This window comes from Papio anubis, chromosome 8, assembly GCF_008728515.1.
Source record: "Papio anubis isolate 15944 chromosome 8, Panubis1.0, whole genome shotgun sequence".
Lineage (NCBI taxonomy): Eukaryota > Metazoa > Chordata > Mammalia > Primates > Cercopithecidae > Papio > Papio anubis.
The window spans coordinates 7,207,361-7,350,885 of NC_044983.1; the positions used below are offsets into that span (position 1 = coordinate 7,207,361).

At 47.0% G+C, this 143,525-nt stretch overlaps 3 protein-coding genes and 1 pseudogene across 5 annotated transcripts; all 4 read right to left on the minus strand.

The window, feature by feature from the left end:
• Window positions 1–2,779: 2,779 nt before the first annotated feature.
• LOC108587145 lies at window positions 2,780–4,598 on the minus strand (annotated as a pseudogene).
• A 1,591-nt stretch (window positions 4,599–6,189) lies between these two features.
• NEIL2 (nei like DNA glycosylase 2) lies at window positions 6,190–24,850 on the minus strand. 2 transcript variants are annotated; one of them, XM_003902409.3, is made up of 5 exons: window positions 24,699–24,850; window positions 22,569–22,708; window positions 13,195–13,547; window positions 10,120–10,316; window positions 6,190–7,575 (listed from the first exon to the last, which is right to left on the minus strand). In XM_003902409.3, the coding sequence occupies exons 2-5, from the start codon at window positions 22,704–22,706 to the stop codon at window positions 7,265–7,267; spliced, it is 999 nt and encodes a 332-aa protein (XP_003902458.1). In that variant the 5' UTR covers window positions 22,707–22,708; window positions 24,699–24,850; the 3' UTR covers window positions 6,190–7,264. The 2 variants fall into 2 exon arrangements, with proteins under 2 accessions (XP_003902458.1, XP_009210758.1); XM_009212494.4 differs by lacking the exon at window positions 24,699–24,850 and adding an exon at window positions 23,703–24,068.
• C8H8orf49 (chromosome 8 C8orf49 homolog) lies at window positions 24,489–33,261 on the minus strand. The gene is given in 3 exon segments (XM_031669910.1): window positions 24,489–24,764; window positions 32,360–32,997; window positions 33,000–33,261. Coding segments are annotated over 3 exon segments (1,176 nt in total).
• Window positions 33,262–34,665: 1,404 nt separating this feature from the next.
• Window positions 34,666–95,588, minus strand: GATA4 (GATA binding protein 4). Of its 2 annotated transcripts, none has more exons than XM_003902411.5 (7): window positions 91,150–95,588; window positions 86,467–87,563; window positions 45,517–45,686; window positions 44,377–44,502; window positions 39,508–39,595; window positions 37,560–37,708; window positions 34,666–36,367 (listed from the first exon to the last, which is right to left on the minus strand). In XM_003902411.5, the coding sequence occupies exons 2-7, from the start codon at window positions 87,080–87,082 to the stop codon at window positions 36,185–36,187; spliced, it is 1,332 nt and encodes a 443-aa protein (XP_003902460.1). In that variant the 5' UTR covers window positions 87,083–87,563; window positions 91,150–95,588; the 3' UTR covers window positions 34,666–36,184. The 2 variants fall into 2 exon arrangements, with proteins under 2 accessions (XP_003902460.1, XP_009210759.1); XM_009212495.4 differs by having other exon boundaries at window positions 45,517–45,683; window positions 91,150–95,586.
• Between the last annotated feature and the right edge of the window lie 47,937 nt (window positions 95,589–143,525).

Below are 143,525 nucleotides of genomic sequence, written 5' to 3' on the forward strand. Positions count from 1 at the left end.
AAAGCTTCTTTTTTAGTGGTTGTTCTTTAAGTAAAATGCTAAGAGCAATGGAAATTGGTCAAATGCTGCTCACATTTTAAAAACAAAGAGGAAAAACCCATTAGAAAGCCCTGATATGCATAGAGTCTGTTAAAGGGAAAAACCTGAGTACTGGAATTAAATTCATTTTGGCATTGTAAGGTAAGGTATCTATGCCTAAATATGCTAAGCTTTCTGCCTTGGAAAAAAAATCTTACCAAGGAGATAAAATTTAAACAGAACACAAAATTAAACTATACTTTCTTTTCAGAACAAGTTAATTTGCTTCTTTTAACCCAGTTCTCTTTTCCTATACACGAAAAAAGGATTAATAATTTCAGTATACTGCATATCCAGTAACACATTTAAATGAAGTTAGCAGTCAACTTACCAACTGTGCCAGAGAAACGCTCTTTATATGGAGATTTCATTAACATAATGCTAAACAGCTAGAAAACATGTAGGTAATAGATTTCAGCACCATCTGTTAATAGTGTTTCAAAATGCATACACCCCCTAAATTCATATAAACCTAGGAAATTTACCCATCATTCTCTCTGCATCTACACCAAAAATCAAAGTTCTGAATTCTAACAACCCTGTGTGCCAAAAATAAGAAATACTTAAAAATCTATCCAATTAAGTTAATAGGACACAAACATGTTCCCCAAAAAAGGAGGGAAGTTACCAATCAAGCATGACGTGTCTAAAATACAAATTTTGGGAGTTTCTCTGAACCTACTCTGGTTCAAGGGGCTGCAAAAAAAAATACATATTTTTAATACATTGGTACCTATTATTTGATGAAGGCTAAATTACAAGAAGAGATTTATTTTACGAATTTGCACCCTTTAAGGTTACTGCTAAATATACTTTAAAAGGCCGGACGCGGTGGCTCAAGCCTGTAATCCCAGCACTTTGGGAGGCCGAGACGGGCGGATCACAAGGTCAGGAGATCGAGACCATCCTGGCTAACACGGCGAAACCCCGTCTCTACTAAAAACACAAAAAATTAGCCGCGCGAGGTGGCGGCGCCTGTGGTCCCAGCTACTCGGGAGGCTGAGGCAGGAGAATAGCGGGAACCCGGGAGGCGGAGCTTGCAGTGAGCTGAGATCTGGCCACTGCACTCCAGCCTGGGCGACAGAGCGAGACTCCATCTCAAAAAATATATATATATATATATACTTTAAAAAGTCATCTGAAAAATGTTTTAAAAATACAACAGAATAGCTGCTAGAAAAAAAAATTGACAACTATGTGGTCTGGCAAATAATTTTCAGATTAAGTCCTTGACAATCAACTAAAAAATGTTTTAGATGTACGAATCAAACTTGGTAGCAAAACAGTGCAAAACTCTGATATGGCAGCCCTTAATAGCAGGTACTCATTTGAGATTTGCTACCAAAAATAAATTGTCAACAAGAATCTTTTATATGTCTTTAAACCTTTCCTTTTTCTACTCTACCTAGAATTGTATTCCACTGCTGTTATAAAAATCTCAAAATATGTGTATATCATTTATATAGAAGATAATTATTTCCTCTTCACTGCTGCCTCCTTTAATTTCAGTTATAATTCCCTTTATAAACATTCTTTTCCTAAGGCACACCGTGCCCTATTTATTGCCACAAAGCCACTAAAATCTGTGCCTCCATCTGTCTGCTTCATGGGTATGGTTAAATACAAACCACTTGCTAGTGTCTGCTGAAACTTAGTAACACCAAGCCTAGAATGCCATTGTCTGTTCTACTGGGGCAAAGGCCAAAATACACAAACATGTACTCATATGCTCTTTTCCCTACAAACTAACCATATTACCTACCATAACAGTAAAGCTTAATGACGTCTCTGGCTACATATAGTTCATACTCAATATTATGAAATAAAGTGTTAGGCCAGTAAGCGTTCATAATTTTTATTAAATCCTACTCTAGTTTAACAATATCTGATGTTACAGACATCATCCCATGGTGAACATGTTTAATAAGTGAAAGCAAGTCAGACATCTCATCTAGGTCTTTATTTTCTGCAGACTAAGCAATAACTACACAGAACACTATGAGTAATGACAAATACCTTCTCAGTTTCCACATAAGCCATGTTATCAAACTAGATCTGCTAATATTGAATACAGTCGATTTGGTGATTGTAGTTCTCATATAATTATAAGTATCATATTAAGATAACATTTTGACAGTTTCACTGACTTTCCAAATAAGCATAACATACTCAAAGAAAAGAATAAAGAGTGAAGTAAAACTGAATGTGAAGAGATTAACTTATTAAAGAAAAATGAAGTAAACAAAATAAAAAGAGTGAAAAATCACCATCCTGGCGAACACAGTGAAACCCCATCTCTACTAAAAAATACAAAAAACTAGCCGGGCGCGGTGGCGGGCGCTTGTAGTCCCAGCTACTCGGGAAGGCTGAGGCAGGAGAATGGCGTGAACCCGGGAGGCGGAGCTTGCAGTGAGCTGAGATCCGGCCACTGCACTCCAGCCTGGGCTACAGAGTGAGACTCCGTCTCAAAAAAAAAAAAAAAAAAAAAGAAAAATCACTGGAGTGGAAGTCAAACAAGCCTAGACATTTGATTGGAAGAGGACAGATCAAATACGGATTTCACAAACCAAAAGTTTATAAACTCAATGCAATACAAATCCTTTTTATTGTAAAAGCTGAGTTGAAACTAAAAGATGTATAAAAACTATTACTTTTGGCCTTAAACAGTACCAACTCTTACGGTCAAAAAAGCCCACAACAGTTAAGATTGTATTGCTTGATTTTATTTTGCACTAGGTGGTGGACATAAAGCAATCCTTCTTAATAAAGTTGACAATTAGCTTCACTCAACGTTTTTAATAATGCACATTAAAAAAAAGTATTCATCTTACAAATTCTTCTGCAATCCAAACATACAATAGCTTGGAGAACAACATTTAGAAAACAAAAGCCAATGTAAAAAGACAGATTAAAACAACTAGAACGGTACAGGTTTTATTTATATGGCTCGGATTTTACAGTTTTTTTACTGCATCATCAATGACAGAAATCTGTTCCTTCAGCTGGCTCCATTGTTCTGGATTTAAAGAAATATCTTTTCTTCCGGGTTTCATTTCACCATCAGGATCCATCCAATATTCTCTAATATCCATTAGCACTTTCCCTTTAAAACCTTGAACGCTAAGGTACCTCATTTTCCCAATCTGAAACTTGTTATCATCTCTGCTGCTTCCGCTGTTTAGAAGATGACAGAGCTCTTGAAGTTTCACCTGTCTTTTGCTTCTTTATAGATTTTTCTGGAGCAACTTGCTTTTTCCTCTTTAACTTTTTGCCAACCTCACTGTCAGAATCACTGCTGGAAGAGCTTGAAGAAACAAGTTCCTTTGATTGAGGCATCGCTTCACTCAGCTCTAGCAGTCAAACACCCTCCTTGTTCGCTCACGATTCCTCCCTGCCCTTCATTTTCTTTTTTTTTCCTTTTTAAAATTTATTTATTACTATTATTATTATACTTTAAGTTCTAGGGTACATGTGCACAACATCCCTGCCCTTCATTTTCATCCCCTCCAAGGCCAAACTTCCTGCACGGGAGACCACCCTCACATTCCACGTCCTCCCTCCCACCCGGTCCCTTCCCACTGCTGGCACTCTGCACACAGTGCTCTCCTGAAGGTCACCATGACCTCGAATCTGATCACCTGCCAAGCCCAAGGGGCCACTGCTCCATCGTTCCGCCTTCATCTCTGCATGATTGACGATGCCGACTGCCCGCTTCTCCCTGGACGTTCCTTTCTCCATTTACCTTTGACCCATCTCAATGATTGGTTTCTCCTTCCTCTCTTGCTCCTTAAACTTGCAAGACTTTCTCTAGGATTCCCTGCACCTTTCCTCATACTCCGTGACACACTGTGAGCCCCTCTAGCTCATCACGACTCCTACTAGGAAAGCTGCTCCATCGGTGCCTCTAAGACCAGCCTATGCTTGTGGGGGGCCAGACCTGCTCCCCAATTAGGTTGTCTCCATCTCCACAGCACAGGTGGTCGCAGGCTCGAGCTCAACACGCCTCAGGGGCTGATACACAGTGCCCGCTCACCCGCTCTGCCTTTCCCCATCTGCCAGGCGGTGGCCTCTGCCAGCGCTCAGCTCAGTGCTGGCTGAGCCCCTCCAGTGTTCCCTTCTCGCCCTGGTGCCCACACTGTTGGCCAGGTGACACCAACAGAGCCACTGCCGCCATGGCCCGCGCCTCTCACCCTCTCCACTCCTACAGCTACAGCCGCCCCATGGCTTGTCAACAACTTCCTTCTCGGCACCACAACAGCCTTTTCCTTTCTACCAATCCCAGTTGGAGCAGACCACACGCAGGCTGTGGTGTCCAGTCCCCGCCATGTCTGGGGAGCCCCTGGACCCACTGTCCTGTAGACACCAACTCACAGGAAATGGTCTCAGCCTCATTTGCCGCAGCTCATGCCTGGAGTCCTAGTCTTGTCCTCTCCATATGGGTTAGAAAGGTGCATTTCAGCGCACACACACACACACACACACACACACTCTTTTTTTTTTTTTTTTTTTGAGATAAGAGTCCCACTCTGTGGCCCAGGCTGGAGTGCAGTGGCGTGATCTCGGCTCACTGCAACCTCTGCCTCCCCGGTTAAAATGATTCTCTTGCCTCAGCCTCCCAAGTAGCTGGGATTACAGGTGCCCACCACCATACCAGGCTGATTTTTGCATTTTTAGTAGACACAGGGTTTCACCATGTTGGCCAGGCTGGTCTTGAACTCCTGATCTCAGGTGATCCACCTGCCTTGCCTCCCAAAGTGCTGGGATTACAGGCATGAGATACCATGCCCGGCCCACATTCTTTAATGTTACATGTTTTATATATGTGCATATATATACACGAATGCATAAGTATGCTCTTCACTCTTCTAAATACAAATAAATCCATTATTCAATATTTTCCCGTCGTCTATTCTGGAATTGAGGTTTCATTCATTTTTTCTTAAATCCAGGGCTTCATGAAGGGAAAGTGAAGTTTTTATAAGCTATTGTATGTACCTTTTTTTAAAGAGTGGGAGGAGATGGCCTTTGAGAAGTTGAGGATTTTCTCCCAAATTCCTTTGTAGCCTGCAACAGACTGAATTCTGTTCCCTTAAAATTCACATATAAAGCTCTAATTCCCAGTGTGACCTCGTTGAGGACCGAGTCAGCCAGCCCTTGATCTTGGGCTTCCCAGGCTCCAGAACTATGAGAAATAACAGTCTGCTGTTTCAGTCACCCACCTATGGCACACTACGGCAGTCGGAGCTGACTCAGGTGTGGCTCTGGCCCTTGGTAATTGTGAGCTTAGGCGAGGCCCTCAGCCTCTCTAGACTCTTTTGTTTTCTCATCTATAACATAAGGACAAGGGTGAGTACCTGTCTTCATGAGTTGTTTTGTAGATCATGTGCAAGAAGTAAGCGAAGTGGTGAGGACTGGGTGAGGGAGAGAGAGCCCTCAACACAGGGAGAGCACCTGGTTGCAGGGGGAGCCTTCAGTACAAGAGATTCAGTCTGCCATCAAGTGGCTCTCTGCACTGTTGACCGTTCTCAATCATTGAAGACAGAGGAGGTGGGGCACAGTGACTCATGCCTGTTATCCCAGCACTTTGGGAGGCCGAAGCAAGCAGATCACTTGAGGCCTGCAGTTTGAGACCAGCCGGGGCAACATGGTGAGTCTCCGTCTATATAAAAATACAAAAATTAGCCAGGCATAGTGGTGCACACCTGTAGTCCCGCTACTGGGGAGGCTGAGATGGAAGGATCACCTGAGACCGGGAGTGAGCCACGGTCACACCACTGTATTCCAGCCTGGGCAACGGACTGAGATCCTGTCTCAAAAAAAACAAAGAAAAAGAAAAAGAAAAAAAAGAACGTGCGTGTGTGAGAATAAAGGAAAGCCAGAATCATCAGCCGGTGTTTTCTGTTTCACTCTCACAAATCTCTGTGCAGACATCACGGTGACAGAGCTTCAGTCCATCTCTGCTTGCCTGGGGCAGAAGAGCAGGTGTGCCCTCACCTCCTGTCACTGCTCCTTTTATGTAGATTCCTCAGCGAATCCAGTAAGCCCTGGAGGCCACCTCCATGAATAGTTGTGTTATTTAAAGACCTTTTACTACCAAAGAAAGATGACAACAGCAAGTAACAGAGAGCTTTATTTTCATGTCACTGCTCTAGCTTCATTCACCTGTTGTCAACAACCGGAGGGAGTTTCTCCACAGCCCTTGATTCCTGAACTGTTCAACATGTCAACAGTCACAAACACACTGACTTAAGGAGAAACAAGCAGCTCTTCTCTACAGACCACTGGGCACCCCAGGAAGGCGCAGCTCCCTGCTCCACCCCCGCCTCTTGGTGTCTGTGTCCAGCAGGAAGGACCCGGCAGGAGGCTGAATCCAAGCACTGCTCTCAGGTCACTCTATCCTCATTCCTGGATCCTCCAGGGGAAGAGGAAAAAAACCAAAAAAACAAAGAACAACCTGTTTTCCTGCTTTCCAAAATGGAGGGCCTTAACATCAACCAAAGTTACAAAACAAAAGCAAAACACAGGAGCTGGCTGGGCACGGTGGCTTACACCTGTGGTCCCAACATTTCGGGAGGCCAAAGTGGGAGGACTGCCTGAGTTGCAGGAGTTCAAAAGCAGCCTGGCCAATATGGCAAGACCTCATCTCTATAAAAAGTAAACAAAAATCAGCCAGGCATCATAGCACATGCCCGTAGTCTCATCTGCTCTGGAGGCTGAGGTGAAGACTGCTTGAGCCTAGGAGGGCAAGGCTGCGGTGAGCCAAGCTCACGCCACTGCACCCTAGCCTGGGAGACAGGCAAGACCCTGTCTCAAAACAGAAACAAAAACAAAACCCCACATCACCTGCAAAGCCGTGCTGGGAGCTCAGCCATTTCCCACAGGCTTTCTTTTTCCTTGCCCCAGTGCCTTCTGGGAGGTTCTCCCCTTCCCCATCATCACGATTTCTCTCATCTTTCACTATGATGCAATTCAATAGGATGAATTCACTGAACTAGAAAAGGATAAAAAGAATCTAACCCTATGAAAACTCTGCCTTCAACATAACTCCAGGGAGGTGAATATTATAATCCTGGCACCCCGACATACACTATCCTCTGCACCCCATCCCTGCCCACATCCTCCTTTCTGGACACTTAGACGTCAGGTTCCCCAAGGGCCAGGTTCCAGGAAGAGCACCACGAGTTCCTTAGGAGAACTGGCGCTGCTCCGGCTCCTCTGACAACTGGGGCTGGCACTGTGGGCACCACCAGGTGACCCTCTGGAACCCACCTGGGGGCCCAAACGCCTCCTTCATGACCTGGTGGCCAGCAGGGCACTGTTCTTTCTGGTAGACCTGCGTGTGCTGCGGTCTGCCCTGGAACTTGCCCTGCAGCCAGGCTGTACTGAACTCCACCACGTGATCCACCAGGGCCTCCCGACGCGGGGCACTCAGGGCTGAACCAAGAGAAAGGGGATGGATCCCAGCTCTGTACAAGACTTCATTCTTAATGATGTTCCCTGAAATAAAGCAGGGGAGGGTAAGCGAAGGAGAAAGGACACATGGCAAGATGAAACCACCCACAAAGTTAGCACGGCAGAAGTCAGCTCTTCCACGTCCTGTGGGACCCTGGGCGGCTCCGCGATCTCTGACTCCGCTTCTCTGTCTCTAAATTGGAGTTGACAATTCCTACCTTTAAGGTTGCTGTGAAGATGAAATGAAACTCATGCATGGCCCGTCATGGCAAATAGGCTATCAAAAAGGGGTCGGGCATCTGACTGCCTGCACTTGAATCCCAGCTCAAGCAGATCCTACCCACATGACCCTGGCAAGCTCCTCAGTCTCAATTAGCTGCAGTTTCCTTATCTGTAAGGCAGGGATGGCTCACCTGGTTTTTGTGAGCAGTAAATGAGAATTCACTAAAAAACGCCTGAGCACAGTGGCTGGTATGTGGAGTACTCAATAAATATTAACTGTTGTTATTATTTAAAATGTCGGCCTGGTGCCGTAGCTCATGTCTGTAATCCCAGCACTTTGAGAGGCAGAGGCAGGTGAATCACTTGAGGCCAGGAGTTCAAGACCAGCCTCGACAACATCGTGAACCCCATCTCTACCAAAAATACAAAAATTAGCCAGGCATGGTAGCACCTGCCTGTAATCCCAGCTACTCAGGTGGCTGAGGTATGAGAATCGCTTGAACTGGGAGGCAGAGGTTGCAGTAATCTGAGATTGTGCCACTGTACTCCAGCCTGGGCAACAGGGCGAGACTGTCTCAAAAAAATTTTTTTTTAATTAAAAACAAAATGTCAAGCATAGCTAGGCACAGTGGTTCAAGCCTGTTATCCCAGCACTTCGGGAGGCAGAGGCAGGAGGATCGCTTGAGTCCACAAGTTCAAGACCAGCCTGGGCAACATAGTGAGAGCCTGTCTCTACAAAAATTTTAAAAGTTAGTGAGACTTGGTGTCATGCACCTGTAGTCCCAGCTACTCAGGAGGCTGAGGTGGGAGGATCGCTTGAGCCACAGAGGTTGAGGCTGCAGTGGGTTGTGTCTGTGCCACTGCACTCCAGCCTGGGCGACAGAGAGAGACCCTGTGTGAAAAAATAAAATAAAATGAAATACCAAGCATAATGCTCGTTATGTAGAACGTGTTTGGGGAGGTGTTATCTTATGATTTTTCTACTCCTGCCTCATTCTCTGTGAAGCCAGCCTCGATCCCTCCTTCCAGAATCAGTAACTCTCGTTGGAATGTTCCAACCATACTCTTTCAGCTCCACCAGGCATTCATAGCAATCTTTCCTAACTCGCAGTGGACTGAGTCTGTGCTTGCTGGGACATTAAACAATGATCTCCTTAAGGAGAGATGGTGAGCGTGACAGAGGTCAAGTGAGTGTCTGTGTGTTTGGAGTGAGCGGGTGAAGGAAATTCTTGCTTTTTCCAAGAGCCTCATAGTCACACTCCTCATTACACACATCGATCTCTCCAGAATTCGTTGACAGAATACCTGGATTCACATCTCAGCTGAACCGTGTACTAGAGATGCGTTCTCTGCTTCAGTTTCCTCATCTGAAGGAAGGGAAACCCACTATAACCATCCTATGGAACAGCACTAAGGACAAAAACGTGTGCCTGGCACATCCGAGCTGCTTGGAAAACACTGGCCATTATTAATTACTACTGTTACTTTATTAGCTCTTGCCACATATACCCAAAAAGCTACTTCCGATGGCTCTTTGCTCCTGAGGGCACAGGGACTCCCATGGTCCTAACATGAAAATGCAAGGCTAGTGCCTGGTGCACCACCAGGCCTTCTCCGACCCTCGTGAGGGGAGGTGAGCAGGCAGCAAAGCCACATGTTGGATATGGAGGTGACTCTGTCACCACCAACTTGCCTGATTGCTTCAGCAGCCAATTTTGGGCACAATTATTCCCCTGCTGTGGGTAATAAGAAAGGCACGCTCTCATAGTTCAGCTAATTAGCTGTTACATGTATTTTTGAAATTGTTCCGCTCTTCTCCCTATCCTGAAATGCTCACGGTTTCACTGCTCATGCCACTGCAATAGAGAGAGGGAAACTCTTCTTCACTCGTGTCTTGTAAGAACCCAGTGTAGACTGAGTCATCTCTGTGCATCCACCCAAGAGCAGCATCCCTTAGAACATGCACTCACTCCTCTGGTAGCAGCCTGCACGACTTCAGTTCCTACAGACACAGGTCAGGCACGTCCTGTGTGCCAGGCACTGCACTGTGCTGTGGAGGGTACAGAGGTGCCCGAGACATGACCCTGCCCTTTAGGAGGCGATGTTCCAGTGCTGCTGGCAGAAGGCTCACAACTGATAACACAGTTAGGGTGTGGATTCTGAAGCCAAGAGACAAGCTAAAAACTGCCTGATCTAATGCCCTCAGTCTAAAAACAAGGGAAGTAAAACAAAGGAGATTAAGCAAGTGGCGCCTCAAGACCAACAGCACTGGCACAACTAGGGTGGGCCTCAGGTCTTGTGACTCCCACAGGAGCGACTTTTCCATGAAGCAAGTCTGTGGACTCACCCCTTTCCCACGAGTCATACCTAGCCCTGAGAAGTATCTCTGGTCCAGCAGCGTATAGCAGACAGGCTGCGCCTGGCCTAGAGCTTCTAAGGCTTGTCCTCGATGGAACTTCTCAGACAGGATGTCACAGGCGGGTGTGACCACGGGGGAAGAGCTCCAAGACATCTGACAATTATAAAATGCCAGGAAGCCACCACCACCAAAGTACAGGACCAACCTGGGAAGAAAGAACAGGTCATATGTACACATCGCTACCACGATATAGTCAGAGCACACTCTGTGGTCAGATCATACACACATACACACATCCCCACATCTGTTACCACCATATAGTCAGAGCACACTCTGTGGCTGGATCATACACACATACACACATCCCCACACTCGTTACCACAATGTAGTAAGAGCACACTCTGTGGTCGGATCATACACACATCCCCACACTGTTACCACGATATAGTCAGAGCACACTCTATGGTTGGATCATACACACATACACACATCCCTGACTTACAATGGTTCACTTTTAATTTTTGATTTTATAATGGTACAAAATCAATGCACGCTCAGTAAAAGCCATACTTTGAGTACCTATAACACCTTTCTTTTCAGTACAGTATTCAATAAATTACATGAGATATTCAACATTTTATAAAACAAGCTTTGTGTTAGATGATTTTGCCCAACTGTAGGCTAATGTAATTGTTCTGAGCACAAATAAGGTAGGTTAGGCTAAGCCAGGATGTTTGGTAGGCTAGGCATATTAGATGCATTTTTTACTTATAATTTTTTTTTTTGAGATGGAGTTTCATTCTTGTCACCAGGCTGGAGTGCAGTGGCACTATCTTGGCTTACTGCAATCTCTGCCTCCTGGGTCCAGGCGATTCTCCTGCCTCAGCCTCCTGAGTAGCTGGGATTACAGGTGTATACCACCATACCTGGCTAATTTTTTGTACTTTTAGTAGAGATGGGGTTTCATCATGTTGGCCAGGCTGGTCTCAAACTCCTCACCTCAGGTGATCCACCCACCTTGGCCTCTAAAGTGCTGGGATTACAGGTGTGAGACACCACACCTGACCTAATATTTTCAATACTCCATATACCCTTTCCATATAGAAAGGATATATAAAGCTAATTTTATTTATTTATTTATTTATTTGGAGACAGGGTCTCGCTCTGTTGCCGAGGCTGGAGTGTAGTGGCACAATCACAGCCCACTGCAGTCTCAACCTCCCTGGCTCAAACTACCCTCCCACTTCAGCCTCCCAAGTAGCTGGGACTACAGGTATGCACCACCATACCCGGTTAATTTTGTTTTTATTTTTTTGTAGAAACAGGGTCTTCGCTATGTTGCCCAGGCTGGTCTCTTACTCCTGGGCACGAGTGACCCTCCTGTCTCAGCCTCCCAAAGTGCTGGGATTACAGACAGGAGTCACTATGCCTGGCAAGCTAATATTATTTATTTCAAAGACCAACGAAGTAGATAAAACTCAGGCCAGCCTATTAAAGAAAAAAGAGACAAAGCAAAATAAATATAAAACATGTAAATGAGAAAAGAGACATAACCAGGTAAACAGAGATTTAAAACTAATGGCATGACACACATTCACTCTATGGCAACATATCTGAAAACCTAGCGGGGAGCCTGCTTCGTGGAGAGCGCTTCAGTGCCTCCAGCTGGTGACTAATCCAGGACTCAGCAAAGGGCAGGCTCCTGATGATGAGAGGTTTGCTGGAGGTTCTAAGAAAAGTTTCCTCATCTGAACTTCCAAAAATGACCTTCTCATCTTCTGGATTTTTCGGTGTGAATAAAATCCTGGAGCTGCAGTAGCCTTTTGCTGCTGGTCTAAGGACAAAACCAATGTGTGGAAAGTGCAAAGCCAGGAGAATCACATGAAGTCAGAACCTCGGAGCTGCAACCCCAAAGCCCACCCTCCTTCTGAACTTCCACTCATGTGAGCCCAAAATCTCCGGACCACAGAAGGCCAAAGCATCCTATGGTACCTGCATCATGCCACAAAAAAAAGACTACAGTTCTAAACATTTTTACAAGTTATAAAACTTCAGAAAATAGAAGTCATGTGACTTTCTCTGGGGGTAGAAGGGACCTTTTTTTTAGTAAAAGGGGAGGCCTATGAGCAACCAAGAAAAATACCCACCATTGACGACATACAAATTTCAAATCCCAAATGCCAACAGGCATCAGAAGCTCAAAGGACAGAGGACAGACTTCAAACAATGCTGGCAACACATGTCACAAAAACAAACAGACCTTCGGTCCAAAGGCTTTGATAAATTGATAAGAAGTACACAAACAACCTAACATTCATGAGATTTCAGCTCACTAGCACTTTCCTAAGGCCATCAAATGTACAGCCCTAAGCATGTGCATTCCCTCTGAGCAGCAATTACTCCTCTGGGAATTGACACTGAGCATATGATCCTAAACCTAGAGGTTTATGCACAAAATGTTGATCTCAACATTCATAGATTAAAAACTGGGGCCAAGCATGGTGGCTCACGCCTGCAATCCCAGCATTTTGGGAGGCGGAGGCAGGCGGATCACTTGAGACCAGGAGTTCCAGACCAGCCAGCCTGTCCAACATCATGCCACTGCACTCCAGCCTGGGCCAACAGAACAAGACTCCGTCTCAAAACAAACTAAGAAAACTCATCAAGCTGAACACTTAAGATCGGCATTCTATTGTATGTTAATTATATCTCAATAAAACATAAACACACAAACAGTATACTTAAAACTGGGAAAATCTTGTCCCTAAACTCAAAGCACACAAGTCAGGAGTCAGGCAGTAAAATGTTCTTCAGGGACAGTCCACTCTCAAGTGCCACATTTTTTGGGAAAATTCTCCCCATCTCCCAGCCACCTCTGGGTGCACAACCCTCTCCTGCGTGCAGACCACGGTCTACTTCCTGTCACTGGTAGATACAGAGGTGGGCTCTCTCCCCAAGACAGCAGGGCCATGGGGGGCAGCCTGGACGTCCTCAGTGTGACCCCACTGCTTAAGTCCCAAACCCCATCAAGCAGGGCCCTATGACTATCAGAGCCCCTGAGAATCAGATGGCCACACCATTACCTCGGGGAAGGGTCCCTCCAGTCCCCCCTCTTGTTGGCTTTCTTGGCTCTGGAGAACTCGTTCACCCAAACGCTGCCAAACAAACCAAAGCTGACGCGCAGCCACCTCCCAGCATCTCCTGCAGGGGCGTCTCCCTCCAAACACTCAGATTCATCCTCTCCCGGGGGGTTGAGCTCTGCAGACTGTGAGGATCCATCAGGCGTCTTTTGCCCACTGGGCTCCCCGGCCTGCTTTGGGTCCACAGCCCCTTCCTTCTGCGCTTCTTTTTGTGGAGGCTCTGGCGGTGGGCTGCTGCCAGGGGCCTCCATTTCTTCATCTGGATCAAATCTAAGGAATAATTTCTTTCCATGGACCTAGAAAAAATGAACAGAGATCTAAGCCTTACAGACTCAGAGGGGAACGGGCGAATGCAGATATTTATCCTATTGCAAAGGTGTTCCTTCTCGGCCCTCGCGGGGAGCCTTCCCAAATGGAGTCTTGGGGTTCTGCCTTTTGCTCTTTTGCTCCAGTGGTGTGAGCAGTTCGCATGTGGTTTTCAAAGTGACTGGGAGCAAGCAGACTTGGTTGGCAGGAAACTGACCCATGCTAGATGGCAGGACCACCCTGGAGAACCTGAGGGGAATCGCTCCCAATTTTTCCATGCAGTAGCTAAGAAATGAACATAAGTTGTCATTCCTTCATTCCATTCATAATACATTTTCTATGCCAGAAATAAGCAGTGCATGGGAATGCACACACAGAGCAGCTAAAGACAACACACTATAAGCCCGGGTACCCCACGCTACCCCCTCCACCAGTGCATTGGACTTGATAAGAAAACTGTAATCAATAAAAATTAGATAGTGAAACAAAAATTGACCAATGAATCAAATCACCACTGTAAAATGTACAAGGCAAAGGACCCACCTTACCTCACTGAAGAGGATTTCAGTAGAAGAAAATAAATACAGAAAATGTGTGTTAAAGGATGTTCTGGCTGCTTTGAGTTTATTTTCTTTTTTTTTTTTTCCAGATAGAGTCTCGCCTAGACTGGAGTGCAGTGGCACCATCTTGGCTCACTGTAGCCCCCATCTCCTGGGTTCAAGCGATTCTCTTGCCTCAGCTTCCCAAGTAGCTGGGACTATAGGTGAACACCACCACACTCAGCTAATTTTTATATATTTAGTACAGACCGGGTCTTACCGCATTAGTAAGGTTGGTCTCGAACTCCTGACCTCAAGTGATCTGCCTGTCTTGGCCTCCCAAAGTGTTGGGATTCCGGGCATGAGCCACCACACCTGGCCCTTGCTTTGAGTTTATTTTCATGTTACACCTCCTGATATGCAGTATGTATGTCTAGATTCTAGGATGTGTCGGTTCTACACAGCCTGAAATTCAGGCTGTCTTTCAAAGAGTATAAGCCAAAGCATCTGGCATTAATACTGGAAATGCCTGTGTTACTTTTTGACCGCTACAGGTCTGTGCTTAAAGATCACTGTTCTCATATGATCTTTAACTTGTTAATTAGCATACAAATTAATCTTGAAATCCTCTACACAAAAGAGCATTACCTTTCGAAATAATCCCAGAATAGCTTATCTGTAAGTCTGAGCACAGATTGTTATTTGCCACATATTAGAAATGGTTTAACTGACCTACATTAAAAAAAAAAAATTGAGCAAGGATTTAAGTGGGCATAATAGAATCTGCTGCAGAAAATAATTTCTTGGTGTAAATTCACCAATGTTGATATAATTCTGATGAAAATAACTGTCAAATGCCCATGATGATCAAAACATTTACTAGGTCAAAAATATCTAGGTCAAGATGTCCTCATACCCTCTCCAACTATGGCGATTTCTACTGTCCCTCTTTTAGGTTCCTGTGACATTGCAGCCACTTCAGTTCGCTAATCATTAATTAAGCTTATTCAATGTGCCTGGTAGTGTGCTAGGCTCCAAGGGCAAACAGATGAGTAAGGCTCTGCAATAGTTTGAATGTGTTCCCCAAAAAGTATGTGTCAGAAACTTCATCCCCAATGGAACAGTGGTAAGAGATGGCCCCTCTGAAATTAGGCCATAGGGCTCTGAGCTCCCGAATGGAATAACGCCAATTGCAAATGACACGGCAAGATGCCAATGCCATGCCCTTGGACTTTGCAGATTCCAGAACTGTGAGCTCTATAGACTTCTATTGTTTATAAATTACCCAGTCTCAAGTATTCTGTAATAGCAGCAAAAATAGATTACAACAATCTCCAGTGTTCCCTTATCTGTAACATGGGTGAACTTTGAGGACTTTATACCAAGTGAAATAAGCCAGTCAAAAAAACTCCAAATACTGTATAACTGTATAATTCCACTGATACGAGGTAGCTGGGGGAGTAAAATTCATAGAGACAGAAAGTAGAAAGGCGATTGCCAGGAGCTGCAGGAAGGGAGGAAAGGGAGAGTTACTGTTCAACAGGTATGGCGTTTCAGCTTGGGGAGATAAAAAAGTTTAGGCAAACTGTTACACAACGTGAATATACTTAACATTACTGAACTATATACTTTAAAATGGTTAAGACAGTAAATTTTGTTATGTGTTTTTCATCACAATTTTAAAAAAAATTTAAAAGGCGGGCGGGCACAGTGGCTCACGCCTGTAATCTCAGCACTTTGAGAGGCCAAGGCTGGCGGATCACGAGGTCAGTAGATCGAGACCATGGTGAAAGCCCGTCTCTACTAAAAATACAAAAAAATTAGCCAGGCGCTGTGGCGGGCGCCTGTAGTCCCAGCTATTCGGGAGGCTGAGGCAGGAGAATGGTGTGAATCTGGGAGATGGAGCTTGCAGTGAGCCGAGATTGCACCAAGGCACTCCAGCCTGGGTGACAGAGCGAGACTCCATCTCAAAAAAAAAAAAAAAAAAAAAAAATTTAAAAGGCGGTGGGGGTGGGAGGGGGACAAGTATGAAAACAGATACTACAAGAGCATGGAGAAAAGTGTGGGTAGGCCAGGCACAGTGGCTCATGCCTGTAATCCCTGCACTCTGGAGGCCAAGATAAGAGGATTGCTTGAGCCCAGGAGTTCGAGACCAGCCTGGGTAACAAAGTGAAACCCCCATCTGTACAAAAAAAAAAAAAAAGAAAAGAAAAGTGTGGGTAGAAGCAGAGGTAGCACACAGAAGAAGTCTACAGCATGAGGGGAAGCTGGCAGTTACCTGGGCTGGGCGTCACAAGAAGAGTGGAAGGCAGAGGAGACAGGGAGTCCCCAGCTGAGGGGACACGCCTGAACGCAGAGGCGGAAACCCCATACTGGGAGGGGGAGCTCCTGGTCAGACACAGTAGCTAGGGCATGCGCTGTTAGCACTGCTCCCAACAAACCCGCTATAGGAACCAAAGAGCTCTAAACCCTCGGAGGTTTAGAGGGTTTAAATCAAGAGGAGGAGCAGACAGGAGATACAAATTCCCTCCAGAAGATGAGGAACAGGCACAGGAAGGGTAACTAACGAGGCAGAGCAGAGACCCCTGCTGCAGCAGAGGGGGACCCCAAGGAAGAGAATAGGACCCCAGGGAACCTACCCACCCTGAACCCAGGTGAGCTGGAGACAGGCCCCAGTGCTATGGCAAGAGGTTAAAAATGGAAGGATTGGTCCTCATACACTGCTGGAGGGACGATAAAATGGTGCAGCTGCTTTGGAAAACACTACGGAAGACACTAAAAAAGTTAAACGTACTATATGGTCCAGCAATTTCACTCCTAGGAATAGTCTCAAGAGAAATGGAAAGATATGTCTACACCAATACTTGCACATGAATGCCCACCACAGCATTATCCATAGAAGTCAAAGAGTCGAAACAATCCGAATGTCCATCAACTGATGACTGGACATCACTGACTATAAAATGTATGATATGGTTTGGCTGTGTCCCCACCCAAATCTCATCTTGAATTTTAGCTCCTATAATTCCCGTGTGTTGTTGGGGGGACCCGATGGGAGGTAACTGAATCATGGGGGTGGGTTTTTTCCCATGCTGTTCCCATGATAGTAAATCTTACAAGATCTGATGGTTTTATAAAGGGCAGTTCCCCTGCACATGCTCTCTCTTGCCTGCTGCCATGTAAGACATGCCTTTGCTTCTCCTTTGCCTTCCACCATGATTGTGAGGACTCCCCAGACATGTGGAACTGTGATTCCATTAAAACTCTTCCCTTTATAAATTACCCAGTCTTGGTTATGTCTTTATCAGCAGCATGAGAACAGACTAATACTGTAAACTGGTATCCGGAGTGGGGCACTGTTGTAAAGACACCCCAAAATGTGGAAGCAACTTTGGAACTGGGTAACAGGCAGAGGTTGGAACAGTCTGGAGGGCTCAGAAGAAGACAGGAAAATGTGGGAAAGTTTGGAACTTCCTAGAGACTTGTTGAATGGTTTTGATCAAAATGCTGACAGTGATATGGACAATAAGGCACAGGCTGAGGTGGTTTCAGACAGAGATGAGAAACTTGTTGGGAACTAGAGTAAAGGTGACTCTTGCTGTGCTAAGAGACTGGTGGCATTTTGCCCCTGCCCTAGAGATCTATGGAACTTTGAACTTGAGAGACATGATTATGGTATCTGGTGAAAGAAATTCCTTTTTTTTTTTTTGAGACAGAGTCTTACCCTGTCACCCAGGCTGGAGTGCAGTGGCATGATCTGGGCTCACGGCATCCTCTGCCTCCCAGATTCAAGTGATTCTCCTGCCTCAGCCTCCTGAGTAGCTGGGACTACAGGTGACTGCCACCATGCCTGGCTAATTTTTGTATTTTTAGTAGAGACAGGGTTTCACCATATTGGCCAGGCTGGTCTCAAACTCCTGACCTTGTGATCTACCCGCCTCGGGCTCCCAAAGTGCTGGGATTATAGGCATGAGCCACCACGCCCAGCTGGTGAAAGAAATTTCTAAGTGGCAAAGCATTCAAGAGGAAGCAGAGCATAAAAGTTTGAAAAATTTACAGCCTGATGATGCAGTAGAAAAGAAAAACCCGTTTTCTGGGGAGAAATTCAAGCTGGCTGCAGAAATTTGCATAAGGAACTAGAAGTCAAATGCTAATCACCAAGCCAACAAAGAAAATGTCTCCACAGCATGTCAGAGACCTTCATGGCAGCCCCTCCCATCACAGGTCCAGATGCCTAGAAGGAAAAAATGGTTTCCTGGGGCAGGTCCAGGCCTCATTGCTGTATGCAGCCTAGAGGCTTGGTGCCCTGTGTCCCAGCCCCCCCAGCCATGGCTAAAAAGGGCCAATGCACAACCCAGGCTGCTGCTTCAGCGGGTACAAGCCCCAAGCCTTGGTGGTTTACATGTGGTGTTGAGCCTGCGGGTGCTCAGAAGTTAAGAATAGAGGTTTGGAAACCTTCACCTAGATTTCTGAGGATGTTGGAAACAACAGGATGTCCAGGCAGAGGTGTGCCCCCATTGAGAACCTCTGCTAGGGCAGTGCAGAAGGAAAATACAGGGTTAGAGCCCCAGGGCAGAGTTCCCACTGGGGCACTGCCTAGTAGAGCTGTGAGAAGAGGGCGACTGTGCTCCAGACCCCAGAATGGTGCCAATGTAAAAGGGGCCAATGTACAACTCAGGCTGCTGCTTCAGAGGGTACAAGCCCCAAGCCTTGGTGGTGTACATGTGGTGTTGAGCCTGTGGGTGCACAGAAATTAAGAATGGAGGTTTGGGAACCTCCACCTAGATTTCTGAGGGTGTATGGAAACGCCTGGATGTCCAGGCAGAGGTGTATTACAGGGGTGGAACCCTCATTGAGAACGTCTGCTAGGGCAGTGCAGAAGGGAAATGCGGGGTTAGAGCCCCGGTGCAGAGTTCCCACTGGGGCACTGCCTAGTAAAGCTATGAGAAGAGGGCCACTGTCCTCCAGACCTCAGAATGTAGATCCACTGACAGCTTGCAGCCTGCTCTGGAAAACCCACAGACCCTCAATGCCAGCCTGTGAAAGCAGCCAGGATGAGGGACTGTACCCTACAAAGCCACAGAGGCAGAGCTGCCCAAGGTCGTGGGAGTCTACCTCTTACATCAGCGTGTCCTGGATGAGAGACATGGAGTCAAAGATCATTTTGGAGCTTTAAGATTTGACTGCCTTGCTGGATTTCAGACTCGCATGGGGCCTGTAGCCCCTTTGTTTTGGCCAATTTCTCCCATTTGAAACAGGTGTATTTACCCAATGCCTGTACCCCCATTGTATCTAGGAAGTAACTAACTTGCTTTTGATTTTACAGGCCCATAGGTGAAAGGAACTTGCCTTTTCTCAGATGAGACTTTGGACTGTGGCCTTTTAAATTGATGCTGAAATGAATTAAGACTTTTGGGGACTGCTGGGAAGGCACGATTGGTTTTAAAGTGTGAGGACATATGCTCTGGAAGGGGCTGGGGGTGGAATAATATGGTTTGGCTGTGTCCCCAAATCTCATTATAACTCCCGTGATTCCCATGTGTTATGAGACGGACCCGGTGGGAGGTGCCTAGTGGGAGGTAACTGAATCATGGGGGCTGTTCTCGTGATAGTAAATAAGTCTCGAGATCTGATGGGTTTTTTTGTTTTTGTTTTTGTTTTTATTTTTAAGATGGAGTCTCGCTCTGTTGCCGAGGCTCAAGCACAGTGGTGCGATCTCAGCTCACTGCAACCTCTGTCACCTGGGTTCAAGCAATTCTCCTGCCTCAGCCTCCCAAGTAGCTGGGATTACAGGTGCCTGCCACCATGCCCAGCTAATTTGTGCATCTTTAGTAGAGATGGGGTTTCAACATGTTGGCCACTCTGGTCTCAAACTCCTGACCTCAGGCAATCTGCCCACCTCTGCCTTCCAAAGTGCTGGGATTACAGGCATGAGCCACTGCACCTGGCCTGATGGTTTTATAAATGGTAATTCCCCTGCACAAGCTCTCCTGCCTTCCAATATGTAGGATGTGCCTTTGTTTCCCCTTCGCCTTCTGCCATAATTGCAAGGCCTCCCCAGCAGTGCAGAACTGTGAGTCCATTAAACCTCTTTCCTTAATAAATTACCCAGTCTTGGAAGGGGAGAGTGGAAGGAGCTTGTTTTCCAATGTTTCCTATACCACCCTGGACTGTTCCATTACCAGAGTGGAGGGGGAAACCCTGAGTTGTAGTAGTCGTTTTTTTCAGTCTGTTATGAGTAATCCAATATGACTCCTGATACAGAAAATGGAGAGCTGACAAGGAAAGGATGTGCCAGACAAACAGATGGCACAGGGTGGAGCCAAGCTCTCTCCTGCCTCATCAACTTGTCCTGCTCACTCTACCTCCATCAGCCTGCCTGTAACTGCTTCTTAAGCCTGAAATGCCCTTTCCTCCCTCTTCAGTCCACCGAAATCCTTCAGCCTTCAAGGCCCAACTCAAGTCCTACCTCCCGCGCATCATCTCCAGGCCACTGGGACCTCTTCCTATCAGGGCCATTACCTGGGCCTTCATCATGTGCTCTGCCCTCCCCATTTAGTGTAGCTTAATAGTGTGGCCTGCGTCGACACAGGCCCTATGTTCTCAATGCAATTCTAAGTTCCTAGCGTCAGGGATCCACCGACAGGGAGAAGCAGGGAAGGGTGCTCACTTCAAAGCACTGCCAGGCAGCACCCAAGGTTCCCTGCAACCTTAGGTTCCCTGCAACATGGGCTTTTGCTTGGTTTACTGGGAAAGAAGCTCCCAGTCCCGTCTACAGGTTCCTTCACTGCACATCCATCTGTCCACCCACCCACTTGCAATATATTCTCTTACAGCCAGCTCTGCAGCAGACACCCTGGTAAGTGCTGGGGATCCAGAGACAAGAGACATAATCCTGCCCCTGCAAACCTCGCAGGACAGTGTGTACAAACAGGCCACAGTCCTGGAGGCCATGGGGTCCTGGGATCTCACCTTTTCCTTGCCAGCCACCTAAGTTTGTGCTAAGTACTCCCTTCTCCGAGCCTCAGTCTCCAAAGGAATCAACTATGAGTAAAGGGCTACAAGATCTCTTCCAGTTCTAACAAAAAACAGTTTTAAAACCTCTGTGTGTATGTGTTGCAGGGGTGGGGGGTGAGGGCAAGATGGAAGAAAGGGAACTAGTACTTATGGTGTGCCCATTATGTGCCAGGCATAAAGTCTACTTAAAACAACAATTTTAAGAGGTCAATGGCTTATCTCCATTCTACAACGGAAGAAAGAGCTAAGAGATGAATGTGCTTAAGAGCACACGGCTAAGCAGCAGCAGAGCTCATGAGTTCATCCGCAGGCACCGCCCCGTGCTTCCTATGTGCCAGCACTCAGCTAGGTGCTAGGGGCACAATACAGGCAAGGAGCAGCCCCTGCCCTCTGCATCTGTCCTCGCCCCTCAACAAGCAGAACAACGCAGTAAAAAGGGAAGAAGAACAGGGAGGAAGTACACGATATCCTGGAAGCACAGAGATGGAGTCTCCTCCCCACGTAAGGCAGACAGGGCAGGCTTCTCTGAGGATGCAGTGGCCAAGTGGAAGCTGGAAGACCAGGAATAACCATTATAAACTGAGGGGACAGGGGCAGAGTTGGGAGAAAAAGGAAGAAGTGCTTGAGCAGGAGGCAGCAAGTCAAAACCACGGATAGAAAGACTAAGAAGAGCCACAGGCAGTTCCATCGATCAAAAGACAGGTTTGGGGCAGGATAAGAAGGTTAGAGAGGGAGGCAGGGGTCAGAAAACAGGGAGCCCCGTGAGCCCCTGGAAGGATGAGCTGCTTTGAACCTAGATCTGAAGGTTCTGCTCTTTTCTTTCTTTCTTTTTTTTTTTTTTTGACAGAGTCTCACTCTGTCACCCAGGCTGAAGTACAATGGCACAATCTTGGCTCACTACAACCTCTGCCTCCCGGGTTCAAGCGATTCTCCTGCCTCAGCCTCCCGAGTAGTTGGGATTACAGGCGCCCACCACCACACCCAGCCAATTTTTGTATTTTTAATAGAGATGGGGTTTCACCATGTTGGCCAGGATGGTCTTGAACTCCTGACCTCGTGATCCGCCTGCCTCAGCCTCCCAAAGTGCTGGGATTACAGGCGTGAGTCACCACACCTAGCCGGTTCTGCTCTTTCCTTAATTCTCCGCTGGCTCAGGGGAATCGAACACAGTTCCCAGCCAAAGGTGCCCATCAGCTGTGGCTGGAGAGAATAGCATTCCAGACCCTCTGGAATCAGGGTCTCCAGCTCATGTACACATGTTCTTTACAGTTCTACAGTCCACAGCAAGATCTACTTCTGGCTGAGACACATGAGATTGAAAGACGGAGCTGCATGGAGTCCGAGCTTGGTGGTTCCGGACCCAGGGAAGTGACACCCTGAGACATGTGGGGATAGATCCTAGGGGAGGCGCAGGATGTGCGACAGAGCCGGCTCTTCAGAGGAGGACTGCCTCACCTGGGTGTCCTGGAGCCACAGAGACTGCAGGCCGGCGGGCTGTAGCTTCTTACTGCTGCCCCCTGTCTTGACCACCTGCTGGCCCACAAAGGGGGAGATCAAATGGTGAAATTTCCTCACCAACGGCCCTTCTGGCATCCCTGTGGGCAGAAGTGGGCAAAAGAGGCCATGGATTTAGCTCATTTATCTCTAGCATCTCTAACAAGTGCCAAGCAACCTCCACGCCGCCATTTTTGCTGCCAACTAACTTTAAGAGCAAATATGGCCAAAAAGGGAGTATGGCTGCGAGGGAGTCAGATCATAGAGAAGACCAGCTGTGGCAGGGTGTGGCAAACTTAGCAGTAAAGGCAGTCCCTCTTACCCTTCTTCATGCAGCAAACACTTATTAAGCACCAACAGTGTGCTAGGCAGCACATCATGGGCACCATCCACTTTATTCCTGAGTGGCCACTGCCACACCAGGAGCTGGCCCTTGTTACTTTTCGCCTGGACTGTGAGCCTCTAACACCTACTGACTTTCTCTGCGCCCCCTCCTCCCGCTCTCAAAAAAAAACAGCCATTCTGACCCACTGCTGCTGCCTGATTTCCCACTTTTGAAGGGACTGGATACTGCCCTCCAGGACCACCGACCACTCACATGGGGGAGGTGTGCACGGGACGACCAATATGCGGACAGAGCTCAGAATCATAAGTGAGACTCCCAGCCATGTAGTTAAGCCCAGCTTAACTTCAGACAGTTATCTCTGATCACTGAGAAAAGCTGTGGTTCTGTTTTAATGTCCATGCAGGGCTCCCAGGGCCACCTCTACTCTCCCTGCCCCAAATCATCCCCGTCCACTGAGAGCTGCCTACATAAGAGTCTGAGTGGTCTACACCTGGGCTGCTAGGGCAGAGGAGACCCCCCAGTCTCACCCAGGGCAGCTGCCTAACCACCTGTTCCTGTACCAGCTTCTCTATAAGTTATGATGAAAATCGAAAAGAACTAAGTAGATATCGGGCACATGGTAGCTATTATATTTCAGTGATCCTAAAAAACAGTTTAGAATACTTTTAAAATCTCAGAAAGGGGGATGGCTCACAATCTGAGCATTCTCATAGTTTCGGCAGCAACACATTCAATAACGTGCATCTTACACTCGCTGGTGCCGATTCACTGAGAGGTTCTATTTCCCCTCATCAGGCTTTCGAGACACTCTACAGGGAATCCTCACACAGCCTCCAGGCTGGAAGGAGACGTGCTAAACGCTGCTGACCATAACCAGTTGGAAGCCTGATCCTCTCCTACGCGGAAGCTTCTGGAAAAGCCTTCATCTGAAATGCACCAAGTCCTTAAAAGCTCTGGACACGTGGGCATGTTTCCTGTAGGGATTCTTATGGAGATGGACAGGTGGGAAGCAAGCCGCCTCTGCAACAGCCTTGAAAGATGAAACGCGGGGCCGGAAGTGGTGGCTCACGGCTGTAATCCCAGCACTTTGGGAGGCCGAGGCGGGCGGATCACGAGGTCAGGAGATCGAGACCATCCCGGCTAAGACGGTGAAACACCGTCTCTACTAAAAAAAATACAAAAAATTAGCCGGGCGTGGTAGCGGGCACCTGTAGTCCCAGCTACTCGGGAGGCTGAGGCAGGAGAATGGCGTGAACCTGGGAGGCGGAGCTTGCAGTGAGCCGAGATCGCGCCACTGCACTCCAGCCTGCGCGACAGAGCAACACTCCGCATCAAAAAAAAAAAAAAAAAAAAAAAAAAAAAAAAACAAACCAGATGAGACGCGGAAGGGGCTTCGAAGAGTCTCTGCGGATGCCGCGCCCCATCCTCGGGCCCTCCCTGCCCGCGGGCTACCGAGGAGCTCGAGGCTGGCTCTGCGCCAGCCAGGGAAGGGGAGAGGTGTCTTCGCCGTTCTCTTCCGAGTGCCCGAGGGGGGTCTAAGACCACTGCTTTCCCAGCTCTGACTCGGTGTGTGGGGAGAGGGGCGCAAACGCGGGCCTGAGGGTCACTGGGGTCCTCCAGACGTGGGCAGCACCTCCGCAGGCTGCCGAGACGGAGGAGGGCCCCGCGCCCGCCCTCCCTTCCTGTCCCCTCCCGACTACTCCGCGAGGCCGCAGATCTACCGGAGAGCGGACGGCTGCACTCACCGGCTCCGGGTGGGTGGCACCTCGGCCTGACCCAGCACCGCTGCGCAGCCGGCACAGCCGCTCCAGCTGGGGGCGGAGATTTCCCGGGGAAGCGGCCCACAAAGGATACGTCCTCCTAGGGGACGCCCCTGTAGGTGGAGGCTGCGGGGCTCCTCCCCTAAGTGGGCGTGGACTCCGGCCTGGAGGCAGTGGCTGGGCTCGTAGCTACACCCCGGGGTGCGCGCAGGCGCGGGGCTTATCCCCTGGAACCCGGGTCGAGGCTGCTCACTTGCGGGTGGGCGAGGGGTTCTGTCCCGGGGGTCGCTGGAGGCGGAGCTGCGTTACAGGGTCGGAAGTGAAAGCCGCGGTGGAAGAAGGGTGCAGGCTGAGACTAACATTGAAGAGATGCTCTTTGGCGGAGGAGACAGGCTCGCTCTGTCGCCCAGGCTGGAGTGCAATGGCGCGATCTCGGCTCACTGCAACCTCGACCTCCTGGGCTTAAGCGATTCTCCTGCGTCAGCCTCCCGAGTAGCTGGGCTTACTGGAGCCCGGCTAATTTTTATATTTTTAGTAGAGACCGGGTTTCACCATGTTGGCCAGGCTAGTCTTGAACTCCTAATCTCAGGTGATCCGCCCGCCTCGGCCTCCCAAAGTGCTGGGATTACAGGCGTGAGCCACCGCACCCGGCCCTTTTGGAACGTTTCTTGTCTCAAGGAGACAGTTGTAGGGAAAAGTTAACCCTCTTATCCAATGGGTCGGAATGGGACAGCCTGGGTGTTCCCACAATGGCAAGCCTTTCGGTGGGTTCTGCTTTGCCTCCGAGCCTAATGAAATATGTTGCAAGGGAAACAGGTGGTCAAGACTCTTGAAATGTTGAACGGGTGGGATTTTTTTGCTTTCTATTATTTGGATATTATTACTTGAATTTTTACTATAAGCAAATTTTGCTTAAAATATTTGTGTATTAAATTTTTTATTTCAAAGAATAAAAGATAAAACAATAGGCTGTTTAAAGATACATGTTTTCTTGTCTTTAGTTCTCGAAGGAGAACTCCCCAGCGCTTTCCAGGAAGTTGGGAGGAAAGTTTGAGGAACTCCCCAGCAGGTGTTCAGGAAGTAGGCTGGGGTGAAGTCACCATGGACCATAGCTGAGAGGGCCCTGGGGAAGGACTTGGTCAGCACAGAGAGACAAGCGCAGCCCACCACCGTCAGAGACATAGTTGTGTCCTACTGATTGAGAGGGACGGTACAAGTGGCCTTCCCACAGTGGTCACCTACTGAACAGATTAGGGCAGGAGGTGAGGAGAGGGAGGCCTGGGGAGGCCTAGGGCATAAGGTTCTCATCTAGAAAGGCATCTGGAGGCAGAGGGGATGAGGTTGGAGGGTATGGGGTTTGCAGGAGGCATCCCTCAGAGAGCCTCTTGTCCCCCTCTTTCTATATCTGGCCTTTTCTGGAGAATAACGTCCCCACCCCTCCCAGGACGCCCCTGCTATAGATCAGGCTCACCACAATGGTAGCTTCTGGAACCCCTAGCTTCCCTTTCTGTAGACTGGCTGAACTGGGAGGGAAGCCATAGCCATAATTCTCACCTCACCTGGTGGAATGAATGCCTGGTACCTAAAGGGGTTCTTTTGAGGCCAAGGGGCTATGCAATTGAAAAGCAGATGGTTCACAGCTTGGCTGTGTCATTGATTATTATTGTTCATTGAGCACATACTATGTGCAAAACACTGTTGTGAGCGCTTTGCATATATTGCTTCATTATTAGTTGTGGGGATACAAGCAAGTCACAGTATCTCTGACTTTATTCATTAAATGGGATATCTATTAAATGGTATTATAGAAATATTACAAAGCCACACTTCTCAAACTTCAATGTGCCTATGAATCTGGGAACCTTGTTTAAATGCAGATTCTAAAGTCTATACCAGGGCCCAAGATGTTGCCTTTTCAGCAAGCTGCTGGGTAATGCTGATGCTGTTGATCTAGGGGCCACATTTTTTTTTTTTTTCTGTGATGGAGTTTCACTCTTATTGCCCAGGCTGGAATGCAATGGTGTGATCCCATCTCACTGCAACCTCTGCCTCCTGGGTTCAAGGGATTCTCCTGCCTCAGCCTCCCAGGTAGCTAGGATTACAGGTGCGTACAAGCATGCCCAGCTAATTTTTGTATTTTTAGTAGAGACGGGGTTTCTCCAGGTTGGCCAGGCTGGTCTCGAACTCCTGACCTCAGGTGATCCTCCCACAGTGTTGGGATTACAGGCTTGAGCCGCCGCGCCCGGCCCTAGGGGCTACATTTTGACAAGCAGCAAGAATTTAGAGCACAGCGATTGACAGTTGGTAGACACTCAACAAATTGAGTGAATGATTCAATTCATCCATGTTGAGTGAATGATTAAATGCGATATTAGCTAGGAAACACACACAAACTCTAAGTACATGCAAGTGTTGTGCAAGCATATCCAATCATCATTCTAAGGCAAAAAGGCTGAATAATCTGCCTGGAAAAGGCCAGCTTGGAAAAGTGACTCCACAGAGGAGTGGCTAGAAACCTGCCCCATACCAGGCTGCCTGGGTCCACAAACCACCACTCAGCTGGGAGAGCCTGGGCAAGTAACTCACCCTTTCTGTATCTCAGTTTCTTCATCTGCAAATAATGACTTCACTGATTATTTATTTATTTATTTATTTATTGAGGCAGAGTCTCAGTCTGTCGCCCAGGCCAGAGTATAGTGTTGCGATCTCGGCTTACTGCAACCTCCGTCTCCCAGGTTCAAGCGATTCTTCTGCCTCTGCCTCCCGAGTAGCTGGGATTACAGGCGCCTGCTACCACATGCTGCTAATTTTTGTATTTTTAGTAGAGATGGGGTTTCATCATGTTGGCCAGACTGGTCTCGAACTCCTGATCTCAGGTGATATGCCCCCTCCTCAGGCGCCCAAAGTGCTGGGATTACAGACCTGAGCCACCACACCTGGCCCCTGTGGGATTTCTTGAAATGATTCACCTCCATCACTGCACTGGGTCTGGTCACTGCACTGGGTCTCCAGCACTGGATCTGGTGTATAGCAATCACTAAGTGTTTTAGTAATTATTCTTTGTATTCTATTATTATTAGTAGTAGTATTCTATTAGTAGTAGTAGTAGTAGTAGTAGTAGTAGTAGTAGTAGTAGTAGTAGTATTTGTCTGCCTCCTGGAGTGGGGCAACCTCCAAGCCCACTGAAGTGGGCCTCAGCTCCGAAAGGATTGGCGCCCAGCTTTCTAAGAGGCGTAGAACCCGTTGCTCCCCCTGCCTTTGTGTCCTTGTTTTTTTCCAACAGAGCTAGAGTTGTAATGCACATGAAAACAGATTAAAATACAGCCGCCCCAAAGAATGCAAGGAAGGGAGTGAAAGAGAAAAAACACTGGGATCCTGTAAGGGACTGAACTGCTGCTGAGAGTTTGGGGATTCTGAAGCACACGGGGAGGATCCATATGGCTCTAGGAGCACCACGGGAGCAGGGGCTGAGCGAGATTCTGGAGGCTCTTCCAGTTGCCCCGCTTTAGGGGTATGTGGACGTGGACAGTAAGCCCTATTCCCCGATGTCTCTAGGTCTTTCTTTCATTAGGTATAAGTTGGGAGAATTTGGAACCAAGGATTCTCCTCAACTTCTAGAAAGACACTGAAAGACTTCCTCTTGGATTGCCTTCTAATCCCAGACTGGGCAGGGCTTCCCGGCTTGTAGATTTCCACTGTTTAGGAGACACAAGAGTGGGGTGTAAAAGCCCAGATTCTGGAGTGAAATAGCTGTTGTTTGAACCCTGATTAGCACTTACTAGCTCTGTGACCTTCAACAAGTGACTTAAAATCTGTGGGTCATATCTTTTTTGTGTGCAAAACGTGAGTGGGGGGGGGGGGTATGGAAGTGTTTCCTGCGGCTGTCGAAAGCTACTAGCAGCGTTTGACATGCAGTCGTGTTCAATAAGCAGCAGGTGATTTTTGCTGGCAGCATTTCGGGGCTGCTTACGGATTGACGGTTGGAAAACTCAGGTTGCAGTGGAAGCTGAAAGGGAGAACACGTGCGCCCCCACATGGTAGGCGCATTAACTGCAAGGGCGTACCCTAGGTCGGTCCCATGGCCTTCCAGTGAGGGTGGGTGGTCAGTGAATGTTGCTCTTCCTCACACCAGCTCTGTGGATTTGGGCAAGTTCCCTTGACTGAGAGACAAAAGGGTTTGAACCAGATGGTCTCCAGACCCGACATGATTTGTAAATGAGCCAGGCACGGTATCTCAATCTGGGCTTCCTTTCCTTAGCAGAGTTCAGTTTTCTTTGTTCCATTCAGTCTCTCAGGCCAGCTGTTGGAAACTTAGGGGTGCTAACTTCCCACTCACTAGCAGTTTGTCTTCTGGAAGAAGTTTAGTTTCCAAGGCTACTTTGAGGAACAATGCTCTTTGGATGTATAATTCTGGAACCTTTTTTTTTTGAGACAGAGTCTCACTCTGTTGCCAGGCTGGAGTGCAGTGGTGCAGCCTCTGCTCACTGCAACCTCTGCCTCCTGGGTTCAAGCAATTCTCCTGCCTCAGCCTCCCAAGTAGCTGGGATTACAGGCACGCGCCACCAGGCCCAAGCTGATTTTTGTATTTTTAGTAAAGATGGGGTTTCACCATGTTAGCCAGGCTGGTGTTGAACTCCTGACCTCGTGATCTGCCTGCCTCGGCCTCCCAAAGTGCTAGGATTACAGGCATGAGCCACCGCACCCAGCCTCTTGGAACCATTTTTTAAAAAACCTTATTAATTGGGACACAATGACGACACTGCTTTCCATTTGAGACTCAAGACATCAATGTTTGTTTGTTTGTTTATTTATTTATTTTTTGTTTTTGAGACAGAGTCTCACACTGTTGCCCAGGTTGGAGTGCAATGGCGTGATCTTGGCTCACTGCAACCTCTACCTCCTGGGTTCAAACAATTCCCCTGCCTCGGCCTCCCAAGGAGCTGGGATTACAGGCGCCCGCCACCACGCCCGGCTAATTTTTTGTATTTTTAGTAGAGATGGGGTTCCACCATGTTGGCCATGACTGGTCTCAAACTCCTGACCTCAGGTGATCCACCCGCCTCAGCCTCCCAAAGTGCTGGGATTACAGGTGTGAGCCACCGCACTCGGCCAAGACATCAATCTTGAGTCTCCAGAAAGAGCAGTTTCAAATCTTGGGGCCCTGAGCTGTCATCTGTACCAATGAGAGTGTGTGAGGCCCAGAGAGAGAGGTGAGTCATTTTCCTACAATTTGTGATTCCATAGCTGCTGGTCCAGTCTTGGACACCTGAAGCTGCCCAGGCCAAACCATTTTACAGATGAGGATGCTGAGGTCAGAGCAGTCGGGTGAATGGCCCAACAGCATGCAACCAGCGCATGACCAAATTTGAGCCGGAAGGCAGGTCTCAGAATTCTCCGTTGTGGGCACTTCCAGTCCCCTCCTTTTTTTTGAGGAGGCAGAAGCGCAGGTGTCTATTGATACAGGGTCCTTCCAGGTGTGTGTGTGTGGCAGTGGCCCCTTCTGGAGGCCCCAGGACCCAGAGGAACCCACAAGCCATTGAAAACCAGTCAGAAAGCATCTAAGTAACCATCCATTTAGTATCTGTCACAAGGCCACAAAGGAAACTAAATGGAATGTCTTTGCCTTCGGCGGGAACCCAGCTTGGTGTACTGACTCTCTGGTACTTGTTAGCAGAGATGAACAGTTATGGTTTTTGTTTGTTTGTTTGTTTGTTTATTTTGAGATGGAGTTTCTTTCTGTCAGCCATGCTGGAATGCAGTGAAGGAATCTCGGCTCACTGCAACCTCCATCTCCCAAGTTCAAAGGATTCTCCTGCCTCAGCCTCCCAAGTAGCTGGGATTCTAGGCGCCCGCCACCATCCCCAGCTAATTTTTGTATTTTTGGTAGAGATGAGGTCTCATCACACTGGCCAGGCTGGTCTCAAACTCCTGATCTCAAATGATCCCCCTGCCTCGGCCTCCTAAAGTGCTGGGATTACAGGCGTGAGCCACTGCGCCTGGCTTGTTCATTTTTAAATTGAGGTATAATTTTCATGTGGTTGTTTTTGATCTATGAAAAATGAGGAAAACCCCAAATGATTAGTTAAAACTACTTCAAAACATAAGACCTGTGCTGGGTGTGGTGGCTCACACCTCTAATCCCAGCACTTTGGGAGGCCGAGGTGGGCAGACCACTTAAGCCCAGGAATTTGAGGCCAGCCTGGGCAACATAGTGAAACCCTGTCTCTACTAAAAATACAAAAACATTAGCCAAATGTGGTGGTGGCACACATCTGTAGTCCCAGCTGCTCAGGAGGCTGAGGTGGGAGGATCACTTGAGCCTGGGAAGTGGAGGCTGCACTGAGCTGTGATTGCACCACTGCACTCCAGCCTGGAGGACAGAGCAAGACTCTCAAAAATAAAAACAAAACCAAAAATGGGGCCCATGGCAGGGGTGAGAGTGGGTAAAGGGGACTCTGCTGGTGGGAAGATTGGAAGCCACTCTGAGGAACCCCAAGGAAAGGTATACAATGGATGACTGTGGAGGATATCCCAGAGGATTCCAGCCCAGAGTCTTCAGCAGGGCCCGGGCCCCTCAGAGGCTATAGTGGAAAAGCATGTTAGGGGCACTCTGGACCCATTGATTTGCTCAGCAGAGCCCTGGCCTCGTTAGGGTTCCGTGATTTCAGTGTTTACTGACCACATCTATCCTCCATCCCGGCTTAACCATTTTAGATCATCAAGAACCCTAGAAGTAATGGATATTTTCCATTTTTATTAAGTTCTCAAGGAAAAGGACAGAGGAGGAACAATAAATCTCAGTTTTTATTATTATTATTATTTATTTTTTGAGATGGAGTTTCAGTCTTATTGCCCAGGCTGGAGTGCAATGGCGCAATCTCGGGTCACTGCAACCTCTGCCTCCTGGGTTCAGGAAATTCTTCGGCCTCAGCCTCCCAAGTAGCTGGATTACAGGTGCCCAGCACTGCACCCGGCTAATTTTTTGTTTTCTTAGTAGAGACGGGCTTTCGCCATGTTAGCCAGGCGGGTACCAAACTCCTGACCTCAGGTGATCCACCCGCCTCCGCCTCCAAAAGTGCCGGGATTACAGGAGTGAGCCACCACGCCCAGCCATTGGTTTTTTTTGTTGTTGTTGTTTTTAAAAACATCTCTAATTACAACTCACTTTCAGCAAATTCATCTTGAAGAGGGAGCACAAGAGACTATGGTATCTTTCTTGTACAAACATTATGCTAATATTGTTCACTAGTATTGTCCATAGTATTGAGCTGCTTCTGAATTAACTCCTTATGTCAGTCATTCACTGATTAGGAAGCTGTGACTGGTTCAGTTGACTTGAAAACTGATTAGAACTGGTGCATCCTGTTGCAAACGGCTTATAGATCCAGTGGGGGGTGTGTGTGTGTATATGTGTGTCTGTGTGTGTTTCTGTGTCAGAGGGAGGGAGAGGGAAAGAAGTTTATCAGGCAGAGAACGGCAGCCACAGCTGTAGGATGGAAGACAGTCATCCCAGAGGGAATGGAGTGAGTGTGAGTGTATGAGAAGTGCCTCATTTATCACTCATCTTGGGACGGGAGAAGCCCCCTTTTGTGTTCATCTGAAAACCCCCGACCTGTAGCTTGCGGTCATGAGCACCAGTGTCTCACAGGCTTTTTTGGTTCTTGTATTCTGGTTAACTTGGAGCACATCTGTGCCATCAGTGCTTTCTGCAAAACTAACCCCCGCCCCCCACACCCCCGCCACCCCCGGGTTTTAGCCAGAGGAGTGAGCTGGCAGTGCACAGACCAGAAAAAAGAATGGACTTTGAAAAATGAGGTCTGTTTTACTATCATCTTCACTTTGATGATTTTATTCTTGTTCTCAGCCTTTTTGCAAATGCCACTGCCACTGCTATCTGGAGGAGCAATATGAAAGTCACACTGGAGTCAGAGCTTATAGAGCAGCACCATGTCCCTGGAGGATAAGGGAAAGGGCCTCAGTGACTGAAATGAGAGCAACAGTGTAAAGTGGCAGACAGACCACAGAAGGAGGTTCCTGGAGATGCCGCTTCTCAAGCTAAGCCTCGCAGGGATGACGCATACTTGTGTTGTTACAGGGTGATGGAACATTTGTGCTCCAGCTTCAAGCAAGCAAGGCAAGGATGCAGTCTAAAGAATAGGTGCCAATGTTACAAAATGATAAAACAATTAAACCAAAACCAGAACACCCAGTCCCACTCCGAAAGAAAGAGCTTTCCGAATGGCTGTGTCCCATGCACTCAGTCCACGAGTGAGAGCTGGGGGCTCTGCAGTGGGTGGCTTGTCCTAATACTCCCCACCCCTGGCTCCATTTGGTACATATTCAGAGACTGTAAACTTATTATTTTGAGATGAAGTTTCGCTCTTGTTGCCCAGGCTGGAGTGCAATGGTGAGATCTCGGTTCACTGCACCCTCTGCCTCCTGGGTTCAAGCGATTCTCCTCCCTCAGCTTCCTGAGTAGCTGGATTACAGGCATGCACCACCATGCCTGGCTAATTTTGTATTTTTAGTAGAGACGGGGTTTCTCCATGTTGGTCAGGCTGGTCTCAAACCCCCAACCTCAGGTGATCCACCCACCCCAGCCTCCTAAAGTGCTGGGATTACAGGCATGAGCCACTGCACCCGGCCTAAACTTATTTTCATTACTGTTAAGCCAAACACAATCACAGCATAATCACAGCTAAAATTAACTTTGTTACTGCTCACCTATCTTAGAGGCATTTAAAAGTCTAATTTTAAAGATAAATGCGCTCCTTAATTGTTAAAAGACTTGATGTGGGTTTCAAAAGGTTTTGTTTGTTGTTTGAGACAGAGTCTTGCTCTGTTACCCAAGCTTAAGTGTAAGTGGCATGAGCTCAGCTCACTGCAGTCTTGACCTCCTGGGCTCAAGTGATCCTCCCACAACCTTCTGAGTAGCTGGGATCACAGGGGCATGCCACCATACCTAGCTAATTTTCTAATTTTTTGTAGAGATGGGGTCCCCCTACATTGCCCAGGTTTGTCTCAACTTCTCAGGCTCAAGCAATCCTCCTGCCTTGGCCTCCCAAAATGCTGGGATTACAGGGGTGAGCCACCACGCTCGGCCCCACTCCACATACTTTTAAGATGAAGTGGTTAAGCACCCCTGTGGCCTAAGGAGGTGAAGACAAATGGATAAAGGAGAGGAAGTGCCGCCTTCTCTCTCATTCTTGTGAGGCATCATTTGCCCCTTAGCCTGTTCGGATCAAACCATAAAATGGCAAGAGCTCCTTGTCCTAGAGGGACCCAGTTTTAAGTCGGAAGTGGCTAGAGAGAACATTTTCTTCCAGGTAGGCGGAGTCTCATGCTCCAGACCCTGTTGTCTGGAGGGCTCTAAAAATGCCCTCAGATGGTTGGGAGTGGTGACCCATGCCTCTAATCCCAGGATTTTGGGAGGCCGAGGCGGGAGAATTGCTTGAGCCCAGGAGTTTAAGACCAGCCTCGGCAACAAAGCAAGATCCCATCTCTACAAAATAAAAATTAGCTGGGCATGGTGGTGTGCATCTGTGGTCCCAGCTACTGAAGAGACAGGCAGGTGGATCGTTCGAGCCAAGTAGGTCCATGATGGCACACAGCACTCCAGCCTGAGCAACAGAGCAAGGCCCTGTCTCAATAAATCAATAAATACACTGAGCGACTTTTGTTGGACCACAAGGAACTTTGTTTATGGATAGGTACAACTGTCTCCTAGGAAATTCAAGCCCAGCGGTGACACCCATCTAATGTCTGACATTAGCAGGGCTGGGATGAGTGTTCTTTTCAGGATCCACTGCTACCAAAAGAGGGAGCCTTGGCCAATGGCCAAAAATAAAGGAAGCAGCCGTGAGTGGGTCAGTGGATCCATGGCCTCAAGATTCCCCAGGAGAGAACAGCAGTGCTGAACCTCCCAGTGAAGACCACTGAGGGAAGAGGAGGGAAAGAGGAATACAGATAAATTTATTAGTTAAATACTGATTTTACAGCCATTTCACCTTAAGACAATGTTAACAGGTTTGTGGGTTAGGGAGGGTACACGAGGGGGCCTTTGGAAGAAAACAATGTAAATGATGATTAAAACAGAATCTTGGTTCAAAGGTATTCTCTGCTATAGCCAGTAGGATTTTGGAGTGAGGGGGCTGGGCGTGTGGGGAGGCGTACTAATGCCACAGTCAGCTACAGCTCTGCTGAGAAAGAGGAAGGAGTCTCCATGAGCTCCAGCGTCAGGGGTGGAAACTGAGCAATGTGCAGAGGAGAAGGCAACGGATCCCGGAGCAGCTCAGAGTCGGAGGCTCCCTCCAGGCCCCCTGCCATGTCTTAGCAGTCATCTTCTTTCCATGACTTGTGTCGTGTTGTGTTTGTTTGCTTTGAAGTCGCGTTGCAGAATCTCTGGCTTTTCGCCTCCTGGACAAAAGACTTCTGCCAAGGCGAGGCTGCAGGTCCGGAGGGACTCCGGCTGCCATCGGACCAAGGGCCAGGAGGAGCAGACAGCAGGTGGGTCGGCCTTTGGGACACTCCTGCCCCCTGAGCAGGACTCTGTCCACTTACACTCTCCCGGAAGGATCTCGAGGCTCGGCTGAGTGTTTGCCAGACTGGCTTGAGCAGCAGAACGTTTTGTTCTTACTCAGAACCCCTCTGTGTGTGACAGGGTGAATGAAGGGCCTGCAGGGAACTCGAGGGGGGCCGTTTGGCTAAGCTCCCCAGCTCTGGTTTTGCCAGGGGAGGGACATGTACAAGCTGCAGGCAGAGCTGAATCACTCAGAGCAGGAAGAGGGACTTTTATTTGGAGAGACGTTGGAAGTGAAGGAGCAAAGGCCCGCAGCAGGGGAAGGTGCCTGGGGGAGAAGTTGCCAGCTGCAGGTGGATGTGGCTGCGCTCTGTGGCAGGTGCAGTGCTCCTCTAGCTCCCCAGGGAAGTGTTCGGTCACTTCTGTCACATCCCACAGTTGTGGAGTCAGATTTGGTATTGGGGATGCAGGGCGGTGCCGTTTCTCAAGCGGATGGATGGGGCAGGGGCCTCTCCCCAGGGGACCGTCCATCCAGGTACATGGCAAACAGATGCCGTCATTCGGGCTGGAGCAGGGGTCCCAGGGCCCAGCCCTCCGCTTGTTCTCAGATCCCCGGTGCTGGAAACACAATGCGAAACCCACCGTCTAGGCCACAGCGGTGAACACAGGGGACAAGGACATCTTGGGAAAGAAGTCTCCAACTCACAGGGAGATGCAGTGTGCTCGTGCTGCAGGCTGGGCTCCCTCCAGTCCCACCACCGTATACAGGCATCCGAGAAAATCCAACACCCGCTTCCCCTGACCAGATCGTCAGCTTCAAGTTTCTTCCCAGTTGTTGTTCTGGAGTCATTCCCAGGCAGAGGAGGCCGGCCCCTGGGAGCCCAGGGCCTCCTTCTTCCCAGTCCTCCACGTCCCAGGTCCGTGCAGGAATTTGAGGAGGGAAGAGGGAAGATTACGCAGTGATTATGTCCCCGTGACTGTCAGCCAAGACCAGGCTGTTCCAAGAGTCCTGCTTGGAGCTGGTCTGTGGAGACTGGCTGACGGGAGACACATAGCCTTGTGGGGAGAGCTTCAGGGCCGAGAGGACCGGGTGGAGGGAGGGCCCGTGGCCAGACATCGCGCTGACCGAGAACGTCTGAAAAGCAGAAAGCACACGATGAGGCCCATGGAGACACTCCTGAGGTAGGGGAGGGTGCCCTACTATGCAGATGTCGCCAGGATGGCTCCCGCCCTCAAGAAGGGACCAAGGAGCACGTCTCTCTGTTTCTCCTGATCCCGGTGATCTGGGCACAAAGGGTCTGGGTGATGCATCAGCTGCTTCTGAGCACAGTATACAACCAGGGTGAGAACCCGGTGGGCCTGTGGATACTGTGGTTGCCCAGATGGCTCTGATGGTTACAGGAGACACTTTCTACCATCCTATCACTACCACGTCCACTTTCCAACAGAGAAGCCGTCCACCAGGCCCAGAAGGGGCTCCTGCTGCCCCTGGTTCTGTGGGATCAGGTTCTCCCAGGCAATAAGAAGCTCATTAAGACACGGCCTCTCTCAGTTAAGAGCAGAGGCAAGATTAACAGCAGGGGCTGGTCAGAGGAGACTGTGGTCAAGCTTGGTGCGTCCTGGTCCCAAGAGAGGGAACTGCAGAGGGGACGAGGCAGGGAAGCTGAGATGCCATCATCCTCCACAAGAGGGAACCTGGGTTGCCCCGGGTGTCCCCTGACACACGTGCAGAGCTGGGCCTCATGAAAGTGGCATCCTGCCTGTGACCTCCCACCAGCCTGCCCCCCCTGCCCTCTGCAGGATGCAGGCCTTTCCCCATGCCAGCTTCCTCCTCCTTCCCCACCCTCTCCTGTTGAAGTCTCACCTCCCTGCACATAGGAGACATTGCCTAGAGAACCCCTGCTCTGCCTCCCACAGCGGGACCACGCCTCCCCTCGCCCCAGCAGGCAGTCTCATTCAGGCTGTCCTTGTGTGTTGTTTTCCTCCCCTGCCACCCATGCTGTATGCCAGCCCCGGACTCCCCTCTCTTTGTTTCCAAAGATAGTGGCATAGAGGAGCTGTTAAAAAATTGTGAGTCATAATCGTGTCCACACCACCATAGCTTGACAAGATGTCCTGAAATACAGCCGGATGCAGATGCCCCTAGCCTCGAGGGGCCCTGAGGGCACCACGCAGCTCAAAGGCTGGAGCTTCCTAGCCCAGAGGGTAGCTCACTGCTTGCACCTGTGAGGCCTGGCTGCAAGTCCCACCCAAGACTAGGCTGGCCCCTGGGACTCTGCAATCGGCCTCCCCACAAACAGCCCTGGCGCCCCACCCGTGGCATGTACCTGGGACACGGAGCTGCTGTGCCCATAGTGAGATGATAGGCCAGGCTCTGTCTTGATGGGGCGCATCTCCTCGCTGCTGCTGGTGGTGGCGCTGCTGGAGTTGCTGGAAGCACCGCTGGTGGGAGGAAGGCTCTCACTGCCTGCAGGACCTGGAATGAAGCAGAGCCAGCACACCCAAATCAGCGGCAGGGACAAATGAACAGCCGGCAGCCTGTGAGACAGCGGGGATGGGTCTGAGCTAATGGCTTTATCTACATTTGTCAGGGAGAGCAGCAGGGGTCCTTATCAGTGGACAGTTACAGTTCTCACAGGGATGGCTTCTTCCCCCTAGCTCATCGCAAACCCTTGAGGCCACATGGGTTTCAGGATTCAAAACTTTTAAAAACAATTCTTCTTCATTCAACTTGAAGATTCAAATTTTTAAAAGTCCAAATACTGTGTATTATAGAATACCTCCCGCAGGGCCTGAGATAATACCCTATAATTAAATACATTAATATCCCCACAGCAAAACATGTGAATATCATACTGAATGGGGTAAACAGAGACCATCAACAGCCTTGTGTCTGTTCAAAATAGGTTTTGCTGCCAAATCTAGCTTCCCGGATTTGGAATTTTGGACCGGGGATGGTGCACTGGAGCCGAATGTCTTCTCTACCTGTGATTGCTACGTGAGAGGAAATAAGGTTACCCAGGGCACGTAGGGTACTCGGCAGCAGTAGGGAAGCAGGAGGAGAGGTGGAAGACCACAGGTGTGAGACATTGAAAATGCCGGTAGGAAACATGCTTGCCAGAAGGGGCAAGCCATGGTTGAATCTAGAAAAGTAGAACTTTGATCATGCCCTTGGTAGTGGAAAGGGCCAATTTATCTGACTCTGTCATGCCTTAGGTTAGAAGATACATCTTCTATCAGATCAGCCAATTGATTTTCTCTGTGACTGCAGCACTGACCAGTCCAATCTTTAACTGGGTAGCCGTACTGAGTGGGGAATGTTTTGGTAGGGAACACAAATGTATTAAAGAACAGCCCTTGTTCTTTCATAAATTTATATATAATTTAATAAATACAAATAAATATAATTTAAATTTAATAAATATTTGATAAATTTATTTACTAAAAATAAATTTTAAAAGAACAGCCTCTGTTCTTTTTTATGTTTTTTTTTTTTTTAGAGACGGGGTCTCGCTCTGCTCTCCAGGTTGGAGTACAGTGGCACGATCACAGGTCACTGCAGCCTCCAACTTCTGAGCAGCCCTTATTCTTAATCCAGAAATTCAGAAGGCAGAGTGGTAGATTGAAGAGAACATTGACCCGGAAGCATAAAAGCTTGGGTTTTAATTCTCTACCCATTAACAGCTGCATGACCCTCGTTAAATCATCGTCCTCTATGAGCCTCAGTTTGCTTGTTACTCAAATGGCGTCATAAACTGGTTCTCATGGAGTCTTTTGTTCATGGAGATAATGTTTCTGAAGGGGCTTTCTAAAGCACAAAGCACTGCATGATGTTCATTATCCACTGGCTTAGAGATCAATCTGTTAGGAACATGATTAATTGGACCCTGTCCTCCTGGATCCCCGTTAGCCCAAAGAAAATTGAAAGGAACTGAGCTTTTGGGTGGCTGCAGCACCAAAGATGAAGGGACCGAGTAAAGTTCCTCTTTCCTGCAGGCCCTCGACTGGTCCAGCCTGCCCACTGGGATCTTTGCAGTTGGCAATGATCAGACCCCAGCCTGAGTTGAACCTGCTTCAAAAGCTCCCAATACGTTCCATGGCAATTGTTACTTTTTTGCTGGGCTCTTCATCCTGTCCTGAAAGGCCAGGGATGTACAACACTGTCACCACACCCTGGCAGCCTGGGCTGGCCTGCCTAACCCAGAAAATATGATTCTTATGCACTCTGAGGGCTTCTGACGTATTCACATAATCACTCACAGATCTTTTCCTCACCTGCTGGTGTCTTAGATTTATTCAGGTTCTTGGGCTTCCGTTTTCTGGTTTGAATCCCCTCTTTCCGCATTGCAAGAGGCCTGGGGACCTGGAGGGTCACAAGTCAATATATATGGTTTTCCATTTCTACATAATCTGCTACAGCACTGAAAGACACACAGCTGCTGCGAGAAGGCAACACCTAAGCAATCTCTCCACAAAGGCTGGGGCTCAGACGGTGTGCACAGGCCCCTGGAATTCAGCAAGAAAGAAATCAATTCTGTTTTTAAAAAACTTATCGAGCACCTATGTGATGTGATGGGGACTTTACTAGAGCCTGGAGAATAGGTAACTAAAGACACACAGTTCCTACCCTCAGAAATTCATAGACAAGCAGAAATAACCGGACTCTGGTAGGTGATATAAAAAGACAGAGAAACACCAAACTGTCCTGGGGTGAGGAGTGGGAAGGAGGGGCACATGAGGATATCAAGGAAGGCTTCAGTGTGGAGGTGACACCTGAGTTTGTAAAAGGTTTTGAGTAGACAGAGGCAGGCGTTTCAGGCAGCAGAGAGAATGTTCAAAAGCCTTTATCATCCACACAAGGACCCTGAAAACAAAAAGTGGGTGCTAGGCCAGGCGCAGTGGCTCATGCCTGTAATCCCAGCACTTTGGGTGGCCGAGGTGGGAGGATTACTTGAGTCCAGGAGTTCAAGACCATCCTTGGCAACATAGTGAGACCCTATCTCTACAAAAAAGTTCTAAAATTAGCTGGGCATGGTGGTACATGCCTGTAGTTGCAGCTACTTAGAAGATCGAGATGGGAGGATCACTTGAACCCAGGAAGTCGAGGCTGCAGCAAGCTGGGATTGTGCCACTGCACTCCAGCCTGGGCAGAGCAAGGCCCTGTCTCAAAAAGGGGCGAGAGTGCGGGGGTGCTATCAATAATTGTGCTGGGAAAATTGGCCTCAACAGTAACAGCCCCAGCGAGTTGAGATGTAACATTACTCTACTTATAGCAGCTCTGTACTGCATTGGGTCTGGCTGGAGCCACTGGTGCGTCTATGAATGGTGGGGAGCAGTAAGAGACTATTCTAGAGACTGCCCTGTGACCAGGTTCTGAGATAAAATGTCCCTGGACAATACTTTCACCACAGTTCTGTTGGGAGGCAGGCCCCAGAGCCATTCACAGATGCCTAAGCCAGTCCTGGGGAGCAGGACTGCAGGGTGCCTTCCCCACATCTGGTTTGTCTTAGGCTGAGCCGAGTCTTTTAGCCCCTGTTCTATGCTATGCTTGTCTACCATGTGGGATCGCTAAAGGCCACACCTGCAAATACAGAAAGAAAAGCAATTACTGCTTCAGAGACATGAACATGGAATGGTTAAGCGAGAAATGCACCAGCATATGTGAACTTGAATTGCCTCCTATTTAACTGTGGGTAGATGGGGCAGCATTTGCACACCCCTACCCCACCATCTGCCTATCTGTCTGTGACTCTATACCCAGACCCCTATTTTCCACCTTGTGGGAGGGTGTCCTCTCCCACCCCATCCCCCTAGCTATGCCTCAAATATTCAAGCCCATTCTAGCCTCAGAAGAATCTTCCCCTCATGTTAATCTCCATTCATTTAGGTATGCTTTTTTTTTCAGTTGCAGTAAAATAAAATACATGTAACTTAAGATTTACCATCTTAACCATTTTTAAGTATATTGTTCTGTAGTGTTAAGTGCATTCACACTGTTCTGCAGCTCTCACCACCACCCCCAGAACCCTTCTCATCTTGCAAAACTCAAACTCCATACCCATTAAACATCACTCCTCATTCCCCCTTTCCTCAGCCCCTGACAGTCTCCATTCTACTTTCTGCCTCCATGGATTTGACACGTGGTGTCAGGGGCCAGAATTCCCTTCCTTTTTAAGGTTGAATAATATCCTACGTGTATATATATCACACTTTGTTTATCCGTTCATTTCCCCATGGACACTTGGGCTGTTTCCATCTTTCTGCATTTGTGAATCATGCTGCTATAAACAGGAGTGTACAAATAGCTCTGAGACCCTGCCTTTAATTCTTTTGGGTATATATCCAGAAATGGTATGCTGGATCATGTGGTAATTCTATTTTTTTATTTTCTGAGAATATAATCTTTTGAATACCTGTATAATATTTCCCAATAAGTTTCTTGTACCATTCCCATATTGAAGAATAATAGTTTAACCCTTTTCCTTCCAAAGGTTTTTTCCCCTCCATTTTTGCTATTACAGTGATTAACAAACACCCTTATATATATTCTTTGCAGAAAGAAATGTTTTCTTATGAATGTTCATAACTTCAGCTATTTGTTTGTTCATTATAACAAGAAATCATGAAAAGATACACGAGATTAAGTTAATAAGAGCCCTCTCATTCCACTACCGTAAATCCTATCCCAAAGAGGCAACTGGATTTAACAGCCTGTTATATATTCTTACATTTATTATTCTCAAACACGCGTACACATATATATCTATTGACGTGGTTTGGCTGTGTCCCCACCAAAATCTCATCTTGAATTGTAGCTCCCATAATTCCCATGTGTTGTGGGAGGGACCTGAGGGGAGATAATTGAGTCACAGGGCGGTTTCTCCCATACTGTTCTAACTGTAGTGAGGAAGTCTCATGAGAGCTAATGGTTTTATAAGGGGAAACTCCTTTTGCTTGGCTCTCATTCTCTCTTGCCTGCTGCCATGTAAGACGTGCCTTTCACCTTCCACCATGATTTTGAGGTCTCCCCAGCGATGTGGAACTGTGAGTCCACTAAACCACTTTTTTATTTTGAGTATGTCTTTATCAGCAGTGTGAAAACAGACTAATACACCTATACATGTATATGTGTGTGTATGTATTCACTCATCCACTGGTCTGTCCACTCATCCCATATGTACGTGTGTTTACTGCACCTTCAACACTCGTAGTATGCGGTCATGCTACATATATTTCTTTGCAATGTGCTTTTTCATTTTCTAGATCAAGATACATGGCTCTAGGTTATTATTTTTAAATTTCTCCTCAATATTCCACATTTTGGGATATACCAGAATTTTTTCAACCATTCCTTTATGGGATTTTAAGGTGGTTTCTAGTTTTTGCCACCACAAACAATGCAGCAATAAATGGTTCAAAGGTCATCATGTACTGGTTATTTTTTATAGGCTAGTTTCCCAACAGTAGACCTGCCAGATATAAAGGTGTTTATGGTTTTAACCCTTAAAAATACCACTAAGTTAACAGATGCAGTTATTCAAATACAAATCAATAATACATGAGAGTATCTAATTCCCCAAATCCACAGCAGCACACATTTTAATTTTTGCCAAATATGTGGGCAAAATAGGGACTTTCGTGGTCATTTTCAGGTACATTTCCCTGATTTTCAGTGAGATTCAGCATGTCTGCACATGTTTCATGGCTATCTGGACAGCTTCTGTGAGATGTCAGTTCGTATCTTTTGCCCATTTGGGGGAAGTGGGGGAAAAATCAATTGTTCTTTTCTTATTAGGCTATAAGGTCTACCTGTTTCTGGTTTGGTTTTAATTTAACTTGTATTTGAACAATTAAGACTTGCAAATGTACCGTCTAAGGTACCAAGGGGGTACACAGCAAAAAGAGTGTCTTTCCAATCCCTTCTCCCCAGGACCCCAGTTTTTCTCCTGGAGGCACCCCATGTACATATATATGCATACATGTGACCATGTGACCAACCTCTACATATCCTACCAGAGGTGTTCTGTGTACATGGAAACAACCATGTATAAATTATGTTCTTCCTCATATTTATAAAAATAGTGCCGTAGTAAGTAGTGTTCCGCACCTTGCCTTTTTGTTAACACTGTATAATGGAGAATGTTCCAATAAAAATGTAAAGAGCTTTGTAGAAGCTCCTTGTAATTCTGGAAATACTAACCCTTTTTCTGGTACTGTGTGTATTGGCCTTTACTTTCCCTAGGTATCATTTCCAGGCACTAATAGTAAATATTTACAAAATCAAATCTATCTAACTATTTTTATATGGCTAAAAAGTTTTAAAATCTTGTTTAAGAAGTTCTCCCATCCCCAAAGTTACATAAATACTTCCCCTTATATTTTCTTCCAGTGTTTTTATCGTCTGATTTTTTTTTTGTAGTATTTTATTGTCTAATATTTTTATTTTTTGGAGACAGGGTCTCACTTTGTAACTCAGGCTGGAGTGCAGTGGCACAATCAGAGCTCACTGCAGCCTCAAACTCCTAAGCTCAAGCCATCCTCCTACCTCAGACTCCTAAGTAGCTGGGACTAGAGGCATGCACCACCATGCCCAGCTAGTTTTCTTTTTTTCTTTTTTTTTTCAGTAGAGACAAAGTTTCCAGGTTGGTCTTAAACTCCTGAGCTCATGCAATCCTCCTGCCTCGGCCTCCCAAAGTGCTGGGATTACAGGCATGGGTCATGATGCCTGGCCTTACTTTTAGTTTATTTCAAAGATATTTTACATCTAATATCTTTAATTCACCTAAGTTTATTTTTGTTTAAGTAGGAGGTGGAGGTCATGCTTTCCTTTTGTTTTCCAAATGAACAGCCAATTTTGTCAATGCAACTATCCTTAAGCTTCTTATCCACTGAATCGAAATGTCACCTTTGTTGCATATCAAGGTGCTGTATATAAATATGGCCTGCTCATCTGTAAAATGGAAAATTCACTTATGCAATGTAAAGGATGGAAGAGGCCAGCAAAGTTGTTGAAAGTCCCTTCCAAATCTAAGTATCTTTGTTAAGAAGGGAAAATGAATGCTAGTCCAAAGGAAGAAGACAAGGGAGGACTGAGAGATGGGCATCAGAAGGCAAGGATGCCACGTGGGCGTGGGACCCACGTACCCCATGGAGCTTCATGTAGAGGCCACAGGCATTGCACACAGGCTCGCCCTCCGCATTGCGGCGCCACAGCGTAGTGGTGGTGGTCTGGCAGTTGGCACAGGAGAGGCCCACTCGGCGGGAGGCAGACTGCAAGACAGGAAACAGACCCTTCATGTCCAAGTAAAAGGGGGGCACTGCCTTCCACCTCGCGCGCGGCTGCGGATTGGGCCTCCCTAATGGGAGGCAGGGCTGGGCCCTAATGACCCTGCATGAGATCTCTGACCTGTGACAGCACCTAACTCTCCTGTCACCTGAGCCACTGCGAGGAGTAAATCAGAACAAGGTTTCTGCTGCACGAGGAGAGCGAACGTGGGCACTGGAGACCTGGTTTCCAGTCCTAACCATCATTCACCATCAGGCAAATAACCAGTGAGCGCCGGACACTGCCGGAAGGAAAGCTTCTCCTGAAAGAAGCTGCAGGTGCCAGGCACAGACGGAGAGTGAGGAATCATGGTGTCCAAATAGTATCAAAGTTTGAATGGCCCTGGGACCTCAAGAAAGGGAGGCACCAGGGTTTATCCCCTCTGTTCTTCCCTCCTTAATATAGTGCAATCTGGTTGGTGTTGATCAGAATCAAATTATATTAAAAAGGAGCATGAAGCCAGGAGCCAAGCCCCAGGCCCAAACTCTTCCCCAGCCCCGGGGCCCAACACAAGCTGCTTGCACTTCTGGGCTTTGGGATTTATCAACTGATCAACTGAGGTCAGGATAGAGACCAGCCTCTGAGGTGACCTTCCTTGCAGGGTTGGTGTGGATGGAGGAGACACTCCAGTCAACACCAGAGTAGCAACCAGGAAACCTGGATTCCGGTTCCAGAGTTCCAGATGGGAGACTCAGTACCTCAGTGACTGTGGGCAAGGCCACTAGCTTCTCTGAGCCTCACTTCCCGTTTCTGTGTGCTGAAGAGGTTGAACTGGACAGCCTGGATCATTCTGGTGGCTCCAGCTGACTCTACAGTTGTGACAATTATGGTGGAGCTCTCACCCATCTAATCCCCTGATCCACACCCTCAAGTTCCAAAATTCAGAACTAGAGGATGTCCCACCAAGGCGAGAGCCCTGCAGCCAGGTGCCGAGAGGAGGCCGTGAGGCAGGTGCTTACCAGCCGGCGCTGGGGCTTGATGAGCGGCCGGTTGATGCCGTTCATCTTGTGGTAGAGGCCGCAGGCGTTGCACAGATAGTGACCCGTCCCATCTCGCCTCCAGAGTGGGGTGGACATAGCCCCACAGTTGACACACTCTCTGCCTTCTGAGAAGTCGTCAAACATATCTACTGAGTTGGGGAGAACAGACAAGAAAAGACAGAGGATGAATTCTTTGTTTATGCCCACCTCTTACCTCTGAGAATCTAGAGCGCGCAGAAACAATGCCCTTTCCTCGGAAGGAGAAGACCACCTTGGGCTGCTCTTGCTCTTCCTCACTCCGACTTCAGCCCCTGCCCCCTAATCCCAGACACTGCGAGCTCCCCTGAGCATGAGCAGAGGAAAGGTTGCAGTGATCACCCGTGTCCTGGGCTGGGAGGCGGGACACCTGGATTTCAGTCCAGATGTCACATTCAGAGCCTCCAGCTCTAGGCCTCTCACCTCCCACTGAGGTCCACGCAAACCTTCTTGCGCTCTCTTTTTCCTTTTCAAAGTTAGTAAGATTACTTTTCCCTTTGCATAAAGATATAAATATTTACCTTATGAAAATCAGTGCCAAAATATATAAGGAAAATTCAGATTGTCACTAATGTTTTCAGCATTTGGTTCTATTGTATCCTTTGTAAGACTGTATTTTTTTTTTTTTTAATCAGAGACAGGGTCACTCTGTCACCCAGGCTGGAGTACAGTGGTGCAATCATAACTCAGTCCAGCCTTGAACCCCTGGGCTCAAGTGATCCTCCAGCCTCAGCCTCTCAAAGTGCTGAGACTACCTGCCTGAGCCACTGTGCCCAGCCCTTTGTGAGACTTTTCTTTTTTTGAGATGGAGTTTCACTCTTATTGTCCAGGCTGGAGTGCAATGGCGCAATCTTGGCTCACTGCAACCTCTGCCTCCCGGGTTCACGCGATTCTCCTGCCTCAGCCTCCCAAGTAGTTAGAATTACAGGCATGCACCACCACACACAGCTAATTTTGTGCTTTTAGTAGAGATGGGGTTTCACCATGTTGGTCAGGCTGGTCTCGAACTCCTGACCTCATGTGGTCCACACGCCTTGGTCTCCCAAAGTACTGAGTACTCCACACCCAACCTTGTGAAACTTTCATATGTTGATATGTATTTTTGCCAAGCTATATAATTCTGAGTCTGTGTGGGTCTTTTGCTTAATATCAAAACATTTTCCCAATGAGAAATTCTTTATAAACTCATTGTATAAAATTCTTTTTAAACTCATATCATTATTCCATCATATAAACGTGCCATCATTTAACTAGTATCATTCAACTATTAATTTTCATCCAGTTTTGGATTCTTGTTTCATAAACACTGCTTGTTTTGTGCATGAATCTGTGCATTTCTAGTTATTCCTTAGGATACTCTCCGAGAAGTAAAATTTCTGAGTCAAAGGCACTAGATTTCTTTTAAGTTTTTGGAATTTTCTAACTGTCCAGCAAAAAAATGCTTCATTCATTCATTTTTTCTGTTTTAATATACCTGTATGGGCTGCTGTATCATAGTTTGACATTTTTCTTGCTTATTGGTATATAAAATAAAGGTGCATATTATAAGCCATGGCACCTTAGAGCTGCTCACATGAGTGGAGCATCTCCCCGACTACCACAAGGCTGCTGGGTCTGTCGCTCCCTTCACTCGCTCACTCCTCCTCGCCATCACCTTTATCGTCCATGTCTACAGAACGTTAAACTGACAGGTTCCACTTGTGTCCATTCTCCTCACCCTGATGAGACAGGCCAGGCCAGTTTTCTTACTCCCTGCAGTCTATATAAAGCCTGGCTCACAATCTCCGGAAGTCCCTCTGACTTCATGGTTTCCTAATTTGCTGTCCCTAAACACATCTACCTTGGTCTCCAGACTCTTCCTATGCCGCTGCCGGAGGCGAGGGCAGATTCTTCTCTAGTGAAGAGGGGCGCTTTCATTGAGTTGGGAGGACAGGTGGTGAAGAGCTCTCTTTCCAACAGGACCCAGCCCGGGAGGGGGTCAAGGTTGTACATTTTGCTAGTTCTGTGGCCCAGCTACTTGCTCAAAGGGAATGTGGGCCAGAGAAAAGCATGGTGGGGGGCCCTCCCCCCAACTCTGGGTACACAAACAGTCATTTGCACCTGCAAACAGGTAGCTGTGTGTCCACACCGAGTAAACAGTGTGCAGGTGTGAGGGGCTATTTGCTCAGGCCAGGGAGCGGAGCACAGGCGTCACAGCAGAGGCTATTTTTACACCTGGGTCACACTGACAGCCTCTACCAAGGTCGCCTGCCCTCAGAGCCATACATGAGATGCGGCCACTCCCGCCTATGACTTGCTCCCAGCTGGACCACCACAATTAACACTACTGTTGCCACCTCTACAGTCGGTGCCTATGGCCTGTCAGCCTCACTTCTTTCATCCAGGCCTGCTCATGAGGGGATTCGAGAGGCCAGGAATTTACAGAAGGACATTAGACCAAGCCAACTCCACAGCAGGAGGTGGGCACAGGCAATGTCGTCATTTTGTTGGGTGTCCGCAATAAACACTAGGTGGCACTACCATCTCAAAATTGAACCAAGACACCCAGTCTGGCCTGAATGTCACTTGGACATAGAGGCCTTGTAAGATCACCTTTCCAGTCCAAACCTAGCACAACTCTCTCATTCTGGTTTCCTTTTTAATTTTATTTTTCTCTTTAGAGACAGGACTCACTCTGTCACCCAAGCTGGAGTGCAGTGGTGCAATAGTAGCTCACTGCAGCCACCAACTCCTGGCCTCAAGAGGTCCTCCTGCCTCAGCCTATTTTTCTTTTTCTATCTTTTTTTTTTTTTTGAGACAGGGTCTCACTCTGTTACCCAGGCTGGAGTGCAGTGGGCCCTGCAACCTCAAGCTTCCTTAGTACCTGGGATTATAGGCACACGCTACCATCCCCAGCTAATTTTTGTAGAGACAAGGTTTCACCATGTTGCCCAGGCTGGTCTCAAATTCCTAGGCTCAAAGTGATCCTCCTGCCTTGGCCTCCCCAAATGCTGGGATTACAGGCATGAGCCACTGCACCCAGCCCTATTTTTCTTTATTATGAAAAAATGTAAACATTCAGAAGTAGACAGAATATGAAAGAGAACTCTGACTTAACCATCATCCAGTTGCCAATCATTTGTGGTCAATCTTGTTTTATCTATACCTCCATTCACTTTCCCCCATATTGTGCTACTGAAGAAAATCCCAGACTTCTATTACTTTATTCACAAATATCTCAGTATGTTGCTCTAACAGATAAAGAATCACACTCTTAAAAATAAGCAAACTGGCTTCTCTCCTACATTCTGGTTCATTTAAGTCAAAAACATCTCATAATGTGTTCCTCTTGTTCGGAGGGGAGATTCTCTTTTCTTCTCACAATTATTGTTTTATATGCAGGAATATCGGAGTGTTTTTTTTCTTCTTCCCACACTACACTGATGTAAAGAAAAACTTTTTTTGAGACAGGGTCTCCCTCGGTCCCCCAGGCTGGAGTACAGTGCTGCGATCTTGGCTTACTGCAGCCTCAACCTCCTGGGCTCAAGCACTCCTCCTGCCTCAGCCTCCCAAGTATCTGGGACTACAGGTGCATGCCACCATGCCTTGCTAATTTTTTTTTTCTTTTTTTTGTATTTTTGGTAGAGACAAGCTCTCACTATGTTGTACAGACTGGTCTTGAACTCCTAAGCTCAAGCGATTCTCCCACCTCAGCCTCCCAAAGTGCTGGGATTATGGGCATGAGCCACCGTGCCCACCCCAGAATCTTATTAAAGGACCCAGGAATTCCTGGAGCGTCCTCTCAGCTGCTGACTCACCTTTGGCTGCCTTGAGAACCCAACACATAGGTCTGCCTCGGAAGCTCCTGCAGGCTCACCTCAAAGTTGGGTTATGCATTCAAGCAACTATTTTACTGTCCAGGTAAAGTCCCTGGAGGTTGCCAAATACGTATTCGTCACCAACAAATATTTACTAAGCATCTGCTATTTAATCACTCTGATAGATGTCATAGGAGCTAGGAGGGAACCCAGGTCTCGGAATGCTAATGATCTATTTGGACAACTTGGATTTGAATATCTATAATGAGTAATAATATTACTCGGTTCGTTTTTAGAACATACCCTCAGCAGAGTGGGGGACTCATGGCAGACCCAATTGTCTAGGGCAGAAAGTGTGGAATCCCCACCAGCATAAAAGTCCCATTGTGATAGAAGGGTCAGGGGTCACCAAAACAGCCAAAGTAAAGGCTATGCTTCCTAAAGACACCCAATAGACAACCTGTAACACCTCCAAATCTGCAGAAGTTTCCATATTTCTGACCACAAAATCTTGCCATCCAACCCAGTCAATGAAATGTTACACACATTTTTAAACAATTACTTTAAAAACAAGGTAATCATAGAGGAAAATGTTGACCCTATAATGTTAAATGACAAACACAGCACTAAGTCCCAAACTAGCACTCACATCTGGTATGAACCTCGGTAAGCACCACTTCTCATTCCTTCTTAGGAGAGGTACTGAGAGGCAAGAATGATTCTGAAGCCAGGGGGCACAGCTGGGGCCTCGGATGCAGCCCCTCCCACCCAGTGCTGGCATCCCGGGAACTGCTCCAGCCACTTGGAAGGCATCACCCACGTTTGGAGGAAAGACTTGTAATAATAGTTGTAAAGTACTTTGCAAATGAGAGGAAAAACTTACAACAATGGCTGTAAAGTGCTTTGCAAACATCAAATGAGATAACAATGATGGATTATTGTTAGGAGGCTGAAGTTGGAGGGGTCAGGAGGGAAGGGGAGCGACCAGGACAAACCTTGGCGCTGGTTATTGGAGGAGGGGAGGACAGATAAAAGAGCTAGGAGATTGGGGAATCTGACCTTTCTTAAACCACTGGGGCTATGCTCAGAATTGTCTGTCGCTCTCAGCCGTCAGGTTTGAGACTGCAACCCGGGAACCAACTGACGGCAAGGCTGACCGTGTACACTTACTCGGTCTCCAAGTTGTTGCTCGTGGAAGTATGAATTAATGATTAGTTTAGCAATGAAAAGCACAAAATAAACTATGTCCTAACTCCAAGGATGGGGATCTCACTCCTCACTTCCATCCATACCCTGCTAAAACAGTTTTTTTAAAGAGGAAGCAAAGTCTGATAGTCCGATTTCTCAGACATCCAGTGCCATATGGATGTTCCTATGAATTAAGGCAAACTACCCCCACCCTAGTGCCTGAAAGAAGAATGTAGGCCAGGAGGTTGAAACATCCCATCCCGACTTCCCTACAAAGAACTGACGCCACCAGAGGCAAAGACTGCGACCTCTCCTCTCCTCTGACCTGCTCCATCCATCTTGGGGAACCCACCCACCCCAACAAGGGGAAGCCAATCAGGGCCGGGAGAGGGAAGGCATGGGAGGAAGAAAGGGAGAGGAATCAGAGGCCAGGGTCACGGTTCCGCTCTCCACTCCCTCCCCTGGGCGCTGCTGGCTGCTGGGGAGACAGCTCAGGCCACTGCTGCCGCCCCAACGGCGCCACAGAGCCTGGTCTGCTCTCCTGCAGATGCGCCCCTTAGACCTCCACCTGCTGGGGAGAGCTGGTGTTGAGCCCCAGCTTGCGCTGGAAAGAGCCTCACCCTCACGCCTGGAGGCAGAGGTGATGGGTCTCAGCCCCTTCACTGCAATGTCTGAAGCTCAAACATTTGCCATGTGTCTGCATAGGCGCCCCTGTACGAGTGCTAGACATAACGAACGTGGTGGAAAAACCCACGCTAACTCCTTGCCCTAAGTTGTTTTGGTCTAGCTGGGGATGCACAACTCAAAACTAATCGCTACCTTTGAGGTGACAAACTGCAGTGGGCCTGGGCCTCACACCGGTGCCCAGTCCACCACCTCCAGCTTCAGATCTTCAGCATAATGGACGTTCAGGGAGAGACACATCATCAGTGGAAAGGGCCCGTGCCCGGGGCAGCTGGGCAGTGCTACACAAGAAGGGCCGGGGGGCCAGGGAGACGCAACCCAGAGGCTTCTTGGAAAAGGCCAGACCCCAGCCCAGACTGGGCAGGACGGGAGGGACCTGCCCAGAGACCGTTCCCTGGGAACTAAAAGGGCTTCAGAGCAAAGTCTCAGCCCCACCCAAAGGTCCCTTGCTGAACCCCAGGCCCACGTCCCATCCAGAGTTCACTAGAGATGGAGCCTGGATTTCCCGACAGGCCCGGATCTGTCCCTGCGGCTGGCGCCTGGGTGTGGGGCACGAGGCCCAAACAAAGCCTGAGGTTTTCCTGGCAGCTCTCGAGCCCTGGGTCTTCTGGGCTTCGTCAGGCTCGGCAGATGCCTGTGACAGGAGGCTGTCACGGGGAGGCCCACACAGCTCCAGCGGGCTCCGGCAAGGGGATGAAATCACCTATTTTGGAAGCTCCCGCAGCTGCTGAACAGAGGAGGTTACCAGTTACCGCCCACCTTGCAGAGTCACCCCACGGAGTCCAAGGCCTCTGCTTCTGACCCTTATAAAGGACAAGACCCCGGGACGCCGGCTGGCTGGAGTGACGGAATGTGACTCAGTTTTGTTTTGTTTTTCTTCCTGAATCACAAACAGACAAGGACACTGTGAAAGGAAAAAAACAAAATCAAACAAAACCAAAAAAACAAAAACAAGAACGGAGGGAGGGGGGAACGTACAGAGAGACAGAGGAGGAAGAGGTTGAAGATCAAATGATAGAGGAAAATACACCTGCTCATATGCAAAGAGGTTTTACAGATGACAAAGAGAAAGATGAGCTTGAAGGCTGTAACGTGCAACCACACCTGTCACTGGAGGAACTGTGGAAAGACTCCAGCTCCGAAGCCCTGGGCCCCAGCGGCTCCTCCCTAGAGGTCTAAGAACTCCCAGCACCTCCGCACCTGCCTGGTCTGTGCTCATAGTCGGGTCAGCATGGGAGGCTGGTCCAGGAGAGGAATGGCAATGGAGGAATGTTCATGTGCTTTAGAAAACAGATTCTGCCCAGGGCCACAGAGCTAATCAACAGCAGAGATGGGATCAAACCCAGGTTGGCCAGTCAGTCTCTTAACCGCAGGCCAGCATCCCACCAGCTCTGCCCACAGATGTCTTGGCCATCCCTGACCCTTTCCCCAGCGGCAGTAGCTGGCAGCAGAGAGAAAATCAGTCTCAATTTGACCTGTGAGCAGCAAGGGCTGTAGGAGTCCAGAGCCCAAGCATGCTCTGTTTTCCCAGCGTGTCTGATCCCAGAAACTTCCCAGCATCTCTGTTTCAATGCTGCTCAGCTCACCCACTTGGGAAATGCTTCCTGGCCTTCATCATTGTCAAGATTAGATTTTGAGACCTTCGAGAACCCCTACACGTGGGTCTATAATTATGGCATAAAGATTTCCCCATAAAATGCAGGATCAGTTGTTGGCTCCAGGAGAAATGTAGGATGCTTCTGAGTTCAAATTTGAGCCTCTGCAATGACAATGCCACAGAGCTAAGTCCGTGAACTTGCGGACTGTTGCATTACTCTCACAGGACCTTTTTTTTTTTTTGGCAGTGGGGTCTTGCTCTGTCACCCAGGCTGGAGTCCAGTAGCTCACTCACAGCTAATTGCAGCCTCGACTTCCTGGCCTCAAGCAATCCTCGTGCCTGAACCTCCTGAGTAGCTGGGACTCCAGGTACACACCACCACGCTCAGCTAGTTTTTGTAGCATTTTGTAGACATGGGGTCTCACTATGTTGCCCAGGCTGATCTTGAACTCCTGAGTTCAAGCAATCCTCCCGCCTCAGCCTCCCAAAGTATTGGTATTACAGGCATGAGCCACCACTTCTGGCCACAAGCACTTTCTTGAAACAAATGAAACAAAAGTATTGTGGTGAATATGACTTCATTTGCTGCATCTCGACACTAAACATGCAGACTCCCAGAAAATGGTCACCATGGCCCCTTCCCACCAGAGAACCGCAGGCTGGGACACTATTTTAAAAACAGGTAAAGGGCCAGGTATGGTGGTTCATGCCTGTAATCCCAGCACTTTGGGAGGCCGAAGCCGGTGGAACACTTGAGGTCAAGAGTTCAAGGCCAGCCTGGCCAACATGGTGAAAGCCTGTCTCTACCAAAAATATAAAAAATAGGTGGGCATGTTGGTGCACCCCCGTAATTCCAGCTACTCGGGAGGCTGAGGCAAGAGAATTGCTAGAACCCAGGAGGCAGAGGTTGCAGTGAGCCGTGATCATGCCACTGTACTACAGTCTGGGAGACACAGTGAGACCCTGTCTCCAACAAAATGGAAAAGGAACAAAGAAAAGAAGGGGACACTGAAAGACTGCAGTGAGCTCTACATTTCTATTTGAAAACTCTCCCCAGTGCCGGCATTTTGCCCCTATACCAATACATTTTTTACAAAGACTGTCTTGCCAGCTGTCACCTTCAGGTGAAAGAGCTGTGGAGTTTTCCTGGGGGCCTCCGTGTGGGAAGCTACGATCAGTCCCAGAGTGGAGGGGCCTGGGCCTCCCAGCTGCTGTGTCTGCAGAGACCCTGCCCGGCAGTCCTCACGCCGAAACCTGGGACAATGTTCTCCTCTTTGTGCTGTCCCCCTCCCCGGGTTAATCTGGGAGCCCTGTGACTCACCATACAAAATGGGACACTTCTGAGGGGAGGGGGCACATTACTAATTATTCTTAAAGCACAGTCTTAACACCAGGGTGTGTGGCAACCCTCTGCAGACCTCACTGTCAGACCTGCATCCCTGACATGCTGATCCCTCCTCTCCGTGTCTCCCTAGTGTCCCAGCTGACAGGTAATACGGCTTACTTGCCCCCTCCCAGACAAGCCAGGAAAGAGGCCAGGACACCGCACTGGGCGCTGGGTCCTGCAGCTCCTGGGACTTCCGGCTTCAAGCTCAGATACAGCCAGGGTAGCCCTGGCTGGGGATCAGCACTTGAAAATATTTACTCCTTCCTGGCCTCTGGGGACTGCATGCAAAGGGCGCCCCCGCCGCCGCTTCCCTGTCCACTGCCTTGTTGAGTTGGCTCGCTCTGCACATCCCCAGTCCTTCTGTGGGAGAGGCTGTGAGGTCCAGGAGCAAGGGGCAGTTGGCACAGTGGTACAGTCTTAAAACCTGCAAGCTGGGTCTGGGCTATTCCGTGAACATTCAGAAGAGGACACCAAGGTGCAGAGCAGGCCGGTCAAGTGCCTCATCTGAGCTCCCAGTCCTAGCCTTCCACAGTACCACACTGCTCTCCGCTGGACCCCGCCACCTGTAGCACCCTGCACACAGCAGAAGCTCCAGACACAACAGAAACTCCGCACACACGACAGAAGCTCCGCGCACGACAGAAGCTGCGCGCACGACGGAAGCTCTGCACACAGAGCCATCGAGTTTCAACAAACCCAGTGCCTAGAGAGTCCCGTGAGGCGGCCGAAATGACGATGCGACAGGGCTGGGCTTCCGGCCGGCTGGGCTGCCTGGCCACTGAGATGCCATGTTCCTGGACACACACCATAATTCAGCTGTGAGAATCATCTGTGCAGGGCCAGAAGTTTCCGTGTGTGTGTGTGTGTACACATACATGTGTGTATATACGTGTGTATGTAAAATCATATATAATGGATGTACATGGAAAATTACACCGCGTTGCACTAAAAGCCAGCCCACTCTTGCTAGCAAAAACTGCTCTAATTAATTCACTGGAATAAACTGTTTTTAGAGGGAAAATGTCTATTTTTCAGATGTTCCTGCCAAATACTGGAAACAACCAAGATGCCCAACGGTAGAAGAATGAATACAAAAACAAAGTTTCAGTAAAGCCATACGGGAATTGGAGTTGGTTTATTAAATGACAACTGGATAGACTATGTTCTTCAGATTTTCTCTTTCTGTAACATGGTTTAAATTAGTTAAATATGCAGTTAATTAAACAAGTATCTCTGCCTAGGCACTGCAGGATCGGAGATGTTTATTTTCTTCAATTTCCTGGGATCCTCCTAGTCTGAAAGAAAAAATACAAAGTACTTTTTCCACTTTGGGCCCAGCTGCCTCCCCACCACAGTGGCAGCCCCATCTGGGCTCAGGCATCGCTATGGCACCAACTATTCCTCCCACCCTACAGAAAGAAAGGGAGAACCCCTCCCTTTGGGGTACAGTCCCAGCCAGGGTAGAATGTACATGAAGAGCTTGCCAGTCATGCTGTGGACAAAGGCTGGCACTGGTCCTGGTTCCTCCAAGTCACTGTGTTGTGATGATGCTCCTCTCCAGGCTCCTCCCAGCTTGCCTCAGTCATTTTAGTGTGCCCTGGGGTTGGGGGATGTGGGGAAGCAGACACTCTGGGTCTTGATGGGAAGCGTGACATGGTACAGCCCCACAGCCAGTGGGGAAAGCAATTTGGCGATATCTTATCAAAAGTATAAATGCATGTGTCACTTGATCCAGAAACTCCACTTCCAGGAATGTATCCTCCAGATTACTTTTGTGTAAAATGGTTTATATACAAGGAGATTCACTATGGCATGTTTTTCCATAGCAGAGGACTGGAAAAACCACTCTTAGGTTCATCGATACAGGACCGGTTAATTCAGTGAAGGCATACTATGTAGCCATAAACAATGGTCTTGATGTACTGATATGGAATTCTTGCCAGTATATGCTGTGAAATATTAGAAGGCATGGACAATACATTGATATTCTCTTACAAAAAGAAGGGGAGAAGAATCTGTACATGGATTTGTTTATATATACAATGAACATTTTTAGGAGGACAGACAAGAAACTGATCATACTGGTTGCTTCCAGGGAGGCGTCTTGGTGGCTCATGGAGGTACTTCTCATTGTTTGCTGTTGTGTACCTTTTAAATACTCAACTATTTTAATGTTAATGTATTTCTTATTTGCGACAGTGATTTTTTTTTTTTTTTTTTTTTGAGACAGAGTCTTGCTCTGTCACCCAGGCTGGAGTGCAGTGGCATGATCTTGGCTCACTGGAACCTCCATTTTCTGGGCTCAAGCAATTCTCCTGCCTCAGCCTCCCCAAAAGCTGGGATTACAGGTATATACCACTATGCCTGGCTAATTTTTGTATTTTTAGCAGAGATGGGGTTTCACCATGTTGGTCAGGCTGGTCTTGAACTCCTGACCTTAGGTGATTCACCAGGGTTGGGCTCCCAAAGTGCTGGGATTACAGGCGTGAGCCACTGCACCTGGCCTATGATTCTTTTGCATGTTAAATAAAGTACAGAAATATGTCATGGGCTAGCATCATCACTCATGCAGTAACATTTTTAATTTAAAGTTGGGCAGGTTCCATTTTCAGATTTTTCCACAAAAGCATCTTTTCTCTCACCTTACTTTCCTACAAAAGCATCTTAATTCCCTAATGAGAAAATGGAACCCATTTCCCAAGTGGGTCCTTAGCTTTGCTGCACTCCTAAAGCTGTTGACCCGCTGTCATCTCTCACAGTACTCTAGCTCCTGCCCCAAGGAGCCCCAGACTCAGCCCCGGGGAACCCTGGCCTGGCTTCTAATGCTCAGTGATATGGTCCTGGTTCCTTTTATTTATTAGGAAGACTGCAATGGAGCTTTGGCCAGAGGAGACTTAAGCTGGGCTAGTCTGGGCCGTTTGACTCTGCAACCCCAGTTAGGAGCTGGCAGGACGGAAAAGGAATAGTGAACAAATTGCCAGGGCAGCTCCCGCAGGGACCGAGACAATGGGTCTGCAGGGAGAGGCTTTTCCTTCCAGACCCACGGCCTGCCGTCAGGAGGAAACAACTTCCCCTTCGCCCCTGGAATGGCAGCAGCAGCAGCCAGCTGGGAGATTTATGGAGATATAATGTGACCTCTTTATTGCCCTGAATGCTAGGGAGGCATTTCAGGGGAGATTTACGCCTTTCACAAGAGGAGGCGAGCAAGGGTGTAGAAATTTGTACGTGGGGACTGTTTTCCCCTCTCGGGGGCTTCTGGGGGATTACTTAATCAAACCAAGGTTAAGCTCCAATCGCCATCACTTTACATCTTCTTCTCCTGCTAATCCACCCAGTTACCCTGCTACCCTGAAAGCTTTTTGCATGAAATGCGGAGTCTAAGCCAAGTTGCAAGGGATCTGTTAAGTTCTGAGTTCATTTAACACAAAACAAAACAAAAAATAAGAATGAAGACTAGATTTCCAGGGCCGGGAGACAGTGCCCTGCAGCCATGGGCCTGGGCAGCACACGTTTTGCTTATATAGGCCTCAGATCTTCTTTGTGAAAGGAAGGTGTTAGACCAGATGACTTAGGTCCTTCCTAGTGTGAAAATAATCTAGATAATATCAGATCAAATGTTAATGCTATACCTTACTCTGCACCAGTGATTTTTCTGTCACTTTTTTTTTTTTTTAAGCTGCAGAACTCTTTCTTCAAAGAAAATGTAATCTGAGGAAGCCCAACATTAAAGACAGAGGAATGCAGTTGACTGGGCGAAAGGGTGGCTCCGTCTTCTACCCAGCACTCCTTCAGGTCCACATCCACACTTCCCGGGGCCTTGAGGAAGGTCCTCCAGCCTCTAGAGGGCGCCCTGCGCTGCAGAGTTCCCGCCAAGCGCTGTTCAGGGCTCACCTGATGCGGTGAACGGGGTCCGCCCCCGGCTTCACTATCAGAAGCCTGGCAGACCAGACATAAAGGCAGGGGCTGGGGCAATTCCAGACGTAAGCAGAGGTGGACGCCTTGGCCAACAGTCGTTTCCCCTCTCTTGGTCTGGTCTCCACAACTCAAAAGTGCAGTGGTTGGAAAAGATGATTTCTTTTTTCTTTTCGAGACAGAGTCTCGCTCTGTTGCCCAGGCTGGAGTGCGGTGGTGCCACCTCGGCTCACTGCCAGCTCCACCTTCCGGGATCACGCCGTTCTCCTGCCTCAGCCTCCCAAGTAGCTGGAACTACAGGCGCCCACCACCATGCCCGGCTAATTTTTTGTATTTTTTTTTAGCAGAGACAGGGGTTTCACCGTGTTAGCCAGGATGGTCCCGATCCCCTAACCTCGTGATCCACCCCCGGTCGGAAAAGATGATTTCTAGGCTCCTACTTGTGAAAGCATTCAAGGTGGCACTGCATTCTAATTCTCATTTATGTTTTTAGTCCCTGTCCCCTTCAATTTGTGTTTAAATTATACAATTTTTAATTGCTACAAAAATTCAAACAGGCCAGGCATGGTGGCTCTGGTCTGTAATCCCACCCCTTTGTGAGGCTTGCGGAGTATGGCTTGAACTCAGGAGTTCAATACCAGCCTGGCAACATAGTAACTCTCTTAAAAAAAATAATTAGCTAGGCGTGGTGGCCCTCGTCTGTAGTCCCAGCTACTCCAGAGGCTGAGGTAGGAGGATCACTTGAGCCTGGGACTGCGGGACTGCAAGCCTGCAAGCTAGTTATGATCGCATCTCACCGCGACTCCAACCCAAGTAAGTGACAAAGAAAACCCTATCTTAAAAAAAAAAAAAAAAAAAAAAAAAAATTTCAAACAAACAGTACAGAAGAATGTCACATAGAAACAGCTGGTCCCAATCATGTGGTTCACGCCTGTAATCCCAGCATTTTGAGGCCGAGACGGGTGGATGACCTTAAGCTCTGAGTTGGAGACCAGCCTGAATAACATGGATAAACCTCCTATCTGTACTAAAAATACAAGATTAGTCAGCGCGGTGGCATGCCTGTGATCCCAGCTACTCAGGAGGCTGAGACACAGGAGAATTGCTTGAACCCAGAAGGAGGTTGCAGTGAGCCGAGATCGCATCTCATTGCACTCCAGTCAAGTAATAAGAGGAAACTCCGTGTCTAAAAAGAAAAAGAAAAAAAAGAAACAAAAGGTCTCCACCATCACCATTATCCCATTCTCAGGCAGAGGTGGCTAACAATTTTTGTTTTCCAGATGTCTTCTATCATTAATGAACATTTTTATTTTTAGAAATTTTAAAATTACATAAACAACAAAGGACACTGTTTATTCCCCACCATCTGCTGTCCAATCACTATATTGAATTTAGTGTATATCCTTCTAATTAGTCTATATACTTCTACACTGTATAACGTTCCTCTGAAGAACATAAGCATTGTTTAAAGATTTTACATGAATGCTTTCTTTTAAAAATATGAAATATTTCAGTCACTGAGAAAAAAATATATAGCAAAACACTCTTAAACCCACCACCAGCTTTTTTCAAATCTTATATTTTACCATATTTACTTCAGATGTTTTAAAGCAAATACAACACTCAGTAGATGCTCTTAACCCCACACCCAGTCTCTTTTGCCCATTATGTTTCCTAGTTTTGTTTTTTTGTTTTTTGTTTTTGAGACGAGTCTCGCTTCTGTCACCCAGGCTGGAGTGCTGTGGCTCGGATCTCAGCTCACTGCAGCCCGGCCTCCCCGGTTTACGCCATTCTCTGCCTCAGCCTCCGGAGTAGCTGGGACTACAGGCGCCCGCCACCATGCCCGGCTAATTTTTTGTATTTTTAGTAGAGATGGGGTTTCACCGTGTTAGCCCGGATGGTCTTGATCTCCTGACCTCGTGATCCGCCCGTCTCGGCCTCCCAAAGTGCTGGGATTACAGGCTTGAGCCACCGCGCCCGGCCTTCCCAGTTTTAATTATACATATGGATCTGCTTTATTTGAGTTGATTTATAGTTTTCTATTATATTAACAAATCACATTTTACTTGTTCATTTCTTTATGGTTATGGACTAAATGTCTGTGAATACCCCAAATTTAGATCTTGCAATCCTAACTCACATGTGATGGTATTTGGAGGTTGGGCATTTGGAAGGTGAACAGGCCATCAGATGGAGCCCTCATGAATGGGATTATTACCCTTATAAGAAGAGAAAGAGGCTGGGTGCAGTGGCACACTCCTGTAATCCCAGCACTTTCAGAGGCCGAGGCAGGTGGATCACCTGAGGGTCAAGAGTTCGAGACCAGCCTGACCAGTATGGTGAAACCCCCCCATCTCTACTAAACATACAAAAATTAGCCAGGCATAGTGGTGCATGCCTGTAATCCCAGCAACTCAGGAGAGGCTGAGGCAGGAGAATTGCTTGAACCCAAGAGGCGGAGGTTGCAGTGAGCCGAGATTGCACCATTGCATTCCAGCCTGGGTGACGAGCAAAATTCCACCTCAAAAAAGAAAAAGAAAAAAAGAAAAGAAAAGACAGAAGAGATATCTCCCTACACCCACCCCATGTGTAGATGCAGCGAGATGATGGTTTTCTGCAAAGCAAGCTTGGGACTCTCATCAGACACCAATCTGCCAGTGCCTTGATCTTAAACTTCCTGGCTTCCAGAACTTTGAGAAATAAGTGTTATTAAAGCCACACATTCTATGGTACTCTGTTACAGCAACCTAAACTGACTAAGACACTTACTGATATATATTCAGCTTGTTTTCAGTTTTTTGGTGTAATAGCAATGCTTCATCAGGCATCCTTGTACATGTCTGTTTATACACATGAGAAAAGTAGGATATAGGAGATTTATTTTAGCCATGTTCAAATGTATATGCATAAAACACTTAAGCTTGGTTTGGTGCTGTTTAAGTTGTTATGCTGTAACAAACAAATATTTATTTGTTTGCTGTACACATTACATGTCAGCTACAAGTTGGCTGAAATTCTGTATGTGTACTTCACTCGGACATGCAAGTTGAAGGCAAAATCTCTATGTGGTCCATGCCAGCCTTGTGGCAGGGGGCAAAAAGTCATGACAGAACCATGTAATGGCTCTTAATGCCTCTTTGTGGAAGTTGCATAGTGACTTTGAGTCACATGTTCTTGATCAAAGCAAGTCTCATAGCCAAGCCTGTGTCATCAGGGTGGTGGAAATAATCCTCACCAGATATGGGCTCCCTCAGTATGGGAAGAACAGAGCAGTGCGCTGAACACACGCTGTTTCTGCAGGGAAGCATATCTGTTTAGACATTTTTCCATATCAGCACAGATCTACGTCTCTCTTTGAAGAGGATTTATTAGTTTTGTTTTGTTAAGACACATAACGTTTACATTCTACTCCATAATTCTCACAGCTGTTTAGCTGTAGATGATATTTGAAAGGATTCAGTGCTCATGCCAGTCTTTTTATGCCACAGCCTCCCCATTCCTAATACCTTGGCTGCATTTCAGCAAGTGATTTTTCACTGCTACACACAACAGGGCTGCAATGAACATCACTGCTTTAGCCTCTGTGCCAGCGTGTCTCTAGTTTGTTTTGATTTATGATAAGGCAAGTTCCCCTTTCTTAAGTCTCCTTTTAAAAAATTATCTTGGCTATTCTTGTACAATAACTCTTTCATATAAATTTTATAATCAGCTGGACACGTCGTATTTAAGAAATCTTGTTGGGATGTTTCCTGGGACTGTGTTAAATTTATAGGTTTGTTTGAGGGAGTTTGGAATAAAGAATGCTGCCAACTTTTCCAATCCAAGCATCTAGTATCTTTCTCCATTTATTCATGTCTTCTTTTATGCCCTTCAGTAAAGCTTTATAGCTTTCTCCACAGGGAACTTATTTGTTTACTGAAGTTGACCAGTCTTTCATTGCAAATAATGAAAACATTGCCACTTTTCTTCCTATGCCATTTATTTTAACAGGGAAATTTACTCCTGGCTGGAGAGCTGAGAGGTATGGACCAGCTCTTGAAGTCTTTCCTTAAATGTGGTCTGGATTTATATTATATTTGGCAGTTTTCTATAGTTGGGGATATGAGTTGTCTCTTAATTTCACTGCAGATAAAAGTTTTACTTGATTTGGGGGTTTCTTTTCATCCGATGTGCTGGTCTTGAGGGAGGAGGGGGAGAAAGCAAACCTTTACTCTGCCAGCCTTCGCAGGAAGTCTCCACCTGTTCTTCAGACCAAACATACACCCTTCTCAAATTCCGTCAGCTCCTCTTCCTCTAGCCTTCAGATTCAGGTTCACCTGACGTGTTCATGAATCTTTATGGCAATCCATCGCATCTATCTTGAATTTTCTATTTTATCTTGAATTATTTATTTTGCAACAGCCGTTCGTTTTTTGGTGTTACTTTACTTTTTCTTCCCAACTTCTCTCTGTTTTGTTTTGTTGCTCTAGCCTCGGAATTCTTTAGCCAAGCAAACATTTACAAATCAAATATAAAGTAGATGAAACGGAGCTTCTCTGCAATAGGGGCCCCACAGGCCCTGCTCTGAGCCTTCCTTCCATCTAAAGCACCTGTGCCGAAATCAGTGCTCCTGGAGCGTAGTTCGATGACAAAACGTCTAGTAGTTCAATCTGCCTTTTCACAAATAAATTCACTTACTTGGCAGACATCTTAGGTGGAGCATGAAGCTGCTACAAAAATCTACAGTCTTTTATTATGTGTGGTTAATAGTTTTGATCCAATCTGATTTGCATTCCAAAGGAAATTATAAAAGTGCATTCACTGCTATATTTTATGAATGTAACTTAAAATTTTAATGCAGATTATAAACATGATAAATTTGCAGATCAAAATCGGACTAGTTGCTTGCAGTACAACATTTAAAAATCACCATTTTCTACCTCCTCACCAAGGATAACCTTCTCCTTATTGATCAGCCCTGTTCTGACAGCAGGATAACACTGAGACTTGGGCAAACAGAAACACTGACGAGCCAAAAAGGCAATCTTACAGAACAAATTCTGGATGGATAGTTCTACCTAATCTTCCATTAATGCTACTTACACCTTTGGCCAAAGAAGGAAACAGAATGAGGTGTTAGGAAAAAGGTTTTCACAATTTACTTTCTACTAGCTAAGCTTGCACACTGCCTCTCCATTTTTCTCTTCTTTATTTTAAATTGTGATAAAATACATATAAAATTAACCATCTTAACAATTTTTAATCGTACAGTTCAGTGATAGTAAATGTGTTCACACTGTTGTGAAACTAATCTCTACAACTGTTTTCATCTTGCAAAACTGAAACTCTGCACCCATTAAACACTAACTGCCCATCCTCCTGCTCCCCTCTCTCCCCCACCACCTGGCAAGCCCCATTCTACTTTCTGTCTTCGTGAATTTGACTGCTCTGGGGGCTCCACAGAAGTGGGATCATACAGTATTTGCCCTTTGGTGACTGGCTTGTATCACTTAGCGTAATATCTTCGGGATTCATCTATGTCGTGGTAGTGTAAGACTTCCTTCTCAAGGCTGAGTAATACTCCACTGTGCACACAGACCACATGTGTTTATTCATTCCTCCATGGATGGACACCTAGGCTGCTTCTACTTTTTGGATATTGTGTCTCTCTCTTTTAATCAATAATGCGCTCATTTTTACAAGAAAATAAACATTGGGAATAAATGTCGCCTCAAAAAAAAATCAATCAAATGTGGATCACTGTGGCTTTGCTGATCCAGCTAGGAAACTCCTCAAGACCCGGTCTTCATAAGACTCAGTCTTTCAGGAAGAAACTCAGAGGCAGTGGTAGCTGCAATATTATTCTCTTGCTGACCAAGAGTGAACAGATTACAGGTAAGGAAATGAAAAACCAAGAAAGTCAGGACCAAAGGAGAATCCTGCAGCAACAAATCGAGAGGGAAGGAAGGCTGTCCGAGAAGCTCGCCCTGGCAGAGCCATCCAGGCACACGGGCTGCACCTCAGTGGGCATTGGGCCACATGCCCTGAAACGGGAGTTCCTGGGGCAGATGACACGAGACAAACAGAGAGGGCACTGGCCAGGGAAGTCAGGCTGACCTAGGTCCCGCCAGCCTCGGGCCCTCTGTGGCCTTGGGCAGGTCCCTGTGACCTGGGTTTCTTCTCCTGCCCATGGACATTACAGTTCCTGCCCACAGGAAGTCGCTGGAATAAATAACAAAACAACACCAGGACAGCAGGGAACATCATAAGCGCTCAGTGTTTGCTGGGCCTCAATGCCACCACCAAATATCACACCTTTCCCCACAACTGCTCTGCTGAGCAGGCTGGCTGCGGCCTGAAGACCCAGGATCCATCCTCCTCTTTGCTGTCTACACCTCTGCCTAGTTCTTGTCCTCTGGCCCCTACATGGAGGCCAGACAAAGCCCCCAGCTCCTGATCAGAACGGTACAAATAATCACCCTTCAATTCCCCTTGTTTCACATTCTATTCAGAATTTTAATAAAATCGTTAAAACATCCCGACAGTGAGTGTTCACCTTCACTGAATCTCACAGGTCATCAGAGGTGGAAGGGCTCACAGATCTAAGAGGTATCTGGTTTCAATTCACTCATCTTCACAAGAATCAAAAGCCTAGGCAAGCCCGTTTGGCTCCTCTGAGATGGACACCACGTCCATGTCACTCCTGCAGTGAAGATGGAAGCACAGGAAATTTGGATCCTGACTCCAGCCCATAAAACCACTCAGTGAGGCCAGGCACAGTGGCTTGTGCCTGTAATCCCAGCACACTGGGAGACTGAGGAAGGAGTATCACTTCAGCTCAGGAGTTCAAGACCAGCCTCGGCAACATGGCAAAACCCTATCTCCAAAAAATATAGAAGTTAGCTGGGCATGGTAGTAATTCCAGCTACTCAGGAGGCTGAGGTGTGAGGATTCCTTGAACCCTGGAGGTAAAGGCTGCAGTGAGCCATGATCACGCCACTGCACTGCAGCCTGGGCAATGGAGCAAGATCTTATCTCAAAAACAATAAAAACAACAACAACAACAATAACAAATAGTAAGTGGCAGGAATATCCAGGAATTATACACTGGGTTTAAAAACCAAAAATGCATAACTAACTAATAAGTAACTCCTCATTTTCCTTTCTTCTCCACACTCACTCAGAATTGAGCAGCCACCATAGGTCAGATGCATTTCCAGGCAGAAACTCACAGGGCAGCGGACTTAACCCCTGCTTTTCAGCGAACAAATTTTATACCATGATAATTCAAGCTGGAATGATTCACTTATTTCTAGAGATTACTAGAGACCAACCCCGTGAGGGCTTTCTCAGAACACACACTATTGAACCACACAGTCCTTCTTCCTTTCTGAGTTCAACCTAAGTAGCTTCTGCATTTTTAAATTTTTTTTGAGATGCAGTCTCACACTGTTGCCCAGGCTGGAGGGCAGTGGCACAATCTCGGCTCACTGCAACCTCCACTTCCCGGGTTCAAGCGATTCTCCTGCCTCAGCCTCCCGAGTAGCTGGGATTACAGGTGCATGCCACCCTGCCTGGCTAATTTTTTGTATTTTTAATAAAGATGGGGTTTCACTATGTTGGCCAGGCTTGTCCTGAACTCCTGACCTCGTGATCCACCCGCCTGGCTTCTGCATTTTTTCTTTTTGTTCAGACATCACTGGAGAAAGTCATCTGGTCCCAACTTCCTCAGCTAGATCTTTTCTTTTTTTTCTTGTTCTGTCACCCAGGCTGGAGTGCAGTGGCACAATCATGGCTCACCACAACCGGGTTCAAGTGATTCTCCTGCTTCAGTCTCCTGAGTAGTTGGGATTATAGGCACCTGCCACCACACATGGCTTATTTTTCTATTTTTAGAGAGACGGGGTTTCACCATGTTGGCCAGGCTGGTCTCGAATTCCTGACCTCGAGTGATCCCTCCTGCCTCAACCTCCTGAAGTGCTGGGATTACAGGCGTGAGCCACCATGCCCAGCCCTCAGCTAGATCTTTAAAATATTCTAAAACTATGACTATAACCCCATTAGTCTCTGCTTACCTAAATGTGCTCCCCTATGTAAGATAAATTACAGACAGTAAGTTGGATATGGGATCTACGACCTAAATGTAGGTTAATACTGAGAAAGAAAGCAAATTCTCACTAATATAAAACCCCACTTAATTCAACTTGGCAGCCTCCTATGCAATCTAACCCTTTATGTTATTGAATCCAGGGCTGAGCATAGTGGCTCAAATCCATAATCTCAGCATTTTTGGAGGCTAAGGAAGGAGGATTGCTTGAGCCCACGAGTTGAAGGCTACAGTGAGCCATGACCATGCCACGGTACTCCAGCCTGGGCAACAGAGCAAGACCCTGCCTCTACAGAAAGTAAAATGATAATTAAAAAAAATTAAAAAGCTGGGTATAGTGGCGCACACCTGTAGTCCCAGCTACTTAGGAGGCAGAGGCAGGAGGAGTGCTTGAGTCCAGAAGTTCGAGGCTGCAGTGAGCTATGATTGCAGCGCCGCACTCCAGCCTGAGCAACAGGGTAAGACCCTGTTTCAAAAATAAAAGTAAAACAAAAAAGATCCTATTTTAAATATTTCCTTTAATGATAATAGCTAGCATTTATTAATGGTTGGCTTAATGACTAATATTTGGCTGGGTGCAGTGGCTCACACCTGTATTCCCAGCACTCTGGGAGGTTGAGGTGGGTGAATCACCTGACATAAGGAGTTTGAGACCAGCTTGGCCAACACAGTGAAACCCCATCTCTACTAAAAATACAAGATTAGCTGGGCGTGGTGGCGGGGGCCTGTAATCCCAGCTACTCGGGAGGCTGAGGCAGGAGAATCGCTTGAAACTGGGAGGTGGAGGTCACAGTGAGCCGAGATCGCACCACTGCACTCCAGCCTGGGCAACAAGAATGAAACTCCATCCATAAATAACAAATAAATACAGACTAACATTTATAGATACTTACTACATGCCAAGTACTATGCTTTATGAATATTATTTCTTAGCTTCTGTGGAGTAGTTTCTATTTCAATTTTATGGGCATGAAAACTGGGTGACATTATATAGGGTAAAGATGAAATTTTTTTTTACTTCTTTTTTTGAGACAGTCTCACTCTGTCACCCAGGCTAGATCATGGCTCGCTGCAGTCTCCATCTCCCAGACTCAAGCGATCCTCCCACCGCAGCCTCCCTAGCTGGGACCACAGACACACACTATCATGCCAGGCAAATTTTTTGTATTTTTGGTAGAGAAGGGGTTTCACCATGTTGCCCAGTCTGGTCTTGAACTCCTGAGCTCAAGCAATATGCCTGCCTTGGCCTCCCAAAGTGCTGCAGGCATGAGCCACCGCACCCAGGCTAGCCGGAATTTTAAATCAGGTTCCTGACTCCAGCTTCTTTAACCACTTACTAGACTCTACTGCCTCTCCTTATCAACTGCCAAATAAAAAGTTGGAGGTCCCCATAAGGATTATAAGCAAAATTCCTGAAAACAAAGGAAAAAGGGGTCTGGCTAACGGGCTCCCCCTTCACCAGGAACAGCTGCTTATATGGCCAGCTCTCCCCTTCCCAGCAGGCGGGTCCATTCTCCTCTTCCTTCTCCTCCCATCCTCTGCTTTGTGCTGGGGAAAGGGTCCCCATTATTTATGCCACTCCTGGAGATGTGTTTACACAGGGAAGGAAACTCAATATCAACATTCCCCGAAGGAAAGTGTCTTGTCACTTCTGTGAAGCTTTTCAGGCAGGGAGTCACTATCCTCCAAGATTGACAGGCACTTACCGCCTTTAAACGCCTTTAAACAGGGTCTGAAGGGAGCTTCTTTCCCCGTGGCGTTTGTTATGATGAGGCTGAGAACGTGGCTGGCACACACAGCTCTTCTGGTGCCTCAAGGGGCTCTCCAGGAAGGATCCTGGGGAATCTACTCAGAGTGAGTTGGAGGGAAAAACAGTGGACTGAGGCACCCAAGATGGGAAAGGATAAACTGGATGAGTGAAAAGTCCAGAAGTCCCTTTGAGCTGGCAGGGAAAGATTGTGAGTCATCTGCTCCGGGTCCAGAACACTGACGGAATGTGAAGATGGTGGGGGAACTTTGGAAGCCAGGAGGGCACCATCAGGGCCCAGCAGAGCACCAAGGGATCAAGTGAGGAGGCCAGGGGTGTTTATAGGCAAACGCAAGGGCACACTGCCTGTCCACTTCCTCATCCCCCTTGCCTGGCTCTGGGCCTCCCAAGGCCTCCAACTGCATCAGAAGCCAGCTCTGCAGGGCTCATCCTCCAGCCCTCTGCACCGCCCCCACTCCCCTGGGGGCTCTCTCCTACTCTCAAGGGTTCAAACGGAGGCTGGAGGGTCCCACATGTGCACCAGCCCTTAGCCCTCAGACTCCAGCCACTACCACCTGTGCCACTGTCCCCGGGACATCTCCACCTGCACCTTTCTCCCTGCCTCAGACCCATGAGGTCCCCGGTGTTGGCCACACCTCACTGCCCTGTTGCCGTGTTACTACCTTTGAGAACATAATGTTAGAACTTTCTGCACTCTCCTCTCGCCTCCTGGCCTTTTTAGGTTTTGGGCGCCTTTGCTCCCTCAATCTCCTCCGATGTCTCTCAGGCTCCTTCTCCCTGTAAAACTGGCCAGGGATCCACACGGGCTCATCCCTGGGCTCCTGTTTCTCAGGTTCCTTTTATAAGGATGGCTCTGCTCCCCGCTGGCGATGTCTCAGCAGAGCCATTCACGGAGATCTGAATATGTGAGCCAAAGTTATCAAATGCTTCGGGATGAATTCCCGGTTGCATTTTTTCAGTGAAGGAACACGTGCACGTGTCTGGTATGTTCCAGGTGATTGTATTCCGGACCCCAAAAGGAAATGGCATAATTCTTTCCCTGCAAATACTTCCAGAGTAGTGGAACTATAATCCAAATAAAAGGACGGTACCAGAAGGTATAGTGAGAACAGAGGCCACAGGCTGATGCTCAGGAATTGTGCCTGGAGATGAGTCAAAAGCTGCTTGCAGAGACAAGCCACACAGAGATGCAGAGGCCAGAGGCCACCCCCCTGCCCCCGAACCCCCTTCACGCCACTGGCTTTCATGCACTTGCAAGATGCACCTTCTGCTTCCCTCTGAGGCCATCAGTACCAGACGGATTGCCAAGGTGCGGAGTAATAATGGCTCAGGGTCAGCACTCGCTGTGAGCCAAGGCTGCTGGGTCCGCGCTCTTCCCTGCCACGACAGGCAGGCAGCAGCAAGTCTGACCTCCAGAGTCAAGAGCGAGGGGCAGGAGCTTCACGAACCTTGGCCATGCCCAGTAAGACCAAGACTCACCCCAGCCTACGCAGTGAAACCCAAGCACTCTCCAGAAATACTGTAGGATTTGCTCTTCTCCCAACAGGAAACCAGTCACAAAGAGGCCTTCGGTTCTGCAAGTTCCCTCCCTGGTGGTGGCATCCACTTCCCCGCATGTGCCCGGAGCCGTAGGCTGCTGAGGGTGGGGGGCCAGTGCGGGATCAGATTCCCCAGCCCTTGCGTGATGCAGGGAGCTTCAACGGGACTGGCGGTGAGACAGTCTTTTGTAACTTTCACAACCTACTCAAAATGTACTCAACTCCCTATTTAAAAGTTCCTCCAGACTTTCTCAATCCAGCAAATGAAGCTACTGGGAAAATACGGATCTAAATCCCTGATGGGGAGTGCGAGGACATTGGCCTGGGCCAGATGACCGGATCCCATTTACTACTACAGGGTATCCCTCCTCCCTCATCTCCACCCCAGCCCCACAGGGAATGCGTGGGCTGCGCACCAGGCTCCAAGGACAAAGCATGACTCCTTCCATGACAACACAGTAGGACAGCAGAGAATGAAGGCGGTGAAGCAAACGCGAAGGCCACCCCTGGGCGGGCCACGTCAGGATGACCCACCCCCCGCCGGTGTACAGGGCGCAGGACACCCCTGGGCGGGGCCACGTCAGGATGACCCGCCCCCCGCCGGTATACAGGGCGCAGGACACCCCTGGGCGGGGCCACGTCAGGATGACCCACCCCCAGCCGGTGTACACTGCGCAGCTCTTCCCTTCACACTGTGGCTACAGGAGCTCAAGAGAAAGATGATGGCCACTGGCTCCCGCATGGATTTCCTTCCCTATTTGGCCTGTGACTTTTCCTCCTTCCACGTCCTCTGCCATCATCCACTCACTCCCAAGGCTGGGTTAGGCCTGTGATCGCCTCCTCTCTCAAGCCTCTGCCTTCAGCCTCCATGTGAGCAATGCATTTGATACACACACACACACACACACACACTCTTCTGTGTGCATGTGTCCCTAAGGCACTTATTTAATCATCCCTGCCCATGTACCACCAGCTCACGAAGGTGATGAGAAGCCCACAGCCAAGAGCTAGAAACACTGGAGGTGAACCCAGTGTCAAAAGGCAAGCCACACAGGGTGGGTTTCAGAACTGGTACTGCTGGTGAAGTGTTGCTATGATTACTCAGAGATGTGGATGTTATGACATAAAGAAAATGAAGAATTATGTTGGAGATGTTGAGAATGGGATTTTTGGTGTGGATGGAAAGATTGACAGATGTAAAGATGCCGTGAAGGATATAAAATTGTGCAGTCTCTGGAAAACGGGATGATGGTCCCTAAAAACCACATAGAATTACCCTAGGATTCAGCAATGCTGCTTTTGGGTATATACCCTGAAGAAGTAAAAGCAGGGAGTTGAATGGATATTTGTTCACCCATGTAAAAATGGCAGCATTATTCACTTTGGTCAAAGGCAGATGCAACTCAAGTGTCTGTGGAGGGATGAATGGATAAACAAAATACAGTATCAATCCATACAATGGAATATTATTCAGTCTTCAAAAAAAAAAAAAAAAAAAAAGACATGCTGCGTTCTGACATGCTGCAAAACGGAGAAACCTTGAAGACACTATGCCAAAGGAAATGAGCCTGTCACAAGAGAATACTGTGTCCTTCCACGTAACTAAAGTAGTTACACTCAGACAGACAGAAAGCAGAATGGGGGCTGCCTGAGGCTGGGGAGAAGCGGGTATGGAGACATTATTTAATGGGTACAGAGTTTCGCTTGGGAAGATGCAAGAGTTCCGGAGACTGATGGGGGTGATGGTTGCACAACACTGTGGATGTACTTAATGCCACCCAACTGTACACTTAATAATGACTAAAATGGTACATTTATCTTATGTATAGTTTACGATAATTTTTTTTAAAAGATGAATAAAGCAAGTAAAAGCCTTTTAGCCCTAAATTTGAATTGAAAGCATCAGTATGAAGATATGCTGTGTTTTATCTTATCTCTGGGGCAGGAGGGGTATGTATTTCCTAACTCTGCATGTTGAATGACTAACCCAGTAGCAATAAGCCCAGCTGGCAGAACTAGCTCTGAGATTGATCTCCAAATGCCATTCCTCACTAACAGGAACCAGGTTTCTTGGGGGAAATGGCCAAATCCAGGCCTGACAAGGGAAAACTCATAAAAAGAGATTAGGACATTTTATAGGATGGAAAGCAAGAAACTATTAAACTAAGATTTTGCCAAAAGAGCTCAGTTTGAGCAAGTTCCCTCTAGCAAAGATAGGACAATCTGAGCATCAATCAGGATACATGGATAGAAAAACATCATACTTGTTTAAATCAATGAGGGTTTTTTGTTTTGTTTTGTTTTGTTTTTTAAAAAAAGACAGGGTCTTGCTGATTGCAGTGGTTGGACCACAGGTCACTGCAGCCTCAAACTCCCAGGCTCAAGTGATCCTCCCACCTCGGCCTCCCAAGTATCTGGAACTACAGGCACATGCTACCACCTCTGCCTAATTATTATTATTATTATTATTATTATTTTGGTAGAGACAGGCTCTCACTATGTTGCTCAGGCTGGCTTCAAACTCCTAGGTTCAAACGATCCTCCAGCCTCAGCCTCCCAAAGTACTGGGATTACAGGCATGAGCCTCTACACTCAGCAGAAGTCCATGAGTTCTTAATCATGCTGAAAACAACTTAATTTCATTGGTAATCGTTGAAGGATGCTAGAGAACTAATTTGTTCTTTTGAATAATGAAAAATAAAGTGACAGTAGTAGGCATGTATCCTGCCTTTCCTAGACAAACTGTACCTCAAGGTAACCAAATATTCCATAAGCTAAAAATGTGCTTGTTGCTATAGAAGAATTCCAGCTAACAAATGAAGAAGGAATGATGGCATTAGAATATCACCATTAGCAACGCCTAACAAAGCAAAGGGTCTAGGCGATGAGCATCCAGGGCTGCTGCCATCACAAACTTGAATCTGACTATGCCTATTTTTCCCACCACAGACTTACATGAGCAACAGGGGACAGAGGCACATGTTCAATGTCATCAAGAGAATGCAGTCAACAAAATCCAGTCTGCAGCAGTCCTCTGGGAAAAGTCTCATTTCTTTAGCAAACAAAATGCAAGGAGAAGAAAAGGAGATGAAAGAGAAACGCATAGATTAAAAGAAACTTAAGAGGCATAACACAGGCAACGCTTAGACCTCATTTAGATCCTGATTGGAACAAGGTGTTAAAAGACAATTAGACAAACTGGGAAATTTGAACAGTGACTGGATATTTAATGACATTAAAGAGTGACAATTTGTTTCAGGGTGATAACATGGTACTGGGGCTGTATTTTTTTTTTTTTTTTAATAAAAGAGTCCTTGTACTTTTCAGAGATATATACAAAAGTATTTGTGGGTGAAATGACATGCTGTATGGAATATGCTTCAAAATAACACTGTATGGGGGAAAGTGAGTAATATATAGATTAAACAGTTGGTCATGAATTCATATTTGTCAAAGCTGAGGGACGAATATTCTACTCTCTATTTTTATTATGTTTGAAATTTTTCACATTAAAAAACTTATTTAGGTGGGGCGTGGTGGCTCACACCAGTAATCCTACCGCTTTGGGAGGCTGAGGTGGGAGGATCACTTGAGCCCAGGAGTTAGAGACCAGCCTGGGCAACAAAGTGAGAGTCTGTCTCAAAGAAAGTTTTTTTTTAAACTTATTTAAAAGGTATAAATTGAACTTAAAGGCAGGGCGGTGGATCAAAGTGAGAGAGGTTCAAATGAGAAAGAAAGACTGGTTAATCTGAGCCCTTCCTCTTCACCTCTACACCTCCTGGGAGATAGGTGAATCCACCCTACAGGGTCTGGCAATCCATCCTTGCATCATAGTATTGTCCCCTGTAATTATCTATATTGTATTCCTATTTGATCCCACCACCTTTAGAGAAGTACAAGAGGGCAGAATTACAAGATGTTTGTCCTCCTGGGTCAGAGTAACACTCCTCTTCCCTCCCAGGGCAGGGATCCAGATTTGGGGACTAAAATTGGCTTGAGTTTTGTCCCCTTTTGGCCCTGAACTTGAACTCAAACCACACAGCCGCCATGCCCTACTGCCGAAGCACATCACATAAATCCTCCAAAACAGGCCTGTAGCGTGTGGCTTCATTTTAACCAGAGTTCCTTCTCCGATGGGAAATGGGTGACTCAGCGGGAGGCGTTCATCACCCTGCATGGGTGCAAAACAAAACCAAGAGCCAGGAGCTTGCGCCTTTCTATACCATAACCTATGCGCTGTATCTGAAGTGCTGCTCGAATCCTGCTCACCTTTCCAACCTTCTAACATCCCTCAACGCCATGCCTCTGCTTGCATTCCTGCCTTGCGCCCTCCACTCGGGACTGCAGAACAGCCTGATTCAAGCTAAGTCTTGGGCTCAGAATGACTTTCCCATAGGCAGCAAACTCCTACTCATCCTTTAGGATTCCACAAGTCTGCCTTGCCTAGGAAGCCTGGCCTTGACTTCAGGCACTGAGACCAGTTTCAGTATCCTAAGGGCTCCGTAGAACCCAGTTTTGCCCCCTTGCACTTCATCCCCTGCCCTAAGAGTGCACATCCACGTGTTCCCTCCCCTAGCAAGTTCTAAGCTGCCGGGATTCCGAGACACTTCTGTTCATTTTCTATCTTTACAGCCTGGCCAGTGCCAGGCTCACAGGGAGCGGGGAGAAGTATTTATTGGCTGGTGGATGGATGAAGCAAAATCACGCATGTGGAGCTGGGGTGTGAAGGGAGCTGACCTTCCATGAAATCTCCACCACTGCCTAAACCTGCAGACAAGACTGAGTGGGTTTATTAACAGAAAAGCAAAGCCCAAGCAGCAGGAAACTCAAGAGCAACTGAGGTCACTTTGCATAAGAAAAACAATGCAGCCATAAAAAAGAACCAGATCATGTCTCTTGAGGGAACATACATGGAGCTGGAGGCTATTATCCTTAGCAAACTAATGCAGGAAAGGAAACCAACTCACATGTTCTCACATATAAGTGGGAGTTGAATAATGAGAACTTATGAACAAAAAGAAGGAAACAGCAGATGCTGGTGTCTAACTGAGGGTGGAGGGTGGGAGGAGGGAGAGGAGTAGAAAAGGTAAGCATTGGGTACTGGGGCTTAATACCTGGGTGATGAAATAATCTGTACAACAAACCCCCGTGACACGAGTTAACTTATGTAATAAACCTGTACATGCACCCCCAAACCTAAAATAAAAGGTAAAAAGAAAAGATGAGTCTATCAAACCCAAGATTTCACAGAGTTGCTTAAAACGAGGCAGGCAGCCATGGAAACCTGCCTGACACAGGCAAGGATGAATTCGAGTTTGATGTCCACGCAGGCGCAGGAAGGCTTACTGTTAATGTGACTCTCTGTGGTACCGGGAAAGACAAAGTCAGCCTGAACGGCTATCACAGGGCATGCGGGAAGACACTGGATTTTAAACATCTCCAAAGGGCAGTAGAGCAGTCCTCACCACTGCTGTACCTGGCCTGATTTCTTCACCTTACAAATGGCCACACAAGCAGAGAGAGGCACAGTGAGTCACATGGCAGGAAGACAAGGGTCTGGGAGAGGAGCCCAAGGTTTCTCCGCGCCAGACCAACGTGCTTTCACCTCCCTGCGGCTGCTGGGATCTCGGGTCACCCCTTTTCAAATGGCAAATTGAGCGCTGCAACTCCCGTTCCCCAGTGAGGACTTCTAAATCATACATCCTGGGGACACCTCGCTTCAAGGACCCTAATTTAAAACTTACAAATATGCTTTAGTTTTAAAGTGGCTATAAATGATATACCATAAGATTGAAAAACATATTTTTACACCCATCTCTTCCATTCCGCTGTTATTGACAGCGCTGGTCAATTTCTCATTTCTGCTTTATTTAAAAATGTCTTCAGGGTTTAAGGATCCAGTCTGGGTCACTAATTTTACAGAAACTGCCATCAGTGTTGAAATGACTTTAAACAGTAACTTTTATGACTACTTAATAATGTAGTTATACACATGCCTGTATATGTATGATAACTAAAAGTCAAGGATTAATGCCTAACAGTGGTTATCTTTGGATGGTAAGATTACCAATTATTTTCACATTGGTTTATGTGAGTTTTTCATTTTTCTGTAATAAATATTCATTGAGTTTAATAAAAGAAAGAAGTTTCCCTGATACTACTTGAAAAAAAAAATACTACGTGTTTTTCTGAAGCCATTTTTGGCCTGGAAAACATTTTCTTTTTTAAAATAAGCAGTATTTTCCTATATCTGTACACTCCGTGGGAACCACATTCTTTATTTAGGGTCAAGTTAAGTTCTCCCTAAATGCTAGGGAAAGGTTTTATTTGTTGTTTGTTTTCCCCGCCTACTCAATTTTGAGGGGCAACCTGTATTATTGCCTCTCTTTACCTGGTTTGATTTATGATCTTGGAAGTCAGGTCATTCTTTTCTAGGTCAAAGAAAGAAAAAAACAGGACTCCCCCACCTAATACCTGATAAAATATCTGAAAAGGTCATTGCAGACCTTGACAGAGACACGATTTCAACCCAAGCTGATAAAACAACAACTAGAAAACTTTTATCAGAATAAAATGTAACTTGCCATTTCCTAGCTCAATTGATGAACTCTTTTTTATCTGAAATGACAGACATCGTAAGATAGGAAAACCTCTAGATAAGAAACCAAATTGAGTTGTTTGAATCAGATCCGATTGTCTGCCCCTGGTTCAAACTCCCACACCTGCTCGGAATGGGTCAATGAGCGCCGCCTGGCATGGTCCCGAGGGGTTTGGAAACATTGCAAAAGTGGTGAACTTTGAGACTTCAGCGTTTATTCTGCGATTATAATTAACCTGCTCACCAGTTGCTATTGATCAGTTCTAAATGGAGGTGATAAGGTTTGACTGGATTTCTAGAAGTAGAAATGGAGATTTAAACTGGGGAGTAGAAAGGAAAATTTAAAAAATAACTTAAGGACTGAATTAGATTTTAAGAAGCAAAACTGGATTTGCGATTAGGGGATCCCCAAACCCATGGCTTTGATCTGCATGGAAGAATCTTGAGGAAGCTTGAGTACAAAGGAAAACTTCAAAATTCAAAATTCCCATCAAACTGTGGTAGTAACTTCTTGATTTTTCATCCTCCAAAATAAAACATATATGTAACTCTTCAATGTGGGTTACAGACAGCCTCAAATTTTACTTGCAGAGGCTTTTCAGTGCCTTTAAACACACAGAATGGCCCACCTGTCTGGATTATACTCCTCCTTTGGAGGAAAAATGTATTTTAAAACATCAAGTCAATTCTTGGGCTCCTGCAAAATGCAGAAGGCCAGAAAACCAAATTCCCATCATTCAGATAAGAAGCTTGAATATCGTGGCTCAATTCTGATTACAGAGCAGTAACAGATAAAAGCATAGGCCACCTGCCAGAAACAAGAAAACTTCCACTGATGGGCTGCTGAGTTCAGTTCAGACCAATTCCACGGGACTTTTCCTGCCTGGGGTTTAAGTCACTGTCTTGATCCATGCCCCTATTCTCATCTTTACTAAAATCATCATTATTGTGCTTTTATTGTGCTTTTCTCCTTTTCTTTCTCTGCTTTTACCACAAATATATTTGAAATCTTCAGAGGAAAGGGAAGACAGAGAGGTCAGTTATAGATTTCTCTTTGGAAAGGGATTTTTGAGTGAGCCATATGGTTTTGCTCTTAAGCAGTCAACAGTTCCCCCAGAGTTAGGAGAATCCTCTCATTGGAAGGGTCTGAATCCCGGGAAGTCTTTCTTTCTCTGCACACCAGAATCCAAGGGCTAAAAAGGAAGTTTGTGCAACACTGGGATTCCTAACATTGCATTCCTCAACTGCAGGCTCTGCAGTTTGATACAGAAGGGACCTTAGGACGACATTGGCCCTAGAGAGACAGTGATTGGTGGGAAGCAAATGGAAACTCAGACAAGAAGCTACCCTGGGGAGAGGAAGCGGATGGGAGCGACAAGTCATGGAAAATCCTAAGGTTTTAATAGAGCTCTTCAATCACACATAGCTTCTGGTTCTGAAGAGCTAAGTGCCCTCATATCAGATCTGGCAAATGCAAAATGTGGGGAAAGGGGGAAAGTACAATCCTGCAGGTTGGACTTACTGGGTTCCAAACCAGGGCTGTTACTACCCATGGGGACCTGAGATTACAGCCTCTTCCTGGGTATCAGCTTCCTTTTCAGCAAAACAGAGATCATCATATCTACCTCTTGGAGAAAGACGTCAAAGTCCCTGGCATCAGATGATTTCTTCATTGACGGGGATCCACCTTACTGTTCAATGGAATGTCATGCAAGATACAGGCTACTCTCCCTAAAAAGTTGTTAGCCAGTATCCAAACATGAATGTACCAAAATTTATAAATGTACTTTGTATAAATCAAAACAGATTCAAGATTATTCCTATTATAACCCCATTCATATTCTCTTCCCTGTCTTCTTTAGAAGGTGACAAAAGAGTAGCTCTAGAGATAGCCATTAAATTAGTCTTAGTAACCGGTTTTTGTTGTATGGTACATGGGGCCATGTCATGGTCTACCAGAGGTCAATAGAGCAGAGCGATACTCCTTCCCAAGAGAGCCTTATCAGCTGGTTCTGCAAGCAGACTAGGACAAATAAGTTTCCAAAAGACAAATAGTCTCAGATGTCAGAAAAGTTGCTTCAAGTTCTTAAAGCAGCAGCTCTCATCGGCAAGAATTGCCCCCTTCTGGAACGAGGAAAGGAAAACCAGCATACTTCCTCTTTCTTAGGCAAACACAAGCAGCTACACTTGCAACTGGCTTCAGCTCTAAATTCAGTACAACTAAATTGTCTTAAAATTTGTTGAAAAGAATCACTTTGCCCTGGAGGAAGGTAACTTGTTCTTCACACAATCCCACCACTGCAGCCGGTTAGTGGTTTTCAGGCAGGTTCTGACTCCAGTATAACCTGAGGGAAAACGGCCTACCTGGAGAGGTCACCGTTGCCTAGTATGTGAGTGTTTGTGCCCACGAGTGGGGAAGCCACAGTAGTGTGGGGCTGGGGTGTCTGCCCATTGCTGACTTCGATCTACTACCAGTACCGAGACCAGGAGGAGAGACTCCCCCACTCTTAGTAAAGCAACCTCCTGTGAGAGAAGCAAAATCAAAAGCCAAATACAGGATTGTCACTGAGGATGGTTTTGATCTACCTTTAAGAATCTTGAGGAAGCTTGAGCACAAAGGAAAACCCCCCAAATTGTAAAAGAATGGGCAAAAGACAAATGTAATAAAAAACAGCCTATACCTTAAAGCAGTTTTCCTGTACATCCATAAACACTCAATATAGAATCTTCTTTTTTTAAAAAAAACTCTGCTTTCAGGAAGTTGATTCGTGAATACCGTGTATCTGTTTTTAAAAACTTCATTAGTTTAACATGTTTTTAAAAATAGGTAATATAGTCACATCCTTCAATATTCAAAAGGTTCCATTTGCATACTCATGTTCATAGCAGCATTATTCACAAGAGCCAAGAGGGAGAAGCAAGTCAGGTGTCCATCCATGGAAGAATGGATAAACGAAAGGTGGTCTACACATACAATGGAATATTATCCAGCCTTAAAAAGGAAGGAAATTCTGGCACATGATACAACACAGATGAATCATGAAGACATTATGTTAAGTGAAATTAGCCAGAAACAAAAGGTCAAATACTGTATGATTCTACTTGTATGAGGTCCCTAGAGTGGTCAAATTCATAAGAAAAAGAAAATAGAATGGGGGTTACCAGGGGCTGGTGTGGAGAGGAATGGGAGTCGTATTTTAATGGGCAGAGTTTAAGTTCTAAAGGTCTGATAGACAGCAATGCGAATATACTTAACACTACTGAACTGTATACTTAAAAATGGCTAAGATGATTTGAAATTTTTTTCCCAAGATGGAGTCTTGCTCTGTTGCCCAGGCTGGAATGCAGTGGTGTGATCTTGGCTCACTGCAACCTCCGACTCCCGGGTTCAAGCAGTTCTCCTGCCTCAGTCTCCTGAGCAGCTGGGATTACAGGCACGTGCCACCATGTCCAGCTAATTTTTGTATTTTTAGTAGAGACAGGGTTTCACCACGTTGGCCAGGCTGGTCTTGAACTCCTGATCTCATGATCCGCCTGCCTTGGCCTCCCAAAGTGCTGGGATTACAGGCATGAGCCACTGCACCCAGCCAATGATTTGAAATTTTTAGATTAAACTTAACTTTAACTTCCCTGTATGTTACATGTGTTTTCTTGTTATTAAATGGATTAATGAAGCACAGAAATGACTATAAAAATGATTAAGGTGGTTAAAAAATTCAAAGAGTTCCAAGGCATGCATAGTGAAAGTCCCTTTTCTACCAGTATCCCTCATCTACCGGCTTTCCTCCCCAAAGGCAAATCTGTGTTGCAACTTTCTTGTGAGATTTTGTATTTTCAAGTGAATATAATCTTTTTCTTCCTTTTTTTTTTTAACACAAAGAATAAAGTGCTATATACACTTCCTGCATTTATAAATGTCTTTGTGAGGATTCCATACATTAGATAACGAACTTCATTATTTTTATGCCCACATAGCTTATGGTTTCTATGTGCCACGTGCATACAGTCCCCTGAGGATGCAAGTGTAGATTATTTCCAATTTTGTTATTACGAGCAATACTGAAATTAATATGTGCCGGTGTATTTGTGGAACAAATCCCTAGAAATGAAAATTCCGGAGTCAGGGCTGTCTACTCTGCAATTTTATGGCTACTACACCAAAGACTCTCCATAAAGGTCAGAGCGATTTACACTCCCACCCACAGGTATCAGAGTTCCTGTTTCCCCACACCTCAGTATGTTTGTTTTCTTAGTGCATTTAAGTAAGAAAAGAAATGGGAAGGGATACAGAATAAAACGTTATCTAGAACTGTCTCCCGGGCATCATTCCACCTGAGTGCTTAGAAAGTGCCTAGCAAATGTGGCCTGACCTTTTGATGGGACACAATTGGGCTCACTAGAGGTAGTGACACACCCCTGGCTACCCCAACACGCCTTCCTTATTTAATTCGTTCCCAGCTTAGCACCACAGACCAACCCCAACTCTGACTGACCTGCTCAGGGTGGTAACCAGAAAGTTAAACAACTTTGGTTTTCCTGAAGACTGACAAATCATTCTCCAGTTTCACAAAGTTCCCCACACAAATGAGCCGACTCTGAAAGCCACTAGCGTACTTGATAAGCAGGTCCCAAAAGATCCAGAAAACACTTCAGGGTTTTTCACTGACCTGTACCATAAACAAACTCTGAGAACACTTTGAATGCCCCCATTCCATCCCTAATGGGGCAAAACTGCTTTTAAATAAATTGTTTGGGTAACACAGTGATATACTGTACATGTATTTCATTGTGTTGTTATTTTTATCGACTCTAAAAATGATTCAAAATTTTTGAAATCCTGGGAGAATATCATAATTGCTTATTTCTCCATTACACAAAACAATTGTTATTCCATAGTAAAATCTATTTTCCTAGCCTTTCCAGTAACACCTACCACCGTATATCCGTCAAGCCATATTTACAATCTATTTCCATTTCGGTCTCCTTTTCAGCCTTAAGTACTCATAAGCATTAACTGGTACAAAAATCAGCTTCACTGAGGTGTAATGTACACGCAATAAAAGATCCCATTTTAAGAGCACAGCTCCACAACATTGCCATATGGAGATACAAGTGTAACCACCGTGACTGGGTTCTTTAAAAGGCAACAGCTACATTCTCCGGCTGCGTCTGTTTCACAGGCATGCAGATCCTAGCCCCTGGAAGGCAAGAACTGTCCGCCGACCTCCACCACGGTGCTTCCAGCGCCCAGGAGTTTATGATGAACACAAGTCATATTCCATATTGCATTTCCACACAACCACAATCATCTAGGAGTGTTCTCGCATCTAAAACCGCTCACCTTCAGTAACACAGAGGTAAAAGGCCATGGTCTTTTTATTTTATTTTATTTTTTATTTTTAGAAATTTGGACACAGTCATACTCCATCTTACTTTTATCCACTCAGTGACTTCTCCAGCCTAAAAGCCCTACTTTCCACCAGGGGTTCCCTGAAGTTTCCAGAACCCGCTTCCATCCTGCCCACCCTTCCCCTAGGGCTCTCCAGTTTGCTTCTTAATGGACTCCCGCAGCCGTTCTCTGTGGTTGGACGCAGGCAGGGCAGAGTCCTGCGGCAATTACCACCAAGATCCCTACGCAAATATTTGCTAAGTGCCCAACATGTGCCAGGCACTTATATATGAGCAAGACTCTGTACCTGCCCTCAGTAAGGTCACCTAATTCCATTCATGCAGTCTAATTAATGATTTTAACAGTTGTTTTAGGGTCATAGCTCATATGGAACTTGGAGTGAATTAAAGTTCACGTACATTGCAATCAGGCCACACTTACTTCTTCCAACCTAAGTTCAGGGCTTTACAGAGGCCCCTGTTAACTTCTATTATTTTGATTTTTGCCCTATTCAAATAACCAACATAATAACTATGGCAAGATACTGTTAAAACTACAGCAGTTACATAGAAAAATAAAAACGTTCTCTTATTTCTCCTCATTGAAATTAAAAACAGATTCTGAGTTAAGGGTGAATTAGTCTGTATAGTTTTACTTATAGTGACAAGTATATTATTTAAACCAAAGGCCAGGTTGCATTGTATTATTTCATGGTGCTACACAACATATTAGTAAAGTAGAGTATATCCTTTCTTTTTCTTTTTTCGAGACAGGATCTTTGCTCTGTTCTCTAGGTAGGAGTACAGTGGTGCGATCACGGCTCACTGCAGCCTCAATCAACCTCCCTGACTCAAATGATCCTCCCACCTCAGCCTCCTGAGTTGCTGGAGTTACATGCATGCATTACCATGCCCAGCTAATTTTTTTTTTCTTTTTTTTTTAGAGATGTGCTCTCACTATGTTGCCCAGGTTTATCTCAAGCTCCTGAGCTCAAGCAATCCTCCCACCTCAGCCTCCCAAAGGGTGGGATTATGGGTGTGAGCCACTGTGCCTGGCCTCTTTTTCTTTTTCTTTTTTTTCCTTATAAAATGGTCAATATATATATATATTTTTTGAGACGGAATCTCGCTCTGCCACCCAGGCTGGAGTGCAGTGGCGCCATCTGGGCTCACTGCAAGCTCCGCCTCTCGGGTTCATGCCATTCTCCTGCCTCAGCATCCCAAGTAGCTGGGACTACAGGCGCTGGCTACCACGCCCGGTTGATTTTTTGTATGTTTTAGTAGAGACGGGGTTTCACCGTGTTTGCCAGGATGGTCTCCATCTCCTGACTTCGTGATCCATCCACCTCAGCCTCCCAAAGTGCTGGGATTACAGGCGTGAGCCACCGCGCCCAGCCCAATATTTCTTTTTTAAAAAAATTCCTGACAATCTCTTCCTCACCCTTCAATACCAAATGCAGATGGCAGCACTTAAGTGACAACTTCTGGAGTCTCAGCAGAGGGAAGAAGAATGCTGCTTCTCCTTTGCTCTCAGCTGCTTCTCCTCTGCTGTTTCTCCTTTGTCCTCAGCTCATTACTAAACTGCAACGATGGGTCATGCACCATTTTATTGAGTGTCCAACAGTCTGTGTTCACTGGGGACTGTCCCAGGTTTACCACTAACAAACCCACATTCCGGGAAAACCCTCAGTCCTGGGTACACCAGCAAAATTGGTAACTCTGCATGATAGTGAGTGGCTATTCAATAAAATAACCATCATTTATGAAGGGCCAAAGCCAAATTCTTCACAAGTATTACCTTATTTTTCTAATTTAAGGCAACACTAAAAAAAGTTACGATGATCCCATTTTACAGAAAAAGAGGTGAGACGGAGAGAGGTAAGTAACTTGCCCAAGATGACACGAGGCTCCTGGAACTGAATCTAGGTTTGCCCAACTTTAAAACCCTGTGCTCCTCCCACCACACTGTCTGGCCATCTTAGGGCTCAGTGGCAACTCCTTAGAACGCTGGGGTGGATTCTCATCTTCCCTCCATTACTCAGGGTCAGTTAGTACGTGATGCTGGACCTCACTAAAGCTGCCAGGCAGGTAGGAGAGCCCAAGTTATGGGAAGAACATATAAAAAGCACATTCACTTGCACTGGCTTTTTTTTTTTTTTGAGACAGGTCTCACTCTGTCACCCAGGCTGGAGTGCAGTGGCCTCGAGCTCATGTGATCCTCCTACCTCAGCTTCCGAGGCTGGGACTACAGGCACACAACCCCATGCCTGACTAATTTTTAAAAATGTTTTGTAGGGATGGGGTCTCACTATGTTGCCCAGGCTCACCTCGAGCTCTTGGCCTCAAATGATCCTCCCCCCTCAGCCTCCCAAAGTGCTGGGATTACAGGCATGAGCCTTGGCGCCTGACCACATGCATTGCTTTTAACTTCAGTTGCTTTTATGTAAGTGCCACCTGCAGAACATGCTGAAGCTATGAATGCCAACAAGTTCAACATGCCCTGTGTTCCCTCACAGAGTTACACCTCTCCTAAAACACTTGGCTGTGTGCGGAAGAGAAAATCCACCCTCTAGGCCAGACTCAAAGGCTATGGACTTCATAAGCTATCCGGGAAGAGCCCAGAGAAGGCAGGTGGCAGTTCCTGGCAGAGAGACGCTCCGGGAGGTCAGCTTGCCATTTGCTGACACAGGAATTTGGGAAACATCACTTCAGCAGCAGCCTCTACATGGCATGACACATGGCATGACTGACATTTTAAAATCTGAATCCTGTGTGCACACTCACATGGTATTTCGGGATTTTTTTGGGGGGGGGGGGGTTTGTTTGTTTTGAGACGGACGGAGTCTCCCTCTGTCTCTAGGCCTGGAGTGCAGTGGAGCAATCTCGGCTCACTGCAACCTCCACCTCCGGGGTTCAAGCGACTCTCCTACCTCAGCCTCCAAAGTAATTGGGACTACAGGCAAGCGCCACCACACCTAGCTAATTTTTGTATTTTCAGTAGAGATGGGGTTTCACCACATTGGCCAGGAACTCCTGACCTGGTGATCCGCCCGCCTGGGCCTCCCAAAGTGCTGAGATTACAGGTGTGAGCCACCGCGCCCTGCCGATATTTCGTTTTTACACTGCTGGATGTAACTCACGATTTTGAACTCTCTTTTGCTTCACCAAACACCAAATCCCCTCCAGGATTATCGGGGTCACAAAGCAAACTCTCCCTGGACCAGTCCTCCTATTTTTTTTTTTTTTTTTTTTTTTTTGAGACGGAGTCTTGTTCTGTCGCCAGGCTGGAGTGCAGTGGGGCGATCTCGGCTCACTGCAACTTCCGCCTCCCGGGTTCTGGCGACTCTCCTGCCTCAGCCTCCCAAGTAGCTGGGACTACAGGCGCGTGCCACCACTACCGGCTATTTTTTTTTTTTTTTTTTGTATTTTAGTAGAGGCGGGGTTTCAACATATTGGCCAGGATGGTCTCGATCTCCTGACCCAGTCCTCCCTATTTTAAGTCAGAGACCCCAGAGGGCCCTGGAGAGGACCCCGTAAGTGCGCAAGGCCAGGGCGCCCCGCCCCGCCCCGCACTCCCGCCTGCGGGCGCCATTGTGTGGAGATGTCGCCGCCCAATCTAGCAAAGGTCGCTGCGAGGCTCGGCCGGGCCCCTCCTCCCCTGGGGGTTGCCGTCTGGCTCCCCCAAGAGGGATGAGGGGGAGGGGAACACCAAGAGCCACAGACCGGGCCTCGGCGCCACTTCCAGGGTTAATCAGTTTGCCGGCGATGTGTATTCTGCTGCACCCCCGGGGACCTTCCCTGGCCACCCAGAGCCAGAGAATAATTTAAAAGCCCTTCAAAGCCCGGGCCCTTATCGGAGCCAGCCCAAGATTGGAAACCTTGCAGGGGCAGCCTTTACTCTTCAAAGTGAGAACAAATGCAGAAGGATTTAGCACTTAGTAGGTGGTCAATAAACGCGAGCTTTGCTTCTCAAGTCCGGGCTTCCCCTCCCCCACAGGGTGGGCTCAATTCAAACTCCCTCCTCCGTCCTTTCCCGAAATTCCAGAGGTCGTTTGCATTTTGAACTAGGGATTGCCACTTTCCTTTCTTCCCTAGCCTGTGTACTCAGGCCCCTTCTCAGATCCCGCTGCCCCTGGGATTATTTGTGAATCGGTGGACGTTGAGACACGGTTGCCGTCCCTCCCCGTCTGACATCCGATGCAAATACTGTATGGAACCTACCACAATGGTTATTTCCAACCCTGGCCCACGCGAGAAGAGAAGGCTCCACGCGTGCAAGCGACTGCAAAGTCTCCATTTAACTCGGGCATCATAAACAAGCCCATTTGGGGTCCCTGTGTTCCCCCCCGGCCGCCGGCATGATGCTCCCACGCACCGGGCCAGTGCCACCCGCAAGGTGCCCACTCTAGTTCCGCGCATCTCCCCGGCGTCTCCTTTGTCCATCCCTCCTTTGTTCTGGGTGTGAGACCCCCGACGGGAAAATCATCAGCCACCCCGAGGGATCCTCCAACTGGGCCGCCAAATGGCCCAGAAGGTCTAAGGTCCAAACCGTTGTAATCAGTTCCCTGCGGAGGCCCGAGGGCGGGTGGGGAGGAAATGGGCGCAGAAACCCAGCAATCGACAGCACCATCCACGAGGGGATCTCAGGCCGCCGCCCCCGGCTCTCCAAGGAGCCCACTGTCCTCCCGCGGGCAGGCCGCACTCCGACTCTGCCACCGTCTCAGAAGAGGCCCCAGCTGGCAGGTCCGGCCCACTGCACAGAAGCCGATCTCCTGGGGCTGTGATGTCGCCAGCCCCGCACTGGCTTCTGCCTTCCCTGGAAACTCGAGGTAGTCAAGCACCATCCCCAGCCCAACGAAGGCGTTCGTGGATAAACAAGAGGCCCTAGACCGGGCTCAAGACGGCCTCTGCCCCGGCTCCCACGCCCCCAGCCCTCGCGCTCCTACTCACCGAGATTGGGGTGCCGGGCGGCGGGGTTGGCCCGGCCTGGCAGGCTGTGCAGGACCGGGCTGTCGAAGGGGCCGGCGGAGGCGGCGGCGGCCGCGGCCCAGGACGCGCCCACGTCGGCCATGTAGGCCGGGTAGGGGCTGGAGTAGGAGCCCGCGAAGCCGGCGCGCCCGTACTGCTCGCGGCCAGCCAGGCCCGCGCCAGCCGCTCCGCCGCCACTGCTGTAGGCCGCAGCTTCCCGGGCCGCGGCGGCGGCTGCGGCGGCCGCCAGGGACCCGGTGGTCCCCGGGAAGGAGAAGCGCGGCGACACCGGCGGCGGGGTGTAGGCGGCTCCGTCGGCTCCCGCCTGGCTCCAGCCTGGGCTGCCCTGCTGGGTCCCTGGCCCCGCACCAGACGCGGCCGCACCAGAGCTGCCGCCCGCGGCGCCTCCGGATGCAGATCCTGCGCCTCCGCCCTGGAGGTAGGACAGGCCCAGCACAGAGGAGGGCACCCGGGGCGTTGGCACGTAGACCGGCGAGGACGCCGCGCCCGCGCCGTGCATGAAGGCGCCGGGGCCGCCCGCCTCGTAGGCACCGGGGGGCGGCCCGTGGTTGGCGGCCATCGCCAGGCTCTGGTACATCGCCCCTGAGAGCTCCCGGCTTCGGGGTCCTCCTTCTCCCTCGCAGGTCAAGGAGCCACGCGGGGAGAAAAAACGACGGCAACAACAATAATATGCGTGGGAGGAACTGTCACGAAGATCAAAAATCAAAGGGGAAAAAACCAAATCGCTTAAAAATATATACGTATTAAATCCAGCATTGAGCAAAAGACTCTAGGTTCTTGTTTACTCCGGAAAATCCCAATTTGAATTTTTGGTGGTTCCGGAAGGTGATGCAGGAGCAGCTGAATTCACCCCAGGGCCTGGAGGTCCGGAGCACTTATTGGGGGCAGAAGATGGAGGGCAGCGTCCAAGCCTGGAGGTGGCGCACGGGCCTTCGGGTCCGCCACTCGTCAAGCCGAGAGGCCTCCAGGACACCTGCGGCCACGGGCGCAGAAGCTGCTAGGCTGGCTCCAAGGCAGAGGGCCAGGCTGGCTCCTTCCTCCTCGCTGCAGCCAGGGTCCTAAAGGAGGAATGAGAAAAAGAGAGAGGGCGGTTCATCCTAGAGCTTTCAGAACCCACTCTCCACTTGCGTGGTTGCTTCTTCCACGCTGCAATCGAAGTCGCCATGGGGGTTTGGGGGTCCAGCTCCGGAGGCCCCGCGGTGCCGGGAAGCACGGGCCTTTGTTTTGTCCAGGCGTTGGGTCAGGCGGCCCAGGCAAGCCTGGGGAGAGGCGCCCCGGGGACTAGGGGCTTCCCCGGTCTTGGGCGTGCAGTTATTGGTTGTGATCTTGGTCAATTATTTTTGTATTGCTTGTCAGGAAGGACTTTAATGTTACCTTATTCTGCAAGCATACTTTTGTAAGTGTAAGCCCAAAAGTTTGGAGTTCATGCAGAGTGCCTGGGACCCAAGAAATCTCTCATCTTCTCCCTTCCCCCATCTCTCCCCAAGCATTACTGACCTAGAAAGAACTTTAGATTGTCCTTGAGGGGACAAGGACAAACTTTATACAAAACAACAACCTAACAAACTTTTGTTTGTAATTAAAACAAAACAAAAAAACAAACACAAAAGACAAAACAGAAGTAGAGTCCAAATGTTTATAAATGAACAACAGTATCTGCTAAGCCTCATGAAGAGGGTTGTGAAACCCTCATCCATACACTATACCATGTGGACGTCAAATCGGACAAGTTACAGGTTTCTTGCAAATAGTTATAATTTAGTCGTTTTGCAAATTGTATATCAGAACCAGAAAAGTGAGAAGAATGTACAATGTCGCTCTACAGAATAACACACTGTACCATTCTAATTCACTGAATGGGTTCTTCATATAGAATCACAAGTCCACCCATAAGCAGAATCCTAACACCAAGGTGGACACTTGGGGAAAGAGCAGTTTGTGGAACTTGATTATATACTTCCCAGCATCCTGCGTTTTGCTATCAGGCAATTTTTCTGATAAAACAAGAGCTCCACTTTCTGAATTACCTGCTGTCTGAATTACCTCCAGGTCTTTTTCTCTACAACTCTACTCATTGTACAGGTGTCTCTCCTCATTTTACAAGAGGGAACTGAAGCACTGGAAAGTTCTGAAACTTGTCTAAGATCAAAGTACAATCAGAAGGGGTGGGGGAAGGGGATGGGATCAGCAGGGCTCCAGGGGCTTGAAGCTGTCCAGCACACTCCATTTCTCTCTTTAAGAAAAGGCAACTACTCCCGACAAATATTTCTTTTTTATTTCAATAGTAGATTTACAAGAATATTAACTATATACTGAATCCAGGCTCTGACACTTATGGAATAAATACCCTTAGACAAATTACTTGGCCTCTCTGTGCCTCAGTTTCCTCATCTGCAAAATGCAAATATTAAAGGCACCTATTTTGTAGAGTCACCATGAAGCTTAGGAGTGAGGATTATAAATTAATATTTGTAAAACACTTATAACAGATTTTTATAAAACTGTCCTAACAGGCAAAAAGAAAGTTCTAAAACACAGTTGACTATTATACAGATTTCTAATGTAACACAAGAAAGTACCTCAGATGTATGTACTATAATAAATGATCATCTTTATTACTGTAAAATCTGGAAATGGAATCTTTAATACACACCACATAATGCTTTTCACCTTGTTTGAAACATCACTAGTAATAATAATGGAATTAATAGTACTGTATTGTATTATATAGTCACATGGTAACTCCTAAAAGCTTATTTGCTTTCAAAATATGCAATAAACTATTGGTTTGGCGAATAGTTCATTCCAGCAAGTTTGGTTAGAGAATAGATAAAAAATTGACCTGAGGTCACCAACTTTTCCCTTTGAAAATAAAATTAAAGAATTATGAGTTTATCTTAATAAAAGATCCAGTATTTGACTTTTAAATCAAGTAGCTGACCTATTTCATTGCATTTTCTGGAATACTCAACTCCTGCAGTTCTTCAAGATAATGTAATATTTTTTCTCTCATAACGTTGGCAAAGAAAGGAGATTTAGAATTTTATAATCCAACTTCCAGTATACACATAGGTAGCAACTTGCAGACTTTAAAATGTAGACGCAAAAAATGTCATGAATCTAATATTTGTCTTTATCACATTCTCTGCCTTTTCAAATGGCTGGTACATTGCCTGAGTTGAATTACTACAACAATAGAAGGTGGAGAAAATACCCCTCTATAACTTTCTGGAAAGACAAGAAATTAGCTACTCTTTGAAAACGCCTCTGGCTAGTTGCTGAAATTGAACCTGGATCCTGCAGTTGGTGGAGAAAGCCCAGCACCTCCGGAGAAAGCCCAGCAGCTCCTGAGGCTGCCAGAATCGGGGAGTTTTTGCTCTCCTTCTGATCACTTGTCCCAGTTCACCCCAAATTCGCAGGCCAACAGGAAATGCGCTCTCCTTTCAAGAATCAACCAACAGCCCTCTTCCGATCTGTTTTTGAGAATGGGAGAATTGCAAGCGCCCAAATATACCCGTTCCTTTACAGGAGACTCCTCGCTGGCCTGGGCTTACGCCTCCGCTCTGGGCCTGCAGCGAGGAGGACGGTCACACTCTAGCCGGCACAACCAAGTCGGCCGCAGCCGGGGAGGAGACACAGCAATGTGCGGAGCATCACCTCCTCACCCCAGGCTTTCTTAAAAAGCCTGAAACCTGCTCTTGGTTGTCTTCCTTTTCTGGGAATACAGGAAACACTTTCCCCGAGGGGCTTCCCCGAACTCCGCGGTGCGGGCCGCGCTACCCCAGGGCTTCCATCGGCCGCGGGTCCCCCACCACGCTCTTTCCCCAACCAAAAGGCCCCTCCTTTCCTCAACCTGGTGGCAGTCCGCCACACCGGCACCCCCCTCTGCCCACGGTGACCCCTGAGCCCAAAGCCAAGCGACATAACCCGGCGGATCCTGGCAGCGCCGTGGCCGGCGGAGGGAAGTCACGGCTCCGGTCCGGGCTCGGGCCCTCGGCCAGTTTCAGGCAGAAGCAGCGCGGGTAGGTGGGGTGGTGAGCTTCCAGAGGAACATTCAGTCCCTGGACCCCAGCCCCGAGGCCGAGGAGGCTGGCCAGAAAGGGCATGAACAGTTCCGCCACTCAGCAGCCTTCCCGCACCTCGGAGTGTCTCCCGGGGGCCCCTGAGGCCCAGCGGCGCTGCCTGGCACCGCCACCCTGCGTCCCCGGAGTCGCTGGTGGGCGACACGCCTCCGTCTACTTCCCTCCATGTGCGAGCTGCCGTGCGGCCTGTCTCGGGTCCGTCAGTCCCGGTAACTTCACACGGCAACCATGACCACCCAGGCCCCGGCCTGCGATGTGCAAACAAGGGCTGAAGAAAGTGCACACGGGGGCAGGGATTGAAAGCGTTCAAGTTCACACGGAAAGAATCCAAAAGCGCTTCCAATATTTCTCTGTTTTGCCCCCAAGTCTTACTTTGACTTAAAGATGTTGCTAAGGCAAAGTCAAAAGCAGAGCGGGGTTGGCCAATTTCGGGGAAGGGAGGAGCGCACGTCTCTTTTCCTCCCACTAGCTACCTCTCTACCTCCAGACAAGCAAGGGCGGAGAAACTCCGAGTTTGGGGGAACGTGGCAAGGAGCAAAGAAAGGGAAGAAAAAAGCCCTACCTGCTGGGCCTGGAGGTTCCGCGCGCGCTCCCCTGGGCGCCCCCGGAGCTGGAGCGGCGACGAAGCCTCTCGCGGCCCCTGCGCCTGTAGCCTCCGAGTCCCCTGCTCGCGGCTCTGGTCCCTGGCCCTGCGACTCGGCCCGCGGGCGCTGACTGGCCTGTGGGAGTCACGTGCAAGGGCGGGGCGGGGGTGCGCGGCCCCGGCTACACCTCCGCCGGGCGCCGGCAGCGGGGCTGTGCGGAAAGCTCCTCCAGCAGGCAAAGTCCAGGCTCTGGGGTCTCCGCGGAAAACGCCCAAGTGCTACAGGCAGGGCGCGGGGAATCGCCCGCAGCCCAGCCGGAGGTCGATTGGGTTCGCTGTGGTGCCTAGGGTCAGCTTTATTAATGAGTTTCCTTTCTCCCTCCCCGCCCTCCTTCCCGTGGTCCTCATCCCGCGGTGGTGGGCGAGGGGCGGGGCCAGTAGAGAAGAAGGTGACCTCTTGGGCTCAACTCCCGATCTTGTGTGGGGCACTGGGTCACCCGGAGTGCCCGGCTGGATGCTAGCTTCTGGGCAGGGGTATCCTGCCCGGATTCCGGGGAGGTTCAGGAGACACCCAGACTGCCTCCTAAAATCAGAGCATACAGACTGAAGCCTCCCTTTTACCTTCCCAAAAGCCCAGGGAGACTGTCGGGAGCCCTTGCCTCACCCTCAATTTCATGTATTTAAGCAAAGTCTGCATCCCTTCCTGGCGACGCTTCCCATCTCCCGTTGCCTCCTCTCTTCTAATCATTCCCCGTTTTTTCTGCAGCCTGCGGCGGCCGCAGCACCAATCCAAGGGATGTGGCAAGGACTGGGGAGCCCGGCGGTCCAGGGGAGCTTCTCCGTGGAGGGGGCTCTTCCAGGGAATGGGGGAGGGGAATGTGTCAGGCCTGAGTTGGGAGTCGGCGTCAGGGCCTGGAGGCCCCAGCGCAGCGGGGCTGCGAGCCGGAGAGTCCCTCAGACAGGTCTAAAGGTTAATAGAGCAATCACAGGGCCCTATTACCGCGTAAAAATAACCCATCGATTACCGCAGCCTTCAGCCCCAGATAACAGCCGGCGGGTGGCTCTCACGCTTTCGGTTAAACCTTTTTTTTTTTTTCTTTTTAGGCCGCGTTTTTTTCCCTAGCACAGGCTTCTCAAACCAGATTAAAGGGATGGGGGAAGGGGTCGGGATATCGCCCTGCACGAAACCCGTGCTGCTCCGAAATCAGGCTGGGGACGCCACCCGCTTCGGCAGTAGGAAATCAGTCATGGATTCCCAGCGTGAGTGAAGGCAACCCGGGTGTTAAGGACGAGGCCAGGACGCGGGGCTGGGTAGAAGGAAACCCCCCATGGGATCGTGGCCAACTCCTGGGGATTCTCAGGAAAATCCCAGAGGAAGAAACGAGCGCGGCTGCGCGGGGAATTCTCTTCCCTGAATGAGAGGTGCGGAGGTTCACGGGGGCCCAAACAGAGGCTGCGTGGGGCGACGAGCGGCGAAAGGCCTGAGCACAGGCTGGACGCACTGCAGCCGCTCCTTCAGACCCCGGCCGGCCTGCACCCCGGAAGCTGGGGGCGCACACTTAGGATTTCTTCTCCGACTTCTCCCAACTCCTAGCCTGCTCCTTAGCAGAATTGGCGCCATGGACCCGAGACGTGGGAACTTAGGCTGAAGGGGTCCTGGGGATCTCGGAGGCCGGTGCTGGGGAAAAGCGGTCTCTGGAGCACGCTCCAATCTGCGATCCTTCGGACGCAGCGGAGAAGGAAGCAGACTCCCTGCTCGCGGTTTGAAACCGGCAATCATCCTCGCGGGGGTGAGCGAGAGAGGCGCGAAGCCAAGGCCCGCTGCAGGGGCCTGCAAGGCCTTTCTGGAGAGTGGAAATTCTGGGCTTGGGAGAGCGGGAAGGTGCTCCGGCCTCTCTTTTCTCCGAGGAAATCTGTGGCTCCAGCGCTGCCTGGGGTCTCACAGCTGCCTCCCACGCGCGACCCTCAAAGGGCGAAAAAGGCTGAGTCTGGACCAGGCAGTGAATTTTCTTAGCAACAAGCCAGGGGCTTGGGGCTTAGTGTCTGGCGGGGTGCCATCTGAGCGTTCTCCCCACAGCCAAAGACACAGGCGTCGCTCCTACGTCGGCTTCTCTCAGTTGTGCGGGATGGGCCGCAGCGGGAGGTGCGGTGCCTTGCGGCGATCCTTCACCCTCGCCCTCCCCATCCTCCCTAAGCTTCAATCCCCTGCTCTGTACACTGGTGGGGCTATAACAGGCTGCGCTGTGGATGGCCGCTGCCACATCCCTGGGTGGGATCGCTTGATTTTGCTGGGTGCTTGCTTGCTAGGAACCCCAGATTCCCTGAGCCGCCACTTTCTGCCAGCCCTGGGCTCCCCCTACCACCTCCCACCACCCCCTACCACCCCGGTCCTTTACCCACACCTTCCGCTGGCGCTCCTAGTGGACTGAAACCTGGGATCCCCTGACCCAGGAATATTCGCTGTCTCTGGAAGGCGCCTAGGACAGAGAAAATTATGTTTCTTGTGGCTTTTTCCTCTAGGTCCAGCGCCCCAACTTTCTCCCCAAGGCCTCAGCTCAAGGACAAACCAGGAGTGGTTGGCAAATGGGCTGCTTTTTGGGGGGATGTTTCCTTTTCCCTCCTTTCCTCCTTGGCTCGCCCCCTCCCTCCCTTGGGCCAAGCGGGAGCCTGCAGGTTGGCTGCGCGTTGCCAGGAGCGGGGAGCATTTCAAGGCCTCGCTGGGCCGCCGGCTGGAGGAGGTTTATCGGCGCCTCTCTAGGTTCCCAGGCTTCTCTCTCGCTGCAGAGGCCGCTGGGAAGGGGGGCAGCGGATGGGTGCTCTCAGGTCCGGCCTCTTGGCTATTTTTAAGGAAGATATGCCTGGGCTGGCCTGGGTAGAGCGGCCCAATCCCCATTCAAGTCCTCTCTCGGGTTTCCTTTCCCATAATCTCGGAGGAGAATTTAACACTGTGAACGTCTTTGACTTTTTTTTTTTTTTTTTTTTCCTAAGAGCCTGGGTCTAATGACCCAGCGTCAGGTCGTCAGATTTTAGACAAATAAGAATTACTTAGGTGTACTGTACTCTTTTAGAAAATATCTCCAAAGCAAGAATAAATTGCTTTGCCCTGTTCCATTAAGGTTCCTGGGACTTGAGCTGGTCCATACCCTAGAAGAGGCAAATTATAGGCTGCGTATCGTGTACAGAGGAATTTAAACACTGGTTCCACCAAAAAATAAAAATAAACGGTGGATGCTGGAATTCACAGTGAAACCACTGATGGTTTCCCAGTGTCGAGTTCCCGCGAGTTTTTGGTGGGACGTGTCCGAGTTTGCTTTAAACCAAGTGCAACGCCAGGGACCATGATCTTGGCTGCTACACCCGAAACAAAAGCAACGTCTGAAAAAAATTTGGCGCCACCAAGTTCGCCAGAGTCTTATAATGGAAAACAAGAAACCCCAGAGAGAATCAACCCTCCTTCTATGGAACGAATTCCTCCAAGATATGGACGCACCGCTGCGGCAGCTCGCGAGGGTTGCGGACAGACATTCAAGGTGACCCGCGCAAAACGAATGCCAAGTCCTGCCCCCACACGGCCCTCGAATTCCCCCACTAGGCCTGGGCGCCGGTCTGCGATTCTCCTTCCCTGCGCAGCACTCGGTCCTCACCGACGCTGCCCGCCGTGCCCTGCACGAGCCCCCGCGGGTGCAGCGCGGAGAACCAGGGTGCGGAGCAGGATGCGTCCCTGCTGAAGGAAAAATGGAGAACGAATTCAGCTGCAAGGCCACGTCGACCTACCTTCCTTCACTTCCTATGGTCCGTGCCTCGGACACTCAGAATTCTTGGGGATACGGAGTGGACGTAGAGGCCCCGCCCTGTTCCCCCGGAACCGAGCTCTGCAGCCTGTTACAGACGAGAGGAGAGGAAGCAGCAACTCTTATTAATGGTCTTGCTTTCGAAATTACTACTCTGGGTTGCAAAGCGAATACATGTTCTCCCTCGTAGACCTCCGCAAGTGCTTCCTGGTGCTTCCAGCCCTGAGGACCAGAGTTTGTGGCACACCCCCTCATATTTTATAGTCACTTCCGGATTAGAGAACACTTTCAAATCTCATTTTTCTCTGGGGAACAACAATATCATTAGCAAGAGGGAGGGAGAAACGGTGTTACCGCCCCCACCTTACAAACCAGCACATGGAGGCTCAGAAAGGTTAAGGTACTTGTGTGAGGTGGCAAAGCAAGGGCGGAACTGCAGATCTAGAACCTGGATTCCTGAATCTTAGTTCTTTTTTTCCCCCATTTTATTAAATATCGACTTTCTACCATGAAAACCTATTTTTAAAAACGATCTTTTAAAAACTTTTCTAAGTTTCCTTTAATGAGCATGTTTAACATTTAAAAAATAAAATCGACGTTTTAAATAGTTTATATCTCATAATCTAAGAGCCCACAGGAAGAGGAGAAAAAGTGAAAAGGAATCTCTGAACATTTTTGCCGAGTTCAGGATGGACACCATAGCCTTTTTGAATAGGAAGGGCCTCTTCAGGTCCAGCATAGCTGAGGCTAGGACTGAAGCCCAGTCCAGTGCAGGCAAGTCCAGGCAGGGGCCCCACTAGGTTGGGGAGCACCAGCTGGAGGCGTAGTGGCCATGTGGGTGCCACCATGTATGCTGCCTTTCTTGCTGCCAACTTGGTTCCCTCTCTCCCTCCCCATCCAAGGACCTGGAGAAAACAGCAGCCCGAAAGAGCTGCTAACACCTACTGCCCAGGCCACCCACCACCCAGACCATAGGGAGTCTGGTTCCCAGACTGCAGGGTCTTTGAGTCTGTAAGGGGCCCTTTCCTTTGGGGATTGCCTCCTCTGGGATCTCTCTTGGTGACACAGGACCCAATTCTTTGACATGTGGGGTCTCGCTACCCCCCAATTAGAGACTTTTGAAGTCACAGAGCTGTTTGTGGTGAGCCCAGAGCAAGAGCATGGTTAACATCCTTGGACTAGTAAAATGATCTTGCACTTTATTCATGTGTCCATGCCCCCTGAAGTCATAAAGTAATTTATATGGGCTTGGCTGTCCACACACATGCACCACTCACCTCCCCTCTACACACCCCAAAAGGTATGCTCTGTGAAGGCAGTGACCAAAATCCTGGTCTGCCCAGAGCAAGGATTACAGTAGGTGGTCAATAAGTGTTGGGTGAATGATTAAAATTGTAAAAAGGGCTGCTAATAGCATCCATCAAAGTTGCTGGGAGATGGAGAATGAAACATTCCCCTCAAGGGACCTGGTGCACTGATGGGCAGGACTGCCATTTCTCAGAGTAGAACACTGACCAGAAGTGGAAGGAGTGGCCCACCCTGGGTGGCACAAATCCCCCTGGTGGCTTCATCTGCCAGTGGAGCTGCTACTTCCCACAAACCACCAGCACAAATCTAGGCTGCTCCTAAGGACACCTCAGGGTCCCCAGGTCCTGGGGACTGCAGGAAGAAGGGACTTCCCTGTGTGCAGCCAGGATTTGGGAAGTTGAGCTGGGAACCTGGCTAGATGCTTAGGCTGTTAGACTGGCGAGGGAGGCCTCAAGGCTCCGGGGATGAAGGCTGACCAGGAGCCAGGTGCACCTTTTCTGAGGCATAGGGAGCCCAACCCATAAATCCTGGAAGGATGGAGGGACCAAGTCAGCAGGATAGAGAAAAAATGCAGGAGTGGAGGAGGAGAAGCAAGAGGAGGGAGAGAAAAGCGGGAGAGAGAGGGGAAGACAGGCAGAGACCAGGACAGAGAGAAATGACTGGCCAGCAGCGGAGAGGGAGAGGTGGCGATTCATCCACTCATGCATCCACTCACTCACCCACTCATTCATTTCACATTGACTGAGCACTTACTCTGTGCCAGGAACACTACAGGCATGAGTACTCAGCATGGAACAAAGTAGAGAAGAATTCTATCCTAAGGAACTTACATGCTACAAGAGAAAAACGGACAATAAATAAGCCAAATACAGAGTGTTGAATGACGAAATATTATGGAAAAACCAAAGCAGGGAATGGACCGGCAGAGAGAGCAGAGACAGAGAAAGGAGAGAGACCACAGACTCTGGGAAGTAAGGCGAGCTGGGAGTCAAGAGACTTGGAGAGGGAGACAGGCCAGGACCTCCTGGGAGAGGAAGGACGCCAGAAAGCGGCCGGGCCTGGGTGGGAGGAGAAAGAACCCGACTGGGACGAGGTCAACCCAGAGTCCAGGGCTCCCCTTGCCCAGCTCCCAGGGAGGACAGTGGTGACGGTACGGACACCCGCGGCTGGAGCGCCGCCAGGCCCAAGACCTCCACGCGCACACCAGGGGACTGGTGGGTCCCCCAGATATCTGGCATTCCCTGAGCCAGCTCGGCCAGTTTCCGCAAAGGCCGCCCCCTCCCCCGCCCGGAAGTGGCCGGAACACCCCACCGGCCCGGCACCCTTGCCCTCGCCCCGAGGTGACCCGGAGTTGGGGAAGACGCCCAGGCAGGCGCCGCGACCTGGCGCGGCGAGCAGAGACAGGAAAGTGTCAAGGAAGCGCGAAGCCCAAGTGCGAAAACAGCCTCTGGTCCGCGGGCGCAGAGACCCGGGGTCCTCTGAAAGGGGGGCTGTGCTGGGACCGGAGGCCCGGCCGTCCTCGGCGCAGGCGAGGACCCCTTCAGACAGGCCGGGCTTCCCTGGCGGTGGACGGGAAAGTGGCCTCCACGACCACTCCTCCCACCCCAACCGCAGCAGGTGCCCACCGAGAGCGCTGCTCCCCTCCGAACACCGCTTCCGAGCTGGGAAGTTCCTATTGTTAGAAATCATTGGTTTCTTGTAACAACAGTCTCAAGAAAGGGGAGGCACGGAGCTTGGAATAGCTAGATAGTCCTTCTTCTGTCAAAGGGTGTTTCACTGTGTTCTGAACGGAGTGGATTTTAAAGAAGAACCTCCCACTCCATTTCTTTGCGGCTGGTTTCCACTCATCCCCCTCTTTAGTCTTGTGCGTGTGCGTGTGTTTGACAGAAGGACAGGGGCTCTCCGGTTAAAGTGGGACTTCTGGGGCTGCCCCCTGGTCTGCAGCAGAGGTGCTAATGAACAGCAAATTGCCAAAGGGCAAGGAAGTGAAGAGAGAAAATCCAAGGTGCAAAGGGGCGCAGTGAAACGGAGCTCTCCGCACCTAGGTGGAGGGGACTGGCAAGATGTCACTCAGGAAGGTGGAGAGCTATCCCGACTTCATCTCCTCCTCCCTCCCCTATTTCACACCATCTCTCCGGGGGGCCTCCCCCAGTGAGGGGCAAACGCCACCCCTCCCCTAGGAAGTCTCTGCAGATGCCCAGTTCCAGGGACCCACACTCTTGGGCTCAGGGGCTGGTGGGCTCAGAACACGTAGAGTAAATAAAAGACTTACTCGCCACCTCAGTTTCTCAATCACCCTGTGAGCGCTTTGTCTTTACTGCACTTCCCAAACTCTGAATTCATCTCTCTCTTTCCATACATGGAATGGAGACGCACACACCCCCTCCATACACCACCTTTTGTCAGGGACTGTGACGTCCCCACCCTAGTCTTTGAACATGCCCCAGCAGATATACTATTTGCAATGAGCTGCAGGACAAGAAGAACTAAATGTAAGTTGTGTTTAAAACTATAAAATAGTATTGTTGGTATCTTCAAAACCTACAGCTTTATTCATAATTGCCCCAAACGGGAAACCACCCAAATGATCCTTAAGCGGGGGAATAGGTAAACTGAGGTACATCCATACACTACTCAGTAACAAAAAGGAATGAATAACAAACACCCAACACCACTAATGAATCCTGAATGCATTCAGCTAAGTGAAAGAACATTCAAAAGATTATAGACAAAATCCATTTTCTATGACATTCTGAAGAAGACAGAACAATAGGGGCTGAAAACAGATCAGAGGTTGCCAGGGGCTGGGGAGAGGGAAGAATTGACTACAGAGGGGGAGGAAGAAATTTGGAGGGGCGCTGGGACTATTCTCATATCTTGTGATGGTGGTCACATGATTTGTGTGTTTGTCAAGACTCAGAAAACTGCACACTAAAAGGAGTGAATTTACTTATACAAGTTGCACTTCAATAAATCTGGCTTTGAAAAAGGCAGAAGGACAAAGAGCACAGGTGGAGCAGAATAAGACTCTTTAGCTCCCATTCTCTCCAGCCCCATCCTGTCTTTAGTGCGAGTCCGCATCTCTGGTACACTTTTGACTCCCACCTAAAATATGCTAGAAGAGTGATTTATATACAAAAGAAAGCCTTGCATTTCTTTTTAAAGGATCATTTTTCAAGGTTGGTCCTCCCTATGGCTCATCCTTGGTCCACAGGAATGGCCACAGTGGTCCATCCTGGGTACAGCTCCAATGCCTATCTTGAGCACGTATGGCACAAACACACGAGCACCGGTGCACTCAGGTTTTTGGGCAGGCTGCTGGAAGGGTGACGTCAGAGTGAGGGTTATCCTCCTCTCACATCCTGAAGGTCTTGAAGCCAAACAGCAGAAGCTCGGGATTGCTAAGTCCCTTTCAACAACCTGATGGCTGCCTGGGAGAGAGTGATGGGAAGCAGAGAGAACCAATCAGTCCTTGGAAACTGAGTTTGGTCCAGCTGGCCCTCTGAGACAAGAGTAAGCCAAGGACTGGCCTTGAAGGAGAAACACTTTGGCCCCTTGAGAGTAGGACTGTATTTCTGAATGGACTAAGGGAAAAGCAGTCAATGAAATGTGGTCTTTTCTGTACAAGACGATATCATTCTGCAGAACCCATTACTCTGGCTCTGATTTTTTTTTTTTTTTTTTGAGATGGAGTTTCACTCTTGGTGCCTAGGCTGGAGTGCAATGGCGCAATCTTGGCTCACCGCAACCTCTGCCTCCCAGGTTCAAGCGATTCTCCTGCCTCAGCCTCCCAAGTTGCTGGGATTACAGGCATGTGCCACCATGCCCAGCTACTTTTTGTATTTTTAGGAGAGACAGGGTTTCTCCATGTTGGTCAGGCTGGTTTCGAACTCCCAACCTCCGGTGATCCACCAGTCTCGGCCTCCCAAAATGCTGAGATTATAGGTGTGAGCCACCGTGCCTGGCCTCTGGCTCTGATTCTTAAGTCAATTTCCATCATGCTCAGTTGCAGGTCATGATGTTCACATGGATGGGCTACCATCAGGGTGCAAGGTAGCCAGATGAAAGTGCTCTGTGCCAGATAAAATCACACTCTAGGCTTGTATTTACAGCAATTATAGTCTAGTGGACATCACATGAGAGCCCAAAACCACTGTCTGCCTGGGCTACAAGATGTCTTTGCTACCTTTGCTCTTCAATAAAAGTGAGGGGTGTGTGTTTGTGTGTGTGTGCCAGAGAGAGAGAGAGAGAGAGAGAGAGAGAGAGAGAGAGAGAGATTGGTTGTTTCTACCTCTTCCCAGAGTTCTTGATAATATCATTGTTTCTAACTCCAGTCATACCTCTGCGATCAGGGAAGAAAAATGGATGTTAAGATTAGCAGACACCCACTGGCCACTGATTTTAATTTCGTCATTCGAATTTGAATTTAAAATCCAACACCACCAACACTAAGAAAACAATACCATGAACAAAAACAAAACAATCCCCCACAAAATATTGTGTTTCCTCCTAAGAACAAAGCAGACAGTTTGGCTTCCATGATCTTCTCTGTCCCTCACCCTGGGAGAGCTTGCTAATTAAGCAGCAGAGGAACCAAAAGGTGGCAAGGGAAAGAAGTGATGAGGATGCAGTCCATGGCTGGGAGAGCTGGTGGCAGGACAATGTTCTGCAGGGAGAAAAGAAAGGGATCCCTGAGGGCTATGCCGGCTCTGACTTTACAGAGGAAGGCCTTGAGTGAACCAGGCAATGGTTCAACGGGGCAATGCTGGGAGCCTCAGTCTCTCTCTTATGAAATGAGACTGAACACCTGATCTGTGAGTTCTTTCAGCCTACATGCCCTCTGATACAGAATTACTCGAATTCCCTCACAAGAGCTACCATTGACAAAGCAAACATTTCTTGAATGTTTATTGTGTGCCAGGCACCATACAAACTTGTAGGTACACGGATGAACACAAGTTTCTACCTGCAAACCAGAGAGCAAAAGCGTCCTGCAGACAGGAGCAGGAGTGAATGCTGGCACAGACACCAGCAGGAAGGGGACCCACCGTGCCTCCTTGGGGAAAAGGGCAGGTGCGAGACGACTTAAATGAATTCAAGGAACACATTGCTTTTAATGCAGACGTGTTTCTCCCTCTCTTTTACCTAGTACTCTTTCTGGACCTCACCCCCCCCCCCCCCCCCCACACACACAGAGGGTGTGGCCTGAGTTGGGGGACAGAATGCCTGCGGACTCTGTGTTGTTCACGCACTGACACCCACACCCATAACCCATGACTTCGCCCTTTTCACACATTCGATGCCAACCATGCATATCGATCCTGGACCTGCCGAGTGCCCATTTGGAGGGCACAAGGGCTGGGAGTAGGGGTAGGACAAGAGATGCAGGCCCCAATCCAGTTTTCATCACCACCTCCTGGTGTGGCCTCAGGCACGCCAGCCGCCCACTCTGGCCCTCGGTCTCCTTATCTGTGAAATGCACTGGTTGTGCTGAATCAGTCCCCTCTCTCTCTCTCTCTCTCTCTGTGTGTGTGTGTGTGTGTGTGTGTGTGTGTGTGGTGAATCAATCCTCTTTTCTCTCTCTCTTCTTTCTCCCTTTCTCTGTTTCTCCACAGAATCTGGCTCTGTCTCCAGGCTGGAGTGCAGTGGTGCGATCTCAGCTCACTGCAGCGTCTATCTTCCCACGCTCAGGAGATCCTCTCACCTCAGCCTCCCCAGTAGGACCACAGGCGCGCGCCACCACGCCTGGCTAAGTTTATTTTTCTGTAGAGATGGGGTTTAGCCTGCTGTCCAGGCTGGTCTCAAACTGCTGGGCTCAAGCGATCCTGCCGCCTCGGCCTCACTAAGTGCGGGGATTACAAACATGCACCACCGCGCCCGCTTGCCGAATCATTTCTAAGCTTCCTTACAGCTCTTTAGGAACAAATGAACACCACATCGTTAACAGACACTGGGATTAAGAGATGGAATAAAGCCACATATTTGTTGCCGGGTAGAACAACGCTGCCTGCAATCCACGCGAGGGTGTTAGGCCCAGCTCCCGGGTGAACGCGGGCCCCGCCCGTTCCACGCAGAGGCCCCGCAGGCGCTCGCAGAAGCCTCGGTGCGCGGCCGGGTGTGCAGCCGGGGTGATGGATGGCCGCGGGGCCGGCGCCTGGCAGGCCTTATTGATGAGGTGCGCGCTGACGGCCGCCGCGGAACCCCAGGCGGAGGGAGGCGAGCGCGGGGCGGCTGGCGGCGCAGACTCGGCGGCGCTCGGGGTCAGCCCTCGGCCGGTCGCCCCCGCCTCTGCCCGGCCTGGCGCCCGCTGCGCCGGCCCCGCTTCCTCCCTTCGGCAGCCTCGCTTCCCGCCCCCCCGCCCGTCCGCGCCCTCGCGTGGGTCCCGGCGCCGGCTCTCCCTCCCAGTCTCCCGGCGGGGCAGCCCCGCACCCCGCACCCGAGCACCCCGCACCCCAGCACCCCGCACCCCCGCACCCACCCGGAGATAGGCGGAGGCGCAGAGGCCGCGCGCCCACCGGGGCGGGTTCCCGCCCCTGCGCAGGGGCCACGCCCTCCCAGGCGGAGCCGCCGCGGCCGGAAGGATCGGATTCAATCTAGATCGGCAAGAGCAAAGTTTCGGGGGAATTACTCACGCTGTGCACGGGAGGAGAAAATTCAGGACACTGGTCAATATTCTATTAGGGTTCATTCGAATTATATAGTGATAGATAAGATAGGTAGAGAAATCAACGTAAACACACCTGCCTGTAAAGACGGCGAGGTCTTGCGTGAATTTTTTTGTACTTTTCTAATGTTCTCATGGAGCAAGTGTTCTTTTATAATAACACACACTGTCAATTGCTGTGCTTGAAAAGGTGTGACGGAGCTTAGTTCATTCTCCACCCCTGCGCTCAGTTTCCCCCCCGTTCCACCTTCCTCCCTCTGGTTATTGCCTCGTTTTTCTTCCCTTGCCTTTGGGGAAGGAGGAGCGAGGCCGCTGGGCCGTTACCTGAGGCCGACAGGCTGGAGAACAAGTGGGCCGAGCTCCTGCCTGCCTCACCTGTCACCTGCCCTTTCTACGGAAAGCCCCCACGGCCACCTCTGTTAGTGACACTAAGGTGAGGGTCATGAACAGATCCCCTGCGAAGCAGTCTCCGTGAATGAGAATTAAAGGAGAAAGTCAACACTGGAAACAACGTGGAGCATTTATGGTCTGAAGTGGTTTTTGATTTGTTTTTTTCTTCCCTGTATGAATTGAGAGCCCGCCCTGGACTGGGAAAGGTCCTAAATTCTTCCTTAGATGTGCCCTAAGAACTGGGAAACAGGTAGCCTCTTCTTTGGGGTGCCATAGAAAGAGGAGGGATGGACCCCAGGTTGCTGTGGCCTGAGTGTCATTGTAGAGCGAAGCTTATGCCTGGAGGATCTGGGTCTAGTTGAGGCTGGAGGGAGCTCCTTGGTCTGGGAGTCAGGATTCCTGGGTTCTAATCCCACCACTGCCACCAGAGGAGTGCCATGCCCACAGGCAAGTCATTTAACTTTCTAAGCCTTAGTTTTCTGTCCGTAAAATGAAGAGACTACTAAACTGTCTCCTAGGTTCCTTCCTGTCCCAACATTTTGTGACTTTAAGCTCCCGAAATCCAGCCTGGACAACATGGAGAAACCCCATCTCTAATAAAAATACAAAAACGTAGCGGGGTGTGGTGGCACATGCCTGTAGTCCCAGCTACCAGAGTGACTGAGGTGGGAAGATCACCTGAGCCTGAGAGGTCGAGGCTGCAGTGAGCAGTGATGGCACCTCAGCACTCTGGCCTGGGCAACAGAATGAGGCCTTATCTCTTAGGGTGGGAACACCTGACCCTAAGTCTGAACTCAGTCTTAGCCATTCATAATGAATATGTTCAGTGAGGAACTAAAAATGGGAGGCCCATTTAAATATGCAAAATAAAAGATTTGGTTTGCAGATGAAAACTGGGATCCATTTACTAGGCAAACATTTATTGAGTAACACTGGGCATTGCTATATGCCAGGCACAGTGCCAAGTATGCTGCATGGATTGATTAACCACACAATCACTTATCCACACAGTCACTCTATTTCCTCCGTTTTACAGATGAAGAAACTAAGGCACAAACTATTAAGTAACTTGCCCCGCTTAATAGGTGGTGGAGCCAAGACTTAAATTCAAGTAGGTTGACTGCAGAACTCAAAAACTGCTCCTCTGGGCAAGGCAATGGTACTGTGCTGGGTATCTTCTTACATAACCTTTTTTTTTCTTTTCTTTCTTTCTTTATTTTTTTTTTTAAAGAGAGAGAGACAGGGTGTTTCTCTTTCACCCAGGTTGGAGTGCAGTAGTGCGATCATTGTTCACTGGAGCCTCGAATTCCTGGGCTCAAGCGATCCTCCCACCTCGGCCTCTGGAGTAGTGAGGAGTACAGGTGCACACCACCAGGCCTGGCTATTTTGTTAGTTTGTTTGTTTGTAAAGACGGGGTCTCGTTATATTGACCAGGCTGGTCCGGAATTCCTGGCTGGAGTGACCCTCCCACCGCCTTCTTGCTTGGCCTCCCGAAGTGCTGGGATTACAGGCCTGAGCTAGAGCCACCACACCAGGCCAGCCCCTTCCCCCCGCCTTTTTTTTTTTTTTAACTTCCATCCTTATTCCAGAATTAGTCTCTTTCCTCTTCTGTTTTTACAGCCTTTATCATATTGTATTTTAGTTTAATCTCTCTACACATCTGCCTCTGTATGTACCTCTTTCCCCAAAACTTTAATCTCCTTGAAGGCAGAAATCTTATATTTGACATCTTTGTATTTTCCAGTTTCTAATTATAGTAGACATTTTTTTTTAAGTTTGCTGAATTGAATTTTAAAAAGTGGAGTTTCCACTTTGTCCTAATACAGTGTAAATCCCCATCCTTGATGACTGAAGATGTGGTATCATGGCTGTGGCTGAGACTCGGGTGCCATGGTCTCTTCCACTGTGTGCAAACACAGAAGCTCACATGCAGGAGATGTCAGGTGGTACCTCATCAGCACCTTCATCCTCCATTGGTGGATGATTACCGCCCCAGGTACCTTTGGCCCGTTTATCAGTCCTGAGACAGCCTCTCTCTGACACTGATGTGGAGCCCTGGAGTTGCAAGGGACTTCAAGGATTCTTGTCCAATCCACTCATTTTGCAGAAGAGGCAATTAGTACCCAGAAAGAGCTACAGAGCCCTTTAGAGCCACACACCTATTTAGCGGCACAACCAGGACAAGGTTCCCTGGCACCCTGGTCATACTCTGTTCTTCCATTTCAACTTGCTACTATAGGAATTGATATCTCCCCTCTATTGACTCCCAAGGCCAAACTTCCCTCACCCTGATGCAATCACTAGGGTGAGAAGATCAGAGATAAGGCAGCCCTGGGCTCTGGGGCAGAGCCTAGAAATCTGCCAACCTGGTTAGAGCTGCTGCCCACGCCCTTTGCAGGGCACTGGAAACAGTGACCTTGGCCCAGTCAAGGGTAGGGGTGAGTGAGGGCTTGAGGATGAGGTAAAGGGAGATCATAGACATTCAAAGCCACAGTTATTCCATGCCCTACTTAGACTGGGGATAAACCAAGCCAAAATGGGCACCAGGCACATATTGTATCTCTAGACTGAATATCTTCCTAATGGTCTTGTGGACTCAGTCTTCAAAATAAAGAAAAGAAGGTAGTCAAGTGTATGTGGGGCATAATGGGTGGATCCTTGTTCTGATTCTCATTGTTTATTGGGGGTGATCCAATGTCCTGGATGCCTGAAACAGGCCCGGTGCATGCTGCTGTTCTGGGTAATCATCAGTGATATACACATTCACCTGTAATTTCACATAAATTATGTGGTCACTCTATGTATAAGTCATTTGAATTTGCTGAGCCTCGGTTTCCCAATATCCCAAGTAAAGGATTTTGAGTAAACCCCTTGAGTAAATGTCTTCCCATTTATTTTTACACTGGAAAATGCTTCAGTTTTATGGATGCAGAGCCCAGAAATAAGTGGTTACTGGCCTGAAGAAACAGGCCTCATCCCTGGGGAGGGACAGTGAATTGACCCACGAGAGGTTCCAGAGGGCGTCTTGCAGCTTCTTGTCTGGGCAACTAAGAGCAAAGTCACTTTTTGGATTTGTCGCTGCTTTGTTATTGACATTGAATTTTGGGTCTCAGGTCCATCACTGGAAGACGACTGGGAGCAATAAAAATATAAGGTAAACCAACCTTTCTGAATAACACATGAGAATTCATTAGCGCTCACCTCCCAAATAAATCATCAGTTGATTTTATTCATTTTCTGCAGACATTACAAATATTATAACTGCTATTGCCCCCATTGGTCCCTCATCCATCTCTCCACCAGTTTGTGCTTCAGGGGATTTGGGGATTAGGTTCTTAATTGGGGCCATCAATTCTTTGTCTTATTTTCTGCCTATGAGTTTTCCTAACCCTCTTCTCATGATAAAGATATGTCACTGGGGAGAAGGTTGAGGCAAGGCCACCTCGTCAATGTGTTCCTAGTTGTGGCTCCCCTAGTCACACCAGGCAATCTTCACATTCCCTCCTGTCCCCATGCACACACTCCCCCTGACACCCACTGGCTCTGGGCATCATATAACGTCCCCACACAAAGATTTATAGGGTTGAGATTCAAGTGTGTGTGTGTGTGTGTGCATGCACGCACACATGTGTGTTTTATTTTGTCACCTCATTAGGTTTAAAAATTTCTTGATGGCTGGAATATCATTTAATAATTCTATAATCTCCTACAGTGGTCTGCACAGAGTAGGTACCCAATACATACTCAAAAGAATTAATTAATGATTGAATATGTCTGAAGGTCAAATATAGAGCTCTGTATAAGAAATGTGCCTATTTGTGAAATGCAAAAAATTTTCCCAAATATTATTCTTTTTCATATTTCAGGAGACCTCCGGCATAGACGCATTATAAATGTATAGCTTTGAAAATCAATTTGTTTTTTCACTGTTTTGATCTCACGTGTGTGGGGGGCTCTTGAACTGCTATTTGCTTCACTTTATAACTTGCACCTTGGAGAGGTTGGATGATAAATGAGAGATGAATAATTCCTTATTGCTACTTATCTGCCAAATCTATAAACTGGTGTCAGCATTTACTCAGTTGGGTTTAAGCTGTGCCTGGTATACTTATTAACCCACTTAAAATAAGCCATAAAAATGGGCTTGGTAGAAGGTAATTTTAACTAATTTTAAAAAATGACATTGGTCATTTTCCCACCAACTCATGGAGTGACCTTTGGCAAATCACTTAACCTCATTGGGCCACACCTTCAAAATGAAACGGGGGCAGGGCTTGATCAGCTCTAGGAGCCTTGTAGCTGTGTTGCTTTTTGATTTTTGGGTAAGTAAGGGATCCCAGTGAAACTTGTCAGAGCCATTATTTATCAGCTTATGTAGACAATCTGCTGTATCCTTGGCTTTTCTCTGGAGGGTGAGGGAGGCAGCACTTGGTAGTTAGAGCAAGGCATTTTGAGTTTAATTCTGTTACTTATTAGTACTGTGACCTTTGGCTTTACAACATCCCTGAGTCTCAGTTTTCTCATCTATAAAAAGGGGGAAATGCCCTAATAATACACCAATTACCCTAGAGAGTTGCTGTGAGGTTCAAATGTGACATATGTGACAGCACTTTGATAAACCACAACTATTATTTATTGCCCCCAACTCACGGATGAGGGCATAGAGCAGTTTGATTCAGCAGTTTGTAGCAGGGCCAAGAGGAAGATTGCTTGACCTCCCTCATTCTATTTTGATTACAGGTGGAAATTATTACAAAATTGTACAAAGATGGAGCACCTAGGAGACTTCTCTGGGAGGGAGGTTGGTCTGTGGATGCCTAAAAAAACCTGTGCCTGAGGAGCCATTTCTGGGAATGCTAAATGGTACAGCGATAAGAAAAACAGTCAACAACACACTGACCCACCCACCCCAGAATCCCTAGGTAGCAGAGAATGGAGCATTTTTCAAAAGCAAGGGAAATATTCCCTCCCAGCTGTGTCCTCCTTGCTTCTCACACCCCTTACTTTGGGAGGTGTCCTCTCCACATCAGGAACACTGCTCAGGCTTTGGAGTTGATCCCCTTCCTAGAAAAGGGGCAGATAAAACAACTGTGGTTGATGATTTTTTTTTTTTTTTTGAGACGGATTCTCACTCTGTCGCCCAGGCTGGAGTGCAATAGTGCAATCTCAGCTCACTGCAACCTCCGCCTCCTGGGTTCAAGTGATTCTCCTGCCTCAGCCTCCTGAGTAGCTGAGATTACAGGTGTGCACCACCACGCCCAAGTAATTTTTGTATTTTTAGTAGAGACAGGGTTTCACCATGTTGGTCAGGTTGGTCTCGAACTCCTGACCTCATGATCTGACCGCCTCGGCCTCCCAAAGTTCTGGGATTAGAGCTACCGCGCCCAGCCTGAGGATTTTGTTTGTAGAGAATTAAGTCAACAAAGGTGTCTGGAACTCACCCCTGCAAGAATCATCCCTCAAGAAAGTTCCTACCACTATACCTGTGCAGTGCAGGGGGCTGGAAAATTATATGAAGATGGCTGTGGTGCCTGTCTGAACCCTGCTTGCCTTGTAGATGAAGAAGGGGAGAGATGAGCGTAGGAGGAGCTGGATCCAGTCGTCAGAAAATTCTGTGGTTTGCAAAAATTCTATTCATACTCCATTATCAACAACCACCCACCCACCCAACCAACAAAGGCCAACCTCAAATTTTTTTTTGAAATATAGGACTTAGAGAAAGAAAATACCATTATTAAATGGTATTTTAAGTTTATATTTCATACTATATTCAGAATGCAATTTATTTGCTAAATATTTATTTGCTAATTAATAAAAGTGAATTTGGTCTTTATATTGATGTTACTTTTATCTTCTATTGACTGGGATGTGCTACATTAAGATTAAAAAAAAAAAAAAAAAGACCCAGTACAAGATCTTTTGAAGGTCTCCTAAGTTTATGGTGGAACCTAATTTCTACTTCCTTTTGTGACCACTCTCACCCAGCCCCATCCCGCACCCTGCTTGTAAAGCGGGAGGGAGGAAGGCATCTGCTACTTGTTCCTCTACAAGCGCAAACTATTTCAGTTTCAAAACCGCAAACTATTTCAGTTTCAAAACCGGCACCTGACATTTGTTAAGAGCTGTCTTGTGATTCTTTCAGTCTGCAGTCCTGTCCTTCACTTTGGCTCTCTTGCCTTCACACGGCCTTCCTTTCTGAACACCTGGCTTCTTGGCCACCACCAAAGGTCTAACTTTCCTCCCCACCAAGTCTCCTTTTCTCCCTCCCTGAGGTCTGAATAATCAGCTTCTATTTGCAGCGCCCCCACCCCCCACCACTCTGCACCTGGCCTCACATCACACCACATCCTCCTGCCAGAAAACGGAGTCGTGGAAGAGGGAAAAGTTACAAGAACGTAGACGATTGTTTTCAATTTCAGAAACACTCAAGGTTGCAAGTGAAATTCTGAGACAATTTGGACCTGAAAACATTTTCTAAATGGGGAGGGGAATCTCTTCCTTGTGGAAAAGTCACTCCTACCAACTGTGAACATCTCTAGCCTGGAATCAGGAGTTCAGGGCTGTTCTTGGAGTTTTGAGTCCACTGAGTTTTGGGGACCCTAAAACTGAATCCTCTGGAACAAATGCTTTGCTATGAAAACGCAACAGTCATATCATCGTAGGAAGCCTGATGAAGGCTAACATGTCTTGGATCTGGCCAATCTTCCTCACCTCTCTCAAAATATTTATTTATTCTACTTTCAAATAAACACGAGTTTGTCTAGTCCATTTGGAAATACAGAAAAATATAACGGGGACAACCAAATCCATCCTTAGCCACATTAGGCAGAAAGAATTGGAAACATTAGTCTTCTCTCTTCTCTTTCTCAATTGTGATAGAAGTGTTTCACAATCTACTTTTTATTTCTTAAGAATCGAGACTTTTCATGTCATTGAATATCTTAAGAAAACATAATTTAATGATCATGTAATGGATTTAGTATAGTTTATGTAAGTAAACTCTTATTGTTTAGAGTTTAGGTTGTTATCTGGTTTTCACCTCAATAAATAATGTTTGGTGCATCCTTGTCAAATCATAAATTTTGCTAAGTAAAGCATCTTGTAAACCTCTGATTATTCCCTGAGGGTAAATTTCTATTACCAGAAAAAGTGGGTCAAAGAATATGACCACTTTTTGGGTTTTGAATGTCTATTGCCAAATTGCCTTTCAGAAAGGTTGCACTCACAATTTCCACAACCACCAGCAGCAGTCCATTTTGGACAAGCTAAATAAACAAATATATTTATCAATGTGTCAGGTAAATTTCTACCTCTTATTAGATGTATTTAATTACTGAAGAGTTTTGAAGTAATAGGTAAAGAAGCAAAACACACAAAGCCAAACAAAAATAAGGAGAACATTAGTGTCCAACTGAACACATGGTTATCTCAGGGATTAGGACAGTCTGTCTGTCTTCTAAGGTTTAGAAGGATTTTAAAATATAAGAAACTGAAGCACAGAAATGTTAAGTAATTTGACCAAGAAAACCAGTGAGTGGCGGAGATGGAATTCAAATCACATCATTCTAACACTGGAGTCTAAACTCTTACACTGACCTAGGGACAATGTACATTTAGGATCTTATCAAATATAAAAAGGTTCCAGAGCATTCTTTGTAATGAGTTTATGGTTCAGAAATTGCCTTTTGTGAGCACACATTATAAGGAGAAATTTTATCTTTGAAAAAGATGTCATCTTCAACTTTTGAGAAGCACATTCCTGCACCTTATTTTTAGACTATGCTAGAAATAGAAGTGAAATAACATGCTCAAGGTCACCCAGCTTGTAGGTGTTTATGTGGGAACTAGAATCTAGAATCCAGGCTCTGGCAATTCTTTGGCTACTGCCTATAGTGTTTTCTCTCACCTTGCGGCAAATACCCACCACAGCAACAGAGGAAGGCTGGCTTGACTAAGGCCCACAGCGTCTTCAAGTTTCAGGGGCTTTAGTGTTCAGCAACTCAGGGATCTCCATCACCAGGGCAAAGCTGATGGGAGCCGTGGCGCAGCCCGGGTGGAGGCCAGCCAGCTATGGTTGAGGACATGGGTTGCCCTTGGGCAGGGGAACCCTTACTCTTGGTGCATAAATCCGGAGACCTGGGAGTCACAGCAGCATGAAGGGCTCAGCAGTCCACGTTTAGGCGTGAGCAGACTAAGCCCGTTTTCTCCCAGGGAAATTATTTCCCGCTCACGGGGTCACTTTCAAAGGGGAAGCCTACCCGGGAGCAGTAGTTTCCTGAGCTGGCGGAGAGTGCAGGTAGGGGCCCGGCCCGGGCATTGTGGGGAGGGATTCCTGCACTGAATGGAAGGCTGGACTAGATAACCCCTGGGGCCCTTCCAACGCCAAACATCTCCGATTTGTGTGTCTTGGGGCAAACAAGTGAGCAGTTGCGGGACTGAAATAGTTGATTTAGCGTCCCGCCCCAGTCGCCGGCTTTAGTCCTCATCTTGGGCAAATAATTTAACCTGTCAGTACAAGGCATAATGCCTAGCGCAGAGGAAAGCTTGGTAAATGTTTGCTGAATGAATGAATTAAAGAATGGGCGGATGGATTTAGTCTCCCTAGTCTGAAGGAATACTGGTGAAGGTTGGAATCGAACCGCGCCCCTTGATGGATGAGTTTGAATGAGACAATGTAAAGCACATTGAACTTCTTAAAACAAAAAAAAAGACCCCTGCAACACAAAGGGATTCTGCTACTTCCTAACAGTCATAATGGGTAGAATTACCATTTACCGGCATCAGCAAGCATAATAAGCAGTGGTGAGTTTTGATTTCGCACTAAACTCTCTGTTTGATTAATCTCCCTGCCACCTATGGGGCAGACCTGCGCCTCCCAGGGCCGGGTGGAGCACGCCAGCCCCGTCTCTCCGTCCTCCCCCGCCCCGGATAAAAGCTGAGGTCTAATGGATTGTTCTTGCTGCTGTCCAGATTAGATAGCGAGCCCCTCCATTATCTTTGCTGGAGCAAACCGCAGTGGCCACCACACCGAGAGCTTTCCAAGGCAATCCGGCGGGAAGGTTGGGAAAACCTAGGGGGTAAGAGAGACCAGAGAGCTGTCGAGAAACCCCCGCGCACCGAGGCTGTTTCCACCTCAGGGCTCTTCCCAGAACTTTTTCTGAACCCAAGGTCTTGTCCCCACTCCCACAGCATTTAACAAAGCAGGTCCCCGGTGTGGAAACTAGCTACTACCTACTGAATTCTAACTACTACCTACTGAGTAGTTCTAAGAGGTAACTGTTAGACTCTGTATCAACCTTTGAGAAGTGAGGAGGACTATTGGATCACACCCCCTCCCCACATCGCCACGACCAAGAAGTGTTTTGCACAAACGGGGACTACTACATCTGACCAGTAGGATGGTAACTTTCCTAATTTTTGTTGTTCTGCAATCGGCAGAGGAGACACAGCTGACTTTCACTCCTTCCTTCTGAATTTCTCATGGTCAAGTTTTTACCTATTAATAATGTTGTTTCTTCAAGAAAAGTTTTGTTAGAATTTTTTATAAGAGTTAAAGCTTTAAGTTTCTTGAAGGGGAAAAAAACTCCTAACGAGCAAAATCTTGTCTCCGTTTTGTCGAAAATGAAAAGCATCTACTATTAGCACTATTCAGTGAAATAAAATTCTCATGTGTGATCTAACAACAAATTCTACATAAAACAAATAATAAGCACTCAAAATCATTATTTATCTACAAGGAAAGACTAATTGTTCTATCATTATTATGCTAGAACTACTGTGATCTAACAGAAAGCAAATCAAATCTTAGCTAGTGAACAGGGAAAAGTTATCTATTTCTACCATATCAGTTTCCTGTTCAATCTTTAGAGTTAGTGGAAAGCTACAAATAAACGATGTAGCAGGAGAAGCCATCTGACACCGTTTTAAAAGATTCTACATTTAAGAAATTCTGCATTGTTTTTGAGTGACTCAACCTTGTCAGACACCACCTAGTGCTTGGAAAATTATTTATAATGTGCCATTAGTTAGAGATAAAAATTTAAGAAATTTCTTAAAGGCAAATAAAATAGCTACTGTGCAGTTTAAAATCCAGAAATTAATTCACAGACAAGAAGCCCTTTGATTCATCAAACAAAACAGCTTTATGGAGTAACTTCTGTATGCAAACATCAGAATGAATAAAAACGAATTTATTGTGAGGGGCAAGGACCTCAGGTTGGGGTGGGAAAAGACGCAGCCAGACGCGGACCAAATCTGAAAGCGCAGAGTATGCCTGGGAAAAACTACAGTTCCTAAATCAGCCGTGTCTGCCCACGGCCAAGAACAGCGGGAAAGAAGACAGGCAGGCAAGGAGAAAAGAAGAACGACTGCTATGGACAAAGAACAAAGTAAGCGGGGAGGATTTTGATTAAACAAGAAAAGGAAACTTTGCAACAGAATTAAGGAAAAAGAGAGAAATGAAGAGAGAAAGGGGATGAAAAAAGGCTAGGAGAAGAGAAGACACGTTAACAAGACAATAGCAAACCAATAAAGAAAATTGTTAAGAACAGCGGGTGGGGTGGATGAGGGAGAAATTATATCTCAGTATCTGAAGAAACAACAGCAGCCGTTCCCAAGAGGGACCGGCCTCATCGACCCCCCGCAAGCGCCGCACCCAGTGCGGGGACCCGGCCCCGGGTTCGGGCATCTGCGCGGGGACCCGGCCCCGGATTTGGGCGTCTGCGCGGGGATCGCAGCTACGGCCCCCGCGTGGTCCTGGAAGCGTCTGCCAGGAGTTTTTGTGAAACCTAGGGGGACGAGTGCTGGAAAAGTGTGGGGTTAGGGCGCAGGTCGAGAAGTGGTGAAGACAGTGCTCTTTACCGGAACCGCAGCGTGCAGAGGCCTGGAAATGCAGTCGCTCCCAGACAAACCCTAAGTCCCCAATCGTCGAGAAATGTCTGCCTCCAGATCCCGCGCGGGCCGGGGCCTGTGACTAACACCCGAAGGTTCTTCGAACACAACGGAGCTGGCGATTTCCTGGGCTCGGTTTTCGGGACCAGGAACCCTGCGAGCCTGGGGTGCCACCCATGCCCCTCAATGTCCCTCCAAACCCGGCCAGAGAAAGAAGGCATTAGATCTGTGCTTTGCAGACTGGGGTATGGGATTCCAGGGTACGGGGTCTCTCCGCAGGGTGATATTGAGATACTAGCAGCCTAACCTGGGGACACAGTGGCCTTTTTGATGAAACACCGACTGTGATCCTCGGCCTCTTTAGGGGTCTCACACAGAGAGTCGCAACTGAGAAGAAATGGGTCAGGGGCTTCGCTGTATGTCTCGCTGCCGAGAGCGTGGGGACAGCGGCGTCAGGGCGAGCCGGGAGAGGGGTGGGTGAGCATCTCGCATCCGGAGAGGAGTGCGCAGAAGCCGGGCTCCCCTCGCCGCCCCAGGTATCAGTGCGCAGCGGCTGGAGGACTCCGCGCTCCCCAAGTGGGGGTCTCTGGAGTAAAGGGCAACCAGAGACACGTTCCTAGAAGCTCCAGGCCTGGCCAGAGGTCACGCCACCGACCGCGGCTCGGACCCTGCTGGGCATGGCCTGGGCTTCCTGGCCCACCAGCATGCGACCCCGAAGGACGTGGGCGTGACACCCGTCCAAGGTTACCCGGCCCATGTGGCGCCAGAAGGGTCGAAATGCATCCAAAGCAATCTGGCTTCGGCCTTGCCAGGAACGGAGAGGAGAAGAGAGGGAGCTCCTTGGCCTCGTGGGCCGAGGGCGGGAAAGTCGCAATGAATCCGAGGGCCAGGTTAGTTACTTGCAAAGATCCGCGGGCTCCAGGGCGCGTTGTCGCGCCTGTCCGCGAGGATCTTCCCAGCCTCGTGCTGCTGAAGTAGCCCGCTCCACCAGCACCGTCTCGTCTCCCACCTGCCCACTCAGGCTTTCCACCAAAGATTGAGCCGGGGGTCGGGACATTCGGGACGTTAAGCGGCCCCAGAGCGGCCTAGGTGGGAGCGGCGTCATTTACCGGCGCGCGTTATGTTTTCCCCGCGGGCTGCGCGCTCTGATTGGGAATCTCCCTTGGGAAGACCTGCGGCTGTAAGTCCTTTAACAACCGGTCCAAGCCCCCTGACAGGAGACCCCAGCGACGTGACTTTGAGCCGATTAACTTGTCCCAATCTTTCTTCTCATCACGCAGGGAGTGGGAGAAACAAAACCCCAATGCAAAAAGAGTTTGTAAACTATTCGGCGACACACAACAGGGATTAAAATTCATGGCCAATTAACAATACTGTTACCCTCTTCCTCATTTTCCCCACTTAGGGACACTTCTCTGCCTGTTGGTGGTGTCTCTGAGGCTTCTGTGTTTCCATTATTCGGGGGTCTCCATCTCCCTCCAGACCCCAACCTCGTCCCTGTAAAAATGTCACTTTCCGTTCGCTTTTCCAAACTCAGTGCAGGGCTAGGGCACTTTGCCCAGGACCCGGCCCACTTGGGGTTCGCCGGGATACTTTTAAGGCCGCGGGTGCTTGGCTGTCCTGGGGTCAGCCAGGGGAGGGGCCCAGGCCGAGCGCCCAGCTCCTCTCCCCGGCTGCGCGCCCCGCAAGCGGACCAGGGCTTGGACCCCAGCAGTCCTGGTTCCTTTTCATTCTGCCCCCAGCCTGAGCGGGCTCCACTCTTCTCCCTTCCCGGCCCTCGGCCCGAGCCTGACGCCGCCTAGTTTATTGACCTTAGATCGGCTTCGGGGCTTTATCAGACCCGGCTGGTGCGTCCCGCCGCGCACGCCCTCCACCTCCAGTCGTGCGGCGCGAGCCCCCTTTAAGCTTCTTCTAGAAACATCCCCTTCCTCCCCCATCCCCGAGTCTGAGAACCTGCAGAAAAATTGCCCGAATTCACGCAACCGGGGAGATTCGAGGCAGGGCCTTCAGCGCCACGGACATTCTCCTGTGTCACACTTTTATCTAGATAATTCAGGGGAAAGTGCCCCCCCAATTATTCGGATAATTGCCTCGAACCTCCACTTCGTGCAGTGTTTAGACAATTGGAGATTGATGACTTGAATTTAACCCTAAAACCTCTCCTCTCCTCTGCTCCAAGCTCTAAAATATCTCTGAACTTTACACACGCAAACTCTAATTTTCTGTCCTATAAATCACTTGGCAAATATAACAAGACATTAGAAAGCTATTTGAAATTGATATTTTATTAGGCTTGAGACTAGCACAGGGAGAAAGAGTAATTTATAAACACTTCCTCAATACTAAGCACACAAAATTGTCTTTAAGGCTCCCCTCCAATCGAACTGCAAAATCACTTTCAGAGGCAAATTCTTAGAAGAAAAAGGAAATCTGTGGCAATGATTATGTCACTAAAAACGAACTCTGTAAAAAGAAGTTCATAAAGTGGGACTTTCAAGTATCCTTTACTCTAGATTGATTTATCAAAATGAGACCAGCAGAAACAAACCATTTCTTAGTACTGCAAATACTACAACAACTACTGCTACTACTACTTAAAAAGCCAATCCAAGTGTGTGATGATAAATCACAGGATTTTAGCAACCTTACATAATAACAGCTTTCCCTCAACTCAGATTGGCCCGTCCCTGCTTTTCCCAGCTAAAACCCTTTCAATTCCCCTTATTTTTGGACCGCGTACAGAAGAGCAGGAATATCAGCCCTGGGAAAACATTAGCAAGGGTAAGCAAGCCAGAGAGTTGGGCAGGGGAAAGATAAGCAACGCAGATGAGTGTAAGTTTTGTGAGAGCTTTTCAATTCACCCCCTGGAAGCCGGCGGGGCTGCTGGAGATGGAAAGATAGTCAAAGGGAACAATTTTCTGTTCTCTGCTTTGCAAAGCTAATATTTGTAGTAGGTACACCAGGACTGAGCGGCTTTGCCCTCAATCCTACCCAATTCCAGAAGAGCCCTTGCCGGGTCCTCCTGAGGCTACAGAGTGAACAAATGCCACTCTCTGCTTTCAACCTGTGAGCATGTGGAGGAGGCACAGGAAACCTGGTAGGTTTCAAACTCTCAGAGCCTTGGTTATGACACTGACCGGTGCCTTCTCAAAGCCACTCCTTCTCAAAGCTGTCACTCCTATTTATTATTATTATTATTATTATTATTATTATTAATTATTTTGACTCAGTCCTTTTCTCAGCTACAAATAAGATTCAAGACTCATTTGTCCAGACTTTGGCTTTATAGGAAGCAGAGGTAAGTCGACTTGTATGCAAAAGAGTGCAACCAAAAGCATAGCGACCAAGTTCTGCAAAGCATGCAGTGGACCTGGGGAAGAAAAATACAATCGCTGCGGTCCACCTGCAAGATCTACCCCCACCCCTCTTTCCCATCACAGCTCTGGCTCCAGAATAAACGAAAATTAAACCCTGCACCAAACCTCGCCGACCCTTGATCTGCGAATAGGCAAAGAAAAGTATCCCAGCCTGAGGGCTCTGAGAGCTAGCTACTAACTAATGAAACCAACCGACGGGAAGCAGCATGCAGACTTGCTGACCCAAAAGCAAACTAGGCTGGGTCTGACGTGGGCCAGGAAGGGTTTGCCTGAACTTTCCAAGTGCGTTCTTAAAAGGACGCCAACGGCTGCGGGGGACCCCAGGGGATTTGGGTGTGCTAGAGGAAGCAGAGGCCAGATGGTCCTGGCATACCTGGTCAGAGCCATTGGATTTCTGGTGTGTATGTATTTATTTAGGTTTTTCCTGAGAGAATAGCCACCCCTCTCCTTTTCCAGTTGTGGGAATGGGAAGCTGAATCAGGAAATGGAGAAACTAAAATGCCACGTAATTGTAAGAAGGAGGGACACAGAAAGAAAGTGGGACGGAAGCCCGGCGTCCGGCCCGGCCTGCGCAGAGCCTCATCCTTCCTTCCTGTCCCGCAAAGGCCTCAAAGCCTCTACCCAGCCTCGGCCTCGGCCCCACGCTGGGGAAGCCTTGCCTTCCCCTCCCCCACCTCCCTCTCCCCACAGCTGGAGACTGTGGTGAGCAAGGAGAGCTCCCCAAGCCTTCCATTCCCCCATCATCCCAGCCTCCCCCGGCAGAGGGGTCACCAGGAGGGCCAGGAGGGGACTCACCCGCGGTGGGAGCGGCGTCCCTGCGGCTGCTCAAGGCCTGGTGTGAGGCAACGTCTGCCCAGGGAATCCAGGCTGTTCTGAGCCGGGTGGGAGGGAGACGTTGTGAGCTGTCTCCCAGCTCCCTCTGAGCTCCCAGCTTCCTTCTCAGAATTAGATAACAGGAAAAATAGATAAGAGAAGTGGTTCATTAATTCAGCAAGCCTCTTTTTTTTTTTTTTTTTTTTGGTGTGTGTGTGTAAAAGTGGAAGGAAACTGCTAGGGAATGAAGTTCTGGCTGGACAGTTTTTAAAAAGTCAACGTTCACAAGGTTCCAGAGATGCTTCTGGAAGGTCACTCAGAAGGACCTGAGGAATCGCCGTTCATGGGGAGAAATGCTCAGTTCACTGTATGTGCTTCCTGCACCCCAAGACTCCTCTCAGACTCTAGTCTTGCCTTTAGATTGAGGTAGGGAGGACTGCTTTGTGACATTGCTTCTGTTGTGTGATTGCCCTCTGGGCATGGAAATAATAGTAACAGCAGCGCAACTCCTCCTAGCATGCAATTACAAGTTACAATTTTTTTTTACAAGCACTGCTATAACAGCATTTCTGAGCTCCTTACAATAGGGTCAAGCAGGCAGATGCTATATTATTAACCTAGATGAGGTGACCAGCTCAGAGAGGTTAGGAATGTGCCTGTGGCCAAGTCACAGCAAGAAAGAAATGGAGCCGGTATTGAATTTCAAATTAAAGAAATCCATGGCTTCTTAGAATAGGAAGAGACCTCAGAATTCCAAGCTCCTGCTTAAATCAGGAATACCCTCCAAGGCGATTATCAGTACTCTACTTGAATACTCTTGGTGATGGGGAGCTCATTCTCTACGTGCCATGCGTGTGCAGCTCCGCTGACCACCACACTTTGCTGCTTCCCAAATGACCCAGCATTGCCGGGCTGGGAACACAGAAAGGCACAGGGAGCTGCCGCTGTCATGTGATTTGAGGAACTGGGCAAACAGATCTCCCTTGACAGGTCTGCTGTGGAATTCCCTGCTCTCGTGCCTGGTTTTATTTAGGGAAGTTGTCCCTATTGGGAGTTGGTATCTCCCAAAGGCAGTTTGGAGGAAAGGAAGAAACCCAATACCTTTCTATTTTAACATATTTCCCAGTTCACAATCTCCCAGGATCCTTACAACAATCTCTGCAAGGTAGGGAGAAACCAGGCAAGTTAATATTTTTTTCCAAATGTAGGCCAGGAAATTGAGCTTGGTGGTTCATGCCTGTAATTCCAGCACTTTGGGAGGCTGAGGCAGGCAGATCACTTGAGGTCGAGAGTTCGAGACCAGCCTGGCCAACATGGCGAAACCCTATCTCTACTAAAAATACAAAAATTAGCCGAGTGTGGTGGCGGGTGCCTGTAATCCCAGCTACTCAGGAGCCTGAGGCAGGAGAACAGCTTGAACCCCAGAGGGGGAGGTTGCAGTGAGTCAAGATTGAGATCATGCCACTGTACTTCAGCCTGGGTGACAGAGCGAGACCCCATCTCAAAACAAACAAACAACAACAACAACAACAACAACAACAAAACAAATATAGGCCAGGAAACTGAAATAGAAAAGGTAAGTGAACTGCCAGAAATCAAAGAGTAAATGTATGGTCATCAGGTGGGAACAGAACTAGAGGGGTGAATCAGGCTGGGAAGAGAGAGGAAAAAATATGAAGGAAACATGAATATTTTTTCCCTTCCAAGAATTTTTGGTTTTGAATATTTTTGCAAGTGATGAATAAAGTGTCCATTATTGTTATCTGGCTTTATACTCTTCCCCTGCCAAATGACTCGTAGAAACTATGCCTCAGGAAGATTTTAGTGTAAAACTCCCTGTGGTGTCAGATCATTAAAATTCCTGACGCATGAGCCCAACAGTACAAGGCACAGATGCAGAGGCCAGGGCCAGGCTTTGCCTTTCCAGGGGCCCTGCCGTTTTCACCAGGGAGGAGCCTCGTTCACATGTAGCTTTCCCTTATGGAGTTATTTTTATTACTTATGATTATTATGGTAAAATACACATAATACAAAATTTGCCACTTGAACCATTGTTTTGAGTCGGAGTTTCGCTCTTGTCACCCAGGTTGGAGTGCAGTGGCCTGATGTCTGCTCACTGCAACCTCTTCTGCCTCCCAGTTTCAACCAGTTCTCCTGCCTCAGCCTCCTGACACTTTAACCATGTGGTTTTTTTTTCTTTTCTTTTCTTTTTTTTTTTTTTTTTGAGACGGCGTCTCGCTCTGTAGCCCAGACTGGAGTGTAGTGGTATAATCTTGGCTCACTGCAACCTCCGCCTCCCAGGTCCCGGTTCAAACAATTCTCCTGCCTCAGCCTCTCGAGTAGCTGGGATTACAGGCATGTGCCACCATCCCCAGCTAATTTTTGTATTTTTAATAGAGACGGGGTTTCACCATGTTGGCCAGGCTGGTCTTGAACTCCTGACCTCATGATCCGCCCTCCTCAGCCTCCCAAAGTGCTGGGATTACAGGCATGAGCCACTGTGCCCGATCCCGCTTTAACCGTTTTTAAGTGTACAGTTCCATGGTGTTAGGTGCATTCACATTGTTGTGCAACCATCACCACTTCCATCTCTGGAACATTTTCACCTTTCCAATCAGAAACCTGCTCCTATTACACACTAATTCTCCATTCCCCTCTTTCCCCAACCTCTGGCAACCCCCATTCAACTTTCTGCCTCCCTGAATGTGACTCCTCTAGGTACCTCCTATAAATGGAATCATACAGTATGTCTTCCTTTGTGGCTGGCTTATTTCACCTAGCACCATGTCCCCAAGCTTCATCTGCGCTGCAGCAGGGGCCACACAAAGACTGTATGGTGTTTATCCATTCATCTGTTGATGGGCATTTGGGTTGTTTTCACCTTTTGGTTACTGTGATTAATTCCGCCATAAACATAGGTGTGCAAATGTCTGTTTTAGTTGCTGCTTTCAATTCTTCTGGGCATATCCTTAGAAGGGGGTTTGCCGGCTCACATGGACCTGTCTATGTGCAAGTTTTTCGAGGAATTGCCATACCATTTTCCACCTCTCATGGAGTTTTGATCCAAAATTTAGAGAGGAGGTCTCCATCATCCTGTCCATGTAGCAGGTAACTGGGAGCAGCAGCATCCGCTTATCGCAGCTGGAGTCATATTCAGGGGCAGATTGCCCTGCCTGCTCCGAAGTTCTGTGAGTGATGTGCAGTAAGGAAGAAGGTGGAACATGAAGTTCTCTAGAGAACTGCAGTGGAGCAGAGAGAACACTCACTTCTTTATTAAAAAATTAGGAAGCATAACTTCCAGTGTTGTGGTACAGTAACAAGAGCACCTGTGTTTGACCTTCACCTCTGACATCCCATTGCCTCTGCTGGCTATGGAGTGCTCAGCAGGCAGCTTCTCCCATCATGGTGACAGAACTGCTGGAAAGAGTGTCCCCTAGGGACTAGGAAGCCCTAAGTGATGAACTGCTGGTGGGTGGCACTTTATTCACACCGGAGTCTCCAGAAGAGCTAAGGGACCCTGGAGTTACCTGAAGTCCCCACAGCATGGGCAGAAGTGAGAACAATTTGAAATCAAGTGGCCTGATGGGCCAGGTTCCGACTGAACTCCACATTTCCATCCTGCAATGAGCGACGCTCTCTGTTCCAGCCTGTTAGGCTTCCACTGTTACAAAATGAGATAGAATTCACATACCATCAATCTACCCTTCAAAAATGCACAAGTCTGTGGTTTTTAGTATCTCACAAGGTTATGCAACCATCATCAGTATTGAAATCTTAACATTTTCATCCCCCAAGGCTGCAGTTTGATTGGATTCAGTAAATGTTTACTGGAAGTTTCTTGTGTAAAATCCCAGGTATTGCAGTTACTGTGCTCCTTAGAGTTTGGCTGGCCCAGCTCCACGCTGGCTCACTTTACTGGGTCCACATCTGCATCTGAGCCACACTCCCTCCCTCTGGCTTCTACACATTGATATTGAACTGGGACATTGGTGAACCTGGACGGTTTTGATCAATGACCACCATTTCTTGGGCTCTCCCGGTACCAGGCACTGTGCTAAGACCTATGTGTGCATTCTCTCTTATTATCTAATTTTACAAGAAAGCCTAGAACTGAGGTCTTCTGGCTTCAACTCTCATATTCTTGTGGCTAGGCACAGTGACTCAAGCCTGTAATCCCAGCACTTTGGGAGGCCGGAGTAGAAGGATCGCTTGAGCCCAGGACTTCAAGACCAGCCTGGGCAATATAATGAGATCCTGTCTCTACAAAAAATACAAAAATTAGCTGGGCATGATGGCACACACCTATAGTCCTAGCTACTCAGAAGGCTGAGGCAGGAGGATCACTTGAGCCCAAGAGTTTGAGGTCACAGTAAGCTATGATCACACCACTGCACTCCATCCTGGGTGGCAGAGCAAGACCTCATCTCAAAAAAAATTATTTTATTTTGGCTGTGCCAGGCTGACTCTGACCTACTCATTATACCTGCCCTCAAGCTCACACTCCTTGCTAAGTAATACCAACAATAATTTGTGTAACAGGTTACAGTTTACAAAGCATCTCTTCTGTTGCTTCATTTGATCCTCCCATCCACCTTGTGTGTGTGCGAGGAGAATGTTTTCATACTTTCCCTCCCTTGACCCTGCTCCTCGGAGTCTCTCTGCACTAGGTTCATCTGTTCCCAGACCCTCCAGTCACTTGGGATACCAGCTCAACATTTCATTATTCAGCCTTTAATGTCCTAGTCAGATCAATATCTTTTCATAAGTTGAGTGTGTGCGTATTTGCAATCTCCCATCTCTGGTGTTTATGTATTAATTATGTATTTGCATTCATCTTGCTCCCCTTGGGACATAAGGATATAAGGTCTACAGGGCCAAGGGCCATCTGGTTATTTCATTTTTAAGGCCCAAGAGGGTTTTTTGGAGGGCTTGTCCCATCATATGGCCTCTCTCATCCCTTCTTCAAGGGACAAATCCTCTTTCCTATGGGACATCCACTCCCTGTGGCTGAGGTGCAACAGGTGTCCCAAGTTTGGCCAATTTGAGGATCCACTGAGAATTTTCCTGGGACGTTTTAGCCAGGGCTAATGATGAAAAAGCTCTGTCCAAAAATAATTCTAAAATTTGCATGGAACAACAACAAAAAAAACCCCCCTGAATCACCAAAGAAATATTAAGCAAAAAGAACAAAGGTAAAGGCATCCCACTACTTGATTTCCAAATACACTACAAAGCTATAGTAACCAAAACAGCATGATACTGGCATAAAAACAGACACATAGACCGATGGAACAGAACAGAAAGCCCAGAAATGAATTAATACATCTGCAGTCAACTTATTTTTGACAAAGGGACCAAGAAAACACATGGGGAAAAGGATATTTTCTTCAACAAGTGGTGCTGGAAAAATTGGATAGCTACATGGAGAAGAATGACACTAGACCTCTATCTCTTACTAAATACAAAAATCAATTCAAAATGGATTAAAGACTTGAAGACTAGACTCAAAACTATGAAACTACTAGAATAAATCATAGGGAAAATGTTTCATGATGTTGGTCTGGGCAAGGATTTTTTGGATAAGATCTCAAAAACACAGGCAACAAAAGCAAAAAATAGACACATAGAATTACATCAAACTAAAAAGTCTGCATAGCAAAGGAAACAATCAACAAAGTGAAGAGACAACCCACAGAATGGGAGAAGATATTTGCAAACTATACATCTGACAAAGGGTTAATATCTAGACTATGTCAGAAATTCAAATAATTCAATAGCAAAAAAAATCTGATTTAAAAGTGAGCAAAATAACTGAATAGATGGAATAAATATTTCTCAAAAGAAGGCATACAAATAGCAAACAGGTATGTGAAAAAATGCTCAATATCAGTAATCATCAGGGAAATGCAACTCAAAATGACAATGAGATATCACCTCACTCCGTTTAGAATGGCTATGGTCAGACAGACAAAAGATAACAAGTGTTGGCAAGGATGTGGAGAAAGGGAAACTCACACTGTTGATGGGAATGTAAATTAGTACTGCCACTAAGAAAACAGTATAGAGGTTTCAAAAAATATTTAAAACTAGAATTGCCTATGTAATCCGGTAATCTCACTACTGAGTAGTGGGAAAGAAAAGGAAATCAGTAAGTAGAAATGACATCTGCACTGCCATGTTTATTGCCGCACTTTTCACAATAGTGAAGATGTGGAATCAACCCAAGTGTCCATTAACAGATGAATAAAGAAAATGTGGCACATACACACAATGGAAGACTATTCAGCCACAAAAAAAAGGAAATTCTCTCATTTGCGGCAACATGGAGGAAGCTGGAAGCCATTACACTAAGTGAAATAAGCCAGATACAGAAAGGCAAATACTGCACAAGCTCACTTATGTGTGGAATCTAAAACAGCTGAGCTCATAGAAGTAGAGAATAGTATGGTGGTCGCCGGAGGCAGGCAGGTGAGGGTGGAAGGGGGATAAGGAGAAGTTGGTCAACTGGTACAAAGTTTCAGTAAGATAGGAGGAAGTAGTTTGGTGTTCCGCTACACAATACGGTGACTATAGTTAACAATAATGTATATTTCAGAATAGCTAGAAGACTGGACATTGTTCTCACCACAAAGAAATGATAAATGTTTAAGGTGATGGATATGCTAATTACTCTGATTTGATTATTATGTAATATATACATGTATCTAAACATTGTATTTTATCCCCATAAATATGTGTAATTATTGTGTATGAATTAAAAATAAAACTTAAAAAAATTAACTTTAAAGTTCAGGGGTACATGTACTGGTTTGTTATACAGGTATAATTGTGTCATGGGTTTTTTTTACAGATTATTTTGTCACCCAGGTATTAAGCCTAGTACCCATTAGTTATTTTTGCTTATCCTCTCCCTCCTCCCACCCGTTACCCTGTGATAGGCCTTAGTGTGTGTTGTTCCCTTCTATGTGTTCTCATCATTTGGCTCCCACTTTTAAGTGAGAACATATAGTATTTGGTTTTCTCTTCCTGCGTTAGTTTGCTAAGGATAATGGCCTCCAGCTCCATTCATGTTCCTGCAAAACACATTATCTCATTCTTTTTAAATGGCTGCGTAGTATTCCATGGTGTACATATACCACATTTTCTTTATCCAGTCTACCATTGATGGGCATTTAGGTTGATTCCATGTCTTTGCTATTATGAATAGTGCTGCAGCAAACATAGGCGTGTATGTGTCTTTATGATAAATGATTTATATTCTTTTGGATATATACCCAGTAATGGGATTGTTGGGTCACACAGTATTTCTGCTTTTAGATCTTTGAGGAATCACCACACTGTCTTCCACAATGATTGAAGACACAATGGTTGAAGAAGGCATTTGTCTATTGGGGTTCCAAAATTGGTAGGATGTGTGTCTTCAGGTCTCACATATTTTGAATGCCTAGATTCAGCCATGTCTTTATTAAGCTAATTTGAATTTTTTGACACTTGCAACTGAAAGAGTACTGACTAACACAGGGTCACAAACACAGAATAATCCATCATTCTGTTGACTTATTGTCCTGTATGAATGAGTAAGCTGTGGCATTGGATAAACCAAATCTCCTCTCTTCTTATGGTTCGACAAACAATTTACGTCAAATTCTAAGTGATCAAGCTTTCTTTTGATGCTACAAATGTGTTGTAAAAGGAAGGAGATGCCATCACTGTTCTCATCCCAATCATCATCTGTATTTTATTAAAAGAGATATGTGCTATCAAAATGTGAGGAAAAGACTCTCATTACAGCACAAAGGCTCTTTCCTCTTCAGTCTTTACTCACAGGGAAGCGTTTTGGCTGCTAATTCACCATGATTCGTATGTGTATATGCATACATACATATATAAACTTTTTATTTTGAAATAATTTTAGGTTTTATGTTTTGAGATGGAATCTTGCCCAGACTGGAGTACAGTGGCACGATCTCAGCTCACTGCAACTTCTGCCTCCCAGGTTCAAGCAATACTCCAGCCTCAGCCTCCCAAGTAGCTGAGATTACAGGCATGCACCACCACTCCCAGCTAATTTTTGTATTTTTAGTAGAGACAGGGTTTCACCATGTTGGCCAGGCTGGTCTCAAACTCCTGACCTCAGGTGATCCGCCTGTGTAGGCCTCCCAAAGTGCTGGGACTAAAAATTATGAAATAATTTTAGATTTACAAGAAGATGCGAAAATAGTGTGGACACATTTCGTGTACACTTCATCCAATTTTTCCCAATTATTATGTCTTATGTGATTGTAGTACAATACCCAAACCAGGAATTTGACATTGCTGCAATGCGTGTGCTAATGCCATGTCATTTTACCATATGTAGATGCATGGAACCATGACTGCAATTAACATGTGGAAATATTCCATCACTACAAAAACTTCCCTTGAGCTATGCCTCTGCAGTCACCCCTCCCCTTTTCCCCAGCATGCCTAATTCCTGGCAAACACCAATTTCTCCATCTCTGTAATTTGGTCATTTTTGAAAATGTTATATTAATAGAATTATACAGTGTGTGTGACCTTTTGAGGCTGGCTTTTTTTCCCCAGCCTGCTAATGTTTTTGAGATTCATCTAAGTTGCTGCAAATATCATTAGCTCTTTCCTTCCCATCGTTGAGTAGTATCCCATGGTATGGATGTACCACAGTTTTTAAACTATTTACTTACTGAAAGATCTTTTGGTTGTTTTCTGTCCTTGGCTATTACAAATGAAGCTGCTAAGAGCCATTGCGTACAGGTTTTTTTGTGAACATAAGTTTTCATTTCTTATGGATGAATGTTCAGAAATGTGAGTGCTGGGTCATGAGATGAAGCTTATGTTTACTTTTTTAAAGAAACTGTCAAACTACCATCTGAAGTGGCTCTACTATTTTACATTCCATCAGCAATATATAAGAGAGAGAGTTTTTCTGCACTCTTGCCAGTATTTGCTGTTCTGGTAGGTGTGTAGTGATACTTACCATGGTTTGAGTTTGCATTTTCCCAGTGGCTAGTGATACTGAAAATCTTTCCATATACTTATTTGCCATCTGTATATCCTTTGAGGAAATGTCTCCTCCTGTCTTTTGCCCATTGTCTGAGTAGTTAGGTTTTACTATTGTTATTATAATTATTATTTTACTGTTGAGCTTTGAGGGTTCTTTATATATTCTAGATGTGAATCCTTGGTTTGCAAATATTTTCTCCCCATCTATAACTTGTCTTTTCAGTTTCTTAAAAGGGTCTTTCACATAGCAAACATTTTCAGTTTGAAGAAGTTCAATTTTTTAATGAATTGTACTTTTGGTGTCATGTCTAAGCAGTCTTCATAAAACCCTAGGTTATGAAGATTTTCTCCTACATTTTCTTCTAAAAGTTTTATACTTATACATTTTATATTTAAATCTATGCTCCACTTTGAGTTATTTTTGTATAAAGTATGAGCTGAGTTCAAGGTTTGTTTATTTGTTTAGTTTCAAGATATCCAGTTGTTCCAGCATCATTTGTTGAAAGGACTATCTATTCTCCATTGAATTGCTTTTGCACCTTTGTCAAAAACCATACTCGTGTGGGTCTATTTCTGGGTTCTCTACTGTGTTCTACTGATGTAGTGCCTATTTCTCTATCAATAGTCTTGATTACTATAGCTATATAATCCCACTTTGTTCTTCTTTCCCAAACTTGTTTCAGCTTTTCTAGTTGGGTGGGTTTTTCTATGCTTTCTACATAATTTTTTAATATTCTAAAATATATTTTAGAATAATCTTGTCTCTATAAGAAAATCTTGCTGAGATTTTTCACAGGAATTGCATTAAATCTATATATGAATTTTGAAAGAATTGACATATTTACTATGTTGAATCTTCCAATCCATGAATGTGGTATGTCTCTCCATTTATTTAAATCTTAATTTCTTTCACCAGTGTTTTGTAATACTCAGTGTACAAGTCCTATACATGTTTTGTTGGATTTACACTTAAGAATCTAATTATTTGAGCAACTGCAAGTAATATTATACATTTAATTTCATTTTCCACATGTTCATTGCTAGTATATGGAATTATAGTTTATCTTTGTATGTTGATTTTGTTTTCTGCAGCCTTGCTGAACTGATTTGTTGGTTCTAGGAGGTTTTATTTTTCTTTTCTAGTATATTTCTTGGAGGTTTTCTATGCAGATGATCATGTTATCTCCAAACAGACATACTTTAACTTCTTCCTTTCTGACCTGTATTCATTGTATTTTTATTTTTTGTACCATCTTTTAAAAAGAAAGGGTCTTGCTGTGTTGCCTGGGCTGGAGATCAGTGGGTATTCACAGGTGCAATTATGGTGTACTACAGCCTGAGCTCCTGGGCTCAAGTGATCCTGTTGCCTCAGCCTCCTAGTAGCTTAGACTACTACTAGTACATGCTACTGCACCCAGCCCTTTTATTATTATTTTCTTTACTTGCCTAATTGTCTGGCTAAAACTTCCACTGCTATGTTGAATAGAAGTAGTGAGAGTGGAAATTCTTGTCTTATTCTCAGCCTTTGTGGAAAGGCTTTCGTCTTTTACCATTAATTATGTTAGCTGTTGGTCTTTTGTAAGTATTCTTTATCAAGTTGAGGAAGTTCCCTCTATTCCTAATTTTCAGAGTTTTTATCATGAATGGGCATCAAATTTCATCAAAAGCTTTTTTCTGTACCAACTGGTATGATCATATGATTTGTTTTCTTTAGCGTGTTAATGTGGTGGATCGCATTGATTTTAAATTATTCAGTCAGTTAGACACCTCTGAAATAAATCTCACTAGTCATGGTGTGTAATTCTTGCATATTGCTGCCTTCTATTTGCTGATATTTTGTTAAGGATTTGCATCTATGTAAATGAGGGATATTGGGCTGTAGTGTTTTCTTTGTATATTAGTCTGGTTTCAGTGTTAGAGTAATATTGGCCTTACAAAATGCATTGGAAAATGTTTTCTTTTTTTTCTGGAAAAAAATGTGTTGAATTGGTGTGTTTTTGGAGTTTTAATTACAATTTCAATTTTAAAAGGAGTTATGGGGCTAAATGGCCTACTTCATATTAAGTAAGTGGTTGTACTTTAGACTTTTTGAATAACTGGTATTTTTATTAGAGATTGAATTTCATTCACCATGTTGGTCAGGCTGGTCTCAAACTCCTGACCTCCGGTGATCCACCTGCCTCAGCCTCCCAAATTGCTGGGATTACTTTGGGAGCTACCACGGCTTTGGGAGGCATGAGCTACCACGCCCGGCCTTTTTAGCTTTTTGTTTTATTTTTTCTTTGATTTTTATATTTTCTATTTCATTGATATCTGCTCCTGTCTTTATTACTTCCTTCCTTTTATTTGCTTTGGATTTATTTTGCTCTTATTTTTCCAGTTTCTTGAGGTGAGAGCTTAGATAGCTGATATGAAACTTTTCCTTCTTTTTTTTTTTTTTTTTTTTTTAAATTGAGACAGGCTCTCACTCTGTCACCCTGGCTGGAGTGCGGTGGTGTGATCACGGCTTACTGCAGCCTCAACTTCCCTGGCTCAAGTGATCCTCGCACCTCAACCTCCCTTCCTGAGTAGCTGGGACTACAGATGTGTGCCACCATGCCTGGCTAATTCTTTAAAATTTTTGTAGTGACAGAGTCTCACTATTTTGTCCAGGTTGGTCTCGAACTTCTGGTCTTAGGTGATCCTCCTGCCTTGGCCTCCCAAAATGCTGGGATTTTAGGACTGAATTTTAGGATTCAGACTGCACTCCATCCAGTCTGAATTTTTTAGGATAAAAGAAGGATAAAACTGGTGTAAATTTGGAGTCATTTTAATTAAATTATTCTTCTTAATATTGATGCAACTATTCTAAATGAATAAAATATTAGCAAGCTGAATCCAGCGGTATATTAAAAGAAAGTATCAATGCTCAATAGGGTTTTCCCTTAGGGAGCCAGGTCATTAATATTAGGAAACAGACAGGCACTGTGGCTCATGCCTGTAATCCCAGCCACTTGGGAGACTGAGGCAGGAGGACTTCTTGAGCCCAGGGGTTCAAGGCTGCAGTGAGCTATGATTGTACCACTACACTCTAGCCTGCATGACAGAGTAAGACTCTCATCTCTAAGAAACAAAACAAAATATTAGGAAGCAATCTAATTTATTACAGTATTCAGTCAAAGGAAGAAAAACTATACAATTATACCAATAGGAATGAAAAGGCGTTTCACCAAATGCAGCATCCTTTCTTGATTAAAACAAATAAAACTCTTACTAAAAATTAGAACAAAAGGATATTCCTATAACATAATAAAAATATCTGATTCAAACAAAATAAAGAAATGGGACCTTATTAAACTAAAATTTTCTGTACAGCAAAAGAAATAATCATCAGAGTAAACAGACAACCCACAGAGTTGGAGAAAATATTTGCAAACTCTGCATTTAACAAAGGACTAATATCCAGAATCTACAAGAAATTCAAACAAATCAGCAAGAAAGAAACAAATAATCCCATCAAAAAGTGGGCAAATGACATGAGTAGACATTCTCAAAAGAAGATATACAAATGGCCAACCAACATATGAAAAAATGCTCAACATCACTAATTATCAGCAAAATGCAAATTAAAACCACAATAAGATACCACCTTACCCCTGTAAGAATGGCCATTATCTAACAAATTAAAAAACAATAGATGTTGGCTGCACGTGGTGAAAAGGGACTATTATACCCTACTGGTGAAAATGTAAATGAGTACAACCTCTATGGAAAACTGTGTGGAGATGTCTCAAAGAAGTAAAAGTAGATCTATGATTTGACCCAGCAATCTCACTACCAGGTAACTACCCAAAGGAAAAATAGTAATATCAAAAAGACACCCATATGCGTATGTTTATTACAATACAATTTGCAGTTGCAAAGATGAAGAACAAATCTAAGTGCCCATTGACTAATGAGTAGAGAAAGCAAATATATACACCATGGAATACTACTCAGCCATAAAAAGGAAAGTATGTCTTTTGCAGCAACTTGAATGGAGCTGGATGCCATTATTCTAAGTGAAATAACTCAAGGGTGGAAAACCAAACACTGTATGTTCTCACTTATAGGTGAGAGCTAAACTATGGGGTATGCAAAGGCAGACAGAGTGGTATAACGGACCTTGGAGACTCAGAAGAAAGAGGAAGGAAGGGAGGTGAGGGATAAAAAATTACTTATTGGGTACAATGTATACTACTTGGGTGACAGGTGCATAAAAATCTGACTTCACCACTGTACAATGCATCCATGTAACCAAAAAACCACTTGTACCCAAAAAGCTATTGAAATAAAAAAAAAAAGTTTGAAATCTGACTCAAACCAACCACTAGCATTATTTAATGGTGAAAAACCAGAAGAGATATTCTCAATCTTGTTAGGAACAAAAAGAAGATGCCCAACATCAGTATTCTGGAAATGCTAGCCAATGCAATAATATAAGAAAAACATGAGACATAAGAATTGGAAGGGAGGAAGCAAAATCATTTTTACCTACACACTGTGCAAGTCTAAGCTGTAGTTCCTGCCTCAAACCCACCTTTCTATTTTCTGTCTTTTGCTTGTGGGGTTGAGATTCTGTAAACCACCTTTCTGTCTTTCTGGCTGGCTCTATGTCAGGTTCTGCCCATAGAGAACAATGGAGGGAGACTACAAGGCTTGTGGAGGTGAAGGAAATACACCTTCTGTTTGCTTCCTAGTCATAAATGCCCTTCTTTAGCCTCTCTATCATGGCAGCAACCGTTCATTCTTATAGCAGGAGATGACTCCAGTTTTCAGTTTTTCCTTTCTTTTCTTTCTTTTTTTTTTTTTGAGATGGAATCTCACTCTGTTACCCAGGCTGGAGTGCAGTGGTGCGATACTAACTCACTGTAACCTCTGCCTCCTAGGTTCAAGTGATTCTCCTGCCTCAGCCTCCCGAGTAGCTGGGATTACAGGCATGTGCCACCACACCCAGCTAATTTTTGCATTTTTTGTAAAGATGGGTTTTCGCCATGTTGGCCAGGCTGGTGTGGAACTCCTGAGCTCAAGTGATCCACCCACCTCAGCCTTCCAAAGTGCTAGGATTACAGCCATAAGCCACCATGCCCAGCCTGGTTTTTCTTATTCTTGCAGAAACAAACTCATCAAGACTCTGTCAGAGATGCCAGTACTGTCTGTCACTCACCCCCTCCTCAGACATATGTTTCCAGCCCCATGGGCCTTTCCTCCAAGTGTCTAAATGTTAATAATTTCAACCTTTTTCTTCTGCTTGCCCAACTTTACAAGTAATATCTGCCTCTGCAGTCTCTACCTTCATGATATCTTAGGATCATCTTTCTGCTTTATTGGTTTTTCCATGCCTAATTAACAATTCCTTTTATTAAATTATCTGTTAAAAATACTGATGTAGTTTCTGTCTCCTGACCGGTCCCTGGCTGGTACCCCAGCTTATAAGATAGTTTTATATGGTAGCTGGTTATAAAAGAAGTATTTGAAAAAATTAACTTTCATACCAACACTAACTAGTTAAGAAACATGATTGGGTGTTTATCTGAAATTCACATGTGATTGGGTATCCTGCATTTTTATTTGCTACAGTTAGAAACCCTGAATATGGAGAGCCTGCTCCAAGTGTTTTGGGATCAAGGGATGGGTAAGTGTTGATGGGGATGCTGTATCAATGGTTGGGTCCTACACAGGGCTACTGGCATCATGAAAGTGTCCTGTTCCAAAGCTCGGATTAGCACAGTAGGACAACCCAGGGTTGAAGATAAGTGAATGCTTTACAAAGATGGTATTTGAAGGGCAGTGGATTTCCCAGGAATATTATCCACACACATTACAGTATATTGGACATAATGTCAGCTCTACCTATTCTCTCCAGAATTCTTGTCTTATTATTTGTTTTTGTCAAGTCACTCAAATACACCAATTCACTGCTGTCTCAGAGCCACCCCCATTAAACTGACCTCTGACTACAATGGTACTAGTTGAGTCCATGAGGCCAATAAGCTTGGGGGCCTTGTGGGCTGAGGGGGAAGGAGCCAGGCCACCCGGAACCGGCCTGAGTCAGTCTTTCTGGGAGTAATGACTCTCCTGAGGGAGGTGAATGAACTCTGTTCTCACCCAGCTCACAAGCCACGTTTTCCTGGTGGCTCTAAGAGTGCATTCGCCTCCCTCGAATGGCTTGGGTCACAGAATGGCTTGTTCTTGTTTGTTGAATGATTGCACCAGGGAACTTCCACCACCACTACCAGCACCACCACCATCCCCTTTAAATTACAAAACACAGAAATTCAAACATTTAGGTTCAAGTTTGTATCCAAGAAAGGTCTGGAAAGACCCTGCAAATGTAAAAATAGTTACTCTGGGAGAATGAGATTAGGAGGTTGGGTAGTGGGAGTAAGGCGGTGCTTTTGTTTATTTATTTATTTAAAAACATTTTATTCACTTCTGCATTGCTTGAAAACAAAAGCTTTTACAAAGAGAATGTAATATTAATAATTTGTAACAGACCAGTAACAAAGCAATGACAATAGAAACAAAATAAAACCCACTCCCAAACACAACTATTTTCATCTTTTGAATTATTGTTTCCCCCCCACACACAATTTTTGCAGTTCATAGGATGTGAGCTATTTTTTTTTATTCTGCTGTGTTCCTTAACATTTTACTACAATTTTTCTTTGCATTGCTAAAAATTCTTTCTGAGCACACCCTTTTCAGGGCTGGAAGGTGGCTTTGAGGACAGCTTGTAGCACAAGCTTGTCTTTCCTCAGCCCTGCCTTACCCAGCTAAGGAAGGTGGAGGTGGGGAAGGGGTTAGTTTATCTTGGGCAAGTTCCTTCTTTTCTCTGGGCCTCAATTTTGGTGTGTATATGTGTGTGTGTGTGTGTGTGTGTGTGTTTCCATCTGGAAAAAAGGGCACTGGAAGCAGGTTCTCTTAGGGTCTCTTTGAGTTCTCATCTATTACCTTCACCAAGCACATCATAAATAAGGATCATTTGGACATAATTCTTTGTAAATCTTTATTTAATCCGCCAGCCTTCCTGTTTCAAGATCACTTGGCGCAATGCAGTTCATTTATCCTCATAATAAATACTTGGCAGTGGACCGAATTTTCCCTTTCATAGATGGAGAAACTGAGTCCAGAGGTGTGGGATGGAGGTGTGGGATGATTTACCACAGTTTCGGCCTCTTATCAGGGCAGCCCTGGGGTTCGGCTGCCGGTGCTGTGGGTGATGCATAGCTGACGGGGTCGCCGTGGCGTGGACATCACGGCGGCTTACGTATGACCATTGCACAGATCCATCATGTGCCTGCCGCCTCCCTTTTTTTCCTCTTTGGACTTCAAGTCACTATTTCTCTGTGACATTTCTGTGGAATCTATTCATGAATAAACCTTTGGAGCCAACAGACACACACACACACACACGCACACACACACGACAATTTGGTCACGCCTAAGAGGCAGATAAAGCTGGAGCGAGCCTGAAAAAGGAGCTGCAGATAAAAAGTCCAGTATCGGGGCAGGTAACACCCAATTACAACAGAGCAGTGTTGACTTACACTTTTCCTTATCGGGGGAATCAGGTATTCGTGTAAATCAGAAAAGGATTTGATGGATACCAGTGCATTGGAGTCTCTAGCCAACGGACAGGTTTGGTTAAACAAAATATATATTCTTCTTATCTGCAGTGGCGACTATCACTGCAACTCCCCGTCTCCCCTCTACTCCTCCGAGCTCTATAAAAACGAGGGCCTTATCTAGCGTTTGTAATAGGCTCATGTCTAGCAGGGTCTGTGCTAAAATCACTCTGACAATGCCACAGCTCAGGCCCAGCCCAAGCCATTTTGGCAGACAGATGATTTTCCCTTATCTCCAATTGTCTTGGCAGTAAATGCCTTTTTCTTAAGATGCTTGTTTAGACTACCCAGGGGAAAAGAACAGGTACCGTCTCTCTAGATGGAATAAGCCTTTAAGAAGTGGAGTCTCACAAACTGATGCACTTGTTTCTTTTTTCTTTTCTTTTCTTTTTTTTTTTTTTTTTTACAGGTGGTTTTCTTTTTTTCTTTTTTTTTTTTTTACACTCTTTTTATTTTTTTTTATACTTTAAGTTCTAGGGTACATGTGCATAACGTGATGCACTTGTTTCATGCAGTTTGAGGGCCGTGGTGCAGAGAGAGCACAGACTCCAAGCGGAGGGTGTTCCTGCGTCAGGTCGGTTGCAAACACCTACAGAAAAAAATAATGCCAGTGACAATTGTGTGACACGGGGAGCCTTGGGTAAGGCAGGAAGTCTTCAGTTGGATGATAAAGAAATAAGGCAAGATGGAAGCAGAAAGGTGATGAAGGTCAAAGGAGGGAGAATAGTTTACATGAGACATGAGGAAGTTGCTGAAATTTGGGGACCACTTTTCATCTCTGAGATGGTTGGTATCAGGCTGAGGGTTGTGAGGGGATGCAGTGTGGTGGAGTGAGAGGCCTGTGCCAGGCTCTGCTCCTAACCTGCTGAGAGACCGTGACCAAGCCCCTCCAACTTCCAGGCTTCAGAGCTGGTCTTCCGTGAGTGTGATCCACACTGCCTGGTCCCGGGGATGCAGGAAGGCAGCGACACACTCCTTCTTTGCTCCTGCTGGAGCCACGCGTCCCTGGGACCCACCCTGGACGAGCACAGGCGGTTAGTCAGCCTTGAATTTGCCATTTCTCTCACTTCTAGGTGCTCTTGGTTGAATAACAAGGTGGTCAGAGTGAAAATCCTGGGGATGGCTTTTCAGTCACCCAGTGGAACATCCTGTGTGAACTGGCATGTCACCTCTATCCACCCAGAGGAGTGTCTAATCTTATGCTTCAACCCCCCGCCCCCCAGTGAAATGGGCGCCTCGCTCTCCCTGGGTAACTTCTTCAGAACTTCATGGGCCTGTCCGCGTCTTCCCACCAACTACGTAGTCTAAACTCCCCTTTCTAAGTTTTGATTTGCATTTCCCTAATGATTAGTGATGTTGAGCATCTTTTCACGAGTGTGCTGGCCATCTGTATATCTTTTTTGGAGAAATGTCTATTCAAGTCCTCTGCCCATTTAAAAAAATTGGATTTTTTTTTGTGGTTGAGTTGTTGGAATTCTTTATATATTATGAATATTTACCCCTTATATGTTATATGGTTTCCAAATCTTTTCTCCTATTTCATAAGGTACATTTTTCACTCAGAGAGATGGTGAGGTGGAGTCACGTGGGTCTTTTGGAGCAGACCAAATTTGCTGAGGTGGGGACCACAGGTCTGGAAGGCTCCTCAGGGAACCAACGAGCAGGCTGACCCAGCCACTTCCCCAAAGGTGCCCTGGGGAGAAAGTCCACGGTGCTTTCCACCGGGCAGCAGCAGGGGCAGGCGGCCTAGGGTGCCAGCTGGTGCTTGGGGGGACATGAGGAAGGTGCTTCTGGGAAGTGGGAAAGGGCTGTTAGTTTCATTCTTTTTCACTTACAAAGAAGGTGAGAGAGTCTCCATAGAGGGAAATTCTTGGGAAAGGAGCAAAAGAGTTTTGATGAAGGGAGAAGGACTTCACTAGTCTGGGATCACAGGGAAGGAAAACAGGGAGGTGCAGGGGATAGTAGGGTTCTGGGGATTTGGGGCAGCTCTGGATAGGGACAAGTCACGAGGAGGCCGGGAGTCAGAGGGTAGAGATGGATGAGTGGGGGTTGTAGAGGGCCCTGAAGATGACTTCCCTCGGGTGGACGCCCTGTGGAAGCAGGCAGGATAGGGCTCAGAGCGCTATGAGATTGGCAAGGCATCTTGGATGCCAATTCTTATGTGGGTGAAAGGTAGTATTTCCACTTCTGAACTTGGAAGGTAGAACCCTGCTCAACCTCTCTCTTGAAAAGGAAGTGCCAACGGCCACTTGGTTATTTATTTCTTTCGAATTGTGTCATTTTATGGGGCTGTAAATGAGGATGGCAGGGAATCAGTTAAGAAGGTGGAGCCCAGGCGAACAGCAGAGTCTTTGCCCATGTGGCACTTGCAGTCTAAAGGTGCAGCCAGGACAGCCCGGGCTTGTGGGGGGGACCATGGCTCTACCCTCAAGGAATGACCAAGAGAGGGATCTTCTCCCACAGCCACCAGGGGACAGGCAACAGGGTGACACAGGTGGCTACAGGTCATCGGAGCAGCCAGATTGAAGCACGGGAGGGAGGACCCAGATTCCTGTCTCCTTTATTTAGGAGACGTGGGAGCGGCGGTGGTTGAGTGGCTGGAGCAAGTGGGCAGAAGCCTCTGTTTTCTCATCTGGAGAATGGTAGCTGTAGGACATCCTTCTCTCCATTATCCCTATGACATAAGTCCTCTGGTCTTCCTGTCTTTCGGCACGTGGCTCCACCCCCTGGTTCGATAATCCTCAGGGGGACTTGGTGCGATGCAATCAGATGTGCCCCAGTCTCGGGGGCTTATGTTCCCGTCAGTGGATCCAGATTTTCTCTGCGTTTCCCATAAATCCCCTCTCGTCCCCCACCTGCCCATGCCATGGGGTGCCTCTGCAACCTGTATGGCTGCCACCCTCTTCTGCTCTCCTTTGCCGATGCCATTCCTCTTGCTTCACAAAGCATCAGGGACATCCCAGCTCTGTGTAAGACCGGCTTTACTAAAGTCTAGGGAGGTAACAGAGAGGGAAGCTCACCTTTCAGGACCACACAGCACATGGATCTAAATCGAATATTGGACATGATTGCCCTGGGGTTCCTTGGCCGCCCCCTCAGCGGATTTTGCTCTGAGAACCCCCCAGGGGCTGATGTGCTGCCCTTACTCTCCCCACTCTCCTCCTATTCTCACCTTTTCTCTTCCCTGGTTGAGGCTGCCTGGAAACCCGGCATTCCTTCCACTTTATCACGCATAACATAACGAGGCAGCTCCGAGTCAGGCTGCCTGGCCTCTACAGGTCACGGCTGGGGACGGAGGGAGGGGCCACTCACCTTTCTCTTCCCGGAAGACCCACGCAGGCGTCTTCTGAGAAGGAAAGACGGTCATGTGGCGAAGCCTGGAGAGCGCAGAGCGCTGCTTGGACACAGGAGCCATCCTCATGTTTACCTGCCTGTGGGTTGCTCCCAGGGCTGTGTGGGCCTGGAGCTGTAGCCAGACAGCTGTGAGTGGTAACCAGATGTCCCAGGGCATTCTCGTCTGTCCTCAGCTCTGCTATTGGACGGGAACTGGACTCATTCTCAAAGGCTTGGGTATGGTACTCCCAGCACCGAGGCTGAAGTCATGGACTGAGAGCTCCACGGCCAAATGTGCAGACAGACGTTGATTTTCCATTGGTTACACGCTGGTTCTGGGGCCAGAATGCTGCTGGGGTGAAGGACCCAGACTCAGCAGGCAAGCTGTCAGCACATGGCTCCTGGCTCTGCCTCACATTAGCTCGGTGACTTGGGGGAGTTAGCCACTCTATGCCTCCTGTGAAGAGTAACAGTAATAATGGCCCACCTTACGGGGTTGTTGTGAAGATTAAATGAGATACTGTATGCAAATGAATTCGCTACATAGTGAGTGCTCCACGAAATTTAGCTACTATTATACTGATGGTCCCTGGCTTGGAGAACTCATAGCCAGTGCACAGCTAGATACGTAATGTCATTAAGGAAGAAAAGCCCATTTGTCTTCACTGTGCTCCACTTCTGTCCTCTTCCAGACAATACTCAGAAAACAGGTCTGACTCCATTTCCCTCAATCCTGCCTCCCTTCCCTCCCCTGTACCCTCTCCCTACTGGTAGCTGAGGTAGGTGTAGGGTGCTGAAGGGCTGCTGGCCTGGCTCCAACAGCACTATGATCAGGAGTGGGGGGAAGTGGGATCAGTTGGAAAGACGAGCAAATGACTGGCTGTAGTGGGCACGGAGCTGGGCATAACTGAGGAGGCTGTTAGGCACTGTCGTGGGCATTTATGACTCTTCCTTGGAAGATTTAAAGAAAAGAAGAGAGACCTCTGTCTTTTGGGGACAGGTTTGGAAATCACAGTTTCTGGAAAGTGGCTGGGAGGATGTCCCAAGCCTTCTGATTTTGTTTCATGCTTGGCAGAAGATGCCCCTCACCATTGGATATCACCTTGGACAAGGCTGCTTGTGGCAGGTGGACCAAGGGAGGCTTCCTAGAGGAGGAAGTGAGTTATAAAGGACGAATAGGAGTTTGAAAATTGGATGATGCCAGAGGAAGGCGTTCTGGGCACAAAGACCAGCCCCTGCTCATGCAGGTGATCTGTCCCATCCTTTCTGTTTCCGGTACAACCGTACTGTGTTTGCTGCAGTCCAAGTTTCTCTAGGGCCTGCTTAGTTTATTCCCACTGGCTGAGACCTAGTCTGTTGTTCTAGGAAGTGTCACCAGGGTTGTTTTGGTGGCAGTGCTCACTGGGAAAAGGTACAGCCTTATAATCCACAAATTCAAATACTGAAGATCTTGGGGGAAGGGTGGAGAGTGCATGGGTAAAGGGAACAGCAGGAAGGCACAAGATACAAGCATCTCTACAGAGGGACAGGTTGAAACATTTAGGGTGATTAATATATTTACCCTGTGATCATAGTGATGGTTTCATGGGTTTCTACATGTGTCAATACTTACCAAATTCTACATTTAAATAGGTGCAGTTTATTGTATATCAGCTTTACTTCCATAAAGCTGTTAAAAAGAATATAGATGCCTCAAAAATTTTAGTTGCTTTAAAAGTGTATGTTTCTAAAGCATAAAACTAACACAGGATAATCAGAAATTTAAAAATTTATGAAAGCAGGAAAAAGAAGATCAATCACTCATTTCATTTTTGTGTATGTTGGGGGGATCGTTTTTACCATAAAAAAAGACATCCAGGGCTCACCAGTGAGCAAGACTCTAGTCCCAGCTCCAGTGGGCCAAGATGCTTCATCGAACTGAGCAGAGTCCCCTGAGGGCTTGTGTCCTGCAAATGTCCAGCTGCTCCCACTCAGTGATTGCAGTGTGGCAGGTCTGAGAAGGAGACCCAGAATCTGATTTAAACCCAGTGACTCATGTTATTCTGTTCCAGCCAGTCCACAGTCCACTCTTTGAGAAATGCTGAAATAGGGAATAATCACAAATCCCTTCATCTATTTTCCTTTGGTCATAACTGTGCTAAAAATCCCCCTGTTTACAGATGTGGAGTTGCCACTGTGTCTTGAGATAGAACTATCTAGCTCTAGTCTTGGGAAGTCTTGTAGTAACAGCAGCAGAACTGGTAGGATTATTAATAGTAGTAATGGTGGTAGTAACATTAATGGTAGTAATAGTAGCAGTAATTTTAAAATTTTTTTAATTTTTGTGGGTACATAGTAGGTGTATATATTTATGGGGTACATGAGATATTTTGATACAGGAATGCAAGGCATAATAATCACATCAGGGTAAATGGGGTATCTACCACCTCAAGCATTTAACCTTTATTTGTGTCACAAACAATCCCATTATACTCTTTTAGTTATTTTTATATGTACAGTAAGTAATTGTTGACTGTAGTTATCCTGCTGTTCCTGCTGTTGACTGTAGTCACTGTAGATCTTATTCATTCTAATTATACTGTTGTCCCCACACTGCCTCTCGCCACATCCAGCCTCTACAATCTATCTCATTTCATCATTCTACCTCTATGAGTTCAATTGTTTTAATTTTTAGCTCCCACAAATAAATAAGAACATGTGAAGTTTGTTTTTCTGTGCCTGGCTTATTTCACTTAACATAATGACCTTCAGTTTCATCCGGTTGTTGCAAATGACAGGATCTTATTCTTTTTTTAATGGCTTCGTTGTTTATATGTACCCATTTGGTTTATTCATTTGTCTGTTGACGAACACTTAGGTTGTTTCCAAATCTTGGCTATTGTGAATCGTACTGCAATAAACATGAAAGTGCAGATATTTCTTCAGTATATTGATTTCCATTCTCTTGAGTATATTCTTAGCAGTAGGATTGCTGGATAATATGGTAGTCCTATTTTCAGTTTTTTGAGGAACCTCAAAACTGTTCTCCACAGAGACTGTACTAACCTACATTCCAATCAACAGTGTACAAGGGTCCCCTTTTCTTCACATTTTTGCGGGCACTTATTACTGCCCGTCTTTTGAACAAAAGTCATTTTAACTGGAGCAAGATGATATGTCATTGCAGTTTTGATTTGCATTTCTCTGATGATCAATGCTGTTGACCACCTTTTTATATACCTGTTTGCCATTTGTATGTCTTCTTTTGAGAAATGTTTATTCAGATCTTTTGTCCATTTTTTAATTGCATTATTATATTTTTTCCTGTAGAGTTTTTTGGGCTCCTTACATATTCTGGTTATTAATCCTTTGTCAGGTAAATATTCTGCAAATATTTTCTCCCACTCTGCAGGTTGTCTCTTCACTTTGTTGATTGCTTATTTTGCTGTGCAGAAGTTTTTTAAATTGATGTGATCCCATTTGTCTGTTTTTGCTTTGACTGCCTGTGCTTATGGGGTATTACTTGAGAAATCTTGGCCCAGTCCAATGTCCTGGAGAGTTTCTCCAACGTTTTCTTGTAGTAGTTTCATAGTTTGAGGTCTTAGATTTAAGTTTTTAATTATTTTGATTTCATTTTTGTATATGGCAAGAGATGGGGTCCAATTTCATTCTTTTGGGTATGAATATTCGGTTTTCCCAGCACTGTTTATTGAAGAGACTCTCCTTTCCCCAATGTCTGTTATTGGCACCTTTGTTGAAAATGAGTTCACTGTAGATGTGTGAATTTGTTTCTGGGTGCTATATTCTGTTTCATTGGTCTGTGTGTCTGGTTTTATGCCAGTACCATGCTGTTTTTGTTACTATATCTCTGCAGTATAATTTGAAGTCAGGTAATGTGATTCCTCCAGTTTTGTTCTTTTTGCTCAGGATGGCTTTGGCTTTTGTGGTTGGTCTTTTGTGGTTCAATACAAATTTTAGGATTGTTTCTTCTATTTCTGTGAAGAATGTTATTGGTGTTTTGATAGGGATTGCATTGAATCTGTTGATTCATTCTGGTAATATGTACATTTTAACAATATTGATTCTTCCAATCCATGAATGTGGAATATCTTTCCATATTTTGTGTCCTCTTCCATTTCTTTTGTTAATGTTTTATAATTTTCATTGCAGAGCAGAAATCTTACAGTTCTTCAGTTAAGTTTTGTTGTTGTTGTTGTTGTTGCTGTTGTTGTCTCAACTACTCTCTGTCTCTATGATATCTTTGGTTAAGTTAATTCCTAGGAATTTAATTTTATTTGTAGCTATTGCAAATGGAATTACTTTCTTGTTGTCTTTTTCAGATTATTTGCTGTTGCCATATAAAAATGCTACTGATTTGTGTATGTTGATTTTGTGTCCTGCAACTTTACTGTATTTGTTGATCAGTTCTAATAGCTTTTTTTTTGCTGCAGTCTTTAGGTTTTTCTAAATATAAGATCATATCACCTGTAATCAAAGATAATTTGACTTCTTCCTTTGCAATTTGGATGCATTTTATTGCTTTCTCTTGTCTGACTGTGCTGCTAGGACTTCCACAGCAGTAATGTTAGTGGTAGTTGATATGGTTTGGCTCTGTGTTCCCACCCAAATCTCATGTTGAATTGTAATCTCCAGTGTTGGGTGTGGAACCTGGTAGAAGGTGATTGAGTTGTGGGGGCAGATTTCCCTCTTGCTGTTCTCATGATAATGAGTGAGTTCTCATGAGATCTGATTGTTTAACAGTGTGTAGCACTTTCCTTTTCGCTCTCTCTCCCCTGCTCCACCATGATAAGATGTGCTTGCTTCCCTTTTGCCTTCTGCCGTAATTGTAAGTTTCCTGAGGCCTCCCAGTCATGCTTCCTATTCAGCTTGTAGAACTGTGAGCTGAATTAAACCTCTTTTCTTTATAAATTATCCAGTCTCAGGTAGTTCCTTATAGCAGTGTGAGAATAAACTAATACAGTAGTAATAACTCACATTTATTGGGCACTTACTAATAAATACATCCATGGCACTGTTTCAAGATCTCTACATGTGTCATTTCAGTGCTAGTTGTTAGGAGCAAGTTCCTGCAGGTAGATGTTTAGGTATAAATTTAGTCCTGCCACTGCTAATTCAATAGCCT

Excerpts from the sequence above, each read along its gene's own strand:
- GATA4 (XM_003902411.5), bottom strand. The coding sequence starts at position 87,082 with ATGTACCAGAGCCTGGCGATGGCCGCCAACCACGGGCCGCCCCCCGGT. Across the intron at positions 45,687-86,466 it reads CGCCCGGCACCCCAATCTCG|TAGATATGTTTGACGACTTC; the intron begins GTGAGTAGGAGC and ends TCCCCAACTCAG. Across the intron at positions 39,596-44,376 it reads TCTACATGAAGCTCCATGGG|GTCCCCAGGCCTCTTGCAAT; the intron begins GTACGTGGGTCC and ends GTGACCCTCCAG.
- NEIL2 (XM_003902409.3), bottom strand. The coding sequence starts at position 22,706 with ATGCCAGAAGGGCCGTTGGTGAGGAAATTTCACCATTTGATCTCCCCC. Across the intron at positions 10,317-13,194 it reads TGGAGGGACCCTTCCCCGAG|GTTGGTCCTGTACTTTGGTG; the intron begins GTAATGGTGTGG and ends CTTTCTTCCCAG. Across the intron at positions 7,576-10,119 it reads GAGATACTTCTCAGGGCTAG|GGAACATCATTAAGAATGAA; the intron begins GTATGACTCGTG and ends GCTTTATTTCAG.